This window comes from Schistosoma haematobium, chromosome 5, assembly GCF_000699445.3.
Source record: "Schistosoma haematobium chromosome 5, whole genome shotgun sequence".
Taxonomy (NCBI): domain Eukaryota; kingdom Metazoa; phylum Platyhelminthes; class Trematoda; order Strigeidida; family Schistosomatidae; genus Schistosoma; species Schistosoma haematobium.
In genome coordinates, this window is record NC_067200.1 from 21969056 (window position 1) to 22113234 (window position 144179).

Sequence of the window (144179 nt, forward strand, 5' to 3'; positions counted from 1 at the left end):
GAACATATTGAACTGCAACACGTGGTAACAGTAGTATATTCTATTTTGAAGAGGAATTTAAGTTTACTAAGGACATTTCAACAAAAAAAAAAGAGCAGTTAAATCGCGATACAGAAAGTAACCATTGAGTCGTCTCATTATGGTGTATGCTGTTTCGGTTAGGGCAGTATTGAACAAATTTAATTCTTTGCATTTAGTAAGTATTTTAACTAATATCATATGAAATTACTTTACATACAATTCTTAATCGTTACCCCTTAAGACTGAAATCGAAAGATAATTTATTAAGAATTAGTTTTAGTTTTTGTCTTTCTTCAAAGTAATCTCATAATTAAATGGGTTTTATAACATTCAACACTATCCACTATGTTATATGCGTAGTGCTGGTTTTCAGTAGACTGAGTTAATTACCGCTTGATATTAATATAATCGATTCCTAGGCGCATTTACTCAAATTACCCAAGGGCTAATATTCATTAAGAAATTTTAGTGCCATCTGATGTCTATACTTTAAAGTATTTATTTTGGTCAGCGTTTTCTCAGCAAGGTGGTTTTCTACAGGATGAGGTTTCTGAATCCATTGCCAACCCTCCTTCCTTGCACGGGCTTGTAACCGGGAGTAACCCTGTAAGAGCTGCAGACAAAGATGGAAAAGCCCTAGAAGAGGTCGAAACTTTCACATATCTAGGGAACATCATCAGTAAACAAGGAGAATCTGATGCAGACATAATGGCGAGGATTGGCATAGCACGAGCAGCGTTCCTACCTCTGCAGAACATATGGAACTCAAAACAACTGTCAGACAACATCATAGTAAGAATTCCTTAGCATAAATGTCAAGACTGTCCTACTGCACTGAGCTGAAACTTGGAGAATTACCACGACAGTCATCGAATAGTAAAAGCATTTATAAACAATTGTTTACACAAGATATCTGATGTTCATTGACCGTATACCATCAGCAACAGCCCATTGTTGTAGAGAAAAAACCAGCCTCCATCTAAAGAGGAAATTAGGAAAAGACTTTGGAGGTCGATAGAACATGCATTGAGGAAATCATCAAACTGCATCACGAGGCAAGCGCTTTCTTGGAATCCTGCGGAGAAACGAAAAAGTGAAAGATCATGGAACATATTGCGTCGGTAATTGGAGGTACACATGAAAAGGATGAATAGCAGCTGGAAAAAAACTGGAAAGGATTGCTCAGGACAAAGTTGGGTGGGGAATGTTGGTGAGCAGTCTGTGCTCTATCACGAGGGGTAACGGGCGTATGTACGTGAGTAATGTCTATCCTCGAAGTACTCAAAAATATGCCTCGATAACAAATTAAATATAACACAATGACGGAACACAGTTTTATGTTCATCTTTGAGTTACAAATATTTTGTGAGGTCTTAAAGTACTCCAATTCCGATTATTTTCAACGAAAATGAACCTACAGACCAATGATTCTTAGCAGAAACATTCAGTTTTGTATCAGTGAATCTAAGTGGAGAAAAATCTTTACAACCGTTGAATCAAAATGATGTTTTACTGATCATTAGTTTGACAATAATAATCTATAAGTTATATTCGTCACAGACTGATCTCAGTTGAGAACAAAATAGCACAAATAGCTTTTCACTTTAGTATTCCTTTTTCCAGTGGTCCTCTGAGAGGCCTGGTTGTCTTGTATTCGATCCCTATCAACACCATGAGTGAATATTGTTGATGAGTAACATACTATGACAAACTAGCTATTTATTACCCTCTAATTTGTAGTGTTACATCAACTGAGATTAACCTATGACAAATTTGTTTACCTGTTTTTCTGTTACTTTATTCTTTTTTAGCACTTTCATCATCCTGTCCATCCATTCAACTATTCTTGAATGGAGATGTGTAGTGATTATGTCATTATTTCGAAGATTTTTCTCATGTACCTCTACTGACAATTATCCGTTCTCATATACAACTAATCTTGTACAAGAGAATACTAAAAAATTTCCTAGTAATAGTAATAATATTTGTATTATATGTCATGAATCCGTTATAACCTGTTTAAATAATCAATCTATTAAAAAGCAGAAATATTTGTCATCAATTACAAAAAATAAGCAATTATCGCCGTTAACAACAGAAGAAAATCAAAATATTCAAACAAAACAACCAGGAACTATGTCAGTTTGTATTTCATGTACAGATATACTTGATAATAACAAGAATCCAGTAAGTTTCTTATTTTTAAAATGTTAATTTAAACGAAACAAACAATGGACTAAAGATTCATTTGGTGTTGTTTTACTTGTATCTTCCGATTGTTATTTAAGACTGCGATTGATCTGTCGGTTCAAGTTGCCATACCTCATTAACACAACAACATGGACACCTGATTCATAAAAGTAGTTAATTCAGAGGTGGTAATTTATAAAAAAAGATATCATATAAGGACATAGTACATGAAGAGTGAATGAGTTGGTAGAAAAAGAGATATGAAGCGATTTTAATCTCTTAGTTTAAGGAAAGGCAGAGAGTCTATACACCTCAACCGTAGTGATAGATTCTGAGCCATGTCACCAAGAGTCTTCAGCCATTGGTTACGATAGTCACGCGGACCACAAATGTGTAGTCTGCATCTACCAACGTGGCATATACTAGAAGTTAGTTACTTCAGTGACTGATGCCGCGTTTTGGTTTGGCTATCCCTAACTTTCTTCCAACCATCCCCAACACTAGTCAGCATTGTGTTCAGGCATATGCAACATGTGGTCCAACCATGTCAGTCTATGAAGATTCACAACTTCATTAGCCGATTTACCGAAATTCCTTCATGAAGTGCATCCAACCTCACTACTACTTACCCGGTGAGCCACGTTTCGCAGCCATAATGCAAAAAAACGAACTGCCGCGCAGTATACTCGTCAGATATCTCTCCTTCGCCATAGGTGATGCAAGTCGGCGAAAGCCAAACGAGCTTTTCAAATCCGTGCTGAGGTTTCTATTTCTATTGTTATTGAAACTTTACATTTTACTATTGTTTAACTAATATTCAAGCTTTGTTTCTACAATATATGTTATTTTCTCCATTTAGTTTATATCATAATAGTAAATTTATTTCAAAATTATGTAAATTATTTAAGTTGTTAGGGGATATGAATGTAAGAGTTCACTAAACTATGCCATATATATAGAATAGTAAAACGGTTACTATTAAAATGTCAATATCTATCATTTAAATAATGAAATGATAGTAAGTGTACACATTGGTTTATAAAAGTTATCTTTGTTATCAATAATGAATAGAATCCATTTCAGTCAGTCAGTAACAACATGGAACTTTGTACTTATGTACATCAGTCCAAGTTGCCATATCATAGTAGCATACAGATACAATTGTCCATTGAAATCCCATAGTGGTAGAAGTAGTAAGCGTATAAGCAGTAATCAGAAACATTAGGGTTTGAAGGTGTCAGTCAAGGAGTATAATCCAGTAAAATAAATTTGGAAAGAGAAGAAAATAAAGGGACATGAAGAATTCAGAAGATTATAATTTGGGAGAACACAAAGTGTAGATGCACCTGTGCCATCACACATGATTTTGAGCCATGTGTCATTCAAAGTCTCTAACCGTTGGTTGCTATCGTCTCTCACGGACTCCAACCATTTAATATTGAATATTCTAAATATTCTTTCAAATAAGTTGTTAAGTTGTATTCCTTTTAATTCCTTTTGAAATTCATTAATAGTTAACTTAATTTCTAAAAAGAATGAATCAGTCTAGAAATGAAACTGTATTATAAACACTCATTCAAGTGTTTTAGAGTATTGGAATTCGGTAAAAACTATCGATGTGATAAATGTCATATGTGATATGTATAATTAACCTTTACAAATAATAGATTAGGTTTAATTTAAATTGTTATTATCTAGAGCTTAGATTCTTAATATACTGCATATAACTTGACCAGTTGAACGTTAGAACATTCCCAAATGACAAATGAAAAGACAGAAAACAAATGAAAGGAATGTTGTACTCAACAATATCAATTACAGTATAAAACTGTCAAGTATTTAGTTTTTAGTAAAAAAACACATACAGAGGGTTATTAGCCTTTGTTAAATAGGGAAACTCCATGTAAGAATTCTAGAATATTCTTCCAAAAATTGATTGGATGGAATATCTTCAGCTTTTTTTTGAGCTTCTTAAGGCTTACTCAAGTTCATCTCATGAACTATCCTCACATATTTCCATTTCTTTAATCAGATTATAATGTTATGTTATAAATTGTTAGATTGTGATGATATGAATGAAAGTGAATATCCTCATCGTTATGTAATCTGAAATTCTTAACTTTTACTATGTAAACTTCTGATGAATCCTTTATTCCAAAATGAAATTATTGTTATCTGATTTGATGGATATTAGTTCTTTAATGACAAATCATTGTCAACAAATTGAAATAATCGCCATAGCAACCATTTTATTATTGTCATTTTATTCAATATTTAAACGGTATAAAGAGATATAACTATTTATGTGATTACAAAAAAACGAAGGAATCAATTTTGCATTACATAACCGAATATCTAATATCTTGTATCTTTTCTCTATCCTAATTATTATTAGTTACATGTACCAAAAATATAAGCTCACATATGTACATACATACATACATACATACATACTGCACATACACATACACACGCACACACAATTTTCCTGCCATATCTTTCATAAGGTTCCCAAAACACAATATATATCTATAAGACATAAGTCGATAGTTTCACTTTCTATCTTTCTTCTTTATCCTTATTCACTGATATATTTTCTTTTTTGTTGTTGTTGTTGCCTCATCCTTTTTTTTTCTTTTTTAATTTTATTGTATTAAACATTGAATAGATTATTTTATTGACCTTTTATTCACCTCTTACGTAGTGTACTAGAAGTAATAAGTAATAAGTAATGTTAGAAGTCTATTGAAATGACTAGATTGATATTTACGTTAGCAAACCCTTAAAAGAAGTTGGTATAGATATATACACCGTTTATCAATTACCATATTTCAGTTTTCTTCCATTTATGTTAGTATTTCTACATATTTACTAGTTTTGTTGTCTATCTAATACAATAGATGTATATATCTATCTATCTCTATATATATACAATTTTTAGATAGAATGTATTCAATGAATCATTAAGTATTGTAAATAAGATGACTAGGTTTAATCTACAGACAAATAATAAAGTATATCAGTAGTAGTAGTAGATGATGAAGAAAAGTAATATCTATAAGATGATCAATGAATAATCTAGAAATATGTTTTTTATACAGTCGTTTCTTTGATTGTAATAAGTATTTCAGAAATGCTTCATTGTCTAAATGAAGAAAACTTTGAATCATGTAGATTTGATCCCATTTTTTTCTCTTTGTAGAATAAGATCATTGAAGTAGTAAGAATATGTAACTTATGTAACCTATAAGAACTTTTCTCATCAGTCAGTCAGTAACAATGTGAAACTTTGTACGTATGCACATCAGTCCAAGTTGTCATATCATATTAACACAGACATGCAGTTGTCAATTCAAATCACATAGTGGTAGAGGTAGTAAGAGTATAAGCAGTAATCAGAAACATTAGGGTTTGAAGATGTTATTCAAGGAGTATAGTCGAGTGAAATAAATTTGGAAAGAGTAAAAATAAAGGGACATGAAGAATTCAGAAGATTAGAATTTGGTAGAGCACAAAAATGGAAGCACCTGTGCCATCACACATGATTTTGAGCCATATGTCATTCAAAGTCTCTAACCGTTGGTTACTATCGTTTCGCTGATCCCAACCAGATAATCTACATCTACCAACATGGCTCACTTTACTTGTCAGTAACTTCATGGATTTGTGCTATGTTTTTGTCTGGCCGAATTGTTATTTTGAAATGTAGATTTTCTATCTCTCTCTTTTGTTCCTTCTTTCCGTCGTTATTTCTTAATTTCTTTCATTATTTGTATTCTTGTTCTCTTGACTAAAGTTACGCTACCTTAACCAGAGTGTACACGTGAATTATGGAGTTCTTACAGTACAATACTGTAAATGAAATGTGTATTACAACCATTATTTGACTGAATAAATTGAAATAAATTGAACATAAGGTATTCCGTCATCACTAATAATAATAATAATAATGACTATACGTATGTAATTTTTCAGTGATTAGGAAATGGAACTTATTATTTTTCACAATTTTGTGTAAGTTACTACTTTAGATATATAGATTAATGCATAATCTATAGTAAATCATGAAATTGAAACAATTCTACGCCTGTAGCTCTCCTATGGTTACTGCCGGTCTCAAGTCTGGGTAAAGGGGGAGGGTTAGACATGGGTTTGGCAACCCTATCCCGTAGAAAAAAATCTTGCTAAAAAAATGACAACCATATTAAACAAATTAAACTCATTAACATATTACAAATATATTATTCGTATTATTCTTCTAGTTCCTCAAAAATCCCACTCAGTTGTCAGTCTATTTGACATTATGAAATTAGATACTGTGATATTACAAATACCTAAGATGTTTTCACTACAATTTGATCCCATTTTGCATACTGTTCAGAACAAAGGAATACAAGATAACTACTCCTCCTAATAAATGTGCACCCACAAGACTACCAGGGATCGAACGCAAAATTATCAGTTATTGAGATGAATCACCTGTCTATTAGAAACAATTAGTCAATATTCATTGGTTTAACTTCAATTTATCGATAAACAGTAACATAACCATTGATGAATGTAATCAATGAGAACATTTTTCATTCCTAATATATATGAACTATATCAGTAACGACTTGTGACAAATACAGCATATAAGTTAAATTGATCTTTACAAAAATGAAATAGGAAATTTGTTGTATACAGTCATTTTTAAAAATAAAACTTGACTAATTCTATGAATATAGTGTTTAACGTGTTGTGCTAATGAAGTATAATAACTTGAACTGATACATTATATAGGCTTGGTCCTACACTGTAGCTGACTGACTGAAAACGCTTATTACATTCAAGGTTAAATTGATAGGTCTAATATTTTTGATTCGTAAAATTAGCAAAATATTTTAGCGAGACTATAAATTATGGATGAACCATTCAGATTTATGATAACAAGTCTTAGATTTTGGTGAGAAATCCATTCCCGTATTTGGCTAAATAGAATCTTGGCATTATAGCTGATGTCGGTTCGTGATAAGAACCCTAAATCGAATTCCTAACTCTAACCATCGACTGAAGTCATAATCCTTATTCTTCAAACTGCTTTATAACCCTCATTTAGCTCTAATAAGTAGGCAGACACTCTCAAGATCATTTTAACGTCGCTCAAAAGGTTGTCCATAAATTATAATCTCACTATGTATACCTTAAAAAATAACTTATTTACATTGGCTTAAAACTATTCAATCGGTTAAATTCACTTGACATTATCTACTTGAATCTTACCATTGATGGTTAAGACTGTAATTGATCAGTGGGTAACATGATGTTGTTTGAAGTGAACGGTACTGTGTTCGAGTCTCAGAGTGAACATCAACTCTAAGATGCATGCACTTTCAGCTGACAAATCTCAAGTAGGACGAGACGCGCTAGTAAGTAGGTAGACACTCTCAAGGTCGCTTTAGCGTTGCTCAAAAGGTCATCCATAAATTATAGTCACATCAATATGTTTATTACTTAAACTTAATTCTATATTCAGTGAAGAGCAATTTTTTGAATTAATCATGTTAAACGTTTTTTCTTCTATTTTTCTTTTTCCCTAAATGAATAGCAACTAAGTGATAATAAGATGTTAGATGTAACAACTTCATCTTATCAATACAATTTAACACATCCATATACTACTAATATTATTACTACTAATCCAACAACAACATTACCAATATCAACAGTAAAAACATGTATTTCGATGAATGATACTACTGAAAAATCAATTAGTTTACAGTGTTCTAAATTTATTACACGTTGGATAACACATTGTCCATTTCAATGGAATATAAAATCATCAAATCAACAAAAAACTATAATAAATAATAATAATAATAATTGGCAAACAACAACAGCAGCAACAACAACTATCATTTCTAATAATCCAATTGATCCTATATATACACAATCTACATATCAACAAGATCTATTAAATTCAACCAACAAAACAATTCAAACTAATAATAATGATGAAAATATTCATGAATTTATTGAAGAATGTGTTATACCTATACCTGTATTTAATTTATTTCTATATTTAGCACAAGAAGGTGTTTATGCAAAAGATTTATTTCGACGACCTGGTAATATTGCTCAAATTAAAGTAAGTAGTATTGTTTAAAAGACCTAGTTATATATACATATATGATAGATAGTTTTTGTAATTTACATTGAAGTAACTTACTTACTTACGCCTGTTACTCTTCATGAAGGAGCATAGGCAGCTCACCAGCATTCTCCATCCAACCCTGTCCTGGGCTATCTTTTCCAGCTCTTCCCACTTTTTATTCATCCTTTTCATATCTGATTCTATTTCGCGACGTAATGTGTTCTTTGGCCTTCCTCTTTACCGCTTTCTTTCAGGATTACAAGTTAGGGAACTCCGCCTGTAACTCTTCTAGAGTTACTGCCGGTTCGAAGCCCAGATAAAGGATGATTGTGCATGGGGTTAGCGACCCCATCCCATAGAAAACTAAGTCGCTAAAAAAACGCTAACCAGCGAAAATAATTCAAACAATTTAAACTCTGACCTGGGAGTTAGAAAGTCTTCATTTAGAAGACTTATGACGCCTCGTGGTAAAAGCCGACTTCCTTCAGAAGTCACGAGGCCGATGCCCTTTCTAACAACCAGAGCAACAATTTTTATATATATGAGATAACAGGTCTTGGATTTTGGTGCGAAATTCCTATATCTATTTGGATAAGTAAACTTTTGTCATTATAGCTGATGTCAGTTCGTGGTGAAAACTCCCTATATCTAATTTTTAACATTAATCATCAATTGTAAACCATAATTGTAGTTCCTCACACCGGTTTATAATCGTCATTTGGTTCTGGTCATTAAGTGGATACTCTCAAGGTTAGTCTAGCGTTGCTCAAAAGGTTGTCCATAAATTAGAATCTCACTTGAAAATCTTATAAATCTTGCCAGATTTACTATAAGCTATGTATATTTAACTGATAAACTGAATTTTCAATAGTTGAAATTATGAGTCAGTTGAAGCTAGACCATCATGGAAAACCTGGAAACATTGGACATCCGTTTCGTCCAATGCTTCCAGGTTTTTCATAGTATTCTAGCTTCAATTGACTCATGATCTCAATTACTGAAATTATTAAAATCTCCACAAAACCCCTTCTGAAACTAAATTTTATTTCCCTATAACTTTTCTATATTGGGGAGAGAGGGTGGAGAACTCAATCAAAATTTATCCATTTATTGATTAATATTTTAACGTTAATTCATTTATTACTGGTTATTATCATGTTTATTTCCTTTGAATATGCCATTCATTGACCGTTTTTAAGGACAATATTTAGTAAACATTATTGAGTTTTACCAGATAATTTTTGATGTTTGTTTGTTTTGTTTGTTTCCAATCTATCAATAAGGTTGAAATGGATACATTCATTAAAAGTTTTATGTAGATAATCTATAATCTAATTTATTTATTTATTTAATTTTTGTAAACGAATTAATTAATTTGTAGGCGGCCTATACTCCTTTACGAGGTGTAATAGGCATAAATAAGTAGGCGATTAGTTAATTTGTAATTGATATCTATTAGATGATTTAAAGTAATGTGAATGGTTATGAAGTTGAACATATTCAAGATGCTACTCCCTGTTTTTGATGAAGTTTTGTTCACTGAGCTAGATGGTTTAGTTATGAAGCTTTCATTATTCTTCTGAACGACATTATCAGTACAAACTCCAAATAGAAGTGAAATGTTCGAATTTCTTTGTATGTTGTGGTTCACAACTTGTCTTCTATACACAATCCATTGCAAAAATGTTTACATATTTTGTATAAACTTAGTAATAATGAAAGATTGATTGATCATTTTAATAGAACAAATGATTCAATATAAACTTTACTCTAATTGATCCTGTATAGAATGTTTCATAAAGACTAATGATTAATCTAATTCTAAGAAGAAACAGTCGTGATACTATAATTCATGGATGAACCAATCAGATATAAGATAACAGGTCTTAGATTTTGGCGCGAAATACACTCATCCATATGGATAAATTGAGTTTTTACATTATAGCTGATGCTTAATGTAATTCCTAACCTTAACCATCAACTTTAAATCAGAATTTTAATTCCTCACACAGGTTTATAAGCCTCCTTTGGTTGTAGTTATTAGGTGAACACTCTTCGGGTCAATCTAGCGTCACTCAAAGGTCGTCCATAAATTATAGTCTTACCGAAACAGCTTATTGAAATCAATCTTGGTATGTAAACTTCAGTATTTTAATGTAGACTTTGCTAATTATTTCATGTCAGTTGTATAAATTTTATCAGTAAATTATTTTAAATCAAGTGTAAATTGGAGAAAATTCTTTTACTTGAGAGTGATGTTTACTGGTGGATCATAGTAAAAGAAATATTCAGTAAGGAATTCCTTACCATTTTACATACACGACTCCATTGAGGATAAAACTCAGGACCTTCAAGACTAGTGGGAAGCTCTTAACTTTTAGATTTCTGAGTTAAAATCTGAAAATTTGTATCTCCATTTCTAATGCATTCACGAGAAACAGCGATCATCATCTAGTGTCAGTGGTTGGTAGTTGCCTAACTCTCTATATGACTGAACTCTTCTAGTTAGCGCTTCTCACTAGAGCAAAAGGAATTATCTCTTAAAAAACATCATTATCATTAGTGTACGGTGTTTGATATGAAAAGGATGAATAGCAAGTAGAAAGAGCTGGAAAGGATTGCCCAGTACAGGGTTGGATGGAGAATGCTGGTAGGCGGCCTATGCTCGTCCACGAGGAGTAACAGGCGTAAGGAAGTAATACGCGATTTGTAAAGGTTGTTGAATTGACAGTTTTACAACACGGACTGACTGTAACAAGCAGTCACTGAAAACTAGGACAGATGCTTCGTCTTAACATCGGATTAATTTTGATTGAGAGAATGTCTTTTATATATTAAGTGGTCAATAAGTAATGAAACTATTGGAATCGACAAATTTTATTCGCAGTAAATGCGTAACGTTAGCAACCAGTGAAGATCAAGAAGGAATGGATATATGTTTCGCCCTAGTATAGGACTCATTCGCAGTAATTATTTACGTCCCATTCACTGGAGATCGAATCTGTGACCTTTAATTCAGCAGAGACCACTTAACATTTAGTCTGTTGAATCTGCACAAAATAAATTATTTCTACTAATATTAATAATCATACTACTGATAATAATAATAGTAATAACATAAAGGGATTATAGATGAAACTGATTTATAGAAAAATCGAAAGAGATGATAATAGACATATTGTAGATAAAGTGATTAATGATGCTTTCAATTTCAACATGAAATGGATACTGTTATTTGTTTACGTTAAGTAAAATACTAATGTGAATGTTTACACTGAATATAAGCAGTTATATATATACATCTCTGTAGATAGCATACATTATTGACTGATTTCATTTAAAGGGCTAATGAGAATGACTGTTGCTTTCATATATGGAACTACTTACATTCAAATTCATTTTTATCGGTGTTGTATGTCACAACCTAAACGTGACTAAATTTCCCTATTTATTGCTTCCAACTGTAACTTGATTTCAAAGGCATTAGTGTGGATTTGGGAGAGAGTAAAGTGTGAAGCGTTCCACGGGTGTGCGTATAAACCCTGAGCAGATGTCATGCCATGCCAATACCAAAAAGCATTAGTGACAACACAATGTTTGCTAATACGTAAGGTTATGAAGACAGTTAAATTTATCGCTTTATATAATAGACAGACTTTATTTGGTATAATAAAACAGAAACTCAAAAAGTAATGGATATTTATTTTGTTCTAGTATATATCTATTCAGTATTAAGTGTCAAAGATCCCATCGGAGATCGAGCCAAAGACTTACGAAGGATTGCAGAACATCAAGCTTAAACCATAAAGTTTAAGTTTAATGTTCAGTATTTCTAGTTTCAATCAATACTCGAACACCTCGTAAAAGTGAGTTAATCATTCTCAATTATATCAGAATTGTTTAAATGTATGAAATATGATTCATTTTAAATTCACTTGATGTTGTTTTACTTGTATCTTCCCATTGTTATTTAGGACTGCAATCGATTAGTCTCATGTTGGCATATGTGCATCGTGTGTGGATCGTCTCGATATTAACTTAAGTCACAAGTATTATAAACAAAGATGGATAGTGGCTAACAATGGATTGCAGTTTAATGCGCGTTTCATCTTATTTGGGACTCGTTAGCTGGACGTACGAGGAGTGAACATCAACTTTGGGATGTAGGTACATCCAACTGACATGTCCCAAATAAGACGAAACTTGTGTCCTGGATTCCACTACTAAGCACTATCCATCTATGATTTTTATTAAGATAAATCGAATTGAAATTATTATTTAAGTATAACTATTGTACTTCCCTGTTTTCTTTTTTTTCTTTCATAGCATATATTACAACGTTTTGCATCGGATCAAATGATTGATTGGAAAGATTATAATATTCATACTGTAGCAACAGTTGCTAAACGTGTATTATTTAATATACCAAATGGTTTAATTGGTTTAAAAGGTGAAAAACAACTATTACGTACTGCTTTATTAACACAACAACCATTAAATGATAATAATCAATTAAAAACAATATGTAAAACATCTATAATACATCATCATGATACATCTAATTTAGAAATTGATAATAACACAGAGAATTTACTCTTAGAATTAGCTGAATCAACAAATACTTCACCATTAATATCTGTATTAGATGAAACAAATTTAAATGATAATAACAAGAATGTATATTATACAAATAAAGAATATACAGAACAATTCAATGATGTAATAAGACGTGCTATCGTTATTACAAATATTGATACAACTCAACAATCTAATACGGTGAATTTATTATTTTCATATGGTTCAATAAAACAAATCTATCAATTAACTCCAGTGGATATAGAACGTGTACAAGTTTTTCAAAAGTGAGTTTTATACAATTTTAAGAAATATGATAATGTTTATTATGATGGTTTTGAATGATTTTTTCTGGTTAGCATTTTGTTTTAGCGCTTTAGTTTTCTACGAGATAGATTCGATAACCCTATGCATAACCCTCCTCCTTTATCCAAGATTGAGACCGGCAGTGATCCCCCACAGGCGTTGCAGGCGGAGTTTGTTTTAAGAACTATTTTTTCAGGTTTCAACTCAAAACCAGACCGAATTGCAATACTACGGATCATTGTGGAACAATTAGTCGAATGGAATTCATCACTTTACATCTACTTCATTGACTACGAGAAAGAATTTGATAGCGTGGCTCTTCTATCGGACACGGAACAACAAATACAGGAGAAGACGATCAGTGTAGTAGCAGCCTTAGCAACAGTAGGTCTTAACATATACAAAGAGAAAAGCAAGATTCTCCGATACAACACAATAAGCACCAATCGAATCACACTTGACAGAGAAGCTTTTGAGGATCTAAAAACCTTTACATATGTGGAAAACATCACTGACGAGCACGGTGGATCTGATGCAGATGTGAAGGCGCGGATTGGCAAAACAAGAGCAGCATATTTACAACTGAAGCACATCTGGAACTCAGAACAACTGTCAACCAATACCAATACAAATGTCAAAACAGTTCTACTGTATGGGGGTGGAAACTTGCAGAACAACGAAAGCCATCATTCAGAAGATACAAATGTTTATTAAGAGTTACCTACGCAAAATACATCGGATCCGTTGGCCAGACACTATCAGCAACAATCTGCTGTGAGTGAGAACAAACCATATTCCGGCGAAGGAAGAAATCAGGAAGAAGCACTGGAAGTGGATAGGATACACATGGAGGAAAGCACCCAACTGCGTCACAAGGCAGGCCCTCAAAGCCAAAGGAGGTGAGGAAAACCAAAGAATACATGAGGCCGAAAAATGGAGACAAGCCTGAGAAGAATGAACAAGAACTGGATGGAACTAGAAGAAAAGGTCCAGGACAGAGTGGGTTGGAGAATGCTTGTCGGCGGCCCATGCTCCATTTGGGGGTTAACAGGCGTAAGTAAGTCATGACGTATCTGTTAAGTTCATAAGAAGGTGAATTAGTTGATAAGATTGAGAATCTGTATTGACTAATTTGATTGGGATATGTATTATGCAAGCTCAACAATCGCCAAACTCAATGTACGATGTTGGTTGACTTGTGATCAGGTTGTAATGAAGCTGATTACTTTCAAATTGAGTTGTTCCATTAGTTCATGAAGTCGTTGACTGTTGATTTTTATTTGTTGAAATGTACAGAGTTTTCTCTTAAGATATAATAATTTTTATAACCGATGTTTAGAAATGTTAATTGAAATGGTTCGGAATTGATCACAATCTTTTAGATCGATTCGTTCTTCATATTCCCTAAGATTCTATATTTAGAAATTTTGTATATGTTTAATCCAGAATTATTGGCGTAATAAATTTTTATTCTTCCTCTATTGCGACATATTTGGTTAAGATTATTCACATTGTTAATATCAAATTAGCCATTGTAGTTTTGTACAAAAGTTTTCAAAGGATTATACTAAGGTTTATCAAAGCCTTGACCATACGAAAATTGAATTCTCCCTTTATGTATTCAAAAACTATTTGTTTCTTTTTTACCATTAATCTACTCTGGTAATATTGATTGATTTTCCAACGATGTTTTTCCATAGTGAACTTTATTATTATTATCTTTGTTTCCGTTTATCTTTTAATTTGTCTAATTGACCTGTTATGATTCATATATAGTTTCGTTACCAAGTGTATTTATAATCAGATTGTTTTAAATGTATTTCACAAGTTTATCATATAATCTTCATTTTCTCGTCGGATTATCCAGATTTTTGATTGAGATCATAAACCGATTGATGTTAGACCACCGTTGGTAACCTAAGGTGAGCACATGTTAATTATCATTATAGGGGTTGTGGAGATTATTAAGTTTTTCATTGCGATCACGAGATCCGTGTCGGGCAGAGATGGGTATCTACCTCAGTACAATGGAAGATCACGAAATTTCGTGGATTGGTTGATGTTAGACACTAAAACCACTGGATGCTGGTTCACTAGTCCAGTAGGTTAAGCGTTCACGAGCGAGACTGAAGACCCTGGGTTCGGATACCGCGGGCGGGGTCGTGGATTAGCACTACTGAGGAGTCCCACAATAAAAAAAATGGCCGTCCATTGCTACCAGTTTTCCAATGGTGGTCTAACATCAATCGATTCATGATCTCAATCAGAAGCGTAATAAACTCCACAACCCTTATACTGATAATTATCAAGATTTATCAAGGCAACTAATTGTTTGAAGTTTTATTATCACTGTTCTATATTCACTTATTATGAGCAGATGATATTTTCTACAATTCTGCTACTACTCTGACAAAATCTGTAGTCTTTCAAATGCTTTGAGTGATAGTACTATGATACTTAGTATCTGTTGATCTTCCTTTGAAATTCATTTTGTTACGTTATCACTGATTTATGTTAATACCCTTTCCTAACATTGTTGAAATGCTTATCACAGTCGATGGATTGATATTTAATGTGATATGTGTAAACAATGATGAAATGTTATATCAAAATGTATACTACCTAAGTTAATGTTTAAATTCACTTGGTGTTGTCTTACTTGTATAAACATAAGCAAGTGGCTATCAGGACTCAGTAGCTAACTGAAGAACGCGATGGCGTTTGAAGCGAATGGTATTGGGTTCGAGTCTCAGAGTGAATATCAACTCCGGGATGCAGATCCATCCATCTGATGTGCCCTAAACAGGACGAAACGCGCGTAAAACTGCATTACAATGCTAGTCACTATTCATATTTGTTTAAGAAGTTAATCTTTGTTTTTCTGTTGTTTATTTTTTCTTCAAAAATCTTTAAAGTATACTTAAAGATTTAACTATAGCACATCGTCAACTAACTATAATGATATTTGGTATATTACATCAACTTGTATTCAATATGGCATTTAATACAGCTAATCAAAATCATGGATTAGAAAATGATAATGATGAATTACCTAATATTCCATTACTTAAATTAGCTGAAGGAGTTGTAAAATCAGTTGCTGGTTCAATGTTTCATTCATGTGCATCATCAATATTGTTAATAAATCAAACAACACAAGTAAGTTTTATTTATAAAATAAACATTTTTAATTTATTCAAGTTTTGTTCTAGTTTAATTTATAAATTTTATGCTAAATTAATAATATAACTAACTATATGAAAACAATTGATGAATCGATTTGGAATCAGATGAAACATATAGGACATTGGTTACTACTTAATTATCAGGGGAGATATTTATCTATTAGTCAGTCAGTTACAACGTAAGATCAGGCACATATATACATCGCTCCAAGTTGGCACACTTCATTAGCACTACAAGATGAACATCGGATTCATAGAAGTAGTTCACTCAATGGTGTAATATATAAAGGAAAGATTTTATGTAAGGATATAGTCAAAAAGAAAGAATCTATATCTAGTTAGGAATCAATAGATTTCTTCTAGGTCTATTGCACTGATGATGATGAACTCTAGAAAACAGATGAAAATTGTGTTCAAATATATTTCATTTATTCATAATAATTCATCTCGTGGAGTATAATATTTATTTAGTGGAAATATGAGAAAATGTAACTTTAGATCAAATTTACACGAATATTCGTCAAGATTAGAATGAATAGTTTGACAGTAATTGAGCGCCGAGTATAGAGAAGTCATTATATGTGAAAATTATATTTGAAATATTCTCAACGATTGAAATTTAACTAATTCCAACGTTTCGTCCAGCTAACCTGTCTGGACTTCTTCAGGGTAGTAATCAAAATCAAAATTATCCAGACAGTTTAGCTGGACGAAACGTTGGAATTAGTTAAATTTCAATCGCTGAGAATATTTCAAATATAATTTTCACATATAATGATTTAGATAAAATTATTTGTAAAATGGATAAGTAAAAACACCAACATATCAGTACTCAAATTAATAGTGCTATCCTTACATGTGATAGCTTTTTATCATCCATTTCGTTGGAATCAAATCATGATTCTATGTTGCCTATTATTTTAATGGTAGACTATTAAACTTCCAGCAAACTAATACAACTAGCTTAGCACAGTACAGACATACAGAATTAATCGGGTAGACTATAATTTATGGATGACTTTTGAACAGCGCAATAGTGACTTTGAGACGGCTCACTTACATACTAAAGTCAGATAGAATTATAAATTAAGATTGGAATTTATAGTTAGAGTTAAGGATTAAGAATTAAATGAACGGTTTTCATCATAAACTAATATCGATACCAAACTGATATTTGATTATATGAATGAATGAATTTCGCATCAAAATTCAAAACCTATCATTCTTAACTTCATTAATTCATCATAGCCTCGCTGAATAGTCTGAGAATGCAACGAGCACGACAGATGCTTAGAATTGATTATGTTTTATTAAGTTTACCGGTCTCCATAGCTGGTCGTAGCCTTATAACATATGCTGCTTCTTGAATCACAACATCAATGCATGTAGTGTGTACCACTGATAGAATCAAGGTTACATTTCTTGCAGTTTAAACCTACCAAGACATTGATCTAGAGATGAGTGGTATAGTCTCTGAGAAATTGTACGAACGGATATGTACATATATATACCAGATGAAGACTTGTGAATTTACGGGCTTTCGAAATGACCATACACCATCAAAACTTACCGTTTGACTAATGCAGCTTAATTCTTTGACTCAATAGTGCAAGTCCCAGTAACTGATGGATTTTTTTCACACCATACAAACATAGTTTTTTAATCAGTGATCAAGCTAATCAGTTATGGTTAGTATGAGCACTTTAATTCTCACTTATGTTACTGACATAAAGGTTAAATTTATTATTATAAACCATAGAGTTAAGTACTATAGCATCCCAGTAATATAATACCTTGAGAACGATATAGTTGATTATTCTTTTTCCTGCAGTATTTTAGGTGTAATAAGCATGGTAACCAAGCAGTTAGTAAGAAAATCCAAAGATATTTAAAGATTTATGATCTCTTATCGAAATAGTGTATCGTACCAATGAATGTAGTTGATATCATGGTATTATTATTATTATTTATTATTTCAATGTTTTAAAATAGAAGTGCGGGGGCAGAATATATCGCTGTTCATTGTACCCTTTTATTATTTGTTCAGCTTTTCATCTTGTATATACTTTACCATCGGTAATCTTTTAATCTGGGGTCAAATTTCAGTATATATTTATAAACTTTTTTATTTGTAGTCGACGATTTTTAACTAAACACATAATAAGCTTACAGTCTCATATAAGTCATACAGTGATTATTATCTTGTCATATCATCTTACAGATAAGTAGGTTTATGGCTTAACCAACGTATTTAAATAGATATTTGATGTATTAATAAAATAGGTATTAGTTTGTAAAAGTTTTTGTATGTGACTATAATTTAACTATTTAGAATATAAAATTCACCAATGAAACACATCTCTATGTTACATATTTATAACTTCATAAGATGATCTTGAAGTTATTAACTTCTAGTTTGAGCTATGTTGGTAGATGCAGACTACTTGGTTGAGGTCCACGTGACTATCGTAACCAAAAATTGTAGACTCTTGGTGACATGGCTCAGAATCGATCACAGTGGTGTAGGTGTATACACTCTCTGTCTTCCCTCAAACCGTGAGATTAAAATCGTTTTATATCTTTCTTTCTACAGCATATATCTTCCTGTATTGTATCCTTATATGCAATCTTTCTTTGATATATTATCACCATTGAATTAACTACTATGAATCCGGTGTTCATCTTGTTGTGCTAATGAGTAAGGTGTGGCAATTTAGACCAATATACATATAACTAGGTATACATTGAATAACTTTTGATTGAAACTGCTATTCAGTTGACGTAGTACTAAACTTTGATAAAATGTATAAATAGCAAGAACAAAATAAATGTAAATAATATTTCATGATGAGTGGAGATTTAGAAAATTATTGAGTTTCTTCAATAATTCAAACATATCTAATTCAGATTATTATTGAAATTCTGAAAGCAGTGAATGAACATTTCGTTCCAGTGTAGGAATCCTCACAATTGCTTATGCATTATTCTCCCATTGAAATCAAATTTACGACCTCCTAAATCCTGAATGAATAGCATATTTAATATCTAAACAAATACGTATAAATCGTTTTTTCTTGTTAGCGTTTTTTTAGCGAGTTAATTTTCTACGGGATTTCATCGCTAATCCCATGCCCAACCCTCCTCCTTTATACGGGCTTGGGACCGGCAGTGGCCTTCGAGGGGCTCCAGGGTTGGAGAATGCTAGTCGGTGACCTATGCTTCTTTGGGAGTAACAGGCGTATGCATATATGTATAAAACACATGCGTAACCATCGGTTTTATTAACTGATCTTTTAATCGTAGTACACTGTCTCCAGTTTGTATTTATACAGTAATTCACATTCAATTATATAGGTGCTTCGTATTTATGTAATAATAATTTCAATGCACAAATTGAAGTCATTCATTTGATTTAAACTTATTTGAAAAAAAGCAAAATTAGACTAAACTGAATTAGTGGATTACATTTCCCCAATTTAAGCGATAAAATAAGCCTATATGTATATATAATCATATGGATATCAAAGATTGATTGTATAAATTTCAATTTTAAATCAATCAATGTATCTATATGAAATAAAGGTTAGTTGCTATGATCATATATTAAATATTAATCCCTAGACACTGGCGCCAATTAGTATATTTTAAAAAAAATTATAAACTTTTATATAAATGAATTTCTGTTACTAAGTATATTTAATTTATAAATTATTTTTTTCCTAGAAAGAAATTGTTAAAGAAAAAATATCAGATGGGTTTTGTGGAGATTGTTGTAATTTCAATGGTTAAGATCATGAGTGAGTTGAAGCTAGACCACCATGGCTTCACGAGCTATATCATGGAGTTCTAGTGAGAAGTAGTGACAAGTCGAGTTCAACTAGGTCTGTTGTGAGATAGTAACTCACCGAAGACAGTGGTGAATGTGTCGCTCAATTTCGTGGATTAGTTGAAGTTAGACATTAACGCCGTCGGATGCCGGCTTAGTGGTCTAGTGGTTAAGTGCTTGGGCGTGAAACCAGTAGGTCCTGGGTTCGAAACTCGCAGGGTGCGAGGTCGTGGATGAGAACTGCTGGGGAGTCCCACAATAGGACGAAGCGGCCGTCCAGTGTTTCCAGGTGTTCCATGGTGGTCTAGCTTTAACTGACTCATGGTTTTAACCATTGAAAGAAAAAATAGTTAAATATTAATGATTACTAAATAAAATGAGATAATAAGTAGTATAATTTACTATGTATAAAAATGAAATATTAATAGTCAGTGTGGTCAATTTCTAATTTGACCTTGAAAAAGTTATTCATCAACTTATTGATTTTATTAATAATCAATTTAATAGATAATATTTCAATAATTCAATAAGATATTAAATTAATATAATATTGATGAATATGTTGCTATGAGTTCTATTATTTGGCATTATTATCAAATTATATACTAGAAACTTGTTAATAATCATTGATAAATTTCATGCAATTAGTTCCCTTTATGAATTTAAATAAAGCAAGAACAAATATTGGTGCAGAATAGTATGAATTCATATTATTTCGAGGTTTCTCGTCAGCTGCTTACAAACCAAAAAATGTGATAGAATTTTACATTGAGATAGAGTGAAAACAAATGACATAGATGAGTGTAAATAACTGGGTTACAATAATAACTATATATATATATATATATATATATATATATATATATATATATATATATATATATGCTAGAACAGGTCAGAGGTCAAAAGGAATTAATTCTAAAGAGAAATCTAATAGATAATCATACATACAATGAACTTAAACCTAAAGGATCACAATTACCGTACTTATACGGCCTACCCAAAACTCACAAGCCCAATATCCCGATTAGACCAATATTATCCATGGCCAATTCGCCTTTCCATAAACTCGCCCGCTGGCTGACAAAGTGCCTTGAACCAATACGAAAGAAACTAACACCTTACAGTCTAAAAGATAGTTTTGAATTTGTACAAAAACTCGACAACCTAAATGTTTCCGATAAATTTATGGTTTCATTTGACGTCTCATCGCTCTTCACAAACATCCCCTTTGAAGAAACGATAGAGATCATATGTGATTATCCTGAACTTCTACCCCTACCAATCCATGATTTTAAACAGCTTCTCTTCTTATGTACAAAAAACATACAATTTCAATTCAATAATATCCTTTACCGCAAAATCGATGGAGTTGCCATGGGTAGCCCATTGGGCCCGATCCTTGCCGATATATTTATGGGAAACCTAGAACAAAAAAAGCTTAAGCACGTAATCGATGGTACTACACTGTATTGCAGATATATTGATGACACATTCCTCGTCTGCAACAATCACGATCACGCCATTAAGCTACTCGATCTATTTAATAAAGCACACGAGGACATAGAGTTTACTATGGAACAAGAAGCTGAAGACAAATTCCATTTCCTCGATGTTGGGATCCGACGAACATCTGATGGTAAATTACATAGACATATTCACCATAAAAATACCTGGAGTGGTCTTTATCTCAATTACCACAGTTTCTGCCCAATGAGTTACAAAAAGGGTATTGTACGAACCCTTTTTGACCGCGCTCAAAAAATCTGTTCAAAAGAATACCTTAATGATGAAATTAATCTGATTACTAATGTTCTACGCGATAATGAATACCCATTGAAATTTATCCAGAAATATGCCAAAAGCAATCCTCATACAAAATACGATGGAGTAGAAAGAAAAACCTGTTTTTTACACTTACGTTTCAAAGGTGATGAAATCACTGGAATAATCAATCAAAGAATAAACTCTGCGTTGAAAGTCACCTACCCAGCAGCAAAACTTATGACAGTATGGCAAACGAACTGCTCACTTCAACAAACCAAAATCGACAAGCCCTCTTTTCTTAGTAGCTCCAACTGCATCTACCAATTTACATGTACGTGCCAAAGCACATACATTGGAAGAACTGAGAGAAGAGTGCATGTCCGCATTTCTGAGCACGTTCCAAAAAACTTGAGGCTGCGTGGGACCAGGGCTTTCAACAGTGCAATAGCTCGACATCTACTTGACACCGGGCACACCATCGACATTCCTCATGCTTTCAAAGTTATCAATAGACAAAGAAGTACGACCACCCTCCGTTTTGCTGAAGCTATTATGATCAAAAAACTTAAACCTGACTTATGCATTCAAAAAGAGACGTTAATTAGCTTATCACTACCCTGGTAACCCTTTATTATTATTATTATTATTATTTTATTTTTATTTATTTTAAAATATTTATATTCCTCCCCTATTACATAATTCTTAAACCACATTATTATTTACGCATTTCCACCACCTGATCCTCCTAAATTATCTTAACTTTTCATATTCTATTTAATTATTATTACGTAACCTATCTTATGATTATTCAATTCTATTATTACACCACCCAACCCGAATTAATTCCCTTTGACCTCTGACCTGTTCTAGCATATATATATATATATATATAGTTATTATTGTAACCCAGTTATTTACACTCATCTATGTCATTTGTTTTCACTCTATCTCAATGTAAAATTCTATCACATTTTTTGGTTTGTAAGCAGCTGACGAGAAACCACGAAATAATATGAATTCATACTATTCTGCACCAATATTTGTTCTTGCTTTATTTAAATTGATAAATTTGTAGGAGTATTCTTTTGACTTAGCATTTATTCATCTGGATCATATAAACGTGTTCTTACATGATACTTCAAGGGATTCTACAGTAATTTGGAAGACTCTCCCAGTCCCCCATATCGTACGATTATTCCATGTACCTAAATAAATGCTTGCTCTGGTTGTCAAAAAGGGCATCAGCCTCGTGACATCCGAAGAAACTCGGCTTTCACCATGAGGCGTCATAACTCTTCTAAATGAGGATCTTCTGACTCCCAGGTCAGAGTTTAAATGGTTTGAATAATTTTTTCTGGTTGGCGTTTTTTAGTGAGTTGGTTCTCTATGCTATGGGGTCGCTAACTCCATGCTTAACCCTACTTCTTTATTCGGGATTGGGACCGGCAGTCTGCCCTCAATGGGGCTCCAGGCGGAGTTACTTCAGGGGTCAGGTAACTATAATTTTGAAGTCAGATGTTTGAAGATAATACATAATTACATTGAAGCCAAAGTCTGGTAACGATTATTTCTAGTAAGTAGTGTTGATGGAACTTTGGAAATATTAGTTGGTGTTTTCGAACTTGAATCTAAACAAAAACAATTAACTCATCTGAGCTACAACTAACTTCCTGTAAAACTGAGATATTTCATGTAATTGGTTCCCTTTATGAATTTAAATAGAGCAAGAACAAACATTGATGCAGAATAGTATGAATTCGTATTATTTCGAGGTTTCTCATCAGCTGCTTACAAACCAAAATTGTGATAGAATTTTTTTACATGGAGATAGTCTGAAAACAATTGACATAAATGAGTGTAAATCACTGGATTACAATAATAACTTATATATATATATATATATATATATATATATATATATATATGCTAGAAACAGGTCAGAGGTCAAAAAGGGGGTTAGTCCAGGTTGGGTAGTGTAATAATTTAGTGAAATTCATAAATTGTGTGATAATTGTAGAGATTAATGGAATTAAATAATGATAAGGTAGATTACGTAATAATTATTAGATAATTAAACTGACTGACGATTGGGTAGTAATCAAAGTTATTTTTATTTAAAAAGTTTAAACGAGATTATAACTAAACCAACTCCACACTATAGGCAGACGGTGGTTAGCAGTGGAATCCGGGACGCACATTTCGTCCTATTTAGGATACATTGGTCGGGTGAATCTGGACGCGAGAGTCGGCGTTCGTCCTGAGAGTTAAACCCAGTGTCTTTCGCTACCAACGCTATTGCATTACCGCTTAGCCAATGAGTTAACCCTCCATCTCTACTTACATTGATTGTGACTTATTGGCAATATCGAGTCAATCTGCTCAGGATACGCATTTGCCAACAGACATTTATCAGTCCCAGTCCTAAACACCAATGGGAATATCTAGACATCTAGTATATATGAATGAACACCACATCATTTTCTTCTGAATTCCCAATTAGTATCAAGATTTAAATATGAGGAGGAACTCAATCTCTTCACCTAAAACTCAGTACTAACATCTTTGAGAGTCACATTAATTTTTATCTTGTAGAATCATCCCTTGCTAGTGAATACCACCTGACATGAAACATAGATTTAGAGGTTTTTATCAATATCAGTCGCTTCATATGAAGATTAATGAGTATAATGTGAATTATATATTTACAAAATTGAATCATAGTCATAAATAGTCCGTTCATTTCTATTTATGGTGTTTTGTAGTAATAGATTATTATATCCTGATGAGAATAATGAATAGTAAGTGTTGGGATCTATTTCTGGACCAATACTATACCTATATTTGTATTGTATAATTGTTAAGTAACTAAACTGTGCATATGCATGTTCCTTTTATTATAAGCTTTCGTTTGACCTGTGATTCATGTCCAGTCTATCTATTACTATCTCTCACATTCATATCCACTTTTTCCTGAATCTTGTACAAATGTGTATTTTTTATTTTTATGGTACGATGTGATCTGTTTGGTTGATATATATACACCCAGTATGTTTGAAATAAATGATTTCAATATCACAGTGGCTGATATTGATGTTCTCGACTCAACAGGCAGGGCTAGGCATGAAGCAAGACCAATAACTACTCTAGACTGCTCGTACAAGTTTTATGCGTCATTGGTCCGGTCGATAAATTACTGTTCTCTACTTGACGATATCATTACATTATACATTAATAAGACACTGGGCACAAGTTATAATATAGATAGTCATTATAACTACCAGGCTATTACATTATTATTATTATTACTAACGAATTCAATCAGACTTTATATAATTATAACTTCCAATTATATTTTACACTTTTACATTTTCTCTTATTTATTCACCCTTTCATTACATTAGTCATACTTTTTTTGTTTTATTATTGAAATCATGTATTATTTACAGTGTTTTAATCTTTATTTTTATCGTTAACGCCTATCTGTTTTTTTCTTTTTGCTACAGAAAGGGAGATAATAATAATAAACTCACATATCAACAATATTACTAGAGAACATTATTGTTACTATGAGTATTATTATTATGATTAGTTTATAATTCTACATATTTATTTTTCTCCATTTTATATGAAGGATTCATAATCTTTTGTTTAAATGAATTCATTGAATGTGTTGAACAAGTAAAAATAAAAAAAAATAAAAAAAGAGAAAGAAAGAAATACTATAATGCATTAACACAATGTCATCCATGTATAATCATTATTTATCATGTCAGATTTAATTTCTTTTTTCATTATCTTACTTTATTTACTTCTTTCTTTTTTTTTATATTTATTTATTATCTAATCATCCGCTTCCATTAGAGAAGAGAAGAAAAAAATAATCAAATGTAGGATGTATATATACTACTGAATTGTAATGTATAATGATTGTTAATAGTAATATTTAATGATATTAATGGTAGATAGGATAATGTATGATTATTATTATTATATATAAACATTAGTTGAATGTAGATGAAGCTAATTCAATTATCTCTCTCTCTATATATAGCACATTTGTTGTGGATTATTTAAATCTTTTCTACCTTTGTTTTTCCAATAGCCAATATCAAAGAGTAATTGATTTTGAGTATTATTTTAATGAATAATATAGAATGAAGATATGGTGTGTTAGCTGGTTTTCTTATTTGTTGATTGTTGTCAATGGAAAATTACAGTTATGATATGTTGGTTACTTTCTTACTTGCTAACACCTGTTCATCCTCTTGGAGAAGCTTAGGTCGACCACCATCATTCTCTATCCAACCCTGTCCTTGGCATATGCTATGTTGATTGCAAATAAAAGATATATATATATATATATATATATATATATATATAACTCAATGGGCGGAAAAAATTCATTTATTACGTTTCGTAACTTAATGTAAGGCACTTCTTCAGTGCAAGATGTCGTTTATATTAAGTTATGAAATACAATTTTTCTACTCATTAAGGTATAATAAAATTATATTTATTAATGAGTTTCTATTCAATACTCAATTTATTTTATAATTTTTGTCAGATTGTGGAGATTTTAACAATTTTAATAATTGAATTCATATGTCAATTAAAGTTAGAACACCATGTAAAACCTGGAAGCATTGGATGGCTGTTTTCTTGTAGTATGGGACTTTTCAGTAATGCGCATCCATGATTTCGCGCATGGACTCCAAACTCAGAAACTTAGGTCTCCCGCGCGAACGCTTAACCTCTAGACCACTAAGCCGACCGGTGTCTATCGATATTGAAGTCTAACTTCAACTAATCCACGAAATCTCACAAACGTTCACCATTGTGTCCAGTGAGTAACTGCCCTACAACAGATACTGTTGAATTCCAATGATCACAGCTTCTCACTAGAACTCCAGGAAATATCTCTTGAAACCAGTCATTAGTGAGCACATGATGATTATTATCAGATTGAGGGTTGAAGTAAGACATAAACACCGTTGGATGCCGGCCGGCTCAGTGGCCTAGAGGTTAAGCGTTCACGCGTGAGACCGACAGGTACTGGGTTCGAACCGTGCGTGCAGGATCGTGGATGCGGACTGCTGATGAGTCCCACAATAGGATGCAATGGCTGCTTAGTGCTCCCAGTGTTTATTATGGTGGTCTAACTTCAATCGACTCATGAACTCAACTATTAAATTGTCAGCAATTATTGTTACAAATATCAGTTGTAAGACTAAGAGCATTATGTTCATCTAAATACATAAGTTTTCCCTAAGAATTTTATCATCAATAAAGTGGATAACATGTTAGTAAGAACAGTATCTAACCATTAATACTGATAACATATGATGTATAATACAGTTCACTAATCACTGAATTCCAACTAATTGTTCATTGCTCAATCATTTGAATATTTAACTTCATTTCTTATGGTGTATAATCTTAGTTGAAGTTTTTTAGTCAGTCAGTCAGCTGTAACATTGGACTAGGCACATATATATACATATGCATTGATCCAAGTTGACACACAAGATGATCAACAAATTCATAGAAGTAACTACTTCAATGATAGTAATATATAAAAGAAATATTATGTATAAGAATATAATACAGAAGGAAAGATATAAAGCATTTTTAATCTCATAATTTAAGGGAAGAAAAACATTGTGTATACATCGACGCCATTGTGATCGATTTTAAGCCATATCATCTAGGATAAATGTATCTATTCTATACTCTTAATAATAGCAAGCATAGATATATACATATATGTTTATGTAACCTAGATTAAAGAAATGTCCTTGTAATTATTGATTCTTTTTTTGTTGTCGTTGTTGTAAATTATTCTTCCTTCTCTTTTTCTCTCCTAAATTATTCTTTTTCTTTTTTTTAGAAAAATTATTATTGTTATATTACTTATTATTTACTAATAATTATGTTATTTCGATTTGGTCAACTCGTGTACGTGTTTCTATGTTTCCGCCATGTTTTTTTTCTAAAAATAGAAAAACAAAAAACCCAAAAAAACAAGATAGAGTTAGGTAATTAGTTTTTGTTCAGTAACTAGGTTAATACAATCTAAAATACAAATGATTATGTATTATTAGTTATATTGAAAAATATGTACATAATATTGAATAAGTAAACTATTATAAACATTGGTCATTAGCCAGTATTTAGTCAGTTCATATCAAAAGTGGGTTTTTGTAGATATTATAGTCATTTTAATAGTTGAGATCATGAGTCAATTGAAGGTGGATCATTATGGAAAACTTGGAAACACTGGATGACCTTTTTTCTCTTATTGTGAGACTCCTCTGTAGCACTGGGCATCCACAATCCCGACTCGCGAGATTCGAACACAGGACATATCACTCTACTGACTCGTAAAGCGACCCAGAGAAATTTTGTTTTCCTTGGACAATTAGAAAGTTGATCTAAGTGTCAGTAATCATTCTTCAAAGTTGAATTTAAAAATACTGAATTGAAGGATTTAATTCATAGGGATGATAACTATACCGCTTGTCTGTTAGGTTTGACACTCCTTTCGACACTACTCTCTCTCTCTTTTAAACGAATGTGTCATGAATATTTAGTATCCTACGTCTTTGAGCTATAGTTAATGCTTCTCTTATCAAGATTTCTGGACATAATATATACAATAATTATACTACGGCATAGCTATGAGTTGGCCTATATAAGTAGTACTGTTTTCATTGATTACTGATATTTATATGATCCAGTTGTTTGTTAAAGCCATTAGTTTTCCAAAAATCAATTAACGCTAGGCCACCATGGAAAATCTGAAATCTCGCGAGATCGATCGTGGATATGCACTACTGAGGAGTACTGTACTAGGACGAAACGGTCGTCAAGTGCCTCCAGGTTTCCTATGGTGATCTAGCTCTAATTGACTCATGAATTCAACTATTAAATCAGACCAGTCAGTCAGTCAGCTACAGCGTAGGACCAGGCACATATGTGCATCGGTCTTAGTCAACATACCTCATTGACACAACAAGATGAACACCGGATTCATAAAAGTAGTTAATTCAGTAGTTGTTATATATAAAAGAAAGATTGCATTTAAGGACATAGTACAGGAAGACAGAATGAGTTGTTAGAAAGAGAGATATGAAGCGATTTTAGTCTCATGGTTGAAGGAAAGAAAGAGAGTGCATGCACCTACACCATTGTGATCGACTGTGAGTCATGTCACCAAGAGTCTCCAACCATTGGTTACGATAGTCACGCGGACCACAAATGTGTAGTATATATCTACCAACGTGGCATATACTAGAACTTAGTGACTTCAGTGACTAACGCCATGTTTTGGTTTGGCTACCCCTAACTTTCTTCCAACCATCCCCAACACTAGTCAGCATTGTGTTCAGGCATACGGAACATGTGATCCAACCATTTCAGTCTATGAAGGTTCACAACGTCATCAACTGATTTACCGAAATTCCCTAATGAGGTGCGTCTAACGTCACTATTATCTACCCGATGATCCCATGAAATCTGAGCAATATTTTTAAGACATCTATTATCAAATACTAGTATGTTACGAATATCTTAAACTCTTGATGGTCAGGTTTCACAGCCGTAATGTAAAACAGAACGAACTGCCGCGCAGTATACTGTAAATCATATCAGTTTAAGAATGAAGGATTTTACTTTTTTTAATAATATTGGAAAATGCCTCTATTCATAATACATTCTGTCTCTTAGCATATATAATTAAACATTCATTATATATATATATATATATATATATATATATATATATATATATAGGCATTTCTTTGAATACATAATCTTCCATAAATTTTTTATCATAGGTACTTCAATCACTTGTCATTTGTTTCCCTGTTGTGGATAAACAATTTACACAATTCTATTGGGATATATTAGATAATCGTTATAAATTAAAAAAATCAAAATCAAATCATTTTCCTGGTGTAAAAATGAACATTACAAAATCGGGTAAGTATTAAAACTTTTCATTTTATTTAATCAATAAATTTGATCCTATTTAATAGTAATCAATTTCAGTATTTATTGTGAATATAATTGTAATCTGTGATCTGAGTTCAATTAGATCGTATGATTGATTGTTATTGAAATATACATATTTTGGCTTATCCCCTTACATGATTATCGACTTAGATCGTGTTAGAAAATAATGAAATTAAATAAGTCAAATACGAGAATGAAGTTTTGTACATGTATATTTCATGCACTCATTGATCTGGACAAGCAATCAGAGGAACAAAGCGAAGGAAGTGAAAAGAGAGTGTAGTGAAACGATGCTCAGTGGAGAAAGTATGTGAGCCAACTCTATTTATTCAAGCGTTAATTGATATTTATAGCCAGATAAAAATAGATTACAGATATGTTATGAATAAGAAGTGTACACACATATATACGGTCATATAATAACAGTCAAGATTGATAAATGAATAATTAACAAGGTCAAAACGTGACTACTCAAGAGAAATGGATAAATTGTTTTCACTTGGTTTTGTTTACTTGTATCTTCCCAGGTGGCTATCAAGACTCAGTAGCTAAGTGGATAACACGATGGCACTTGAAGCGAACGGTACTGGGTTCGACTCTCAGAGTGAACATCAATTCTGAGATGCAGTTGACGAGTCCCGAATAAGGCGAAACGCGCGTCCTGAATTCCATTGCTAGCCACTATCCATCTATGGATAAATTGGTTTGTCCAGAAACTAGAATAAGCTACGTGGGCTCAACATATTGCCATAAATGTGACGGCAGATTAGAGGACAGTGAATTATCGGTCGGACCAAAGACGCGCAAACGGCCTAGGTTTCTGATTGGTCCCGCTTCCCTGTCTAGCCCATTCAGTTGAGTCCAGAACACAAGTCTCAGCCTCGGAGATATGAATCGTTATATTTCAAACACTCTGCTTATATACCAATCAGGCAGACAACATCGTACCACAAAATATAAAATAACATTGTACAATATTGACCAGTAGGAAAATGACACCATCACAAGTCCAAGGATAGCGTTAGACTTAACAGAATGATTTTTGGGATATTTTTCTGAATATCCCAACACATAGTAACTGACACTACAACATGTTCTTGGTTAAATACTCTCATAAACTTTCTAGCCTGAATCTTGATAACATGTTAGTATTTCCGTATGCGATGATAGGAATCTATAATCTTAAACTTCGCTGTTTGTTTTACAAATTGTTCAGTTAATATCTTTTTTAATGTAGGAATCGGTTGTTCGATTATATCTGACACTGTTTGATGAAACGTATTGATGAGGTCTCCTAAGGAGAAATGATAATTGGTTCCTCGTGGTTGTTAGCATGCCTACAAAAGTCTCCCACTTTTGGTTAAGTAGATATGTGCTTCTACTCTAGAATTTCAAAACGATAGAGATTTACAGTTTAGGTTGATGCTTATAGTAGATGTGCATTTACCTACTTAAATACATTAAGTGAAGAGTTTTTATTGTTATTCTAAACAAAGTCACCAACATCTACCTCAGAAACACAACAAGATCAAAATGAGGTGTTGAATATACATTGGGTTGACTTAAGTTGACAAAATAATATCAAAATTAAACTAGATGGTAATGAGAAAGTTAAATTAAGAAAATACATTTTAAACTATTAGTCAATGTGATAAAATGTTTTGCACTACACACTGACGTTTAATCATTTTGCAATATGGTTTAAATGATTTAAATGGACTATTTGGTGAGACAGTAATTTATAGAGGGCCTTTGAGTGTCGCTAAACTGACCTTGAGAGTGTCCACCTAATAACCAGGACCAAATGAGGGTACTAAACCTGTGTGGGGAATTACAATTATGATTTACAGTTGATGATCAAGGTTACGAATTGGATTTAGGGAGTTTTCATCACGAATTGACATCAGCTATAATGCCAAAACTCTATTTGTCCAAATGGATAAATGAATTCCGTGACAAAATTCAAGACCTGTTATCTTATACGTGATTGGTTCGTCCATATATAAGTCTCGTTGACAATTTGCTCTGCTACTCGATCAATTAGTATTTTGTTATTCTAAGTTTACTTGAGTATTATCGAATATAACGAGTTATATATTTGCTTAATGATAATAATTCTCAGTTAAAATCTAAATGTAATCAGGTTGTCGGCTGAAAGTCCTGCTAGGCTTAACTTTCGTGTCATTTGGTATTCGACACCAAGCTCCACTTTAATCTTAAAGAAATTAATGCTCAATATTTCTATGAATCAATCAGATGTAAATTATAGAGAGTATTACTTGTATATGCTGTCAACTGGTGTATTATCAGTACAGTAGTTTATTCATATCACTGTGTTATTTCCCTCGATTAGACAATTTGAGAATTACATAACGTTTCTTGATAGGGCTAACAATTGTCTCGTAATTTGTTTTGGAAGAGTTCATACAATTGCCTTCAGTTTGATAGATTATTAAATATCAATGTTTTACTGAGGGATCATATATTTGTATGAGAAAGGGTTTTGTGGAAATTATAGTAATTTTAGTAGTTGAGATCACGGTATATTTGGAGCTACACCACCATGGAAAACCTGGAAGTACTGGACGGCTGTTTCATCCTATTGTAGAATTCCTCCGTGACATTGTGCATCCACAATCACGACTCGCGAGATTCGGACCCAGGACCTATCAGTGTACAGCGCGAATGCTTTACCACTAGATCACTGTGGTGGCCGGCATCCAACGGTGTTAATGTCTAATTTGAAATAATCCACGAAATTGAGTGAGACATCCACCATTGTCATCAGTGAGTTACTATCTCTCAATAGACCTGGTTGAACTCCACTGGTCATTGCTTCTCACTAGGACTCCAGGAAATACCTCTTGTGAAGGCAGTCACTAGTGAGCATATGTTATTTTATATCAGAAGGGGTTTCTGTGCATACTATAGGAATATCAATGGTTGAGATTATATATTTCTTAATCATAGATACTAATATAGGGAATTTTTTTATTTTTAAAATTATTTATGTCATTAACCAGTTATATTATGTGTTAACTTTTGTAATTATCTTTTTCTTTAATCAAGGTAATACTACACGTTCAGAATCTTGTTCATTTATGATTTATCCTAAATCAGCTTATTCAACTCGTTTAATAAATGCTGCTGGACGTCTTTTCTGTTTAAAGAATTCTAGTCCCACTAATATTACCGTTAATAATAATAATGTCAATGATGTACAAACATCACCGCCAACATCAATTACATCATCAGTTAAACATTTTTGTTTCCCACTAAAAGATTCAACACGTCAATTACAAAAATCAAAACAATATTTATCAATACATCGTGAAGCATCCATAGAGTCATCATTCTATCAAAATACCAATGAAACTAATAATCAAAATAAACAGACAGAAACAATCATTGATCAACCTGTTGATGTATCACTTGTATCGTTCACGGATGTAAGTTGATTATTTTTTATATTAAGGTAACAAATGTACAAAATTCCATTATACAGAATATTTTTTTTATTGGCACTAGCTATCAGCATAGAAGTCAGCTGATAAAGATTTAGTGACTCTTAAACTAAGATAATACTGTCAATCTATGAACGGATTGTGGTGGCTGGTACTATGTCAAGATCACATAGGTTATTCTAGCTTCTGGACAGACTATTCTATTCATTCTTCTCAAGCCACATTTTGATCTTGTTACTTCACTTGTTAACCGTGACTGTTTTTATGTGATCCTATGTGTGTTAATAACTCACCCTATTCATTATGGGTCTGTAATTTATTTTTGTCTTAATATAATTATTGAGTTACGCTTGATTCAGTCGAGTTGGCAGACAGGATGTACGTACGTACATCAGTTCGAATCGCCACACCAAATTAGCACAGAGATGCAGTTGTCGATTCAAATCCCATAGTGGTCGAGGTAGTAAGAGTATAAGCAGTAATCGGAAACATTAGGGTTTGAAGATATTATTCAAGGAGTATAATTGAGTGAAATAAATTAGAAAAGAGAAGATAAAGGGACATGAAGAATTCAAAAGATTATAATTTGGGAGAACACAGAGAGTAGATGCACCTGCGCCATTGCAAACCATTTTGAGCCATGTGTCATTCAAGGTCTCTAGCCATCGGTTACTATCATCTCGCGGTCCTCAACCAGGTAGTCTACACCTACGAGCATAGCTCATTCCACTTGTCAGTGGCTTCATGGATTTGTATCATGTTTTGGTCTGGCTGTCCCTAGCCTTCTTCCAACCTACTCCTACACCATGAAACATCGTACATTGGGGCATTCGGTGGTTGGGCATACGTAACACGTGTCCCAGCTATCTCAACTGATGAAGTTTCACTACTTTATCAATTGACTTGCCATCCTTACCTAGTGCTCGTTTCCTAACAGCTACATTACTTACTCGGTAGTCCCAGGATATACGAGAAGATACCTATAATCGAATACTAATAGGTATCCAGACCAATGAATAAACGAAACATACGTATTCAAACTTCATTCTCGTGGTTAACTTATTTTATTCCGTTATTCTCTAATGTGAACTAAATCGTCAATTATATACGAGGGTAGCTGGCACATATATTTTGATTGCAATCATTCAGGCAATCTAATTGGAGTCAGGTATTGGTCCAATAAAGGATTTTAGTGTCAATAGTATTGATAGATATGGATTGGGATGTAAACAATAATCATAACAATTGTTCCTAACTAATTGTCATAGAGGCCGAGTTGTGTTCACTCTCTGTTTGGTGTTTTCTCAACATTATTTAATTCCCTCTCTTCGAAAAACTATCATGTTTTTTTGACTTTTTCTAACTCCATAAACACGATATTAATTTTAACTTCTCTGTTATTCAGCTTACTTATTTCATGTTGTTGATGTGATCTGGTATGAAAAAGAAGTGAGTCGATAGACATTCAAGTCCTCCTTATGGAAAAAGGAATAATTTAATCTTCGGTTGATGCTTTTCACAGATACAAAAGTATTCTTATAAAATAAGAACTAAGTTGTGTATGCGAACTTCTAGATAAGTATGAATTTGTAATCGTCAATTATGAACTAAACTTAAATACACAACTAATGAAGATCAGGAAGTACTGAACACTTTCATCTTTCTCTTGGATTCCTTAGTAGTATACATTGATAATTTGATCAGGTGTCGAATCTGTGACTTCAATACTTTGCGACGAACTATCAAAATCGTTAAAAGTTTGGAGGTGGTGATTTGCTCAAATTGATATCTATCCATAGGTATAGAAATAAAAAACAACCGAGAGTTATAAGGCTCATTTACTCAAAGAGTCTCGTACTAGGATGAAACAGCTATCCTATCCTAAATGCATTTCAATGGTTGCTATTAATAATAATAATGAATAGCAATAATAATAAGATCGATCCGTATTGTAAACTAGAATATTCAACAGTATTCACAACCTCACATAGTAAACAATCACCATGTGTTTACTAGTCGCTAACTTCAATAAGCAATTCCTGAAACTTGAACCGATTGAAATTATTAGTGTAAACGATCCAATGTCAACCCTGTGATCTGAAGGTAATATCTAACAGTCCCTCTTTAATACATCTAATTCATATTTCAAATAATGGATGGATAATGCATCTGCCGTGCTAGAATTTTAGAGCGTGAACTTTTCGGAATTTTTAAAATGCATTTTGTAACTGATATTAAAGGATAGATCTGAGGCTGAATTTCCTGAATTTAATATATTTTGGTAAATTGAAGACGTAGCTGATCTACGCTTTTTGCTATGTATTGCTGAAAGATTTTAATTCTTAGGATTTGTGTTAACGATTCCAACTGTTAAATCTCTTTTGGCAAATATGCATTTTGAGGAGATTGCCTTGATATTACCATATATCCTTAAGTGTTTATTAAAGTTGGATTGAGGCTAGAAGTGAAATTTATTTTATTTGTAACCCAGCAGCTAAATATACCTCTTTCTCAATGTTATAATATTTTGTGATATAATGTGATGGTATGCTCTTCGATTCAGTCACTTAAAACTTTAGTATCGGCTGGTCAACGCAATTACATGCCAAATAGAGACCAATATATGTATTCACAAAAGTTGAATAATAATGGCTACATAGTTTTTGTCTAAATGAACAGATTGATTGAAAAAAACACAACAACATATAAGCTGTAATCTTGATCAGATGAATAAACCCTTTATAATAACTCGCTCACTTAATCAAATTCTCTGAAAAGAGATGCCTAACACATTATATGAACTTGTCTTATTTGTGACCGAATAAATTTTATGTATTCATAGGTGCCTAGTTTGTATCGGATAACTACTATTTTACCATTAACTTAGGACTTACATACCAATGCACAGATCTAATCATCAATAGAATACTAACATCAGAAGGGGTTTTGTGGATATTATAGTAATTTTAGTAGTTGAGATCACGGTATATTTGGAGCTACACCACCATGGAAAACCTGGAAGTACTGGACGGCTGTTTCATCCTATTGTAGAATTCCTCCGTGACATTGTGCATCCACAATCACGACTCGCGAGATTCGGACCCAGGACCTATCAGTGTACAGCGCGAATGCTTTACCACTAGATCACTGTGGTGGCCGGCATCCAACGGTGTTAATGTCTAATTTGAAATAATCCACGAAATTGAGTGAGACATCCACCATTGTCATCAGTGAGTTACTATCTCTCAATAGACCTGGTTGAACTCCACTGGTCATTGCTTCTCACTAGGACTCCAGGAAATACCTCTTGTGAAGCCAGTCACCAAAGAGACTGATGTCTGTCTATCTTCAATAGACTTATGATTTCAACTATTAAGAATACTAACCATATAACATTCTAATTCGTAAATCACAAAATTACAGAGCATCTTAATGAAATCTTACAATCATATAGTAAATGCTTAATTTGCAAAATGTTCACTAATTGTCTCAAAATGACTCAGACTTCATTGTTCTTGCATTTTCATACAAATTGCATTGTGTTTCCATTCTTTACTGTTCGATCCTCTTGTCTATCTGCTGCCAGACATTCTATTCACGACTACCATCATATACTACTTATGTCGATTTGAGTAGCACATACAGCACCATAGTAATCTTTTGAACATTTTATGAACATTCCTTGTTGTTTTTTCTTCTTTTGTTTTGTTTAATTTAGTCATCAGAATGTAACAAAAGAACTAAATGTAAAGATGTAAAATTTTCATCATATTCTAAAGTCAATGTACATAATGAATTAGATAATCATATAACAAACGAAATGAATACAAATTTCTATTCTAATCCTATCAATCTTCGACGTAATCAATCACGTTATCGTTCATTACGTCGTAGACAAATGGAAAATTTAACAAAACGTGCTGAATGGTTTTTACAACCAACTATATTACCTAAATTAACATTTACATTAAATCAATTCAATGATAATAATGATACAAATACAAGTATGTCTACAATATCATTATTAAATATACAAGATAAAATGAATAATACAATGACAAATCATAATTCTAATATGATACAAGTTGTTCATCCAAGAATATTATTCACATCATCTACAAGTGATTTATTGATTCCATCAAATTATGACCACCTAGATACAACATATTGTCGTCAACCCTATGATGAAACATTATTAGATCATAAAAAAATCAATCCAACTCATTTATATCCATCCTACAATTATGGTCATAGTTTTAATAGTTTATTAAATCATTCATTATTATCAACAACGTCATCATCATCATCTAATTATTATGTTATATCACAATCAAATCAATTATATTCATCTCAACTAAATCAACAAAATCATACAATCAATTCATTACTTATACCGGGTTTATCATCAGAAGAGAATAATACTTCGACTCATTCATTTCTATATTATAATATACCTAAATATTCATTATCATATCATCATGATTATGATCATATCAATAAACATGATCGTTTACAATCAACAAGTTATGATAATTTTCATATTCTATCCTATTCATCTAATCATAATATACATGAAAATAATAATATCAATCTAATAGATAATTGTAATATAACACCTACTAATATATCTTCTATATCGAATACAAATTATACTAATTCAACAAATCTTTCATTCAATGTTAAAAATGAATTATGTCATAATAATAATAATAAATTAACATCATCTATCTCAGGTTTAGATATTATTAAAAAATCAAATATGGTTTATTCTGATTGGTCCATTGATCGACCAATCAAAAATGAACTTTTAAATCGTTATCGTCCACGTAGTCATAGTATTAGTAATAATAGTAGTAGTAGTCGTCGTCATAGTAATAATGTAACTAAATTAAAATAATCTAAACTAATACCATTATAAAATGAATTTAATAATAAATAGATAAATACAAAATATAAATTATAAACTAGTTAATTGTTTTTTTCTCTTTATTCATTCATTTTATTGTTTAGTTACTTTTTGTATACAAATAGATTTAATATTATTGTCCTAGTCAATAATATTTTAATGATTTAACAATCAAAAAACTGTCTCTCTATCTCGTTCTTTGAACTTTGTTGATTTCGTTTAAAATCTAATCTATTACTGAAATGTAATATACTTTATGATCATTTAATACTCATTTGTATATATATATATATAATAGTGACAATTGATATATATATATATATATATATACATATATATATATATATATATATATATATTGCAGGGAGATGCAAAATACTCATTACATATATACTTAGTGCTAATATCACAAATGTATGATTTTAATTTTGTAATGAGTTCATTGAATTGAACATTTAATACAAAACAAACAAACATGACTGGCATTTATTTTGATTGAATGTTTATTTATTTATTTATTTGTAATTGTAAATGTATTTTAAGATTTTTCATGGATATAATACTGAAAAAAAACAAAAAAATGACGGTCATCGAAAATCTTGCATTTTTATAATAGAAGAAAAACTCTCACACACACACGCACATACGCACACACACATTGATAAATAGTATACAAATGCATTTTTCGATTTTTCTAAATGATCTCAATATGACACATTAAAAAATGAATAAATCAAACAACACGTTTATACTTTCCATGAAGATAAGTCTCATCGTGATCTTCGTTTCTTTCATTCTTTTTTTATTATTATTTTATTTTAATGTTTTCTTTACCCTAATAATCATGAATAAATCAAAGGTGTGTAGATGTGTGCGTGTAGTAGTAGTAGTAGAAGTTGATGTGAATATACATGTATAATTGTAATTGTTTCGTCAACATTTCTTGCTTATATCCTGTTTTCAAAATTTCAATGAAGCCAAAAGAAGAAGAAGAAAAAAAAAGAAAAAAACAACTATTACGTCATTATATTTTCAAATTGTTTACTGTTTAATTTTTGTTTTCATGAATTTTTTTGTGTGTTTTATTCATTAAAATGTTTTTTTCTTTATTTTTTTTTTGTGTGTGGAAATTTTTTTCAATTCTCAATGATTACTTTTATGCTACATTTTTTGTGGTTAATCTGTAATAAAACAAAAAAGAACATACTGTGTGTATGCAGAAAAAAAAGAAAAAGAGAAAAAAGAACATTTAGCTTACTTTTTTCTTTTTTTTGTTCTGTTTTCTTTTTTTTCTAAAATAAATAAAGAAAGAAATAAAGTTCATTTAATTGATTGTTAAATTTTATTATTCATCATTTTCCTTAATTGTTTATATAATTATTAAAGTAAACAAGTTTGTTTTGCTTCTTTAAATCATTTGTATTTGTCAACTAACAACTTTTATTGAAAAAATATAAACAAGAAAGAAAGAGATTTGATGAAACTTGTAATTGTAGTATTGAATCATTGAATAATTGATTATTTATAACATGATCAAAATCATTGCAATATCTATTCAAGGTAAGAAGGATTGTTCTTATTGAGTTGATTGAATATATCGTGTTAAGATATTTGTCTTCATGAAATATCTAAGAAATAAACTGATTTGACAATGATCATGACAATTTGAAAGTATAAATGGAAAGCTTAAATGATATCAATTTTTGTGATCGATAACACAATCGTTGAAAATCAGTGATTTTAGGTACATTAGTTTCATATGAAGACGAAAATCTGCTGGTAAGGTTATGTATAGCTGATCTCATACAACGTTTTCTTCTGTTATGACAAAGTAGCATATCTTACTGTTGTTATATCTTAGTATAGTTGACAATATCACTTACCGTGAGATTGTAAGTTTTCTTCTTTTTGTCTATTCATTAATCAACTAACCTCCATAGTATAGTAGGAAATGAAGGAACAAATTTTCAAAACACTATGTCTCATTTGAGGTGCTATGATGATATACTTTTAATTTGTGAACATTTTCACTTGTAGTACGTTGTTAGTTTGATTTTATCAATGGAATCCTCCATACTATTAGAAAACAAGATATTTTCTTGAATAATGTTTATCTTCATTAACCTCAAAGCTAACATACTGTCAAATTATCATTGGGTAGATGAATAATTTAATGATGTGTAAAATAACCCACAAATAATTGCATCTCATTTACCATTTGATCTTAGAAGATCAAAAAAGATCCAATTTAGTTTTATCCACCATGTCAGAAATATTGTTAAATATCTTATACTTATCTACTTACTCTTTTTACCCTTCGTGGAGGTTCATAGGCTATCAACCAGCACTATCCATCCCACTCTGTCCTGGACGATCTTTTCCAGTTGCTATTTATCCTTTTCATATCTGCTTCCAACTCCCGACGTAGTATGTTCTTCGGCTTTCATTTTTTCCGTCTCCCTTCAGGATTTCAAGTTGGGGCTTGCTTCATGATGTAGTTTGCTGATTTCTTCACTGTAAATCTTATTTAGTTACGTCTTTTCCTAACTTCCTGTTTAGATGGAAGTTGGTTTGTTCTGTCTTACAGAAGGCTGTTGCTGATGATACCCGACCAACGGATAAATACCTGATACTTAACACAGAGGTTAATTCTCTGAATATATATATATATATATATATATATATATACTTATATCGGTATAAGTAGTATATAACGCGAGTCAGCAATAGAATTTCTGGCAGAAGAAAATTAAGAAGATCAAGAAGGGAAGAACGTGAAAAGTGCAGGAATAGTGAAGTCTGAGACGATTGACTGATATTTGCAAAAGGAACAGTCAAGTTTGAGACAGTTGATTGATATTTTGCAAATTAACTATTTACTGTATGGTTCTCAGATTTTACTAAGATGTGTTGTAATTTTGTGCACAAATACGTACGATTGTCCCCACTCGTGTTTTTGTTCGCTACAATAGTACCAGCATATAAATGAGATTCTAAATATTAAGAGTTTATAACTAAGAGATTACATTTAGCTGAAAGTGTGATTATGAAGCAACTAACTGTCAGATTTATCATGTAGATAGGTGCAGAATGAGCGGTTGGTGTTATATCCTAGTGGAGATTAAATTACGGGTAACTTCCTAGAACTATTAATGGACTAGTATTATCTATATATTCTTATGGTATAACTATTCAGTAACTAGATATATATATATATATATATATATATATATATATATATCCCTTATTATAAACTTCATTTTAACCTATCGACTATTATTATAAGATTTACTGTTCTTTAATTATGTTCACTTTGTTAATTACCGTCTCCCACAGTCTTAGCCACTTTTTTGGCTTTATTTTGTATAAATGTTATTTCCTATTTTATGGTGCGATGCGGTCAGCTTGGCTGGTATATGAACCAAGTACGTCTGAAATAATTGATTCGCATAGTGGAGTCTGTTATAGGTATTCTGGACTAAAGTGGTTGGGCTAGGCGAGCAACAGACCAATAGGATGCTAGGCTGATCAAACCGATTGAACGTCACTGGTTTAGTACAGTACAAGAGTGAATAAGCCGTATTTCGATTGGCGAATAAATTAAGTGATAACTAGCTGGACTTAAAGTAGCATCAGTTAGAGTTTGCATAAGTGTCGTAACTAACGATTGGAAACTTTAGGTGACATCCCTACGAATAATTTGAAATGATTCAGGCGGATTCATTCTAGTTTTCTTTATATCCCCAGTTTTATAATTATCATGTATATCATCTACTCTATAAATCAATTCTTTCTTCATAAAGAATATCGAGTATAGTTTATCATTTCTATCATTATTATTGTTTTCATCACTACTACTAGTGCTACTAATTCTGTTACTCTAGAGTTTATCTACATAATTTTATGTTATAGTACATTTGATTATCCCCAACTGTGTTCTCGTTCATTACAATATTATAAACTTACTATGCATTAGGCTTATTATATACATCTACTATTTTAGTGACTTAGAACCCAGATACTTTAAGTTAAACTGTTTCATAAGAAAACGTAGCCTAAATTATAAAATATTCTCTTTAAGTATACTTCATGAAAAAATAATCAATACTAATGCTTACTGAAGAATAACTTCTAGACTGATTTCTTAACATTGTATTTAGAGACTGTATTTTACAGAAATATTCAATGAATTGGCTATAAATACTGCTAATTCTAAGCTAATAGTTGACTTAAAAGGAATTATCATCATTTTAATTTTGATTTGAAGTCTTAAACGTTTTTTATGTTTGTGATAAGACTTTTAACTTTTAGATGAGATGAAGTTAAGGCTTTTGACTTCTCAGTTGATCTGGATCTTTTATCGCACACGCAATAATAAATGTAGAAGACGACAACTAGTATAGCAAAAGCACTAGGTTTCATCATACACATAGGTGAAAGCACGATTTTCTGATACAACACAACATGCACCAGTCGAGTCACACATGACGGAGAAGCTTTGGGGGATGTAGAATCCTTTATATATCTAGACAGCATCATTGATGAACATGGTGGATTTGATGCAGATGTGAAAGCGCGGATCGATAAAGCAAGAGTAGCATATCTACAATTGAATAACATCTGGAACTTCAAATAACTGCCAACCAACAAAGAAATCAGAATTTTCAATACAGATATCAAGAGTTTTACTGTATGAGGCGGAAACTTGCAGAACTACGAAAGTCATCATTTAGAAGACACAAGTGTTTATTGACGGTTGCATACATAAAATACCTCGGATCCGTTGGCCTGACACTATCTGCAACAATCTACAGTGGTAGACAACAAATCAGATCCCAGCAGAGGAAGAAGTCAGGAAGAAGAAGCACTGGAAGTGGATAAGACAATATTGAGGAAGGCACCGAACTGCGTCATAAGGCAAGCCCTCACTTGGAATCCACAGGGCCTCAAGGAGAAGAGGAAGACCAAAGAACACATTAGGTGGAAAAGTAGAGACAGACAATTTTAGTGATGAATAAGACATTTACAATTAAACAATATTACTTCCAAATTAAGATCATTCTACAATAAATTCACACATAACAAAACTGTTAATTTTGATGTAGGAGGAAACAATCAAGTCAGCTATAACTAAATTCACAAAACTACTCATTCACACTAAACTTTAATATAAATATACTTCAAGGTTATATACATGAACTAATTTCATGTGAAATGAATAAGAAATTCATATCAATTAGATATAACAAACATGAAAGTGTTAATAAGTGTTTTCTGTCATATAATAAACGATTAAGAAAGAGAATACTCAACTAGTGTTAATAATCTAAATAAAATCATTAGGAAAATGAAAGTGTTAATCATTTTTAAAACGCTACTTCCTGTCAATAAACAAAAAACAACAACACACTTATGATCAGTATGAGGTTGTAGAGATTACTAATTTTACGGATTGAGATCATGAGTAGATTAATTTAAGACAGTCATTGAAAATCTGGAAGCGTTGGACAGCTGTCTCGTTCGCGCGCGAGGGACTGAAGGTCCTGGGTTTGAATCTCGCGAGGTGAGATCGTGGATACGCACTGCCACGGGGTAGTCCCATATTAGGACAAAACGGCCGTCCAGTACTTTTAGGCTTTCCACGTTGGTCTAGTTTCAATTGACTTATGAATTCAACAATTAAATTACTATAATATCTACAAAACTGTTCTCTAATTACAATCAGAGTCTAAATTGAATATTTTTGTCTGCGTATTTTTAATAGCGTTGTGTTCTGCAGGATGGGTTTGCTGACTCCGTGCCCTCCTGTCCTCCTTTGTAGAGGCTTCGGACCGGCAGCAACCTTAGCAGAGCTGCTAGAGGAGTTAATTGCTTATAATTCTGTTATTAATAAATAAGTTAAATATCTAGTGACATAAAGTGATATCTTACCATCTGAAGCACACAAGACCGATAAAAGCCATAAAGAAAAATTAGTGATTATAAGAATGCGAAAACATCGAAAATGTTCATACGAACAGTTCGACATTACTTCTGAAACATCTGTCTTTCCCATTTTAACAACATACAGGACCATAACTGTAGTAAAGTTCAGTACTTGTTGTGGTTTACTGAAGCTCCAGTTCATTAAAGTGTAAGTCTTTCAGAATTTTTTCTCATTCTATACGGTTATGAGCAGTGACCTCGGTTTTAAAGAAGATTGACAACACACTTAGTAAGGTTTTACTTATTTGACACCGGGGTCATATCTTGTACTTCTTGCATTATGGATAATATACATTCATTTTTCGAGTGATACAATCGAAGTACCACCACCAAGAGTAGACCAATGTTCTATGAAGGTCGGTTTCATTCAGGATGAGCACTGTTCATGAGTGTGTCAACTTAGTACTGTCTGATATTTAGATATCAAGGATTTGTTCTGATATTTCCTCAGGTAAAAAATAATATTTTGGTTTTATGAAAATATACTTATTAGTTTGTTTTATATTGGTAAGATTGAAAACTATGAACGTTTCGATACATCGAACACGGACAAATCACTGGTACTTGAATGCGTAGTAAACTAGGTAAACATGTGACAAAATATCAGTATAATGATGTCGTAAAAGGACTTAAGGAATAGCCTGGAAAGTAAATTTTTCTTCACAGAACTGCGCCAAACGAATTTCTTGAATTTTTCTCAAACTTCCTGCAAGCGTTGGTAAAAATAAAAATTTTCTCTTGACTTTGTGGAAAACTACAAGACTACCTCAAAGTCAGGAGATATGTATTAACCAATAAAATTAAGGTTAGTTGAAAAACTGTTGTTTTTTTAAGTTTTTTATCACCAAGCGGATCCCAATAACTTTGACTGGAATAACATTGCAAACTATATCCTACAGAAATACCACTAACTGCAATATTTAGTATCGAGCGCTTCAAGTCGTAATATACAAAGTCTCCGGATTTTGAAAACCTTTCGGCAATATTCTTCAAAGCCATATAAAAATTCGTAGTTTTACACCAGCTCTGATGAAATATTGAGGAACACCATGAATTTCCTCAAAGGTCTTGAGGATTTCTCCTAAATAACTCTCAATTTCATGGAAAAACTCCAGACAAGGTATAAATTTTCCAAAAATTCATATTGCAGCTTCCTTGAAATGCATAGAATTCTCCCCGAAATCGGATGATTGAGAGGTTGTTAAGCAAGTCATGAATAAACAGTTGTTTTTATCTGCAAAGTAAGTGAGTTGGTTAAGGTTGTCAACGCATCTCATATTTAAACGGAAATGACCTCATGCTGGCCAGTTCTAATCTTTATGGGCTAACAAATACATACAAAAACGGAAACGTCATTCTGTGCAATTTGATGTTCAGACCAGCTTTTGGATATCATGAACTAGGTAATTATATAGAGAGTTAATTCTAAGCTATTTATTTAAGGCATAAATAGTATGGTTGCTTATCATCAGTTTTACTGGTACATTTATGACTTGTACACCTTCACATTTCCCGCAATCTAACCTACTTAAAATGATATCACAACAACCTGACGTAGGCAACTCAATAAAACAGTATATTAGTCGAGGTTCGCCCGTTGAATTAACTTATTTAAATTTGAATTTTCACCCTCTGATCGATCACATAGAGTTTTTAACGTTGCTCGTCAATGATTATTCTTATTTTTTATTTTTAATGTTCTACACCTCTTTAATTGATTCGTTTGGTGTTTGTTGTCACCTCATGTACTGCTCTCTGGTTATAGGAGACCAATGAAAACAGTTTTCTAGGATGGGTTAGGAGACTCCATATAATATTTGTTTAACTTTCATAGTAGCTTAGGAAACAGTTACGATATAGCGAGTTCATAGTAAACAAAGACGAATGATGACCAGATCCAGCGAATACTGGAGCTCGAAAAACTGTCCCTAGGCCAGCGGATATTGCTACAGTACAACATCTCGAGGGATCAGTTAGTCATTTGATAAGAAGAGCCAAACAGATAAAGCCATATGAGTAAGTCGATTGATGGCATTCAGAAATGACCTAAAGGACAAGTTGATTTCATTGGCTAAGAAATGGATCAATATCTTGGGGATTAGAGTGGGATATATATGAATGAGTATTTTCCCACTTTATTCCGTAGTTTAAAACACATTCACGTTAGAGCTTGTGTTGTCACTCAATTAGTCAGTTAGTTTTAGTATCACATTTTTGACACCGTCTGTCAAAACATTACTGCGTATCGTTCTTGATCTGCATCACTTATGTCCTCCACTGAAACGCCTACAGGTAAGGAATGGGAAACGAGAATAATCCACATACTTTTGTATGGTTTATCATAAGATCAACTTAGTTCTGGACATGACGATACTTCCTTACCTATTGTAGGTGCTCCATGTGCTTCAAGTTATCGTATTGTGTTAGTTAGTTCTCATATCTTTACCGATGAATCTGTAATAATGACTTCTTATGAATTAAATCATTCACAACGGCAGTACGTGACTATAGCCAAACCCAGCAAGGAGAACCCTATACCTTTTTCACACAATGTTGGGAAGAAATCCATTCACCATCCTGACAAAGCATAAACCATTTCAAACCGTGTTTTGGTCATGAAAGTGAATTCCTGTTCACAAAGCAAACTGACTACACCGATAAGGAATCCCAATTCCAGGCTACGATATCGGTACCTCGTATTTGTGTACTCAGTCTTTGAACAAGCTAATACCTTATCGAGATCAAAAGGTTCCAAGGGAAAAATTTTGGTAGACACTCTTGCGACAAGCATAAAACTAAAAAAAGTTCATCGCGTGGTGACGGACGGACGAATTACTAGTCATCTTCAAAGCTATCAAATAAGCCACCAAAAATCACAAAACATAAGAGAAATTAGGCATAAGCTGTCATTTTTGAAGGAGAACTCTTACAATACGTTGTTCGACATTGCTCACTTATGGTCGTTGGTTTGTGCGGTAATTTCAGTGACTACATTGTATTCATGCATATATTTCAGCTCTAGCTTTAGGGAACATGTTTTTAGTTAATGCGGATCTATTTACACAGTGGCTGAAATTATGTTTTATGCCGAAGTGTATAGACAAAGAAACTGTCGAAAAAGTGCCTGGTTTGTTTGTATATATCGGTGTGCCAGTGACCTTGGTTAAAGATAATGACTCATTTTGCTACTCATACACTCAAACAGTTTCGTTTTGTGAATATGATAACACACGACCTTCACCCTGCCATGCTTATTCCGCTGCAGGGCAGAAATCTTAGTGGACGAATTGTGACGCGCCATGGTTAAAGGTAAAAACGAGGAGACACTTAGCCAAACAGTCACAGAGTTCCTATAATCTAGCAGAACTACCCTAGACCTTGATATTCCAGATTAGAAGTCGTCAGTTGATGACATGTTTGAGAGAAGCAACCGGACAATTTTCAATGTTAAGTTATCACCCGAAAATCTGCATGGCCACAGAAAGTGTAGTTATATTCAAAGTTTTAAGGTTGGGAGGAAAGTATTTGCCATATTATACCAAGGCGAAAATTTATGGGAACCATGGATAAATGTTAAAAGAATGAGCATAGTTTTGTATAAACCATGGTGAGCCTTCCTAATACGTATTAGACGTTAGTACCAAATCGGTAAAGATGAAAGAAATGTGTTCACTTGAGATAGTCAAGACAATCTGCTACCGCATATACATACAGACACTTACAAAATAAAAGCCTCGGATGAAATTAAAAGGAATTCACAAGGAAAAAAATAGGATGAGAAACATTTAAAAAAAGGCAGTTAATCAGTCATCAATTTACGAGAGGACGTGAGGAAAATATCATAATATTCAAATGAGGGAAGGTGTTGGAGCAGCCAAGAAACTATCCCCTATCAAAGTCCACAGAAGGCCAAATATTCTGCTTCAAGTTTGCGCTTTCTCTCAAGTGTTCTGTCGATGTGTGGACGGACTCAAATATATAGGAACCGATTAGGAAAACAGTTTGAGAATGTCGGTAGTAAGACGTTCAAGAATAAGGATAATCTTCTCGCATCCATGTCATTAGTTTAAACCAGCAAGCCAGCACTAGAGTGTGATATCTGTAGTAGCTCGGTCCAACGTCACTATGATATTGTAGTGCTTCAGCAATTCTAATGGCTCATATCTAGTCTTCCTCGCCCGTGGCTCAGGAAGTTATGCTTGCAGCAAACTGAATCAACCAACGGAACCAGCAAAACAGATACCTAATATCACATTAAAGTCAATCTCCATTAGTATACGCAGCTCATTCATCATAAGCTCAACCAAACATATGACCCACAATTAAATAACAAACTGACTATAATCGTTACAATTGAGTAGCCAGATTCAGTCCATCGAATACCATCAAAGATATGTAACCGTCGAAAAAGTAATGAGGATTAGAAACGAAGAAATCAGTCGGCTTATGCAAATATATTGTATACATCAGATCCCATGATGGTTGTGTTACAATCCGTCCCCCTCAAGGTGAAAATTGGTTACGCAATAAGCGCGTGTTAGAATTGCGTAGAAACCCGATGTCATCCTATATTATCGACCTAAGATGATATAGGTACCGGATATCGTCACGAAACAAGTTCATTAAACTGTAGAATACATTGACAAATAGTAAAAAGGTCAGTCATTGGAATGGTTCTAAACGCCATACTTCAGATAACATTATATCCAGATGTGTAACTTATTGCCAAATTATCAAGTCACACCCGATTGTAGTGAGACCTATGAAACGGACTCGGAATTCGCATATTCTGAAAACAAAGATATCAAGAGTTCCGAGGCTTCGAGGCAGAAATCTAAACAAAACAAGGAAAGTAATCCAAACACTAAATCACGTACGTAGGTGATTTTGTTAATTTCTAAGCTACTGATATTGAAGTATTACATAGTGTTTTTCTATGAGCTTGTAATTATCAACTGCTTCCGCTTTTGGTCAAAGGCGCAACAAAACGTTTTATGGACATGTAGTGAGTAAAGACGGAAAATATATTCAGGGTTTGAGAACACTTCTGGTTGTAACATGTTTATGACCAAAAGTATCCGGCTCAGTCGGGAATGAGTCAGTCCGATTGTACATATACATATATATATATATATATATATACATCGTAAAATTGTCAATGTATTGAGAAACGTCTGATCTAAGGTGGCTAGTAGCTCCATGGGATGCGTAGCGCGGGGTACCTGCTCGTGATCTGATGCAGACAGCTGACCAAGCGCACCTAGATGAGGTGTCTCCACTAAAATTAATGAACTCGATATCAAATGTTGACGGCTCACAGGATCACTTATTTTGGGGATTTATTTATCGTTACATGAGAGTGACTAGATTCCATAAACTTTTATGAAGCAATATAGGAAGTTCAGACCAATTTAAAATCCTTAACTTACGCGTACCGTGGTAAAAAGACGTCCTCGTATATACATACTGATATACAGGAATGTACGCATTCCACGATATTGTATCTTGAGTAACGTCATGTTGATTTTTATCGATGTAACTGTACATTGGTTTTAAAATTGTCATTTGAATTTTTTTCGGAGGTATTTGGTAGATTCAAACCGCCATCGAGTATAATTATCGTTTAAAAGTCTTATTCTGCTAGTTTCGTAATTCGCATATCCGGCTTTTGCAGTTGTTGAGTTATGTTATCGATACTACTTATGTATTAGTTACACATGCTAGAAACGGATTCACATATTAAGTTAAAAATTTAAGTCAATTATTGGGTGTTCATGATTTAGGGTGTAAGTTTATCTGCTGGGCTTGAGAGTTACCAAATACCTTAAAACTTAAGGACCAAATTATGCATAATGCCTAACGTTTGGTCGATCCCTGTTGAAATAGATGGGTGCTTCACAAAGTATTCTTTGTTAGTTTTCACTTCAAATTCATTACGATACTCATCACTTTACTTTTTGAAGTGAGCTTTTTGTTCAAAAGATGTTCAGACAATTTACTGAAAAACATCACAGATACCAATGAAAATGCTTTGGATTGCTCTGTATTATTTGATTGCTGGGAAGCATGGAATACAGGTTGGAAGAAATGTTTGCTAAAATACTGTCCTTCAACCTGAATCGATATACGTGTAAATGGAAAGACTTAGCTGGATATGCCGAGGCAGGTGAAGGGTAGTCAAAGCAATGTGAAAAGCTCGTAGAAGAGTACGAAAAAAGTTTTCACCTGAGGTGTTTAGTTTATATGGCACGCATATCATGCTACCTCTTTCCTTGTTGTTCAGTCATAGATCGTATGAGGGTGAATCGGGAAATAACTGGGGTCATGCAAATCAAGAAGCGGATTCATTTTGTATATTTACATAGTCTCAGCCCTGGTTTCGCCAAAAGGTATAGGCTTTCTTTTTTAAAACTGTGCGGTATTTGTAATTAAAGACTGACAAAATCACCCTCCATCACTGTAAATCAGTTACAGTGGCACAAGCATAGGCGTTATTTACGCTCAACTTAATCCTTAGCCTTAAATTATTCCATGCTTACAGTCTTTTGATTCCGTCCATTTTCTGAAAAGTTTATTCTTAATGATAAGTTTGCCACTGTTACCGATACTACTGTTATTTTCACCTCCTTGATTATCATCTTTTTAATGCAAAATGTGGTACTATTGAGTAATGTACATATGTTCCTACATATCAAATTGTTTAATGCTGGTTTTCGGTGAATTCATAATTTTGATTGAAAATTCTAGGGAATAATTCAAGACATATGACTGTCATATCATAGAAACGTGAAACAACCATCTACATCATTAAATTATTTTATGCGTCATATACTAATAACCAGATGCTCGTGTCTTGTATAATTAATAACTCGTTTCAGACCAATTTATTCTTGCTGTAACCAAACTACTTTTTATCACAAAAAATTGTTGATAATAATGTTGATAAAATAGCTCACTTATATAGATTATTAGAGGATAATGTTTTTTAGACTTTATCCATTTCGAGACTACATAACTAGTTAGTTAAGAAACGATTATACCGTGTAAGGTAAATGACTTCCTTTGAGTATAAAACTTTTGAAACCAAACGTATTTAGCATAAAAAACAGCATGGAATGAACCTCGGCTTAAGTTTCTTTATAAAACCTATAGGAGGCGATTTTTTTACTTACTTAAACTGACTGTTGAAATAAAAATTTAGGTGAGACTATAATTAATGGACAACCTTTTGAGCGACGTTAAAATGACCTTGAGAGTGTCTGCCTTTTTATTAGAGCTAAATGAGGGTTATAAAGCAGTTTGAAGAATAAGGATTATGATTTACAGTCGATGGTTAGGGTTAGGAATTCGATTTAGGGTTCTTATCACGAACCTGACATCAGCTATAATGCCAAGACTCTATTTAGCCAAATATGTGAATAGATTTCTCACCAAAATCTAAGACTTGTCATCATAAATCTGATTGGTTCGTTCATAAATTATAGTCCCGCCCAAATTACCTATATATTCTAATATAATCATTAGAAAGACAGTATATAGTACTTGTTTTAGACTTAGTCTGCACTGGTGTCTGTAACTTTTAATCCCGACAGATTTCCTTAGTTTACTTAATTCGGTAAATTAGCCTGTGTACTAGTATTTATAAAACAAAGTCATTGGTTAACTATGTCAATTGAGATTAGAATTAGATTATCATAAGTTTCATTAATTTCTTTAAAAAAATGTAAATACTACTTGCTGCACGGTGAATATCAAATATAAGGGTGATTTTGATTGTCAGTCGCTGAAAACTCTTTGTTTATATTTTTTTATCCCATATTCCTAATTATATCCTTAATTTTTAGTTTGTCCTTCAATAAATGATAAAATTATTGTCTAAGTATACCAATTTGGTTAGAGAACTTGGATTAATGCGCATTGTTGGAAGATTCAGAGTTGTTTGATTGAATGAACCTTAGACCTTATGATGAATACAGTATAATAAGTTCAATGTACTGAAATACAACAATTCATATTCCTAATTGTAGTAGTTTTACTATGATCTGGATAATCAACTAGCGTAAGAATATGTTAGCCATGTAATGTCAACATCATCACACTTCAAACTGAATAAATTTGATATATTGGATAATTTAGTAATTTAATTATATTTTGGCTAAAGAAGACTCAGAGATTTGCCTTTAATTTAGATTGAGATTTTGAAAACAAACTTGTCGGGGATGGAACAGCAGTTGTTTTTAGCTTTCTTATTTGATTTCTCACTGTGGTGTGAGCTACTTATATGGTCAAGAATAGAATGTATTTCAGTAGAAGATCGAGAAGGAAACAATGGGAACGGAAATCAATTATGTAACTTCGTGTTTAAATACATTCGATTTTCCCTATTCATGTTCTTGTTCTCTACATTTGGTGTCGCTGCCAACCAATGAGGGGAAGGGTGACGTTCTGCGGACGCCGTCTCAGGCCTAGAGATGAGGTATCAGTTAGGGCGGTCTGATGCAGAGAGGTGACGTCGAGTGGAGTGTTCTGGCAGGGTAGCGTTGTCTGTAGCGGGTGCTGTCGACGATAAGGAGCGGTGGGACGTGCGGCTGCTGGGCGTACATCGAATGTAGATGGCTCAGCAGGCCGCTGGAGCGCTGACGTTGAACGTCCAGGATGTTGAGTGGATGTCGGATGTTGGTGCTCCGGCAGGTCGACAGAGCTATGGACGTCAACGCTGCAGACTCGACACGGTGAGCAAAACCACCGCAAGAATGAATGCTTTAAAGAGGGGACGAGTGTGCTGTGAGCTACTTATATTTACATTAGTAGTATATAACGATGGACAGGAAAAGAATATATTTTAGTAGAAGATCAAGAAGGAAACAACGGGAATGAAAAGCAGTTTTATAATTTCGTGTTAAAATACATTCGATTGTCCCCATTCATGTTTTTTTTTCACTATACCTACTACTTTTACCTCTGAATCTCGATCATCACTACTTCTTTTTCAAAATTATAAATGAATCCTTTTCTTTTTTTGTTTTAATTTAAAGCATTGAAAACTATTAACTATAAATCAAAACTATCACAGCATAATTCAATCATAAAACCTTCATCTCATTCGAAATTTGATCATGTATCATCAACATCTTCATCAAAAAAATCAAATTTCAATAAGAAATTCTCATCAAGTGTTCTAGATAGATGGGAATCCAATCAGTTCGCATTAGCTGATGCAAATAGTTTAATTATACAATTGAATAAAGAATTAAAAGATTGCAAATTAGAATTGAAAACTTTACAAAGACAATATAAAATGCAAGCTGTACGACTGGATAAAGTAAGTTAGATTTATCTTTTTAAAAAACTAACAGTGATTTCCATGAAACTTGTTAAGGAATGGTTTCTAGTTTTATTTTGAGTTCTCTCATAGGTATGTTAGTCGGTAGAACCTTATAAAGATATCATTTCACATCAGTAATATAAGTAAACTAAATTCATGTAACTAACCGGGTAGAGATATTCAACACCTGAACTAAAGATAGGGAGTGAAGTAGTAGAATGCGCCGACAATTTCACTTATCTTAGAAGTCTGATCAGACCTAATGGGTTGGTATCTGACAAAATCTCTGCATGGATTCGAAAAGCTCATTTGGCTTTTGCCAACATACGTTACCTATGACATAGGCGAGATATCCGTCTATCAATAAAATGACGAGTATACCGTGCGGCAGCTCGCTTTGTTCTACTTTACGGTTGCGAAACATGGCCATGAATTTAGACGCAGAGTATTAGAGAATGATAGTGAATCAGTTGATGAGGTTGTAAATCTTCATCAACTGAGATGGTTGGATCACGTGTTACGTATGCCTGAACACCGATTACCACGACACACAATGCTGACCGGTGTTGGAGATGGTTGGAAGGAAGTTAGAGGCGGCCAAATCAAAACGTGGCATCAGTGCTTGAAGTCACTAACTTCTAGTCTGAGCTGTGTTGGTAGATGCAGACTATTTGGTTGAGGTCCATGAGACCATTGTAATCAATGGTTGGAGATTGTGTATGACATAGCTCATAATCGATCACAATGGCGTAGATGTATACACTGTCTATCTTCCCCTAGACCTTGAGATTGAAAATTGCTTTATACCTTTATTTCTACGAACTTATCATTTTTTCCTGTATTATCCCCTTATACAATCTTTTTTATATATATCACTACCATTAAAGTAACTACTTTCGTGAATTCGGTGTTCATCTTGTGATAATGAGGTGTGTCAACTTGGACCGATGCATATATGTGCCTGGTCGTACGTTGTATCTGACTGACTGACTGATTTCAGTTAAAACCTGATATCATGATGAGTGATTCAAGCTAGTTTCTAGCGATGTTCGAACACGTAATGAAATAAGTTATTTTTGAGTAATTTAACTATAAAGTAACCACTCAACTAAACAAAAGGATTAGATATGTAATTTAACTTTAAGTTCAGCTGTTTCGCTACCAGTTAAATGATTGCTAACAACTGACTTGAATCACTTTTCATGATATCAGGGTTTCGGAGATTATTAGGTTTTTGATTGAGTTCAAGAATCGATTGGTGTTAGACCACCACTGAATACCTGGAAGCACTGGATGGCTGTTTTGTTCTATCGTGGGAATCCTTGGCAGTGCGCTGAGCTCTAGAGGTTAAGCGTTTGCGCGCGAGACTGAAGGCCCTGCGTTCTAATCCTGCGAGCGGGACAATGAATGCGCATTGCTTAGGAGTCCCGCAATAGGGCGAAACGGCCGTCCTGTGCTTCCATGTTTTCAACGGTGGCCCAACACCAATCAATTAATGATCTCAATCAAATACTATCAGGTTTTAACTGAAATATGGGAAATTATAATATCTCTACATTGAAATAGTCTACCTATAATACTGGTATAACACTAGTTCATATAATGAGTAATCACTATTTCTTTTAAAATGAATTAGGCTATAGGACAAGAAGCTGATATGCCACAAATTGTTGATCGTTTAAATTCAGAAATACGTACATTACAAGTTCGTCTACGTGAAAAAACTCTACAATCATGTGTAGATCAAAGAAAAATTCACGAACTACAACAACGTATTTATGTATTGGAGAAAACAATTGATGAAAAACATAATCAATCTCAATATACTGATGAAGGATCATCGGTATCACACAAACGAAACAATAAAAATTATGACATATCTATAGAATTACAAGAAGAAAAGAAGAAAAATTCGGTAAGCTTTCAAATTGGAAATACAGTAAAGCGTTTTTAGCGTTTTTTTAGCAAGTTAGTTTTCAACGGGTTGGGGTAACTAACCCGATTACCCAACCCTTCTTTATACGGGCCTTGGACCGGTTGTAGCCTCAAGGGGGGGTTCCAGGCTGAGTTGCAATACAATGTAGTATTTTCATATTTCTTTAGTATAAGACACTGTTTCAACTCTTTATGACTATCTTATCAAATACAATGAGTAAATAGCTAAACTTAAGATAGATTCACTTGGTATTGTTTGTTTGAATTTTCTCATTGATGTTTAGGACTGCAATTAATCAATCTCTTATTGGCATATGTGCATACTGTACTCGTTGCCTTAATGTAACTGTAATTCACAAGTACTATATGCAAATATGAAAAGTGACTAGCAGTGGAATCCAGTTTGACGCGCGTTTCGGATAATGCAATGGAGTTTGAAGCGAATGGTACTGGGTTAGAGTCATAGAGTGAATATCATCTCTGCAATACCGGTTCACCCAGAATAAAGTGAATTCATCTTGTTTCAAAGTTTCCATTAGTTAAAAACAGCCTAAAATTACAAGTTTTTATGTAATTATAAGCAAAGATTTGAAGTACTTTAGTTAGTAGAGGATCTCACTAAGCTTTTTGAACAAATTCTTAGGAGACTATGTCAGAAATTCAGTAAGATGCAAACATCAGGTTCCAGATAGGTAGTGGTAATAATGTGGACATCAGTAGTCAATTATACACAACCTAGAATCTGGTAAATACCTGCATTAGTTCGTGTTATCCCACCCCTGACAGTTGTCGCTACTTTGACGTGTTGGTTGGGCTTGCCCACCGTGATGAAGCAATCGAGCTATACTGGCTGGAACAACCGTTCCTCAAGGTCCTAACATGTCAGACAGGTCGGTCGAAGGGCGGTAAGACTAAAAGCAACAAACCTAAGGTCCGAAGGCGAAGTCGTACTGCTGACTGTACAAAGGTGTGGCAGAAGTAAGGTGTTTCCTTCAGACAACCAGCATGACAGCGATGCTGCCTTCCCACAAGGAGGGATGGGGTTAGAAAAAGTCGACTCTAAAAATGCACACCTCGCCTTATCCCACAGATATCCGTCTCCGGCGGTAAATTCACAACAAATACGGAGCTAACACAAAAATTACCCATAAAAAGATCGTGTGTGGTCGACCTCAAGCACTTGTTCCTTGTGCACTACGGTCACGCTCTCAGGTCACTAAGATCACCTCTAATCCAAGTTCCTTTTCAAGTACCTTCAGGAGAACCCTTCCACGGTGTGGGCAACCATGAAGTGATAACCGCCCTCATACTTCTAACAGCAATAAATACCCCTGTATTCATAATCAATCTCTCTCAAGAATTGTTCCACCTTACTAGCACAGTGAAATGAAGTTATTTAGATAAATTCTAGAGTAACAGAACTATTAGTGCTATTATTATTATTGGTAGTAGTAGTAGTAATCGTAGTGATGATAACAATAATAATGATAGAAATTGTAACATACATATGATATTCTTCATGAAGAAAGAATGGATTTATATAGGGTAGATGGTATATATAATAACTATAAAACTGGAGATTACGACAGTCACTCAGGCTCCAACCACGCATTCTGCACTTATTCATATGATAATTTTCACAGTTCGTTGTTTTATAGTCACACACAGCTTTCAGTTATATATAATCTCTTCGTTATAGACTCCTAATATTTAGAATGCTACTTATATGCTGGTACTATCATTTAGAACTACAGAACGTCAACCGCTGCTTAAATATCTTAGTGATGATGTTCATAAACGTAGCTTTAGTTAACAGATATGTAAACACATTGGGAAACAACAGTTTTCATTAAAACTGCCAATTCACTTACCTTTCAATTAGTATCCATCATTTTCAATGACATTGTTATGGCCCAAAGCCGCCAATCAGAAGCAGCGAATTATCGATCGAATCAATGACGCAATTACGAGCAGTCTAGCGTCTTTATCGGTCTTGCTTCCTGCCTAGCCCAGTCAGTTAAGTCTAGAACAACAATCTCAACCTCTACAATATAAATCCTTATATTTCAAACATACTGATTTTATATACCAATCAAACAGACCGCAACGTACCATAAAATAGGAAACAACATTTGTACAAGATTTATCCAAATGTGGCTATGAATGAGGGAGGCAGTGACTAATAGACAGGGCATAACTCAAGAATGGTAAATCATATAATAATGGTTCATAAGTCAAAATAAAGTTTATAATAAGAGGAATATGAATATGGATATTTTAGGTACTTAATAACTATACAATAGAAATATACGCTTAGTATTGGTCCATCAATAGATCCCAAAAGTTACCATTCATTATGTTTCTCGGGACATAACATAACTCATTCGTTATTTCTTCTCTATTGTAGCAATTAAAACATCAATTAGATGTATTAACAAAAAATCATAAACAACAAATCAATATGAATAATGAAAAACTACGAAATTTACAACAAGAATATCAACATTTAAAAGATAAACTTCACGAAAGAACTCAACAACTACAGGTAATGTTTCTATTAAGTATTTCACCTATTCCGGTAATTTTAAATCTTCTGTTCAGTGAATGTATATGTTAACGTTTATTTTATCATATAGATATTCTTCCCCTTTGAAGTTAGAATACTAGAATAATGTCATACAACTTATTGAGGTATTTCCTGGAGTTCTAATGAGAAGCAGTGATTAGTAGTGTTCAACTGGGTCTGTTGTCAGATAGTAATTCACTGAAGACAATGGTGGATGTATCGCTCAACTTCGTGAATTAGTTAATGTTGTGCATTAACACCATTGGATATCCGCTCAGTGGTCTACAGGTTAAGCGTTCGCGCGCCACACCCATAGGTCCTGGGTTTGAATCTCGCGGGGGGGATTGTGGATGCGCACTGCTGAGGAGTCCTACAATGGGACGAAACGGCCGTCCAGTGTTTACGGGTTTTCCATGATGGTCTAGCTTCAGTTAAATCACGATCTCATTTATTATAATTCCTATAATATTCACATAAACCTCTTTCTGATAATAATAATAATAATAATAATGAATTGATTATTATTCTTGTTTAAATTGTAATATCTTTACAGGAGAAAACAAAATTACTAGAATTACAAAATGTTTATAGTCATCGTATTCCAAAAAATCTCATTTTAAGTCATTTATCTAGTTTATCATCTATCTATTCTACTACAAACGAAATGGAAAATCATAATGATCATAAAGAAGAAACATCGAAATCTAATAATCCATTAATTGATCAATATAAATGTAACTCAAATGATAAATATTCACCTAGGCTACCACCAATCACTGTGAATGATAATAATAACAATAAAATCAATAATGATGTATCATTATCATCTCAATATGTCACTATGTGTAAAGGATTGGAACAAATGCCTAGAATAGACAATAACATAGAATCCAACTTAGAAGGATATCCATTGATGATCAATGGAAAACTATCAAATGATAATGAACATCACGTAGATGAGATAAAAGAAAATTCATCGAAAGAAGTTATTGTAAGTTTTTTTTTCGTTTGTATCATTTGCTGTTATTATTTGATTACAGATGCCTTATAAATATTCCTCACATCTGCTGAGATCACCGGGTAAGTAATAGTGAAGTTAGACTCAAGGTTTTAAAGAATGACGGTGAATCAGTTGATGAAGTTGTGAATCTTCATCGACTGAGATAGTTCGGCCATGTGTTACGTATGCCTAGACACCGACCACCATGAAGCATAATGCTGTCCGACGTTGGGGATGATTGGCAGAAAGTTAAGGGAGGCCAAATCAAAACGTGGCATCAGTCAATGAAGTCTCTAACCTCTAGTCTGAGCCATGTTGGGAAATGCAGACTATTTGGTTGGGGTCCACGTGACTATCGTAACCAATGGTTGGAGACTCTTGGTGACATGGCTCAGAATCCATCACAATGGCGTCGGTGTATACACTGTCCGTCTTCCCTTAAACTAAGAGATTAAAATCGCTTCATATCTTTCTTTCTACCAACTCATTCTTTCTTCCTGTACTATCACCTTATTGCAATCTTTCTTTTATATATTACCACCACTGAATTAACTGCTTCTATGAATCCGGTGTTCATCTTGTTATGCTAATGCGGTATGGCAACTTAAACAGATGCATATATGTGCCTGGTCTTACTTTGTAGCTGACTGATTGACTGACTGTTGTTATTATTATTATAGAATTTTTACGAATATATCAGTCAGTTTTTTGCTCACTTTACTTACTGATTTTAATGAACACAGTAATTAAGATATTAGGAAGCTGTTTAATTAAGTTCATAAACGAAGTAATAAAGTATCAGTTAGTTCACAGTTATATAGTATACTCTTGTGGGCGAGGGTAATTGTACATTGGTTTTCAGGAGAACTAGACACCATCCAAACATTAACGTGACAACTCAAACAGTAAAGCTCAATCCTGTTTAACGAGAGAGCCAAACACCGCCCAGGCTTAAATTTTATAAACCGATCAGTACAGCTCAATCCTGCTTCACAGGAGGACCAGACACCTTACAGGCAATAACGCTACAATCTGTATAGTACAGCGCAACCACACAGGTTCCAAGCACCCTTGTGAACCAAGTCAAGTATAAGTACTTGTCTTTAAATTTACTGACAAACGTATTAGTTTTAATGAAATCACTCGTAGTCTGAAGAGGTAAAATATTCTCATCTTTAAAGCTTTCATCATTTTCTCATTATTTCAAGTCAATGATCATAGAAAATCTTCTCCCCCAAAATAGAGGCCTAATGATTTTCTAAGAGTTTCGCCCTAGTTTATTTTATTAAGTAAGCTATTTTTAGTAAGTATTTATTGTGAAAAGTAAACTACTTTGTTGACATTCAAGTGATAACCAGGACCACTGGTTGAAGATATTGTATAATATGACTTTGAATCAATCATAATCACGTAGATGTATTCATTCCTTATTCTATCTCTAGATCTTTAGTTTTAGTATTCCTTCATACATACCCTATATACTTTGTCTTCACAAATCCCATTCTCAATAATCAGTTTTCCTTACTATTCTGTTGCTATACTGTTGTTATTTTTACTCATTTAATATTGATTTTTTGGTGACTTTATTCTATTGTATTCATGTGGTATGGCAATGTTCAGTCAGTTATTTAGCTACATCGTAGGACCAGGCACATATATGCATCGGTCCAGCAATATTTCTAAGGCATCTGTGGTCAAATACTAGTAGCTTACAAGTGTCTTCTACTCTTAATGGCCATGTTTCGCTGCCGTAAATTAAAACAGAATGGACTGCCTAGCAGTATACTCGTCCTTTTATTGATAGACGGATATCTCGCCTTCGCCATAGGTGACGTAAGTTGACAAAAGTTAAACGAGCTTTTCGAATCCGTGCTGAGATTTCATCAGACACCAACCCATTCGAGCTGATCAAACTTCCAAGATAAGTGAAGTTGTCAACGCCTTCGACTACTTCACTCCCTATCCTTAGTTCAGGTGTTGACACAGACCAGTCCTGAGGCGGCAGCTTGCATTTAGAGGGAGAGAAGCGCATTCCAAACATTCTGGCATTGTTGCTTAGTGCCACCAAAAGACTCTGCATTTTGTCAGCGTCTTCACCAAACAGGACTATGTCATCTACGTATTCTCAGTCGATAAGTGGACCTCCTGGAAAGAGATCAATACCCGAGAATTCAGTCGACGAGAATGTTATTTCTATCAGTAGGTCTATGATGAAGTTAAACAGAAATGGAGAAAGTGGACAGCCTTGATGGACACCACTTGAGGTTGCAAAAGTAGATGACAGTTCGCCATAAGCTCTGACTCGACTAGTAGTGTTCGAGTAAAGAGCCTTCACAAGGTTTATGTACTTCTGGGGTACGCCTTTCAATGACAGACACTGCCACAGAATGTCGCGGTCTACCGAGACAAATGCTGCTTTTAAGTCAAGAAAGACCACCATTGTCGGACGCCGATAAGTATGCCTGTGTTCTAGAACCTGACGAATGGTGAATGTGTGGTCGATGCAGCCACGACCAGGTCTGAAGCCAGCTTGATTCTCTTGTGTTTGCAGTTCACGAGTCTTAGTTGGGCGTCCAATAATTATCGAGGCTAGTATTTTAGATACTATATTAGTTAAACTAATCCCTCTATGGTTGTCACAGGATGATTTTAACCCTCTCTTATATATTGGGACGATAAGTGATTGTGACCAGCCAGATGGAATAACGTCTAACTCCCAGATCTTAGCTAAAATATTAGTCAACCTAATCGTTAAAATTGGACCACCATCCCTAAAGACCTCTGGAGTCAATCCATCTGGACCAGCTGCCCTTCCTTGTTTCAGATTAACTATAGCCTTTTGAACTTCTGCTAGAGTTGAGGGACCTACCTCAATGTTCCGTTCACACTGTCTGGGAATGGAGGGTAGTTGTAGAGTAGCTGAAGGCCAGCTGAACTGTTCTCTGAAATGTTCCGCCCATCGTTCTAAACGTCTGGACTGAGAGCAGATGAGGTGTCGTCTTTTTCCGAAATGGTCTGACTTACACTTGACTTATTAGTTCCAGTTTCTTTTATTAGTCTGTAAAGCTGTCTTGTGTTACCTATAGTCGCCGCCTTTTCCATCTCTTTTGCTTTCGTTACCCACCACTGCTCACGGTCGTTCCTTAGACTTTTTCTTAACCTAGATCTGATTTGTTTACGCTCTTCATCATGTTCAGAACCTGATGGGACGAGTTTGCGAGAATCCATCAGTGTGACAGACCTTGAAGAAATCCACTGGTTCCTTGTAACTCTGTGGTTTAAGTCACTAATAGATGTCACTGCTGTTTCCACAGCTGATTGTATGCCCTTCCAAGCAACATCTGGGTCAGCCTCGTCTTCACAACTACCTAAGTGTGACCTCAGTTGTTCCTGGAACCTACTTTTGGTTTTCTCGTTACTCAACTCAGTTCTAATGGGTCTTTTTAATGTGGCTTTTTTGCGTCCAGTGAGGCGCAAGCAGATGCGTGCCCGTATTAGGGCATGGTCGGAGTCCAAGCAGGTACTCCAGAATGAGCGACAATCTCCTACCGACCCTCTCCAACGATGACTGATGGCAATATGGTCTATTTGAGTCCATCGTTGGTTTGGTGCATGGGGTCTCCATGTTAGACGATGTCTCTCCTTATGCTTAAAATTTGTGTTTGCCAAAAATAAACGATCATCTGAGCACAGTTGCAGCAGACGATCACCATTTTCTGTTCACTGAGCCGGAATACTAAAATATCCACCAAAATGTCTTTCTGCTTGGTTTAAGCTACCTACTTGGGTATTAAAGTCACCCCCTACGAGTACTATGTCTGAGCGTTTAGCTTTCTGAAGAAGTTCAGATAGCTTTTTGTAAAATTCATCTTTCACTTCATCTGAGCTGCAGTCGGCGGGAGCGTAGGCAGAAACGACAAAAGGCAACGACGTGTGTCCCTATCCTTCCGAGTTCTGACGTAGCCGTTTAGCCGAACAGCACATAGACGACTGTTGACGGGGATCCACTCTAACAGTACTTGTTCCGCCCTCATGCTTAGTGCTATCCCTACTCCTGCCAGTTCACGAGAGCTGGCCGTCAGATCGCCAGATACACGAAGGGTGTATCTCGTTGGCTCTCCGTTTTTCCGAGGTGAGGTCAAGTGAATGACCACACTGGAATCCTGTATGCGTGTTTCGGAGACACAGCATACATCAATGGAAAGAGACTCTAGGGTTTTAGCCAAGGAAGCCTGCTGACCGATTTGACATAGGGTGCGTACGTTGAAGGCTCCAATGTGTAGTTTGGAGCGAGCTTTCAGTAGAACTGGGACAGTGTTTTGAGCACTAGAATCGTTGGCTATGGTGACACTTGAGGGGGAAGCCGAAAAATGAAGTTTAGAGGTGAAAGTCGATGTAGGAGGAATAACAGGAATTGAAGAGGGAGGTTGATTATGAATACAGTGGTCTTGAGTGCTGTTGGAGGTATCAGGGCGTTTATAACTTCCCGGTTTCCCACACCGTGGAAGGGTTCTCCTGAAAGTACCGGGAAAAGGAAATTGGATTAGAGGTGATCTTAGTGACCTGAGAGCGGAACTGCAGTGCTCAGGGAACAAGTGCTTGAGGTCGACCACACACGATCTTTTTATGGGTAATTTTTGTGTTAGCTCCGTATTTGTTGTGAATTTACCGCCGGAGACGGATATCTGTGGGATAAGGCGAGGTGTGCATTTTTAGAGTCGACTTTTTCTAACCCCATCCCTCCTTGTGGGAAGGCAGCATCGCTGTCATGCTGGTTGTCTGAAGGAAACACCTTACTTCTGCCACACCTTTGTACAGTCAGCAGTACGACTTCGCCTTCGGACCTTAGGTTTGTTGCTTTTAATCTTACCGCCCTTCGACCGACCTGTCTGACATGTTAGGACCTTGAGGAACGGTTGTTCCAGCCAGTATAGCTCGATTGCTTCATCACGGTGGGCAAGCTCAACCACCACCAGTCGGGATACCTCATTAGCACAATAAGGTGAACACCGAATTCATAGAAGCAGTTAATTCAGTGGTGGTAATATATAAAAGAAAGATTGCAATAAGGTGATAGTACAGGAAGAAAGAATGAGTTGGTAGAAAGAAAGATATGAAGCGATTTTAATCTCTTAGTTTAAGGGAAGACGGACAGTGTATACACCGACGCCATTGTGATGGATTCTGAGCCATGTCACCAAGAGTCTCCAACCATTGGTTACGATAGTCACGTGGACCCCAACCAAATAGTCTGCATTTCCCAACATGGCTCAGACTAGAGGTTAGAGACTTCATTGACTGATGTCACGTTTTGATTTGGAAGCTCCTAACTTTCTTCCAACCATCTCAAACACCGGTTAGCATTGTGCGTCGTGGAAATCAGTGTTCAGGCATACGTAACACATGGCCGAACTATCTCAGTCGACGAAGATTCACAACTTCATTAACTGATTTACCATCATTCCCTAATACCATGCGTTTGACCTCACTATTACTTACCGGGTAATCCCAGCAGATGTGAGAAATATTTCTAAGGCATCTGTGGTCAAATACTGGTAGCTTACGAATATCTTCTACTCTTAATGACCATGTTTTGCTGCTGTAAATTAAATCAGAATGGACTGCCTAGTAGTATACTCGTCCTTTTTTGATAGACGGATATCTCTCCTTTGAATGGTTTTGTCTGGCTCTACATTCAATAAAGACTGTTATTCTACTTTAATAAACTATTGAGTCGGCTTTCGAGAAATACAACGGAGCCTCCAGAGGCCCTAAAGGAATCGGAGGGTTTCCACTCAATCAAAACATGATGGAGTTTTCTAGAATAGTAACGTGGCATTCTACTATTAAAGAGTAGCATAATATGTCTTTACGGATCGGCTGAATTATAATGTTAATTTCAGAAATGCTAATATCTATAAATACTCGTGATTTTCTATACATTTCGATTCTTACCAAATAAATGGCTTCTCCAGCTCCGTTTTTCTGTCTTCTGATTTACGACGGTGAATTTCCAACGTTTGAGTGTCGTAGTGGTAAATCGTATTCTTCGTTAATCAAGTAGGGAACTTAACATAAACAGAATATCCTGGTTACCTATTGCATTTTAATTTAGATTTCTTTGTTAAATTGTTTCTCTACATTTTTTTAGGGGAATCATCAATCAAGTAAGTCCGTCATTTATTCTCGTATTCAATTTAACTTTTATGAGTTAGCTTGATCATATGTTAACATCTAATGGAAACTAATAGAAAAATGATTCAAATCATGAACTGATTTCAATTAGACAACTAATAAGAATCATAAAGAACTAAATAACCATGTTGTCTTATTAGAGTACACTTCTTGTTCCAACTATCTAAACAAGCATGGAATCCAGTGCTAAGAATTCTACTTGATCGATAGCATTCAATCTGCACTAAGAACGACTTGACACACATGACATTGATCACCAGCTAGTGATCAATCAATTGTGAATACATCTCAGATCTATAGGAGGTCAGTCGCGGCCCAGACAGCTCAGTGGTAACGTCTCTGACTGTGAAGCTGGGTGACACAGGATCGAATCCGTCAGAGAGCACTGGTTCCCTCAAGATTACAGACACATCTTGCTGACGAGTTCCAAATAGCACGAAAACCGGGTCCAGAGTTTCCTGCTGAGCACCTCCAATCACCATCTTATCTCAACGTAGTGCACGCAATGTCGAGTCACTTAGACTAGTGACCTCATTGCAACCTGGTGGATAGCATTTGATCTGCACTAAGAAGGACCTGACACACATTGATCACAACCCAGTATTGAATCAATTATGAGAATTCAATCTTCAGACCATCTAGTCAAAAGTCTATGGTTCATATTTCCAAATATAGTCAATCTGCTATGTAGAGTGACGATCATTAAGAGGGACCGGTGCAACTTGTCCGAAGCTTGCCATGGTTGAACCCCACCAGTTATACGGGCTTCAACTTGGACTATAGGGTCTTTCTGTTAAAGTTATTCAATAGTGAGTACAAATGCTAAAGAATAAATACACACGAAAACATAATGATACTATTACGAAGAGCCAGTTTTATCAGAACACAATGACAGCATTCTTGTAATAAGCTGTTGATTAGGATTTTAATGACATCCAATCGATCATCAATAAAAATGAAGAGAATACTATACTATGTGTAATGGAATATTCATTAGAGAGGGAAATAAACAAAGTCGATGTTGTTCAACGGGTTACAATAAGCATGTGGTAAGAGTGGATGTTTACAATCAATTACTGAAGGACGTTTGTATTTTACGAATCAATAAAAATTGCAGAGTTCTACATAAAATATAGGAGATTAACTGACTCATTTAGTTCAAAACATATTTCACCATCAGTTCAATTAAATTTTATTGTGATACATTTAAAGATAACATGATATAGTTGACATTGATGTGAATCCTTCCATAATGATGCTAGAAATATTAAAGTGTACAATGTTGTACTCTGCAATTTGATAGCTATTTCATTGAATGACAAGGAGTTCATATTAGGAACGTAAAAAAAACCTGCTCTTCGAACTTAATTCAATTATTGTGGCCTCGCCAGTCAGTCAGTCAGTAACAACGTGGAACGTCGTACGTGCATACATCAGTTCAAGTCGTCATACCACATTAACACACAAATACAATTGTCAATTCAAATTCCATAATAGTAGTGGTAGTAAAAGTATAATAAGTAATCGGAAACATTAGGGTTCGATGATTTTATTCAAGGAGTATAATCCAGTGAAATAAATTTGGAAAGAGAAGAAAATGAAGGGATATGAAGAATCCTGAAGATTAGAATTTGGGAGAACACGAAGAGTGGATGCACCTGTACCATTGCGAACGATCTTGAGCCATTTCATTCAGGGTCCCTAATTATCGGTTGCTATCGTCTTGCCGATCCAAATCAGATAGTCTACACCTACCAAGATGGCTCAGTTTACTTGTCAGTGACTTCATAGATTTGTGCCATGTTTTGATCTGGCCGCCTCTAGCTTATGGCCTCGTATGCCACTACTATTTAGCCATATTGTATCATTGTGTATAATTTGTTACGTCAACATATCAACTACTCTCATAAATTATAACACTCCTATATAGTATCACCAGATTCCAAAAAATCTATGGAGAATATTTGTAGTTTAGATGGATGATTTTGATGGAGTTTTGTCCTCTGAACTGTATGGTTTGTTCGTAAAGCTTTCATCGTTCTTCTGAACGACATCATCAGCACGAACGTCAGGTAGAAGACTTCTACTTCATCTCCTACAAATCATCGTTGTTACTCTTGTATTTTAACAATCAACACAACTTGCATATAAATTTTATAGACTAAAAAACACAAAAAAAATTATGGTTTACAAAGACTCTAATCAATGAACAATATTTCTTGAACAGTTGAATTCATGTAGTCAATTGAAGCTAAAACACCATGGGAAACCTGGAAACATTGGATGGTTGTTTCGTCCCAGCATGGAACTCCTCAGCAGTGCTCATCCACGATCTCGCTTTGCGAGATTCGAACCCAGGATCTATCTAGCTCCAAATGACTTATGAATTCAATTATTAAATTACTATAATATCTACATAAAACCCTATCCGACTATAACAATGTTTCTTCTGAATACATCTATAGAAATAAATTCTTTTTGAATATTAAATTAACTAATCATGACTATATGTGTGTTATTAGATCTCTTAAATGAATTTCTATTTCAGATGATTTCAATCTTCAAAACAATAAAGAAAAGTATGTTGTTCATATGGTTGTTTTATAAATTCGTTTGAAAAATCCTAATTGTATCAAAACGAAATATTCATACTGTACCGTAGAATCTTGTAGAACCTTCTAAATGCCCTGGTACGACTGAAAGTGAGGAGAGTCACCTCTCGCTGTCGAAATGATCTCATATAGCCACGTGCATACAACTACTGTTAGGGAAGTTCTACTCATTGCCTTCTCGTGGCGGGGTTGTTGTTTAAGATATTGAGAAGATGAAAAGCGAATGTTCAACACTTTAACTGGGTTAATGTATTTGAGTGTGGTCCCCTAAGAAAACCACCTGCTTCAGTTTGGGCACCTGGGCAGTATGTTTGTATAAATAAATAAATAATAGATAACTCAAATTCTAAGTTAATGATCAATAGAAATCGTCAGTTTTTTTGCTGACTTGTTACTAGATGATCCTTTGAATATTTTGTGAGAATTTGTGACATGAGAAGTCTATCATTGTCATGAATGAAAACAACTATCATTATTCATGTATAATACTGGCTGATAATTTATCTGTCTTATTGTTAGGAACATTAAGCGTGCACTTTATAGTTCCGTGTTCGATCCTCAATATTGTCTTAAGAAGGGTTCTATACTATGACAAAGTAGCTGTATCCACCTTTCATTACTAGCCAAAGTGAAATAACCACCATCTTATCTTAACTTAGTGAACGCAATGTTGAGTCACCTAGACTAGTGGCCACATTGTAACCTGGACGCTAAAGTGACCTTGACAGTGTCTACCTACTTACTAGGACTAAATGAAAGTTATAAAGCAGTTTGAAGAATAAGGATTAGGATTTACAGTTGATGGTTTTCATCATGAACTGACATCAGCTATAAAACCAAACTCTATTTATCCAAATGGATAAATGAATTTCGCGCCAAAATCCAAAACCTATTATCTTCTACTTGATTGGTTTGTCCATATAAATTATAGTCTTGTGATTTATCATAGAATCAATTATTAGTGAACAAATAACTATAGCTGAACAGATTGGTAACTGTCATCAATTTTAATCTGAATATCTTCAATAATTAGTAAAAGAAACAATTAAAATTACTTTTAGCTGATTAATCCAACGGGTAGAATAACTTAATAAGTAAAATCAATATTATTATCAGAATAGGTTTTGTGGAGATTTTTAGAAATTTCGCTGATTGAAATCATGAGTCAATGGAAGCTACTTTCAGGGCCATATTTATTTATTTCAACACATAAATATTGATACAAGAGGGCACCAAATATATATGCGCTACACCATATTTGTGTGTGGGGGCCGTGATACTGCCCAGGTGCCCAAACCGAAGCAGGTGGTTTTCTTAGGGGGCCACTCTCCAAGCCTTCGGCCTAAAGGTCTGACCCACATGGCAGTGGAGCACCTTGAGGAGATGCACTCCCGTGGTAGCCGGTGACCGACGATTGGTTCATACGCCATTTTTTCCCTCAGGATACTGCAGCCTATGTGCACCATTGGTTTGGGATCTGGTCAAAGTGCAGGACATTCGCTTTTCGTCCTCTCATTTTCGTAAACAACACCGCAGCCACGAGAAGGCAGTGAGTAGGACTTCCTAGGCAGAGGCTGTATACGCATGGCCGTGTGAGAGTATTTCGAGAGGGAGGGTGGACCCACCTCACTCTCGGCCATACCAGGGCATTCGGGGGCAACTGAAGCTAGACCACCATGGAGAACCTGGAAGCACTGGACAGCCGTTTCTTCCTAGTATGGGACTCCTAAACAGTGCACTTCCACGGTCCCGCTTGCGGGATTGGAACGCAGGGCCTACAGTCTCGCGCGCAAACGCGAAGAAATACAGTTGATTAGTTTAATTCCTTTTCTTTTTTTGTAGTTTAAGTAGAGATTACTTCAATATTGTTATTTAGTAATCGGGTCTGTTGTGAGATGGAAACTCACTGATGACAATGATGGATGTGTCGCTTAACTTCGTGGATTATTTAAAGTTAGACATAAACACCGCTGCATGCTGGCCAGCTCAGTGGTCTAGTAATTAAGCGTTCGCGCGTAGGACTGATAGGTCCTTGGTTCGAATCTCGCGAGGCACGATCGTGGATGTTCACTGCTGATGAGTCCCACAATAGAACGGAACGGCCGTTCAGTGCTTTCAGGTTTCTCATGCTGGTCTAGCTTCAATTGACTTATGATTTCAACCAGTGAAAATCAATATTGTCTGATCATAGACAAAGTGTTTATCAAACGTTTACGGTATAACTGAACTATAGGAATGATTAAACAATTTCATCGGAATGAACTTTTTGATTTCGAAATCATTATTTAAACCAGTAAGTCAAGAGTCCGTATGAGTCGGAAGTATTTTGTAATAAAAGCCATAAAACTAATTATGAAGTATGAGGATATAATAAAGTTTACTCATTTTCTAAAGCTTATTATCAATTGCCTAATATGAATATTGTAATAGTATTACAATCAAGTCGCAATCGTGAGTATATATACACGTTCATTCATTGGTTAATCATGATGTCGATTAATGTCTAGTTTGTTTATCGCTTGTCATTTATCTTTCTGTAACATTTACTTAATCACAAAGTGCAAATCTTATGCAAATCTATGTTAGTTATATTGAGTACACTCAATCATAGAAGACATAGGAACATTTAAATATCAATCAAAATAAGTTGTCCACTGAAAAACGATTATTGATCAGGCAATAATAAATTTCAGTTTTCCCTTTATGTTTGAAGATTTTCAGTAAGATGAAACGATGATCATATAGGTGATTACTATTGAGATGAATCCATTGTTCATCTTGCTATGCTAATGAGGTGTGACAACTTGTATCGATGCATATATGTGCCTAGATCCTACTTTATGGCTGACTGTATAGTTCAGATTTCCAACTCTTCACTTTGTAACTAAACTAGGTGATTATCCAGTTCAATGAATAACAGTTACCTCATTTTTTGATCTAATCATATCTGCAGGTAACAGCTTCCTACTAGAAGTTTTGGAAATCTATGTTACTTATGATTTCCTTATTAACATCTACAAATATCGGTAATTGTCTTACATATTTTCTATAAAATACGTGTCATTTTTATTTTATTAATCATTTAACTATTTCTGTTTTAAACGTTGAGAGTATGAATCAATTGAAGTTAGAGGTTGAGCGCTCAAGCATGAGATTGACAGGTCCAGGGTTTGAATTCTCCATGCAAGATCGTGGATATACACTGCTAAAGAGTCAAACAATAGGATGAAATGGTCGTCTAGTGCTTTCAAGTTTTTCATGATAGTCTAGCTTCAATCGACTCATAATCTTAACTATTATCATAATTACTATACTATCTACATAAAGCCCTTTCTGATATTTCTGTTTTGTTAAACAATAATATCAGTCAAATGAATAATAATAATGATCTTTCCATTGATCATAATCAAACTGATGAACTATATACTACTCAAATGAAACAAGAAAGTAATATAAATAAGAAAAACACAAAAAACACAGTAGAAAATGAAATAGAAGACAGAAAATATAAATTACATTTAATACAAACACTTCAAGAAATCGATAAAAAAGACAATAATCATAAACAATATGAAAATGATATTACATCACAATTCAATGCATTACATAATCCTGTTACCAATTCAAAGAATAATAAGTAAGTTTTCTTAAGTTTTAATCTATTGGTTAGACGCAGGGTATTAAGGAATGATGGTAAATCAGTTGATGAGGTTGTGAATCTTCATCGACTGAGATGGTTCGATCACGTGTTACGTATGCCTGAATACCGATTACCACAACGTACGGATGGTTGGAAGAAAGTTAGGAGCAACCAAATCAAAACGTGGCATCAGTGCTTGAAGTCACTAACTTCTAGCCTGAGCCACGTTGGTAGATACAGATTATTTGGTTGGGGTCCACGTGACTACTGTAACCAATGCCTGGGGACTTTGGGTGACATGGCTCATAATCCATCACAATCGCGTTGGTGTATACATTCCCTGTCTGCCCTTAAACTAACAGATTGAAATCGCTTCATATCTTTCTTTCTACCAACTCATTCTTTCTTCCTGTACTATGTCCTTATATGCGATCTTTCTTTTATACATTACCAGCTCTGAATTAACTACTTTTATGAATCTGGTGTTCATCTTGTGTTAATGAGGTATGGCGACTTAAACCGATGCATATATGTGCCTAGTCCTACGTTGTAGTTGACTTACGTACTTACTAACTTATGCCTGTTACTCTCAATGGAGCATAGGCCGTCGACCAGCATTCTCCAACCTATTCTGTCCTCAGCCTTCTTATCTAGCTCTATCTAATTTTCGTTCATTCTTCTCATATTTGTCTCCATTTTTTCACGTATTTCGTCCTTTGAACTTCCTCTTTTCCTTTGGTCTTGAGGATTTCAAGTAAAGGCTTGCCATGTGACGCAGTTCGGTGCTTTCCTCAATATGTGTCCTATCCACTTCCAGCGCTTCTTCTTCCTGATTTCTTCCTCCGCTGAAATCTGGTTCGTTCTCTCCCACAGTAGGTTATTACTGATAGTGTCTGGCCAACAGATCCGAAGTATTTTGAATAGACATCTGTTAATAAACATTTGAATCTTCTGGATGATGGTTTTCGTAGTTCTCCAAGTTTACTTCCCGTACGGTGGAACTGTCCTGGCCTTTGCATTGATAATTCTGACCTTGATATTGGTTTACAGTTGTTTTGAGTTCCCGATGTCCTTCAGTTGTAAATATCCTGCTATTCCTTTCTGATTCGCGCCTTCACATCTGCATCAAATCCACCATGTTCATCAATGATGCTGCCCAGGTAATATGAAGGTTTTACATCCTGCAAAGCTTCTCTGTCTAGTGTGATTGGATTGGTGAATGCTGTGTTGTATTGGAGAATCTTGTTTTTTCCTTTGTGTATGTTGAAACCTACTGTTGCTGAGGCTGCACTTTTCGTCTTCTGCATTTGTCGTTGCGTGTGCCATAGAAGAGTTAGACCATCTATGAAGTCTAGATCATCCAGCTGCGTCCTAGTTGTCCAATGTATCCCATGCATCCTCCCAGATATTGACGTCTTCATAATGCAGTCGATCAACAAGAGAAAGAGAAATAAAGTTAACAACCTTACCTGACACTGGTATTTACTTCGAACGAGTTTGTCAGCTGTCCTCCATGCACGGTTTGAAATACCTCGTTGTTAATATTTAGGACTGAATTTTAATCATTCTTTATTGATATACGTGTATTTTATATGAATCACCTCAATGTGATTATTTTGTTACAATTCTTGTGAAATAAATGGAATATGGATAATAGTAGATTCTATAAAATCCATCTCGTCCTGTTTGGGACTCGTCAGTAGAATATAGCAGTAACGCAGTGTTGACTTTCATAATAAGACTAGAAGAGAGTACTTCAAATTATTCGGATGATAACCATTGAATTGATGAGCGTATATGATGTTTTTATCATTAATAATAAGGTTCGGAATTATTCTTTTATAGGTATTCAAGAAGGGATAATTCAAACCTTTAATTAACAATGATACAAACATCATATCCTCTGAAGAAGGTGTTTATCATGCTTTAGTAGTTAGATGGATAACATTCCGGGTTTAAATTGTAGTGAAAGTATTTAAAGGGGGGATACAGATGCAACTAGCCGATGAGTCCGAAATAGGATTACATTATTTTCAGAATTCCATTACTACCTACAGTCCAGTTATTCCATAAAATATAATGATATTTTAGATTAAATGTGTTCATTATGAAATGTCAAGGATTTAACTACGTATCAATATGCAATGATTGTTCAGGGTGATATTGTTTCGGAATAAAAACTTTCTACCAAACTGATCTCTTCTATACAAACATTATGAAGTCAGATTTTCGTAGGACCAAAAATTACTTGAATAGAGTTGAAACTTTTGAACATTATATTTCAGCGGCATCTATTGAACTCCATAGGATTGGAATCTTGGACGTTGGATAAGAAAAGATGAAGCTACAAACTGTTAATTTATATCCAATTATGGCAAAAAACTAAAACATTATCAAGTTACTGTGAATGTGATGTTTAGAAATTTGAAGAGAGATGACTTTCGAAAAGATCGAGTTATTGTCTGTTGATATTCTGAACCACATATACAGTTGACTTCCAAGGGATGGAAACATCTTGATAAATTTTTCATTTTGATATTACATGATCGATGATAGTCTGTAGAAGGAACTCGACTTACGTTTATACTAATTAGTATGCATAATCAAGGGATATCTAATGTCATATCCACTTAGTGAATCCAAACAAAATCTATCTCAATTCAGGTTTTAGTAGAATTTGATTAACATCTAGTCAATTAACCTTAATGGATACTTGATCAATAGGATTAAGTTCACAACTGTGGGCTAGTTTGTTCAATGATCGATCAGTTAAGTCATCATGAAATGATTTTCAATCATTTGGTTTTTTTACTTAATTACGTTACGTTGAGACTATAATCGATGGACGACCTTTGAGTGACGCTAGACTAACTTTGAGAGTGTCCACTTAATAACCAGAACCAAATGACGATTATAAACCGGTGTGAGGAATTACAATCATGATTTACATTTGGTGGTTTAGGGTTGAGAATTGATAGGAGGGTTGATGAGGATGGTAACAAATTTAGATCAATAATCATTCACCTCGTTAATAAAACAATTAATAAGTGTCGAATAGTAACGTCATGGTGACAAACTATAGTTATCCTTCATTGCACAACTTCAAATATTGACTTCTAAAAATGATAGAAATAATGATTCTTCCAATCTTATTGTTATTACAATTGCTCACCGGTTTCCTTCAATTTAATCTTCTACTGACTGACATTTCACTTTCGACTGTTTCTACAAACTACTTATATATCTGTCAGTATAAGTAGTATGCACCACAATATGACTTGTTACATTGTTGTATAGTCCAATTTACAATTTTAGAAACATTGATCATATGTATTGTTGCATATTTCAATTATATGACCTAACAACACTTCATCATTTCTGTTTCTACTTAACTACTTAACTAATTTCACTTTATAATCAAACTATTATCAAACTCACTTTAATCAAATTTAAACTCTATTTTAAAACTACTGAACAAGAACTCTAGCTTTTAACTTGAATTAATGATGAATAAGGTGTGAGATAATATTTTAATGAGATATCATATGAACCAGTCAATACTTTTATTAACACTTCGGTACGTGAGACCTCATGAGAGTTCCTTTTGTAACTATATGTTAATCGCATCTGGGTAAGTAACAGTGAGATTAGACGAAGGGTATTCAGAAATTATAGTAAATCAGTTGATTGAGTTGTGAATCTTCATCGACTGAGATGGTTCGGTCACGTGTTACGTATGCCTGAATACCGATTACCACGATAACTGACCTGTTTCTAGCATCTAAATATATATATATATAGTTATTATTATAATCCAGTGATTTACACTCATGTATGTCAATTGTTTTCACACTATCTCCATGTAAAAAATTCTGTCACAATTTTGGTTTGTAAGCAGCTGACGAGAACCCTCGAAATATTATGAATTCATACTATTCTGCATCAATGTTTGTTCCTGCTCATTCTTTCTTCCTGTACTATACCCTTATTGCAATCTTTCTTTTATATATTACCACCACTGAATTAACTGCTTCTATGAATTCAGTGTTCATCTTGTTTTGCTAATGAAGCATGGCATCCTGAACCGATGAACATATGTACATGGTTCTACGTTGTAGCTGACTGACTGACAAGTATATCGATATTGGTGTTGGTAAACACCTTATTTATTGCCAATTTTAGTTAGTTGTAACTGATTTTATAGTAGCTCGACTGTAGCTTCTACCTTGACGTGGTGGCCGGGCTTGCCTATCGTGATGACCCAACCGAGTTATATTGGCTGGGACATATGTTCCTTTAGGTTCTGCAACCTCAGGTAGGTCGACGGGAGAACGGTAAGACAAAAAGCAGCAACTCAAGGTCTGAGGGCGAAGTCGTACTGTTGACTGTATATAGGTGTGTCACCAGTAAAGTGTTTCCCTCGGACAACCAACACCTGCAGCGATGCTGCCTTCTCACAAGGAAGGAAGGGGCTAGAAAAGGTTAACCCTAAAAGTATCACACCTTACCTTACCTCACGGATTTCCATCTCCGGCGGTAAGGCCCTTTGAAGGACGGAGCTGACACATTAAAAAGCCCCCACGAAAAAACCGCGCGCAACCAGCCTCAAGCAGTTGTCCCTCGGGCTCTGTGGTCACGCTCCCAGGTCGTTAAGACCAACACTAATCCGACTTCATTTCCAGGTTTCTCAAGAAATACCTTTTGTTGTGACTTTAAACCTGGATCGATTTATACCCCGTGCCAATTGTTGTGTCCTTGACTGAAAGATTAGAGAGCAGTGTATTGTAGATCGGATCACTGACACGTAAAACACGCACTAACGGCCTAGAGTCCCAATTAGTCCTGCTTCACTGTCTAACCCAGCCAGTTGAGTCCAGAACACAAGTCACAGCCTCTGAGATATGAATCGTTATATTTCAGACATACTCTATTTATATACCAACCAACCAGACCACATCGTACCATAAAATAGAAAACAACATTTGACAAGTGAAATAAATATCGACCAATAGGAAATGTCCATTTAACGTCCAAGGACACCATTAGACTTAACACGATAATTATTGGTATATTCCTCCGCATCCCTAACACCTCCCTTTTTTTGAAGATCCGGAGTTGATATCCGGATTTTAAAATTCTCCGCGTCCGTCCTCCACCGCGAAATAGTGTTGGGTTCTCATATCCCCAAGTTACAATTAATTTGACTTTATTTAAAACATAATTGTCACTTTGAACAGAGAGGTCACTAAAAGTGATTAGATAGTGGGGATAACATCGCTTGATATGAGGTCATCAACGTTTGATTCTTCTGGAACATTGTCATGGGATTCCTTGAAAACCTCATTTGTAGATAGTTGATCACTGGGATAATCAACATCTATCAAAATTGTATTAGATTTCTGATCATCGATTGATGCATCTAACACGTTTGCTGGTACAAGAGGATCTAGATAATAAGATTCATCAGAATCTCCTGTTGTTGAATGATGAGGACCATTTGGAACAGCTGGACTCAGTATACTGCATGATTTGTTTCCTGTTTCCTTGTGGGCGGGTACTGCAATTAATTTATGAGCATTTAATAAGAGATCTTCTTCCTGTGAACTGGGTACATCACTGTCTGTACATGTTTCAGGAACAGTGGGATTTGAACCCACGACAGGGAATGTTTCTGAATTGGACATTTCTGGACAACTGGGCGGGTCATGAATGACTGTCTCGTTTATATTACTGCTCGTCCGAGATTCACAGAGGCTTTTATAGACAGCTTCATATGTTCTGCAGCTATTTTCCAGCTCAGTATGCAGATGAGAAATGAACTTACCAACTTCTGTCGCATCTCCGAAACATGGGAGATTCATCAACCGTGTGCGTAAATTTTCTAAAAAACGTAACTGGCTATTTTTGAAACACTGCTGTTGTTGCTCAAGTAGAATCTGTAATTGATCGGAAAATGTCATTTTTTCAGCACCAGCAATGAAAATTAACTGTAGGAATAATGACCAATGTTGCTCAAGGACGCTGATGACAACCTGGCTGCTGATTGGTCGAAACAATTAGGCTGAATCTCGTCCAATTACAGGGTTCAAAATTTTTCTCCAGCCCGTCGCCAATTTCTATAGATGTGGCGGCAGATTAGAGGGTAGCCTTTTATCGACCGATTCAGTGACACGCAAACACGTGCAACGGCCTAGAGTCTCGATTGACCCCGCTTCCCTGTCTAGCCCAGCCAGTTGAGTCCAGAACGCAAGTCTTAGCCTCTGAGATATGAATCGTTATATTTCAAACATACTCTGTTTATATACCAACCAAACAAAATACATCGTACCATAAAATAGAATACAACATTTGTACAATATTTAACAAGTGAAATAAATACAGACCAATAGAGAGTGTCCATTTAAAGTCCAAGGACACCATTAGACTTAACATGATAGATATTGACATATTCCTCTGCATCCCTAACACCTTCCCACGGTGTGGGCAGCCGGGAAGTGATAACAGCCCTCATACCCTTCACAACACACGAGGCCAAGTCGCTCACATTCAAATCCCTCCTACACCGTCATAAAATCTCTTACCTTCATGACTAACTCTCCTAACGTCCCTTTATCACCTCGCACCGCTAGGACATACGATTCGAGTACGTTAAACTTTATTCCTAGTCTCCTAAAAACACACTGTAAACTACACGTAGAAGCTTCCAACGTCTGAACACTGTACCAAATAGGACAACAGGCTTCCTTAGCTAGGACTTTAGAATCCGGCGCCATCGACGTGTGCACAGACAAAGATGGACATATTATACATTCTCAATCCAGGAGATTGGATCGATGAGCGGAACACTTTAGGGATCAGTTCAACTGGCCTTCAGCCACACTGGTTTCCCACGGTCTCCAGTCAACCTGAATGGCAAGTTCATGTAAATCCTCCGTCTCTTTACGAAGTTGAAAAAACCATAGGAAATCTGAAGCGAGGGAGATCAACAGGCCCTGACAGGTTTACTCCTGAGATTTTTAAGGATGGTGGTTCAGTATTAGCAGTGAGATTAACTGAGGTCTTAGGTAGAATTTGGGAACTGGACGTAATCCCATCTGACTGGTCTCAATTACTGATTGTGCCAGTCTATAAGAAAGGACAAAAGTCCTCTTGTGACAATCACAGAGGAATCAGTTTGACAAATATAGTGTCTAAAATATTAGCTTCAATAATACTTCGTCGCCTAACCAAAGCTTGTGAAGAACAGACTAGAGAAAATCAGTCTGGTTTTTCGACCTGGACGTGATTGCATAGATCAGATATTCACACTACGTCAGGTTCTAGAACACAGACACACATTCAGACGCCCCACAATGGTAGTATTTCTCAACCTTAAGGCGGCATTCGATTCTGTTGATAGTGAGGTTCTATGGCAGTGTTTGTCACTGAAAGGAGTACCAAAGAAGTACATTAACCTTATAAAGGCTCTCTACTCGAACACAACTGGTAGAGTGAGAGCTTATGGCGAACTGTCATCAGAATTGACTACCTCAAGTGGTGTTCGTCAGGGCTGTCCACTCTCTCCATTCCTGTTCAACTTTGTCGGCGACGTACTTTTAGAGATAACGGTTTCCTCGTCTAGATTTCCAGGGGTTGAACCTCTACCAGGAGGTTCACTTGTTGACTTAGAATATGCTGATGATATAGTTTTATTTGGTGAAGACGCTGACAAAATGCAGAGTCTTATGACCACTCTAAGCAACAATGCAGGCATGTTCGGGATGCAATTCTCCCCTTCGAAATGCAAAATGTTGCTTCAGGATATGGTCGCATTGACACCCGAACTAGTGATAGGGAGTGAAGTAATTGAGCGTGTCGATCGCTTCACTTATCTTGGAAGTCTCATCAGCCCTTGTGGTCTGGTGTGTGACGAAATCTCAGCACGAATACAGAAGGCTGGACTAGCTTTCACCAACTTGCGTCATTTATGGTGTAGACGAGATATCCGTCTATCAACCAAAGGACGCGTTTACTGCTCAGCAGTTCGTTTCGTTCTACTTTATGGCAGTGAAACATGGCCGATAAGAGTAGAGGATATCCGTAGGTTACTAGTATTCGATCAAGGTGTCTTCGAAACATTGCTCGTATATCCTGGGACTACCGAGTAAGTAATGCAGTTGTTAGGAAACGGGTCCTAGGTAAGGATGGCAAATCGATTAGTGAAGTAGTGAAACTTCATCAGTTGAAATAGCTGGGACATGTGTTACGTATGCCCAACCACCGACTGCCTCGACGTGCGATGTTTCATAGTATACGAGTAGGTTGGAAGAAAGCTAGGAGTGGCCAGACCAAAACATGGCATAAGTCCATGAAGTCACTGACAAATTGACTGATCCATGTTTGTAGGTGTAGACTACGTGGTTGGGGACCGCGAGATGATAGCAACCGATGATTGGAGACGTTGAATGACATGGCTCGAAATCGTTTGCAATGTCACTAAGCCAAGTTATTCACAAACACAATGTACTCTATGTTTAGATTTGTAAATTAAGATAGAAATCGTCATAATTCGTTATTCTAGGTAGTTTGAAAATTTATCACCAAGATTAGCCTGTATTGTCGGTTGCTATGTTAAGCCCATATGACTTGTTCTAGCTTCTGGACAAAACAATTTATCCATTCTTCTTGAGTAGTCACGGTTTTGACCTTGCTAATTATTTACTTATCAACTGTGACTGTTTTTATATGAGCGTGTTTGTGTATGTACACTTCTTATCCTATTCACCACATATCTGCAATCTATTTTTATATGGATTAACGCTTGATTAAATGGAGTTGGCTCACAAAATGCCTTCTCCACTGCGCGTCGTTATGATTCACTTTCTTCTATTCGCCCAATCCTTCTCATTTCCTGTCCAAATCAGTGAGTGTACAATATATATGTATTCAAGAAGTCCATTCTCTTATTCGACATATTCAATTCCGTTATTCACTAACTCGATTTAAGTCGATAATCGATATACGAGAATAGCCGACATATGTATTTCAATGACAGTCAGTATACGATCCAACTGTTTTTTAACCATGTTTCTTACATTAAATTCTTTATAGTATTAGATATCACTTCTTTTTATGCACTTCTATCTTTGCTTATTAGTTGCAGACAGTTATGCATTTCAGTTAGAAAATGCCAAAATTATTCACCCAATAAACCTGAAGATTCCTATAGAATTTCTATAAGTATAACATTCAGGCCAATCTTCAAGTAGTAAACATTGCTACATAGATTCAATCTACTATTCTATACTAAACAATCAATAGGTTACAGCACCTGAGATCAGCCTAACACATTTGCTAGATGAAGCACATAAAAACAACAAATAAGAGGCAAGGTTATCAAAGCTGGTTGATTTATTTTTAGAACCTCTCTTCTGTTCGAAGTAGAACATTGATAAAAGTTGCACCGCAAAAAGGAACAATTGACAGGAGGCATGTTTATTATCAGTTAATTCTTGATCAGGGCTCTACACTAATATGTAGACACATAACTAAACAAATGTATCATTGCATTTCTGAACATCAACCTCTATGGTTGACCCTACAACAAAAGAAAGTGGTAAAGAGGTTTATTTTGGTGCATCTGGTCGATAATTGTCATCACATAGATAAAACTTCAGTGTCCCACCAAATTTACCTAATTATTCTGGAATTTGACACTTACATACATCACAATACATAGGAATACTAATCAAAAACCTAATGTTTGTATACAGACTTTGAATCTAACCTGGTCATCTACTTGGATATCATTAAATGTTTCTAAATCTTTCTCAATTTTGTTATTATTTTAATTTCTAATTCTAATCTTATGTAACCTGTTTAGTAACATTACAATTTCATTTTCATTGTACCCGTCCCCATACTGATAATTACCATGTACTCATTATTGACTAGCTTCGCGAGGGAATCCTCGGCGTTCTAGTGAGAAGCTGTAACCAGTGGAGTTAATGCGTGTCGGGTAGAGACAGGTATCTTGCTCAGTACAATGGAAGATGGTTGCGCAATTTCGTGGGTTGGTTGAGGTTAGACACTAACACCTCTGGATGCCGGCTCAGTGATCTAATGATTAAACGTTCGCGCGCAAAACCGAAGGCCTTGGGTCCGAATCCGTCGAGGCAGGATCGTGGATGAGCATTTCTGAGGAGTCCCACAACAGGAGGAAACGGTTGTTCAATGCTTCCAGGTTTTCAATGATGGTCACATATCAATCGGTTCATGATCTCAACCAAAAATCTTATGTAACTGTTTGTAATAAGTAACTGATTGTGAAAATACACCTTACTTTTTATTCTCCAGAAGTAACTAGCTGATTACCACATTGTTAAGTTGACTCACTATAATGTAATTGGTGTCACCTTTTAAAGCTTTAAAAAAGCTTATATATATTGGTGTAGAGCCCTGATGAAATACAAACTAAAAGAAAATATTTATTCGTTCAACTTATCTTTTTAATGGTTTGATGGGAATATATAATTCAGACAGTACAGTACTAATGTGGTGTGTGCTACTTAGATCGACATGAATAGTATATAACGATAGTCAGGATCAGAATGTCTGGCAGCAGAAGGTCGAGAGGGAAAGGACAGAAACAGGAAGCAATTAATATAAAAAGCAGGAACAATGAAGTCTGAGACGATGAAATGAGATTTGCAAAAGGAACAGTCAAGTTTGAGACAATTGATTGACATTTTGCAAATTAAGTATTCACTGTATGGTTCTCAGATTTTACTATGATGTTCTGTAATTTCATATTGTAATATATTCGATTGTCACCACATGTGTTCTCATTCACTACACTACCACCTAATCAACTTTTTTTGCGTACAACTTAACTAACTTGTTGAGATAAAATTATTCCAAAGGAAGGTAATGTGAGATTGTATTTGCAAATCATTATAAAATATTTATGTCTCATGGGGAGCATCAGTCCCTTCAAGACTTCAGCTAATCTATGTTGATGAATAATTACTACGTTAACGAGACTTAAGCCCACGACTTCCTTTTGGGTACCTTCAGTCAACTAAAATCAAAACACAGTTCACAAGATATCGAGTCACTTAAACTGATGAATACATTCCAACTTGATCGATGGGATTTAATTTGTGCTTAAAGTACTAGACAAACATGACATGGTCACTAATCAAGTGACCAATTACTTCTAAACATTCTTGATTGAGATCGTGAACCGATTGATGTGAGACCACCATTGAAAACTTGGAATCACTGGACAGCCATTTCGTCCTTTAATGGGACTCCTCAGCAGTGCGCGTCCATGATTCTAAATAAATTTGGTAGTTTCTACTATATCTAAGCTACTTTTTTATTCTAATTTTGGTGTGATTTGTTATTTCAAAAACTAGTACTGGAAAGACAAGAGAAGAAGAACTATGGAATGATTTATTTGGATCGATAAAGGATAATGTCAATAAAACATCGGTAAGATGTTTTTCTTTTTATAATCATAATGCACAGAATGATACACTACTGTAATTATTACAAATTATATCCAACTGAGAAACTGTTAAAAACTAAGGAGAACTGGTTAGCTTTTCATCTTAGTTTGTGAAAAGGTAACATCGTGCATTTATTAAATCGGACAAGGACTAAACCCATAACTTAATTTTGCCCCTAAATGCCCTGAAACGGCCGAGTGAGGAGAGTCATCTCTCCCTCTCAAAATCCTCTCAAGTGGCCACGTGCATACAATCACTGCCTTCTCGCGACATTACTATTCTTTGCGAAAGTAAGGGGAATAAAATCGAATGTCCGGCGCTTAAATCGGGTTGGTGGAATTGGAGGATCCACCTAGAGGAGTTGGAAATTATTTATTTATTTGGACACATGAATATTGGTACAAGAGAGCGCCAATATATATGCGCCACACAAAACAATGAAAATTCGAGAGGAATACAAAGAAAGAAAAAAAAGCTAAGGAGCGCAACAAAAAAAAGAGAGAACAATAACGAAGAGATTGGTGTAAGGTAATGTGCTAGTAATCAGGGAACGCAAAGGTACAATCGGAAGAAATCTTTCAGGTAAGGGAGACAGAACCACTTTTTATGAAGAAAGTAAAAGAAGGTTACAGCAGGATCGCCACTGGCTTCTATTCTGAGCCATATCTGATAACGTCTCTAGCCACTGTGTTCCATCATCTCTCAGACCCCAACCAGGGAGTCGTGAAGGTCCAACACAAGCCAGTCCTTTGCAGCTTTCTTTCATGCCACGACACCATGTCATGCACTGACCACCTCTCCGCTTCTTCCAACCAGTCCCAGAGTCGGCAAATAATGCACGACGTGGAATTCTCTGAGACGGCATTCGTAGAACATGTCCAAGCCACCGAAGTCGGTGTTTCAAGATGGTGACACCAATTGCATTATCGTCTCTGTGCCCGAACACACGATGCCGAACCTCTGCATTACTGACATGGTGTTGCCACTGAATGTCAGCAATCCTTCGGAGACAGCGATGATCGAACACAGAGTCGTCTAACGTCCTCAACTCGGAGAGGCCAGGTTTCACAAGCATAGAGCAAAACTGCTCTCACCGACGCGTTGTAGATCCGACCTTTTACGGCCAAACTAACATCACGAAGGCGCCATAGATGGCCCAGATTGGCATAAGCCGCTCTGGCTTTCACTATACGTGCATTGATCTCATCACTCACACCCCCACCAGCACTTATGCAGCTACCCAGATACACAAACTTCTCGACTACTTCTATCTGCTCACCATCCAGAGTGAGTACAGGATTAGAATCCTGCCAGTCTTGTAGAACTACTTTGCACTTTGAAGGTGCAAAGCACATACCATACCTACGGACACTGATTGCCAACTGATTAAGTGCGGATTGCATGGCTTGGGCATTATCGCACAGTAAGACAATATCGTCCGCATACTCAAGGTCGAGAATTCTTTTTCCAGGAAACAGATCTACACCGCCACTACTTACATCCATCAGAGCTGTTTCCAGAATGCCATCGATGGCAAAGTTGAAGAGGAATGGTGAGATTGGGCAACCCTGCCTAACCCCACTACTCGAATGGAACAATGGAGAAAGGTGGTTGTATGCCCTCACTCTGCCTGAGGTGTTTTTATATAGGGCTTTTAGGATGTTAATAAACTTCTCAGGCACACCCTTCTTCAATAGACAATCCCAGAGAACAGTCCTATCCAACGAATCGAAGGCAGCCCTGATGTCAAGAAACACTACGATTGTTGGCCTTTGAAAAGTATGGCGGTGTTCTAACATTTGGCGGAGGGTGAAGATATGATCAATACATCCTCGACCAGAACGAAACCCAGCCTGCTCCTCGCGAGTCAATCTTTCTCGGGTTTTGAACAACTTACGAAGTATGACGGAAGCCAATAGCTTGGACGCAATCGGAAGTAGATTTATCCCCCGATAGTTGTTACAGGAACGACGTGAACCCTTTTTAAAGATAGGGACAACTATCGACTCATTCCATGACGTTGGCACACTCTCTAGTTCCCAAACCTTTGTAAACAACGTCGTCAATTCCTTAGTCAAAAAGTCACCACCATCTTTAAAAAGAGCCGGAGGTAAGTCATCTGGGCCAGGTGATTTGTAACGCTTCAAGAGTTGGAGTTCCTTGCGGACTTCCTCCTCGTTTGGTGGATCAGTCGTCACCAGCCATGGAGGGCAGGACAGTCTGACCGATGTTGCCGGAGCAGCAGGCCAGTTGAACTGCCCTTCGAAAAATTCTGCCCACCGTCCAAGACGTCGATGGATGTTAGTGATTGGCATCCCATCATCCTCGCAGATTGTTTCACTCACACCAGACTTCTTGCTGCCAGTGGCTCGGATGAGCTGGAAGAGCTTCCGGTAATTACCAGATGCAGCTGCTGCTTCCAGCTCATTAGCACGCTTCGACCACCAGGCTTCTCGGTCCTTACGCAAGCTTTGCCCAATTTCCTTACATAACATCCTTCGTTTATGGAGTTGGAAAACCCTGATTACAAACCAATGGTGGACATGAGCTCCAGTACCTCAAAGGAACAGATGGCATATTAACCTATTGTTGGTCACTGGCTACCAAGGGACTGCCTCTCCTGACGTTGCTTCACTACCTTCTGAACTAGACCTCCAGTCCAAATACTCAGGGATAGGGCCACCTAAGGAAACCACCTGCACTACTACTTTAATAAACAAGAACATGAGTGGGAACAAACAAATATATATTCGAATGTGAAATTACAGAACAGCTATATAATTTTTATATGATTTTGAACATTACCCTAAAGAAGTTCAGATAAGTTGACTGGACGAAACTTTGGAATTATTTAGATTTCAATCGATGAGATTAATTCATATATAATTTTCACATAAAATGTCTTCTCTATATACTACTTGTGTGGATATAAGCAGACCACACCATACTATTCATTTGTAGTTCTATACAACTGAAGAGAATCCATAGAATAAATGGATTAGTATGATTTACTAAGATTAATATTCCTATTATATGAAGTAATTGGCTTTGAGACAATAATTTGTTATTTTCTTTAGTGGAATTTATTTACTATCCTTTTATTGAAGCCTGACCACGTAGCTATGCAGAGGAAAAAGGCAAAATATTAATGGGAACCCAAATTGTACAACTGTGATACGTATATGTAGATAGAAAGATGTCGTCAGTGACTTTAATAAGCGAATAATTCACTTACTCATAATAGACTTTCCATATTTGTCGATTACTTACTTTAAGGCTCACCAAGATTCACTTGTCAATAAGTATGATCGTATGAAACTTTACCATAAAAAGCTAATAAGTAATTTAATGATTGAATTTATATGTCAATCGAAGCCAGGCCACCATGGAAAACCTGGAAGCACTGGACGGCCGTTTCGTCTTATTGTGGGACTCCCCAGTAGCAGTGCGCATCCACGATCCCGCCCCGGGAGATTCGAACCCAGGACCTATCAGTTTCACACGCGAACGCTCAAACTTTAGACTACTGAGCTGGCATCCACTGGTGTTAATGTCTAACTTCAACTAATCCACGAAATTGAGCGACACATCCATCATTGTCTTCAGTGAGTTACTATCTCAAGAACAGACCAGGCTGAACTCCACTGGTCACGGCTTCTCATACTAGGATGAAACGGCCGTCCAGTGCTTTCAGGTTTTCCATAGTGGTCTAGCTTCAATTTACTCAGGAATTCAATTATTGAAATAGAACTATTAACAGTAGTTATTCGAAAAATTTTTTTCACATCAAGAAATTTATATGAGACGACTCTAACAATGTATTATCAAGTTATTATACCTGTAAATTTCTGCAACAATTCGAAAGACTCTCTGTCTCCCACATTGTACGAGCATTTCATGTATCTAAATTACTGGTTGCTCTGTTTGTCAGAAGGGGCATTAGCCTTGCGACTTCCGAAGGAACTCAGCTTTCACCGTGAGGCGTCATAACTCTTCTAAATGAAAACCTTTTAACTTCCAAGGCATAATTTGAATAATTTTTTCTGGTTATCGTTTTTTTAGCGAGTTAGTTTTCTACGGGATGACATCGCTAACATTATGCTCAACCCTCTTTTATCCGGACTTCGGATCGGCAGTATCCTCAGAAGGACTCCAGGCGGAGTTATAGTTGTAAATTATATGCATGGAAATTTGATCCACATATTCAAAATACTACACAATTATTACTTATATTGACGTTTGTGGTTTATACCATTGAGGTGTTTTAGAATGAAAACAAAAAAGGCAATAAAATTAGTTAACAAGTCTAATAAATTCTTTATACGTAAATATATCTCAGTCGGTCAATCAGTAACAACGCAGAACCTCGTATATACGTACATCAGTTCGAGTTACTATACCATATTAGCACAGAGATACAATTGTCGATTCAAATCCCGTAGTCGTAAAGATAGGATAGACAGTATTCGGAAAGTAAGTATATCTATACTAATCATACTGTATTTTACTCTTTTCTTTTCGTTTATTCATTTCATTATACATATCAGGAAGTGATAAATCAACATCAATCTTCTAATAATGGAATTTTATTCAGTAACAATTCGAACATTATCAATGCATCTATACACAATTCGAATTGGAAAACAGGAATTAATCAGAGAAATAATAATAATAATCAAGATAACTTAAAAGATACTTTCAAACAACCATCATGGTTAGCATTTCATAAAACAGTTAATCAACTATCAAATGAATCCAACATGATTAACAATCGGAATTCATTCAATCGATTGATTGATCATAACATCACTGCACAATTAGATAATATTGATAATGATATTGAAGTATTACAAATTTGATCATGGAAATGTCTAGTTTTATTATTCCTTTAAAATTATCATCCAATTGTAAGTAATTACCTAACTGTTACAAATAGTCCATTTGTTTATTCATTATCAGTATTACATAAGAAAAAAATGTTAATTATCATTATTAAGATGATTATGGCATATTACTGTTATGTGTGATGTGAATTTAAACAATGTAATTTATGTGTATAAACATATACAAATGTGTTACTATGTGAATAATTAGTTTTCATTAAAAGTACCAAATAAATTACTTGTAAATCTATGAAAGAGTTAATCTTACTAATGATAGAGCATGAGATTTTGATCCGGGTGCCCAAACCAAAGCACGTGGTTTTCTTGAGGGGTCACGCCTGGAACCTTCAACGTAAAGGTTTGATTCACAAGGCAGTGGAGCAACGTCAAGAGATGCAGTCTCATGGTAGCCGGTGACCAACGATTGGTTCATATGCCATTTGTTCCTTCAGGATACTGGAATGCATGGGCACCACTTGCATGGAATAAGGGTTTTCCAACTCTCCTAGGTGGATCCTCCGTATCCATCAACCTGGTTAAAGCACAGGTTATTCGATTTCCGTCCTCTCAGTTTCATAAACAATATTCCCGTGGCGAGAAGGCAGTGAATAGGACTTCCTTGGCAGTGTCTGTATGCATGTGGCTTTTTAAGAGCATTTCGAGAGGGAGAGCTGACTCTCCCCACTCTCGGCCGTACCAGAGCTTCGATCCATAAATTAATCGAAAAGATAGAACGGTTCAAATTAAATCTGAAGTAAAACAACCATACGGTCATATGTTGTACAACTCCACATGCCACTGCTTCTCACTAGAACCCCAGGTAATACCTCTTTTCTTCTAAATTATTTGACATAAAGTTAAAAACAATGCACAACCAAAGAGTTATAATTAGGATGAGCGGGAAGATTTGTAACTAAGGCAGATGATTTTTGCTTTTCGGTTCCAACAACAGAAATAAATCATTGTATATAAATAATTATCACAAAAATCAAGGCTTGATAGAGCACCTTCACTGCATGAAATATTAAACGAACACGTCTCAAGTTTATCTTTCACAAAAATATATACTGGCGTAAATATAAGTATATTGGATAGACAGTGACAAAATCTTCCCAGGAAATAGATCGTATACGAAAACATTTCCACTAGCTATTACGTGGATATTAAGTTACTTCAGAATCAGTCAGTGACTAGCTGACGTATTCTGGAATGAAAGATGCTAAAGCATGGGAAGTGAAATGCATCATCTACAAGATCAATTGTCCTCAGCATGTGGATTTACGGATATTTGATGGACTGGACCTGGAGGGATCAATATGACAAATAACAGTCTACTCTAATCCAAATCATTCTTGAAATTTTCCCAGTTTAGTGTCTTGACGCCTTTCCAATCAAATCCGTGCTCATTGTGGTATGTATATATTGATATAAGTAATAGTTTAAAATAGTTTTCATTGCTAGTCTGTGTTTATATGGACGGTCGTTTCGTCCCAGCAAGGATCTAGGACTTACGAGCTATTGATAAACGTTTAAACTTTAAAACACTGTTTGCATCCAATATTTTATATCTCAATCATTCGTAATATCAAATTGAACTAATAGAACTCAGATGTAATCCGTTTCTTTTAGAAACCGAAATGTACAGCAAGCAATTCACACCACTTTCATTATAGCGTCACTGACCATGAATACTTGTAAGGCCCAGTTATGCGTTTAGAGCTGACATTATAAAGAGAATCGCTAATAAATCAACACTAAAAACCCTTCAAAGTGAAACATGTACGTGTCATTTCAGTTTACGCTTTAAGGAAGAAAAACCTTTAATAGATGAATATTGTAGTCAAACATATTTATGAATCAACATGATTCATCACGATAATTCAAAACAAATTTAACCTTTTTGTTGACGTCTGATCTTCATAAACTTAGCGAATTGTGTGTAACCAAAACTGAACTTTCAAAACAAAAAACTGCCATTCGGTCTTATTCGTGTAGGTTATTTTTGTGACTTTAAGTCCATCTAAATATCACGTGACTTATTCGCTAATCGAAATATGACTTATTCGCTAATCGAAATACGACTTATTCAAACTTAGCACTGTGTCAAACCAATGACGTTCAACCGGTATGAGCAGTTTAGTGTCCTTATTGGTCGTTTTTCCTCACAGCCCTGCCAGTTGAGTCCAGAACACCAATAACAGCTTTCACTATGAATCATTTACTTCAAACATATCTGGTTTATATACAAGCCAAACAGATCATATCACACCATAAAATAGGATATAACATTTGTACAAGATCAAGCCCGAAGGTGGCTGTGATTGCGAGAGACTGTAATCAATAAACTGAGTATAGTTAAAGATAGCCTATAGGTCAAAATAAGGCTTATAATAAGGAGAATATACATAATATAGTAATATAATATAATAATACAGAATATACATAATCTAGCTACTTAATAGAAGTTACCTGTACTCTAATCTTCACTAGGTTAAAACAGTTATGATAACGATCAACTGAATAGTATCGCCTTTGATTTGTTCTCCTGAAAAAAATTGTATCTAAATACTTTCACGTTACCTTCAAAGACGTTTTAATTTAGACGACAGAATTACCAATTACCTATTTTGTATGTAAATCCAGTTTCATTTCCAAATCACATTTTCAAAACATCTCGGTCAGTCAGTCAGTAACAACATAGAACTTCGTACGTACGTACATAAGTTCGAGTTGCCACACCACATTAGCACAGAGATGCAGTGGTCGATTCAAATCCCGTAGTGATAAAGGTAGTAAAATTATAAGCTGTAATCAGAAAAATTAGGGTTTGAACATGTTATTCAAGGATCAGTCAGTAGTCCAAGTTGTTACGTATATAGACATGATAGCAAACAGATCTAACAAGGTAAGAAGCGCATAAAAAGAACTGATATCTAATACTATAAAGAATTAAATGTAAGAAACATGGTTAAAAAACAAATAAAACTAAAGGATTCAAAGTATAAAGTAATATTCAAGTAAGAGTGATTCCAAAAGTATTACAGTATTCAGTCTCATGGCTGACTAACCAACATCTCTGAACATGGATTATGATAATCGCTAGTATCCCAATCTGAAAATTCACACTTATAGAGAAGTAACACTCCAAAAAATCAATGAAATCTACTTACTGATATCATACTATTGTCTACTAACTCATTAATACTCTCAGTCATCATTGGTAAGTGTTAGGAGACTGTGGTTTTTAGTGGCCCTTCATTTTGACGTTATTTAGACCACACGATGTTGACTGGCTCATCACTATAATGGTCCTGAATCTGACTCCAGTTGGATCGTATACTGACTGTCATTGAAATACATATGTCGGCTATTCTCGTATATCGATTATCGACTTAAATCGAGTTAGTGAATAACGGAATTGAATATGTCGAATAAGAGAATGGACTTCTTGAATACATATATATTGTACACTCACTGATTTGGACAGGAAATGAGAAGGATTGGGCGAATAGAAGAAAGTGAATCATAACGACGCGCAGTGGAGAAGGCATTTTGTGAGCCAACTCCATTTAATCAAGCGTTAATCCATATAAAAATAGATTGCAGATATGTGGTGAATAGGATAAGAAGTGTACATACACAAACACGCTCATATAAAAACAGTCACAGTTGATAAGTAAATAATTAGCAAGGTCAAAACCGTGACTACTCAAGAAGAATGGATAAATTGTTTTGTCCAGAAGCTAGAACAAGTCATATGGGCTTAACATAGCAACCGACAATACAGGCTAATCTTGGTGATAAATTTTCAAACTACCTAGAATAACGAATTATGACGATTTCTATCTTAATTTATAAATCTAAACATAGAGTACATTGTGTTTGTGAATAACTTGGCTTAGTGACATGAGTAGATGTCAAAACTATAGATTTTTATCAATACTAAGCACTATATATTGTAATTTTAAGTACTAACCAGTGAGTGGCTAGTGTGGATATAGTTCAAGATGAACAGTTTATGATAAGTGCTAATCTTATATTTTCCATAACAATGTCATTTTAATAGTTGAGATCATGAGTCAATTGAAGCTGGACCACCATGGAAGATCTGTAAGAACTGGGTAGCCATTTCATCCTATTGTGGTTTCCTCATCAGTGCGCATCCACGATCCCACCTCGCGAGACTCGAACCCAGGACCTACAAAAAAGGCTATTTGAATGCTGAGAAAGTATCATACATCCAAGAAATTTGTGGCCTAAAATGTATAACTTCTATCTGAAGTTAGACTTCATTTAGTCAGGCATTCAGATCTTAAGTAGCGCATTTCGTCTATCTTGGGATTCTTCAACTAGATATACCTGTATCCCAATGTTAATATTAACATTAATAAATTCTACCAACTATTACTTCAAATACTTATATATAATACATGTTAGACAAGTGTGATACTCATTATTATTCGCATTTGCAAGTGTCTCCAGACTTTCTATATGAGGAAGTGAATTAATACAGAAAAATTGAAATTTAGAAAAGTAATTAGGAAGTGGAGTAATGTAGACTTCTTGAAGTTATCGCACATTGCCTGACCTAATACACCGTCTGACAATTAGGTTGTTTGATAATCACAAAAGCTACTATCAATACAGCATCAATCCTACTATAAAATCAGTCAGTAAGTAACAACATAGAACTTCGTTCGTACGTACATCAGTTCAAGTCGCCATACCACATTAACACACAGATACAATCGTCGATTCAAATTCCATAGTAGTAGTGGTAGTAAGAGTATAACCAGCAATCGGAAACATTAGGGTTTGATGATGTTATTCAAAGAGTATAATCCAGCGAAAATAAAGGGATATGAAGAATTCAGAAGACTAGGATTTGGGAGAACACAAAGAGTGGATGCACCTGCGCCATTGCAAACGATTTCGAGCCATGTCATTCAACGTCTCCAATCATCGGTTGCTATCATCTCGCGGTCCCCAACCACGTAGTCTACACCTACAAACATGGATCAGTCAATTTGTCAGTGACTTCATGGACTTATGCCATGTTTTGGTCTGGCCACTCCTAGCTTTCTTCCAACCTACTCGTATACTATGAAACATCGCACGTCGAGGCAGTCGGTGGTTGGGCATACGTAACACATGTCCCAGCTATTTCAACTGATGAAGTTTCACTACTTCACTAATCGATTTGCCATCCTTACCTAGGACCCGTTTCCTAACAACTGCATTACTTACTCGGTAGTCCCAGGATATACGAGCAATGTTTCGAAGACACCTTGATCGAATACTAGTAACCTACGGATATCCTCTACTCTTATCGGCCATGTTTCACTGCCATAAAGTAGAACGAAACGAACTGCTGAGCAGTAAACGCGTCCTTTGGTTGATAGACGGATATCTCGTCTACACCATAAATGACGCAAGTTGGTGAAAGCTAGTCCAGCCTTCTGTATTCGTGCTGAGATTTCGTCACACACCAGACCACAAGGGCTGATGAGACTTCCAAGATAAGTGAAGCGATCGACACGCTCAATTACTTCACTCCCTATCACTAGTTCGGGTGTCAATGCGACCATATCCTGAAGCAACATTTTGCATTTCGAAGGGAGAATTGCATCCCGAACATGCCTGCATTGTTGCTTAGAGTGGTCATAAGACTCTGCATTTTGTCAGCGTCTTCACCAAATAAAACTATATCATCAGCATATTCTAAGTCAACAAGTGAACCTCCTGGTAGAGGTTCAACCCCTGGAAATCTAGACGAGGAAACCGTTATCTCTAAAAGTACGTCGCCGACAAAGTTGAACAGGAATGGAGAGAGTGGACAGCCCTGACGAACACCACTTGAGGTAGTCAATTCTGATGACAGTTCGCCATAAGCTCTCACTCTACCAGTTGTGTTCGAGTAGAGAGCCTTTATAAGGTTAATGTACTTCTTTGGTACTCCTTTCAGTGACAAACACTGCCATAGAACCTCACTATCAACAGAATCGAATGCCGCCTTAAGGTTGAGAAATACTACCATTGTGGGGCGTCTGAATGTGTGTCTGTGTTCTAGAACCTGACGTAGTGTGAATATCTGATCTATGCAATCACGTCCAGGTCGAAAAACCAGACTGATTTTCTCTAGTCTGTTCTTCACAAGCTTTGGTTAGGCGACGAAGTATTATTGAAGCTAATATTTTAGACACTATATTTGTCAAACTGATTCCTCTGTGATTGTCACAAGAGGACTTTTGTCCTTTCTTATAGACTGGCACAATCAGTAATTGAGACCAGTCAGATGGGATTACGTCCAGTTCCCAAATTCTACCTAAGACCTCAGTTAATCTCACTGCTAATACTGAACCACCATCCTTAAAAATCTCAGGAGTAAACCTGTCAGGGCCTGTTGATCTCCCTCGCTTCAGATTTCCTATGGTTTTTTCAACTTCGTAAAGAGACGGAGGATTTACATGAACTTGCCATTCAGGTTGACTGGAGATCGTGGGAAACCAGTGTGGCTGAAGGCCAGTTGAACTGATCCCTAAAGTGTTCCGCTCATCGATCCAATCTCCTGGATTGAGAATGTATAATATGTCCATCTTTCTCTGAGCGCTTCGCTAACAGTCGGTTTCCTTAACAAGTCTGAACAATTGTCTGCTATTACCTATTGCCTCTGCCTTTTCCACCTTTCTTGCTTTCGCTACCCACCACTGTTCACGATCGTTGCGTAGACTTCTTGTCAGCTTGTGCTTAAACTGACTACGCTCTTCGTTATGTTCAGAGCCAGGTGGAATGAGTTTCCGAGCATCTGTCAGTGCGATAGATGCGGCTGAGATCCAGTGTTTCTCCCTCACCTTGTGGTTTACCATACTAACAGATATCACTGCTGTTTCCACAGCTTTTCGGATATCATTCCATGCTGCCTCAGGGTGGGCATCACATACATGGCTGCCTAACTGTTTTTCTAGTTGTTCATGAAATATAGTCTTAGCTTGACTATCATTAGATAGAACCCCAAGAGGTTTCCTTGCAGCGTCTTTCCTACGTCCAGTAAGACGCAGACAAGTACGCGCTCGCACCAGAGCATGATCTGAATCTAAGCATGTGCTCCAGAATGAGCGAGTCTTCTATCGAGCCCATCCATCGGTGGCTGATAGCGATGTGATCTATTTGAGTCCAACGTTGGGACGAATTAGGGGGTCGCCATGTTAAGAGATGTTTTTCCTTATGCTTAAAGTTAGTATTTGCAAGGAACAGGCGGTTATCTGAGCATAGACGCAACAGACGGTCGCCATCGGTTGTTTTTTGAGCCGCGATGCTATAAGATCCACCTAGGTGTCTTCCCCTATCGCTTAGTTTACCTACCTGAGCATTAAAGTCACCGGCCACTATTACTACATCTGAGCGCCTAGCTTTTTGGAGAAGGTCGGAAAGCTTTCTGTAAAACTCATCTTTTACATCATCTGCGCTGCAGTCAGTGGGAGAATAGGCAGATACGACGAAGAGGCAACGACGAGTGCCCCCACCTTTTCGGATCCTTACTGTTCCGTTCAGTCGGACAGCGCACAAACGACTGTCTACTGGGATCCACTCTAAGAGAGCTAGTTCTGCCATAGGACTCAATGATATACCTACGCCGGCGAGGCCACGGGAAGCAGAATCAGGGCTTCCAGATACACGAAGTGTGAGTCGAGTCGGTTCTTTATTTTGGCATGGCGAGGTCAAATGAATGACGCTACTCGGATCCTGTATGCGCGTTTCGGAGACGCAGCACACATCAATGGTGCCGGATTCTAAAGTCCTAGCTAAGGAAGCCTGTTGTCCTATTTGACACAGTGTTCAGACGTTGGGAGCTTCTACATGTAGTTTACAGCGTGGTTTCAGGAGACCAGGAATAGCGTTCCACGTACTCGAATCGTTTGCCCTAGAGGTGCGAGGTGATAGAGCTGTGAGGAGGGTTATTCATGGAGATAAGAGAGGTATTAGGTGTAGGAATGATTTGAATGTGACCAACTTGGTCTCGTGTGCTGTGAAGGGTATGAGGGCTGTTATCACTTCCCAGCTGCCCACACCGTGGAAGGGTATTTCTTGAGGAACCTGAAAATGAAGTCGGATTAGTGTTGGTCTTAACGACCTGGGAGCGTGACCACAGAGCCCAAAGGAAAACTGATTGAGGCCAGTTGCGCGCGGTGTTTTCGTGGGGGCTTTTTAATGTGTCAGCTCCGTCCTTCAAAGGGCCTTACCGCCGGAGACGGAAATCCGTGAGGTAAGGTAAGGTGTGATACTTTTAGGGTTAACCTTTTCTAGCCCCTTCCTTCCTTGTGAGAAGGCAGCATCGCTGCAGGTGTTGGTTGTCTGAAGGAAACACCTTACTGCTGTCACACCCCTCTACAGTCAACAGTACGACTTCGCCCTCAGACCTTGAGTTGCTGCTTTTAGTTTTCAAAACATCTACAAAGGTGTGATATTGACAGGCTGGAATATAGTATAATTTGTCGCTCCTTATGTGAACATTTAACTCTTTTAGTAGTTACGAAGTCTCAACAAACCGGAAACCCAACGGTTATCAACCTTTCAGCGGATAGAAAAACCCCTTCATGAAAAGTTGATCCCTGTTTAATATAAAGGACTTTATAGCTGAGCTCTTATAGTATGAAAGAAAATATTCGACTTTATTTTGAGGATGTATGAAACACTAGTTACAACGTATTGACTTTGAAACAGCCCAACATCCATAACATGAGTTTACGACTGTCTGTCTGTAAAGATCCACAATTCATTTTTAAAAAAGTATGCAGTACTTTGGAATTTGTTGACAAAGAGACAGTGAATAAGAGTATGGTGTTATTTGAAGTTCTACCATAACAGACTGCGTTATATTATATACTAGATAATCAACCTGAGAGGAAAGTCATTGAGTGGACAGCTACGACTGTTGAGACTAGCACCAGTGAATCCACCCGACAAAAGAGGGAACTAACAAAGACCGAAACGAAGCTTCATCTTGTTAATTGTGAATTTCGTTCTGTTGATTACATTGCTAGTCTGTTAACTAGCTCAAGCAATAAGACCTCCCATTCCTTGTTTTGCACGGTCACAGGTTATCCTGCTGACATTACTGGTCATTAAAAAAGGTTATTGTTATATCTTGATATTCTCACACATCTTCCAAATCCCCGAACTAACCAGTCTTAGGTCTATGCAAAACATGTCTCAGCCCCCGGTTGAGGTTTTACATACTTATCAACCGAATTGCAGTTACCTGATAATACACATCCAACCTCGGCACTGTTTACTTAATTGTCTGACAATACGAAGGCAATGTCCTCAAGAGACGATGATAAAATAGCTGGTCAGTATCTACCCAGAATAATCTTCAGTCAGTCAGCTACAACGTAGGACCAGGCAAATATACGCATCGGTCCAGGTTGCCACATCAGCCCAGCAAGATGAACACCGGATTCGCAAGAGTAGTTAAGTCAATGGTGGTAATATATAAAAAAGAGATTGCATATAAGGACATAATACAGGAAGAAAGAATTAGTTCGTAGAAAGAAAGATATGAAGCGATTTTAATCTCTTAGTTTAAGGGAAGATAGGGAGTGTATACACCAACGCCATTGTGATCGATTCTGAACCAAGTCTTCAGAATAATCTTAGTATACTGATCCTAAGATTCTGCACATCGAAACGAGTAGGTCTGCACCATTAAACATGGAGTAACGAGCGAACAAAAACATAAAATTGAGAGCCTGAGGTTTTCGAAAACTCAAATCCACAAACACTTTTGAATCAAGCTACTATCTTAAATTGAACGATTTGTTAGAAGCTCTATATTAACAAATGATGTAGGCATCAAAAATATATTGTCGGGGAAACATATTTATCAATAACGGTGTCACAGATTATGAGATGAGAACACAAGTGACGAATCTTACAAATCTCCATACGCTGTAAAAAGTTAACATCTAGTGATCAATGAAATGGGGATAATAGATAATAACCAGAAATTGTGGATCGATGTATCAGAGCAGAAAATCTTTCCAAGTGTTTTGTGAACGGATTCAAAAACAGAAACAAGATATTATAGGTTGAGGAACTTCAGTAAAACGCTAATACATATCGGAAATTAATTAGATTGTTAACATGAAAACAGGAAAAAAAAATCCACCAACTGAATTGCATGTATATACGATACTGTAGTTGTTTTTATACGTTTCCAAGTATTAGGTGTATAGCTAAACACAGTTATGCAAAGTTAAAGTTAGTATAACAGACTCAAAAGATTAAGCAAACTATGAATTCAAGAGTGCAAATCATGTAAGTATGGATTTGCTGTTAGCTAGAAAATACACTTCCCTACGTTCAAAAGACTAGAAATTAACTATTATTTCCAATTTACAGAGTTATATATATATATTTGTAGTCAATTAATTGTTTTGCTCGATTAACTCATATGTGTACGTCTACTCATATTTATATAAACTGGTAAAAAGGCTAGCAAGGCATTATTATTGTTTATATAGTTAGATATAAACAAAGGAAGAGAAAAGTGGGACAATAAAGTTTAAACAGAAGATTGGTGATGCCGTAGCAGTAGTTGACAGTTTTAAAACGTAATTATTTTCACAAAGGCCAATGTTAACCGGATAAAACATGAACTTATTTAAATCGTTGATCAATCTTCTACTTTCACAAGCCGGTGAAAAAAAAACATTGAAAAAATTTTGACAGGATGAGAATCATAAGAAGTAGTCCGGGGTACGTCTCGATACATGTGGTTCACCTCTACGTGGTGCGGGATCGAACTGCAAACTAAATATAAGAACAAAAATACATATTTTGCTCTCTTTTTATTAAAAATTGGCATATAATACAGTCAATAATAAATCTAAAATCAGATATTGGTTGTCACGAAATAATAGAAAGTACTGTTATTAAATGGAATGGAGCCGAGTTTGTGATTATGAGTACCAGCAAGGAAATGTGATATAGAACAAAAATCTGCATGAAACCAACAGCCCAATGTCCACTTGGTGCTGCTTTACAGTTACAGAATCCCAGTAAGATATTTCAAGCTAGTTATAGTGTAACAATATTTGATGTTACCTAACCTTAATAACAGACAGATTACATCTAGTGAGCTTTATGCGAACGATTTGCAAAATACTACTTTACCATATAACTCGTCAATGAGATAATAAAATGAGCAACAGTATGGCTCTAACAACCATGTTTAGGAAGCAACTAGATTTTCAGTAGTTTCACTGATTTGTTAAATTATGGTCGACTTATCAAACCAATGAAGGTTGTAACTAATATGACCAAGAGAGAAGGAATATTGGTCACATTAATAAGACGACACGACAATTGAGAACTAATTCGTTTATTAGTTAGCAATACTAGTTATTATGAGCTTTATAAAGCTTTTTGACATCGTCAGTTTACTACTATATGTTGAAATTCTAACAAATTGCGCACAAGCAGATTTTTCACGAATCTTGTGAAACTGCGCTTCATCCGTTAACTAGAAAGGGCTGCATCAAGTTGTTCGAGTCAATTACACGTAGGAATCAGCGAAAGTACAGCGATAGGACACTGCGCATAGAATGATGAACAGAATCGCTTAGTCCCATCGGCTTTTTGACACAGATTTCACGTGACATCCCCAAATTTATAGGCTGATAACGGTCGACCTAACGAAATATTGAAAACGCTACAGTTCAAATGGTCTGGATGAACAACTCGGAATAAGACAAATTATTTGATCAGAAATCTAACAGCGTTATTCAAAACTGCATGAAATCTAAGTATTTGGATTATTTTGAACTGTGATATACAAGATCAACTTATTTATAGTTACATCCAGAACTTGAGTGCTGTTAGAGGCGTCTAACAATGATAGTTTTTCCTGACTTTAGAGCAGCATATGACTCTGTAGACTGAGAGTCTCTGCGACAGTGTTTGTCATTGAAAGGCGTACCTCAAATGTACATAAACCTTGTGAAGGCTCTTTACTCTAACACTACTAGTCGAGTCAGAGCATATGGCGAACTGTCATCTGATTTTGCAACCACAAGCTGTGTCAGTCAGTCAGCTACAACGTAGGACCAGGCACATATGTGCATCGGTCCAGGTTGCCATACCGCATCAGCACAACAAGATGAACACCGGATTCACAGCAGTGGTTAGGTCAAAGTTGGTAATATATAAGAGAAAGATTGCATATAGAGATATAGTACAAGAAGAAGGAATTGGTTCGTAGAAAGAAAGATATGAAGTGATTTTAATCTCTTAGTTTAAGAGAAGACAGGGAGTGTATACATTAATGCCATTGTGATCGATTATGAGCCATGTCACACAGTCTCCAACCATTGGTTACGGAAGTCACGCGGACCCCAACCAAGTAGTCTCAACTACCAACATGGCTCAGACTAGAAGTTAGTGTCTTCAAGCACTGATGCCACGTTTTGGTTTGGCCGCCCCTAACTTTCTTCCAACCATCTCCAATACCGGATAGCATTGCACGTCGTGGTAGTCGGTGTTCAGGCATACGTAACACGTGGCCCAACCATCTCAGTCGATGAAGATTCATAACCTCATCAACTGATTTACCATCATTCCCTAATACCCTGCGTCTAACCTCACTATTACTTACCCTGTGATCCCAGCAGACGCCAGCAATATTTCTAAGGCATCTGTGGTCGAATACTAGTAGCTTATGGGTGTCTCCTACTCTTAATGGCCATGTTTCGCTGCCGTAAAGTAAAACAGAACGAACCTCCGCGCAGTATACCCGTCCTTTTATTGAGAGACGGATATCTCGCCTTCGCCACAGGTGACGTAAGTTGGCAAGCTGTGTCCGATAAGGCTTTCCATTATCTCCATTTCTATTTAATTTCATCATAGACATATTGATGGAAAGTTCTTGTTGTTTGGATTTCTAGGCATTGATCTCTTACCAGGAGGTTCACTTATCGACCTAGAATACACAGATGACATGGTCCTGTTTCGTGAAGAAACTGATAAAATGCAGTCTTTTGGAAGCACTCAGTAACAATGCCACGACGTTTGGGATGTGTTTCTTCCCCTCTAACTGTAAGTTGATGATTCAGGACTGGCCAGTGTCAACACCTGAACTTAGTATAGGGAGTGAGGTAGTCGAACACGTCGACACCATTTATCTTGGAAGTCTGATCAGCCCTAATGGGTTGGTATCTGACAAAATCTTTGCATGGATTCGAAAAGCTCGTTTGGCTTTTGCCAACTCACGTCACCTATGGCGAAGGCAAGATATCTGTCTATCAATAAAATGACGAGTATACAGTGCGGCAGTTCGTTCTGTTCTAATTATGGTTGCGAAACGTAGCTATTAAGAGTAGAAGATTCTCGTAAGTTACTAGTAATCGATCACGGTGCTGGGATCGCCATGTAAATATTAATGAATTTAGACGCAGAGTATTAGAGAATGATAGTGAGTCAGTTGATGAGGTTGTAAATCTTCATAGACTGAGATGGTTGGATCACATGTTACGTATGCCTGAACACCGACTACCATGACGCTCAATGCTGATCGGTTTTGGGAATGATTGGAAGGAAGTTAAGGGCGGCCAAAACAAAACGTGGCATCAGTCACTGAAGTCACTAACTTCTAGTCTGAGCTGTGTTGGTAGATGCAGACTATTTGTTTACGGTGCGCGTGACTATCGTGACCAATGGTTAGAGACTCTGTGTGACATGGCTCATAATCGATCACAATGGCATTAATGTATGCACTCTCTATTTTCCCTTAGACCGTGACATTAAAAATTGCTTTGTATCTTTATTTCGACGAACTTATTATTTGTTCCTGTATTATACCCTTATACAATCTTTTTATATATATCACTACCATTGACGCAACTACTTTCATGAATTCGGTGTTCATCTTGTGCTAATGAGGTGTGTCAACTTGGACCGATGCATATATGTGTCTGGCACTATGTTGCAGTTGACTAATTGACATCCAGAACAGCTTATATCAAATTAGAGTTACATTTAGCTTCGTCGCAACTTTATTTCAGCGATTGACAAGGGTTCCTCTACCCTGATTTTGTGAAACCGAATATCCTAGAATCATAGAACTTCGATGAACCTCAGATTACTAAACAGTTGCAATATCTCTTATAATCTTGATTAAATAATTGCTACCATCGGTTTTTGCGGGCTAGACAGTTAGAGACTCCCATATGGTGCACTGTTTGATGTTGTAACGGTGTTGTAAGGGGAAGTGAATAGCTTATACAACCATGAAATGGCAAACAGCTGTCTTGGCTTAATATTTACTGATCCTCCATAATTCACAGTGCAGAAACGATAGAGAGACGTTTAGAATGAATTTATCAAGAAACAAAGTGACATAAATGAGAAAATGTGCAAGATAATAACTTACAAGTTATATTTCAGATTATCATCCAGTTCCATTAAAGCTGCTTGATTACCACATCGATAACAATAATTTGGAGCACTGAATATAGTGACAACATTTCGATCATGACACCAGTTAAAGCCTTCCATAACTAACTGATGTGCTCGACTGACTAAAGTTAAGTTATTACTGTGATTAAACGTTTCTGAAATATCCTGTCCAAATGTATAGCCAGCACCACGTGGACTGATGCCCCAACCACCTCTGTCATCTGGATCAGACCACAATAAGTCACACATTGGACCCTGAACAAAATTATGTACACAACCGAATAATCTATTAGTTTGAACTATTAGATTTGCATATATATATATATATATATATATATATATATATATATATATATATATATATATATATATATATATATAAACAATAAACGGCAGCACACATTCAGAACAGTTTGACCTCCATTCGACAAACGTAGAACAGAAAGAAATACAAACACCGTTTTCAGTATTAAAACCCAAAGAACAAGTAAAGAAAGAGATTACAGTAGGTTGGTGGGCATTAGATTCTTGAAAACCAACCGAAAAACGTAAACGTCTTGACCAACTGGAGATTGATTTAAAAGGAAAATAACTTGGAAGTTCACATAATGGTAAACAATGAGGATACCGAAAACAAGGTCTAAAAATTAGGCCCAGGGTTTATGTGGGTTGAGATGGTCTTGTGACTTGTTATCAAATGCTGTAGGGATATTTAATCAATTTCAGGGAGCACATGAACTATGAGGCTGGTTTTTAGGTGAAAAAGTCCAAAATTACAAAGCCTGAACTGAGTAATGAGTTCTCTGGGTTACAAAGACATATTAAGATGAAGTTACTAGCAAGTACTAGGAATTTCAGATTACTTTCAATCATTATTAAATTAGTCTAAACTGAAGTGTATACTATATTAGGAAAATGCCTTAACACTCAATTGTCTACTTATAGCTACAAAACCTAAGAACTCCAACATATTACTGATTTTCAACTTAGTTTTAGACAACTGATGAATATACCATGACGATAGGCTTACTCATCATGAATTTAGGCGACGTGTTCACGTCCTCCGTGATTCCAAACCACATTCTGCAGACAACTTCAAAACTAACCTGTTGATTTGTTTATCAACCTATAATGTGTAATATCTATCCTAGTTAGAATATATGTAATTGGTAAACATGACCATAGTAGTTTAATATTTAGTAGTTTGATGCAGAAATTTAACGTCAGGTAATTTAGTATAGATCTGCGTACCCCGCTAAGCTAGCAACAATAAACCAGTTAATAAAGAGAAGAATGAACTTTCGCCCTACCATGTCAGCACCTGAAAAATTAAGTGGATCTCGAAATGACTTAGTTTTCACTGACCCATTATTTGGTTTTTAAGGTTTGACCCCAACTTATTTAAAAATCCTGCGTGGATTGATATTGAGTTTTGATTTTACATTCTTACGACGGATACTATGGATCGAGGTGTTTAAGCCCACACCTTAGAGTACAATATTTGTTGAGTTGGGAGTAGGGAGAGCAGGACAGAGTATGTCTAAGAGGGAAATAACGGCATCAACCAGTTGGTAAAACTGACATAACTGAAGCAGCGTTGTAAGCAATGACCCACTGTTTGAAATCTAAGAACTCTCACATAAGTGAGGACGTAACAATTTGTAGGCCTGTATCGTCAGCATGGTGAGACTATAAACCATGGAGGATCTTTGAGGCACGTTGAAGTGACCTTGTGAGTGTCCGCCCCCTTACTAGGGCTAAATCGGGGTTATAAAAGCGTGAGGAATTTGAATTATGATTCATAGTTGATGGTTAGGGTTTATAGCTTTTCATCATGAACTGATATCAGCTAGTGCCATGACGTCACTGACATGTGCACTGGGCCATCTTGGTAGGTGTAGACTACCTGGTTGGGATCCGTGAGCCTACAGCAACTGATGGTTAGAGGCTTTGAATAGCATGGTTCAAAATTGTGTGCGATGGCGCACGCGCATCTAGGTTGTTACTGACTGGCTGTCAAGACGCTGTTAAGTCAAATAGTTGAATGGATTTAGCGCCCAAAACCCGAGAACTGTTATCACAAATGTTTGTTTCCTCCATAAATTATAGTCTCCACGCTCGCACGAAAAGGAACAAAGAAAAACAAAAGTGTGAATAGCTACTCACCTCATGGGGGACCTCTTGAATCCTGTCCAAAGCCCTAATGTGATCGAGAGTATCTATCGAGGGTGACAGCCCGCCATGTAAGCAAAATATCTAACAGTAATAATGTAGTGTTTGGCTTACTGAATTGTCAACCAGTGCAGTTAGTGGAAGATAATCAAACAAGTCCGTGAAGTATTTCCAAACATTAGCATTACCATATTTGCGAAGGCATTCGTCATAAAATCCATAAACTTGTGTGATCTGACGACTTTCGTGGTTTCCCCGGAGAATAGTTATTCGGTCTTTGAATCTAACCTGAAAAGGTGTGATAACATAATGTTAAAAAACCTTCATGGCCACGAGTAAAGTGACAGTTTCAACAGAATAGTATCCACGATCAACATAATCACCCATGAATAAGTAATTGGTATTCGGAGACTTTCCACCAATGCGAAATAATTCCATCATATCATGGAATTGACCATGTACATCACCACATACAGTGACCGGGCTTCGTACATTTTGAACATTTGACTCCTTTGTGAGTATATCCTTTGCCTACAACAACCGATGACTACACAGCCCCACATACTTTTTCACAAAGGGATTTAACTTGTGCTTCTGTCAGCTGATTACATTCATACAGCTGCTCAATCCACTGGTCAAGTTCCTTGGCCTCAGCTCGAAAGTCACCCGCCATCACCTCAACAAAAATATATAATGACCGCGGCACGACGTAATTTCAAACAACTGTACATCACTTTCAGGACATGATTAGTAAAACTCACTTTACCTAATATCAATAATTGTGGTGGGAATAAGTAAAAGTTCGACGGTTTCTTGATTCATGGGTCTTGGTAGAGTACAAATAGTGTAGCTTGTCCACTAAAATGACGACACACTGTGAATTCTACAATTGTTTAGGTGCTGGCGTATCTTGAGTCTTAATGACTGCGTCTATTTTTAAGTCTTTAGGTTTCTAAAATTGACAGCCTCAGGTCAGAAGAGTGACTAGTCCTAAAGTGAAATTTTCGAAATTATAGTGTCACGTTAACAGAAGACAACGGTGAACTTTTAACTGTGAAGTTCAACGGAAAGAATGCACATTATTCAGATGTTCATTTAGTGAACTGCTAACATCTAACTGGCGATCACTCAATATTTATCGCCAGGACCGACCAAGAAGAAAGAAACGGAAACTTGTTGAAATACTTTACGCTGAGAATTCTATATTGTACCAAAAATATAATATTGAATAAAGCTGATAATAATAAAAAAATTCATTTGATTGAAGCTTAGCTTTCACAGATGACTTCCTGAAATATTGAAACTTCGTTGTCAGGAATGTAGTCTGCTCACGAAGAATCTTGTAATAACTCAAAGCATCTTAAGCAGACCTAGGGATCCTCTGAAACACGAACTTGTTTTCCGTTGTAACAGAAACACACTGGAGAATGTTAGGAAATAAGAACCACATCGTCGATAACCGGATCGAATATGTACCCTTAATTCTCCAGGGTTAGTTGACAATTGACTGGGTTGGTACCCTAACATAAGGATGTTACAAGCAAATGCGTTATCAAACCCTGAATGTCTGTGGTGTTTTGAAGTATTTATTTTCTCTACTACTTTAGGGTCTTTTGTAACTGTAGTTGAACTTGTTTGGTGATCTTCATGTGCTACTGCGATGTGTTGTCACATCTCATGGATTATGCACTCGCCAGCGAACATTGCATGGCATAAAGGATTTATTCGTTAGCTCAAAAAACTGTCAACAAATTGGTCATATTGCCCCTTATTCTCTTCCAGCTAATATCAACGATGACTGATCTAAAGCACTTTCTTGAATAGCATCTTATATATTAATTCAATAAATCGCGTTAGGTGATAACATAATAACGTAAGTGCGCATCCACGATCCCGCGAGCGGGATTCGAACCCAGGGCCTTCGGTCTCGCGCGCGAACGCTTAACCAACTGGACTACTGAGCCGGCATCCAATGGTGTTAATGTCTAACCTCAACCATCTCAATCACAAACTTGACAATCTCCACAACCCCTATTCTAGTAATCTACATGTGCTCACTAGTGACTAGCTTCGTGAGGGAATTCTCGGAGTTCTAGTTCCTCCAGGTTTTCAATTGTGGTGGTCTAACATCAACCTGTTCATGATCTCAATCAAAAACTTATTAATCTCCACAACCCCTATAGTGATAATAACGTAAGTTGGAAACCTGGAAACCGAAAATATTACTCCTTGCTACCACTAATATAAATAAAAGTTAACAACAAATTGAGAGGAAGAAACCACTTTGTGTGATTAAGATGAACAGGCACAGGACTAAAAAGACTATGAGCAAAGGGTGAATATACTTAGAACATCGTAATTACTCATAAAGAGTGTGGCGGTAAATAAATCCTCAAAATAAACAGCTCTGTAAGTCTTCTGCATTGGATGCCGGCCACACTAGTTTTAATCGGCTCACATGGCTGAGGGCGCTCGGTCATAAATTCGCACTAGATCACGAGTGAGAAAGTCGTGCTCAACATCCCCTGCAAGTTAGCAAGCCTAGAAACGCTGGACAGCCGTTTCGTCCTACTGTGTTACTCCTAAGGAGAGCGCATGCACGATCTCGCCTTGCGAGACTCAAACTCAGGACTTATCGGTCTCGCGCGCGAACGCTCATCCTCTAGACAAGTGAGTAGACATCCGTCGGTGTTAGTGTCTAAATTCAACTAATCCACGAAAACAACTATAATATCCTTAAAAACAATTCTGATATTCATCTTTCGTTTCTATACTAACAGTGTCAACATATGTTTTAGTAATAGATAAAGTTTAACAAGCCGAATAGCTTACTGGTTCTGACTTCGGCTAACCGAAGACTTGGGGGAAAATCTTAGAATATCACCTGAAGGAAACTATATCTTACATCCACTAAATGCAACATGAGATTAAGATTCCTTTCGGCTTTTGAGTGAAAGCTTATTTGTAGTATAACTTTCGGAGTTCAAATTGCATAACCGAATAATAGATATTGATGACCATAAGTTGGTGTGGATTAATAGTTGCAATCTATTATATTACAAATTTATGTTCTGATTTCGCAACCTGAATATCTTAGGAGAAACGATAATGTCCGATGGCAAGAATTTTCATTAGAAATCTTGAGATACAGTTATAGTTGGTGCTATGCTCCGTCGATTCGTATTTCAGAATGAAACCTTACTTGTTCTTTTGTCTTATATGATTGATCTTTAATTTCATTGGAGGAACTGGCGACAATCCATGTGTTAAATTGTTTGTAGACAGATGCGGTGTCGTTACATTGTTACTGCTCGCTATGCTACAGAGACTGTTTTGTCAAACAGTGAGCATCCTAAGAATAATATTAAGAGAGCCATTCCGATCATATATTACATGTATTTTGTTAGACTCACGTATGATTGCATCGAAAATAACTCTTAGCCTCTAGTACTACGCTGTGTTCATACGATTTACCCTGGCTTCAAAACAGACCAACTTTTATAATTTCATTTATTACGACCCAGATACCTTTTTTCTCAGTATTCGTGCACGATACTTCACTCGACAAGCTCCCAAATCGGAAAACAGTTGAACAGGAACTTAATTGTATTCGATACAAAAGGATGGATGGAAGTAGGAATCACAATAAGAAAAGTATTAGTATTTTAATGATTTCTACATATGAATATTCTTGAGTCTTCTTAATCTGTCCACTAGTGCTGATTGGATAGGAAATAGACAATCAGTGTGCCCCAACGTAATCCTGTACGGAAGTGCTTAAATCCAAGTTATATCCAGTTAACACTAACCGATTTATTCTTTTTGAGACATTACCCACACAGATTCAGACCTTGTTAAGTGTTCGCTTATAACTTTGTTTTTAGATGGATGCACATGTGTGACGCTTTTGAAGAAAGATTTGGCTCTAATGTTAAGCATGTTACTGGATACTAGCTAGTCATTATCCAGAAACCACACTGAAATAATTGTGTTTCTAAACGTAATTGTAACTTTTAATCGTCATTCATATAAAAGGTTCCTGCCCTGAATCTTCCTCATACTACGTGCCTGTATACCACACAAAAAACTGTTACAGATATGACTAATACGCCGGTGCTGCACACCTTGTAGCATAGAGACCATCCAGAGGAAAACACCAATACAACGGCAAAGCTCGTAAGGCGATCTTCCACTTCACGCCATGGTTAGTCAATAGTTTCATCCATATACAAAACGCCTTGCCAGATGAAAAATGGAGAATATCGTCCTCTCTTTTGGCTTTTCCCTGGGAGTCGCTGACGTAAAGAGAAAATTTTACTATGCAACAGTTCACAGAGGGTCTGGTAAATGATGAACTATGAGAACGAGTGAAAAAGGAATGGTAAATGGCGGTTGAAGACGCCTCGCTGACCACTAAACAAAAAGAATTGATCCTTCATGTTGGTAGGATACCAAAAACATCAGACAGAACTTGTGCTGAGCACATCAACAACTGTCGAGGTATTCCACTGAACCGATACAACATTAGACACTGGATACCCTGAACGCCACACAACGGCGTAAGACGATATCTATTTCATGCCCCTAGGCAGGCCACACAGTCAACAAACTCAGCACCCAGCAACCATGCCAAATCACCTCTAGGTGAGTCATTCCATTTTTTAATGCTAACCGGCACTGGCGTACATATGATTAGCGAATTGCTTTTTGTTATTATTTCCATCGATGGGGAACTAGTTGAAGGACTAGTTGATGTTGAAGCGGACTGCACTCTTTTCTTAATTTGTGTAATCTGGCAGTCGTCTGCAAGACTGACAACGAACGTCGCTTTCCGGACAGCCTCAAGCGCTGTTATGAAAACAGCAGGGCTATTGACGTTTTGTAGAAAAGAAAAGCAAATAAACTTCAAGGAATCGTTCAATTTTTCGGAAAGATTCAGTCCCGAAGGTGTGCACGATTTGTTGGGACTATACTGTTGTTTCCAGAAGCACCTGCAAGGAACATCTTCACCGTCTGGAGTTAGTGCTTCATTTTATTATGGGCAACCTACCACGTAATGAAATAGATTTTTATGGTCATATAACCGATCTTGACGGTGTTCGTGGTGAATTGAAAACTGTGGCTGCCATAAAGAATCGGCCTGAACCAATTTAACCTGATGTAGTACGCAGGTTTCTCGGTTTAACGGATTACTACAGTCGTTTTGCAAAGAACAATGCAGAAACGGATTGTCTCCTTATGTGTTTAACGGAGAAAAATATAGAATCTGAGTGTTCGGATATTCGTCACAAACCATTCGATGCTCTGAAAGATACAATTTACTCAGCACCTGTATAAAAACTGCCAAACATCGGCAAAGTCCGGTAAGTAAAAATACGAGCGAAATAGGAACTGGAGTGGCATTATCTCAGATGAGACCTGATGGCAAGTAGGATGTTATTGAGTATGGAAATCAAATGTTGAACCAATTTGGAAAGAAGTACTGTGCTACACTAAAACAAATGTTGTCAGTTCTGTAATTCATACCGAAGTACATATAGTACCTTTATATCGCACACTTCAAACTAAAAACCTACCCGTAAGCTTTCCAGTCTTCAGGGATTTTCAAAGACTCGCAGGTGCGAGCAAAGCGCTGACAAGAGTATCTTCGCGAATTTGATCTCGAGTGCATCCATCGACCGGGGCGCCACCATAAAAATGCGAATCCTCTACACAACGATCAGTTAAACATGTCGCAGTCTGCCTTTCTTACAACGTATTTCATATGCATTCCATATCTCTAGCGGTGCTTGACAATATCCCATGGGCACATATGCAAAGTTCAGAAGGTGCAACATCCCTACTGTATCAAACTCAGCGACAACGAGTCAAGGCCTTCTGAAGTGGAACTCAAATGGAAAATTTTCGAAACGAAGTATTTGTGGGTGTTATGGGACCAGCTATCATTAATCGAAAGCATCTTATGTGTTCAACCAAAATATGTCCAACACATAGTAGTTCCACAATCAGTGGGTACAGCAGTGTTACAAAACGTCCATGTGGATCTTGGACATGCTGAAAAAATAAAGATGGTTCAGGCATTTGGATTAGATATTGGTAGTCGTATCAGAAGCGAGACGTTCATGATTTTCTAGATAGTTGTCAGGTCAGCGGTCGCTAAAACACCCGGCTGGGAAAGAGTGTGCACTGTTAAGTAATATGAAGGCTAAAATCTCAGATGAAATCCTGGGAGTTGGTATGATTGAACCTCTGAGACTGAAAACAAAAGGATATAAGTACTGATTGTTTATGGTAGACTATTTCACGAAATGATGTGAAACCGTCCCATAAGATAAAATTGTCGCTATCACGTTTGCAAGGGCACAGCTCGACAACTAGAGTTCTCAGTGTGGAGCACGTGAGCAGCGGCTTTCGGGTCGGTGGCCTAATGTTTAGAGTAAATTAATGATAAAATTACTTTAATTGCATGAAATAAAGAAAACGTGGACTGTGACAAGGTGGCTAAGTGACATGGTGACAATTAGGAGTATTTGAATTATAGTACAAACTAGGTATCCCAGAAATAGTTCAATCGAGTTAAGAAGTACAGGGAGTACTAGCACGAACGAATGTAATGTATTTGGAATTCGAGATCGAGCAGTCAACAAGTACAAAAGAATTATTAGTTCATACAAACATCACAAATATATGAATGGTCTTCTTGCTTATGATTGACAGATTACACATACTACTTGACCTGATAAATTCAATACTTAGCTTATGAAATGAATCAACTATTAGTCAATGAAATGAATATATCATTCCATCTTTTAAATAATTTTACTGAAATAAAACGAAAGAAACTTTATGACTTATGAACAAATTCAGAAGACAGATTAATATATCAAGCTTCTGCTTTCTATATGACACATTGTTATTTCACTCAATAGCCAATAAACTAAATAACTTACCCTTTCGAAAACCCAATTAAAGGTTTTGTTACACATATTTATAAAAACATCGACCATGTATTGTCCATGCGATGCAATCCATAGATGTATAAAGATAAAACAAACTTACCTGAGTTACTTTCGTTGTATTAGATTAGCCAACAACAGATTTCTGGACAATTCACAGCACCGTTTATCTGTTAACATTTCACTTATAACTGAAAAGATTAATATTGATGATGATATCATTAGCTCAGATAAGCAGGAATGAGTTCCATCTTTATATACGTTTATAGGTAATTATAAGATAATCATCTGAATGTGTAATATGTTCTTTCCTAAAAAGTATCTAATGTAATGCACAAGCTTAATCAGATCATGTTTTAACGTAATTTACAACTTGTACTAATATCAGATACTTACTTACGCTTATTATTTCTCGTGGAGGAGAATAGGACGCCCAGCAACACTCTGCATCCTACCTTGTTCAGAGAAATCCTTTCCAGCACTCGACAATTGTTGTTCGTACTTTCAATATCTGCTGTCGAGTCCCAACGTAATGCGTTATTTGGCCCTCCTATTTTCCGCTTCCCTTCATGATTCCAAGTTAGGGCATGCCCCGTGATGCAATTTAGTGATTTCCGTAATATATGTCCTATCAATTTCCATTATCCTACCTTAATTTCCTCTTTTGCTGGGAGATGGCTTGTTCTCTTCCACAATAGGCTGTTGCTGACGGTATCCGGCCACTGGACGTCGAGTATCTTGCGTGGACAACTATTTATACATAGTTGTCCACCTAATGATGTCCACCCAATTGCCGGTACCAAATGAGGGTTTTAAACCTGTGTGAAAATTAACAATTATGATTAACGGTTGGTGATTAAGGTTAGAAAGTATATTTAGGTTTTTAATCACCAACATACATCAGCTTAAATGTCAAAACTCTATTTATTCAAACAGATGAGTGAATTTCATGCAAAGTTCGATTCCTGTTATCTTATACATGGTTGGTTCGTCCATAAATTATAGTCCCGTCGTACTGCTTGTGTTACTCACAATATTATGAATTTCAACAAGCAAGACCTTATGAAAACTTAGCGTATCAAATGGAACTTCGTACATTTTTACAGAAAGTAAGTTTTATGGCTGTTCGTTCAGAGTTATTATAGTGAATGTGGTTTACATATTCTGGACTTCCAGACAGTGGAAATAAGTACCAATGAGTTTAACAGTGAATTAGCGGTCAAGATATTTGCGTTTCAACCAGCTGGTCTTTTGTTCGTAAACCTTTCCACCTACTTGGCTTTAAAAGCCGAATATTAGCACAAGTTCTCAAGAAAACAATGTTGCTCAAAGTTGAAAATACAAACCTATGTTTGATTAATGCCTTTATTCAAATTAATCTTCAAACATTATCATGGGATAATTTCACTGATTTTTGTTCACTATTACTCAAATTGAAATAAGTGTCTTTGAAGCATCATTCGTGTATTTTAAAACCATCAACTGAGCAATGCATAGTTATGGGATATGTTACTGGGTAAAGATGACAAGTCGATTGATGAGGTAGAGAATCTTAAATGGATGGCGTGGTTAGGACATGCGTTACGTTTACTCAACCTCAACCTATCTTATCAGGCGATGTTGACTGGTGTGGGAATTAGATGAAAGAAAGCTAGAGACTGCTAAACTGAATTAGAAACCAAATCATGGAGTCATTGAGAAGTAAACCGAGCCATGTTAACAGGTTTAGATTTGCTGATTGAAGTCCACGTGATCATCGTAACCAGCTATTTGAGACCTCAAATGATATAGATCAAAACAGTTTGCAATAATGTATGTGCATCCACTCTTTATATACCCCCAAACTTGTGGAGATATGACCGACAAGCTTATTTTGTAAATAGTTTTCAATATTACTTGTATTTATTTTGTAAATTTCCCACTGTATGTACATTTATCAATAAATGACTGTACCAATTCTTTTAGTGAATGACCTTGAACACTCTTCCCGTTGTGATACTGACATAGCGTGACATACTTGTCGTTGTTCTCAAATACACTGCTATACACACACACTCCTCGTTCTACTCTCACTCATTATTGAGCTAATTGCATCCTAAATCAAATATTATCATTATTTATAGACTGTGAGCTGAGAAATATCGCACATAACAGTGGATTGAATTATTGTAGAGTTCAACAACCAGTACAGAGTTATCGAACATTTATAATTGTGGATTTACGATACCAGACCCAATCAGAACACGCAACAACTCGGTGAATTTTAGTAAAGTCCATATTTTAACTTTGTATTAATAACCATTAACATTGTTATTTACTCTTCATAACTTGGTTAACATTTTTTGCGTTCATATTTGTCTGGTCTACCACAAACTTTTAGCTCCTGTACTCTCTAACGCATTTTTGTTTCACTAACATACACGTTCTTGTATTGCATCTTCGGTGCCTAGCATTTTCAGTCATCACTCATGCTGTTATTCCCTCTGCTTTTCTGAGACTTGGGCCGACACTTCCATCTCTCATGGATAATATGGTATATACATACGTATCATGTTCGACATCGCGATTGACTGACTTGTGTTACAACTATTCATCCTAATTGGTTATACTAAACGCACACAGGAAAAGACTAATGAATAGAACAAATTTATGCTTAGAGTTACTAGCTTATTTACTTACACCTGTCACCCCTCGTGAAGGAGCATATTTAGTTATAAAACACTAAAACAAAGAGTGCAATAAGCAAAAGTATCATTTTTTTAATGAGATCATGAACCGATAGATGCTAGACCACCATGAAAAACCTGGAGGCACTAGACAACCGTTCCACAGAGTTGTCTGAGAATTATTTTGCTGCGAACTTTTGCGGTTAAAAAACCCTGAAGTACGATGTTCCTTTCACAATCTCGGCGGGCTCACATATTTCTACCTCTACCGATCGTCTCTCAATAAGATCAACCAGGCTGAGTTATTCATGGACGTATATTCCAAATCCAACGAGTTTGCGTATGTTTCTCAGTATCAGGACTTTTTTTAGCAAAAGCAAATGTAAACTTGAATTGGCGGTATTTTGATTACTTTGTGTATCAATGTTTCGTCCTATTTTATAAATTTTACTGACACCTCCTGGAGCTTGTTCTGGGAGTAGCCTGCATTGAAAGAACTTTATGTGGCTGAGGTCGTGCTCAATTTTAGCCTTAGCTTCTTTTTTGAAGGATTCTCCTAAATTATAAAAAATGTCTGACCTGTCAGCAAAGTCCGCCTATACACGCAATGGAAATCTCCACATTGCAGTTTGATTTGACGTCAAGCGCAAAGTGACATTTAACGCTTCATAAGTAGTAGACACTGAACACAAACAACACCAGAGGTTTGTATATTACTGTAATAAACAACAATGAACAAAATTCGACTTCAGTGCTTACTAAATTCCCAAACGATTTTAGCCACAAACAATACTAAGAGACTGCCTCAACAAAGAAAAGGAAAAAGCCATTATCATTTTCGTGTACCTCGACTCAACAGAACAAATGATAGATTGCTTTAGAAAATAAGCGCGACTCTAGCAGAACACATCAATTAAAATAAATTCAATTAAATCAAAAACAGAGGTTTATATGTTTAACGGAACGATCAATACTATAAGATATATTCATAGGAAAAATACTTCAGCTCTTTTCAATTGTCGCGGTCACTTGTCATGATCCTAAGTTGTAAGCAGCTGACGTGAAACCACGAAATATAGTGAATTCATGTTATTCTGCAGCATTAACAGTTCATGATTCTGTAGGAATTATAAGTAGTAAGCGTTGTATGAAACCTGTGAAAACTTATATATGTAAATATCTACCTGTAACCTTCACGAGACGCCATCTTTATCATAAAATGAACGACATTTGGTTATATTAAATATCATAAATCGGACATTGTTCCATAAGCACTTGCATACGAGACAAACATGATAACAATAACTGTGCTTGGATCAACAAATATAGACATCTCTGTCCTACATGAGGTCAGCTGTCATTTGAGTAACGTAGTGGTTGATTCCCACTGTGCGAAGTTGAGTGATATGAGTTTGGATAACACGAGGAGCATTGAATACTTCCAGATTGAGAGTACAGTTCACTAACCTGTACCAACCACCACGAAATCTAAAATCGCTGAAATCTTCAGACAGACTATATACAGCGAACATCGTCCCACAAAATCAAAATATCTCCTCAATAACATCAAGTAAATATATGAATTAGAGTTTTTGAGACAGACATAGATGGCAGGCTATTTGAATGTTCATCTACGAATGCTTCCTCACGGAGATATTTATTTCAGTTCTGTTACAAAGTACTTGCATACGAGACAAACATGATGTCAATAACTGTGCTTGGACAAATAAATATGAACATCTCTGTCCTACATGAGGTCAGTTGTCATTTGAGTAATGTGGTGGATAATTCTCATTGTGCGATGTTGCGTGATATGAGTTCGGATCACGCGAGGACTATTGGTAACCTCAGAAATGGGGGTACACTTCAATGGAAAATAAGTTCACGGATTTCTTCAAACAGACTATGCACGCTTGACACTGTCTAACTCAATCAAGCGATCTCCTCTATAACATCAACTAAATAAATGAATTTCAGGCAGACATAGATGACAGGCTGTTTAAATGTTCAACTTCGAATGCTTCCACACGGAGATATTTATTTCAGTTCTGTTATAAAATTAATACGAAATTCAATGCCAAATTATATTGAAAAATGTTTTCGACCTCCTGTGAAATCAAATATCTTCCACCTAACCATAATATCCAACTTCAATCAATATTCAACACAAACAAACATTTGGCCAACAGCCAAGTGTATCTTTACAGAAACGTTGACATCAATCAATTCATGTGTGACAGTGATTTTTGTAAACTCATACACGGACTGTGATAAGGATTAAGCTATCAGGATGATTGACCACAGTGTCATGGTCAATATACATGTGACATAATGTTTAGTCGAGTCCAAAAGCATCGAGAGTATTATTGACAGTTCCACAGATAAATAAAATGAGAACGCGAAAACTAGATAATTCTAAAAGAAAGCGATCGCTAAACGGATTTGGAATTTGATGGTTAATGTTTATAGCAATTATTCATAGTTGAAGGAAGACCGACTATCAATTGACGGAAAAGCTGTTTGTTTCCACTTCATATTCACATTAGAAAAGTATTGATCATTTGTAGAATGAAAATTTCATCCATCTTTATTCTGTGGGCGGTGAATGATTGTCAGTCATATGAATACATCATTAGAAAGTGTCATTCCTTACTATATTTACGATTCATATCACGCTTCATACACAATAGAAAATGTCAAGTAATATGATGAATAATAGAGAATATGGTGATAGACAAGAAGAAAATCTGATCATTATTATTTATACCGACAACAACTGAGGTCATCGGATAGATTACACTCTCAGATAATCTACACTTTTATTATCATTCTTTTCAGTTATAGAAAAAAATACTTCTTATGCCAAAACGCATATTGAATTAAAAGAACTTAAATAGATATGATGATTGTACGTATGATTGTAGTCCTCAGTGTAAACAGTTTTGAGATGACGAAAGAAGTACTTGTTGTGTTCAAGTCAGAGAAATACCGCTTATCAAGAATATGTTCCTGTTGCACAATACTCTCTTTCTAATGACTTCAAACATACTTACTAGTTGTCAAACACTTTAGGGTGGCGAAATAACTGGCAATGTAAATAATGAATGTCCAGTTGACTAAGAAAGAGAAAACAAAATACAAACAAGCAACAAAACAAACAATCAACAATTACAAATGTGGGACTGAAACCATGCATCACTGTCTCTCTGTTTTAGTGAAAAAACATTTTTTCTTGACGACGTCAACTCTAAAAGCTGTACAACCGTATTTATACGTGATCTGCGAGACAATGTTTTAGTCTATGGAGAAATAGAGAAGTTTTACAAAATTATCAAATATAATCAAACTTATTGAATCGGATCTCAGTTCATGTGAATTGGAACGGTCTAAATGGAAAGTAGCTTGAATGAGTAATTTGAGTGGAAAGAGGAATTTATTCGATTGTCTATCGTTGACAGCAAGAATAATAAGCACTGATGATACAACATATTATGTGATAAAATAAAGGAGTTTTACAAAATTGTCAGAGATAATCAAGCGCACTTACTTGGAGGTTGATCAAAATGAAGTGGTGAAAATAATCAATAATTTTGACGTATGTCAAGCAATAATCTGTTGATGGAATGGTGGTATTTCAATTTATTTAAAGTTTTCAATTACTGTCAGTGAATATGGGTTGAAAGCTATTCTCGTTAAGTGTTCGCTGGATTATATGCAGCTCGTGGACAGTTGTGTCCTCAGTTCATAGCCGTCTGGTCTTTAAGGACAGAGAACGAAATAAATCTCTTTCCCTATTCAGAGCACCCAACTCCTCTATTTTACCACAAATTACTATGTGCTTGATAAATAAACTAGAAATACCATCGTACAGCTGCATGAATTGATATCGTCATTGAAACCCATTCATTCTACGTTTTTCGACGAACTAATGGACTCCGTTCTTTTTCTCAGAATTATAACTTCAATTTTCTCTTTTTAGTTTCTTCTCTTAAGCAATCACCTCAATGTCCAAACTGAAGTGGTTATCACTTTGAATGGTACGGAGGAACAAGGTGGAAGTCATAAACCGATCCAATTCAAAATACGTCTGATCATGGTAATGTCATGTCATTTGAGTCAAAGTTATTCTGTTTGAGTTTTCGACAGGTTTGTTTGTGTTGATAATGTGATAAATAAGCAAGTACACGTGCTGGTTTGAATTTCTCAGTATCGCTTTGATCAATCCATGCTTATAGTTGGAACGACCTATACAGATGTATGAAACCAGCTAACGAGGAGAAGATAAACGAACATCTCAGTCTGGTGCGTGACGTATGACATTCAGTTTTCATGCTTTATTATCAACAGTGATGATGCTTCAACTTGTTTTCTTTGTGTAAAGTTTTGCCTGTGTCACCAGCCGTTGTACTAGCTTCAATTCAATAATTTCAACCGTCTTCTATGAATTTACTTTGTCATGAACTAAACTGACCGGAAATTGCTGTGTAGTTATGGGGAAAATAATGAATATTGTAATGTACAGTGTTTTCGATTTGTAAAGTGGTAAGGATATTGATAAGAGATTGAAGTGATTCGGTGTGAGATGTCACAATGTGATCAATGAAATAATCAAACAAATGGTGCTCGTGAAATGTGTGTTACGAGAATTCAATTAAGTCAGTGAAGTTAATAACAACCATAATATTAATATTAAAAATAACAACAATAATAAATATTACTTTTATGTTCATTGGTACTGTACCAGCATCAACGATATTGATTGTAATGCAAAAAATATTGAGGAAACTATCGTTTGGAATCATTGTGCAATAAAAAGGCTGTGTGTTAAGAAGTCTATGTGGATTGAGGAAGCTGAATGTGTCAATTGAAAGTGAGACAGGATAGATACGAATACTATTGGAATTAGAGGATGGGTCGCTCATGATGTTCAGTTGACGTATAATCTCGAAAACAAGAATGTTTAACATCTAGCTCAGTGAGACGAGACCCATTAGTTTTGATAAGGAACCTTGATCAAGTTACAACTTTGTGCAACCTCTTTCGAATAAATGCAGTCGATAAGTGTACCTCAGAAAAGCTTCATCTATCTTCACGGATCTATGCCGACAGACTACAAACACCGAATACTCTCTAAGTCAATCAAAATACCTCTTCAATAATATCACTTGAAATACGAACTTGGAATTTTCGAGACAGACATAACTGGCAGCCTATTTCAATATTCATCTACCAATGCTTTGTTTACGGAGAATTGTGGTGTTATACAACAAAAATGTATGTAACAGAAACGATCTCACTTTATGATATCCAGTATTCAACCTGATAACTCGGAGACTGGTCGAAAAATTTCAGAACTGATTATTGAATGCATACAATTTTAATATGGTGAAAGGAGGTCATCGCATCACTACGCTGGTTAGAGAACGTCGATCAATTCACGGTAAAATTAGCTGCTAGGTTGATCTTCGTGAGGTCATAAGAAGGATTCACGTCTGCGAACTATATTTGCTTTGATTCGACGTCCCAGTTCAATCACAGTTAGTTCCAGTTATTACGGTTTTCAATGAAGAGACTAGTTTTCACTTCAAGTGTTGCATATGCCACTATTATAAACATGTTCATTATCCAATGTATAATGAGTCAGGTAATGTTAAGAAATGATAAAAAATAACTCAATTCGGTCGAGGGGCGTTAAAAGGAGTTTCAGAAAGATGGTGTCAGTCAAATTCGATTTCATGAGATAGAAAGCGATCAACATTTTGTGATATGCAAATAGATTACATATTTTCAAAATGATTAGGTTTCTTCTGCAGCGCATTCGATAATTGAGAGATAGACTACGTCAATCAGGTAAGTGTATAAAGATTGTTGATACAGGGTTATTAGTTGAAGAACATTTTCCTAATCAGTAGTGGTTATGATGTTGTTTGAACATTAATGCAAGAATGAAGAATATTGAAGTGTTGTAGAGGAACACTGAAATCCCGTTATGCATAAGTTTGCCATCTAAACACGAAATGCTCAAAATGTTTACTGCCGAATTTTCAACAGCGTTTTGGTGATGAAAGTTATGATCAGTTCAGAATGTGTATTTTTCAAAATGTGAACGAGTGGTATCTCATCCATTTAAATCACTAGTAATAGTTATTAAGATGAAATGATTTCATGGTTGTGGAACTGAATTCGCTGTGATTGTGTCGAGGTATTTAGCACACACTATGGGGAATGATCTCTTCACTTCTTTTCAGATTCTTACGGATAATAAGCAAATAACTGTTGTTAACATTTTGATGTACAGTATTCTACCTATAGAATCTTCCGTTCAATTTTTCCCGGTTATCAGCTGGTCAGCCAAGAAAATTCCTGGATTCTATTAGAGTGACGTTGTATAACTTCCTTAACGTCGTCATTGAGCAATTGTTTGGTGTATAAAGTACGTTGATCGGGATGTAAACTAGAAGTTGAAGACAATTTGGTGACATAAAATCGTAATAAGTTTCGTAAACACACTGTCTAAACGTGACTGTGTATTGAGTATTGAAATTCGATTTCATGTTTATTCTGTTTGCAGCGAAATTGCATGATCACGTCTGATAACAGATGGCAGTGGAACTCATTCCTATGCTGCCCAATGTTGGTGATGAGATTTATGGAATGTAGCCCCGTTGCAATGGACTGGATCATCGTCAGTGTCTGTAACATCACTTCATCATTCGTCACAATTATTAACAAAATGACTTTGCATAACTACTGGATCAGTGTGAAGTTGTATGGAAAGCTTCTTTTGTGTTGCCACCTATTTAGTGTAGACAAAGAATTACTTTTGTAGAAAATGTTCAATCTAACGGATTTCAGATGAAGAAAACGAGTCATTGTGTTTTTCATTAAGAAAATCAAAGAAACATCAATGGAAAATAAAACATTTCGAATACAAAATGGTCCAACAAATATCTAATTTCTCAGACAAACTATCCTGTCGATCAATGTCATATTGACTCATTGCATTTTAACACCTCACCCACATTAACGTTTATTTAATTTCATTAACCCATTCTACCACTAACAATTTCATCAAAACATTCAAAGCATTTCTATATAATTGTCTGCACAAGATAATCAATGTTTGTTGGTCGGATATCACCAGCAACAGTCTACCGTGTATGAGAACAAACCAGCTTTCAACTGATGAGGAAATTGGAAAAAGACAATGATGATGAATAAGACATATACTGTGGAGATCATCAAACCGCATTACACACATGCAATAATTCTTAATGTGAAGTGCGACAGTAAAGTGGAAGGCCAAAGAACACAATGTGTCACAAATTACAAGCAGATGTCAAAAGTATTGACAGTAACTAAAATCAACTGAATAGTTTCATGTCAAACAGTGTTGGCTGGATAATGCATGTAGCAGTCTACTTTGAGTCCAACATTAAAATATTCACATATTGGTGATAAGTACCAAGAACATATTAGTTATCGTCGAAGATATACTGGAGAAAGGAATATTTAACATAGAATAATCCTTGTCTGGATTGATAAAAAAACACTGAAGTAAACGATATCTAACAAGCAAGTTGTTTAGATGAGTTTTCATGAAAACTCCATTACATTATGTAGACTGTAATGGATCCACGAACATCAATGTTCAACAGTTAAACTATGACAATCGTTCGATGCGTCATCATGATATCACATTGAGAAATTAAGATAATAATTTATTATTATGTTTGTGATTAATGGCTTCAATCAATATTATGTGTTTGATACAAAGTAGAATTCTCAATACAAGGTGTTCCAACAAGTTTCTTTAACAAACAACAGAAAAAGTGATAGAAACTGATGATCGCATACATAAGGTGAATAGATAAAGTACCTGATATGGAATGAAATGTTTTCACGGAATTTCATCAATCTTATTCAAAATAGACCTGATTATGTCAATGTCATGTTATTTGGATCAAAGTTATTGTATGTGAGTCATCACTTCATTTCTGTATAAGAGTATGTTGTAGTGGATTTGTGAAATGTAGTATTTATTATTATTCACAAACATTTTATGGATACATAAGTGTTGTGACGAAACCATTTCAGGTTTCTTCAAAAAAATGCAATAATACACAATTTTCAATAATGTTAGCATTATACCTGCTATATTCTGTGTCATTGAGAAGAATATTGAATTGAGTTTAAAGAAGAAAATAAGAGAATAGAAATGAATGGAAACGTGAAATATGCAAATCTTTTAATAAGCGTGTTTATGAACGCAGAACAAGAATAAACGACTATGTTTGTGTCGTCAAGTTAGTAACAAAAAATAATTTATTATCGCAGTAAGATATGACGCTAGAATATAAATGATTGTGCAGTTATAGTTTGATGTGATGCTATGAAAGTCTCAATTAATAAATGAAAACGATAACGAAATATCAATATGTACAAGTCATATCTGAACAGTGAAGATAAAATGAGTCTGAGAAGTTAATTTGAATGTTACACAAGTTATTATCTTAATTACAAACTTCGTAATCTTAAGAAGTGAACACCTAGTGAAAAGGTTCATCCATGATAATAATAATAATAATTGTGTAATGAATACCAACCTCAAAAGTAAACCAGCGATTGAGAAAAATAAAAAAAATCTTTTAGTGCACTCAAATGAATACATTTAGATTTATGTAATAGTATACAGAGCGAAACCGGATATTATTATCAACAATTGTGCAATAATAATTAAGAATGATGCTATGAAGGTCACAATTGATTTCAAAGGACAACCTGGAGTTAAATATGTTTACAAGGATAAGAAGAGATAAAAAGAATATCTAATGTGTCGGGGAACCAATAATGATATTAATAACGGTAATAACGATAAACACGAACATAAGTAGACTTCATATATTAAGATGAATGGAAATAAAATAAAATAGACGTGAGAAGTTTCAAAGGTTTCATTTTGCTTTTCAGGCAATTAAATGGATGATGGACCTTGTTTGTGTAAATATCATTATTGAATACATTGATATTCAATAGGTGACATAATCCACTTTTGGAAAGAAAATCTTGAAGGAGACTTCTGAACCGGGTTGTAGTTTCACTGCAACGGAGGTTCACTGACAGTCTGTTCCACATGGTTGAGTAGCGAATAAGAAAAAAATTCTGAAGTACGTTTGTGTGGATTCTTGGAATCGCTAGAATATTCTTCTTCTTGCGTATATTGTGGGATGATATCATAAGATATGAAGGGGTGGATACCGAAGTGTAGGAAATACCGTTTATAAGCCGGTAGATAAAGATAAGATTTAATTTGATACGTCTGAACCAAAGAGGTTTTAAGTTGAGTTGTTAACATTTTTGGTGATAGTCTTTGTTATCGGAATACCCCAGAACAGCTTTGATGAACTTTCTTTGAACACCTTTAATTTTAATCAGATCATTATGTCTGCAATTACTGTAAACTAAAATACCATATTCAAGAATGGGTAAGATACATTTTCTGCATAATAACAATCTCGATTCGATATTATTGAAGTTTGTCATTATCAATCTGATGAGCTTTCTAGCTTTGGATACTTGATATATAATGTGTTCAGAAAAGTTCAGACTATTGCTATATCTTAAACCCAGGTCACGAACAGTGTTGAGAGGTTTGAGTGTATGCTTGTGTATAGTCAGATATAAGTTAAGGCAGCGGCCAATGTGAATAAATCCACTTTTGTTAACATTAAGTGGCAAATTCCATAAAACAGTCCATTCGTACAACTTGTTTTTTTCCTCTTGGATTACCGCTGAAATATAGTTTTCTTTGGTGGGAGAAGAGAATGAATAAAGTACTTTCAGGTCATCGGCAAAAAGGAAAGGTTTACCATACTGAAAGAGGGAACACACGTCATTGATAAAAAGGAGAAAGAGTAATGGACCAATCACACTTCCTTGTATAACCCCGCTGGTTACATTCACAGGTTTAGAGTAGCAAGATCCAAAGCGAACGATTTGGCTACGTTCTTCTAAAAACCATTTGAGCCAAGATAAAAGGGGATTCTGTATGCCAAATGAAGAGAGTTTTACAAGAAGAAGTTTGTGTGAGACACTGTCGAAAGCCTTACTAAAATCGAAGTAAAGAATTATCACTGACTGACCAATATCTCTTATCTGGGTAATTTGATCAAAAATCTCCAGGTGCGATGTGAAACATGAGCGTTTAGTCATAAACCCGTGTTGGGATGGGCTGATCAGACTAGCCGGAAAAAAATGATAAAAGCTGCTTGTGGATGATTTTTTCCATGGTTCTTGAGAGCACGGATGTCAAATTAATTGGCCTATAGTTAATAATATCACTAGGTGATCCTGTTTTGAATCTAGAGGTGACAAGGGACGTTTTGCATACAGATTGATAGGTCCCATATTCCATGGATAGTTTGAAAAGTATCAAACAAAACAGTGAGAATTATCTACTTCCATATTTCACAAATGATGAAGGTATCCCGTCAGGTCAACCATCATAAGACTTTTTTAGGGCAGCTGCGGCCTGCATGATTTTGGAGGGTATAACATCAATTTTCGATAGATGTCTGGATGTCAGCATTGGAAATGTAACGATAGAGCTTTCAGTTCCAGTTTTGTAGCACTGCGAGAAGTGCTTGCTGAATTGTTCTCATATAGTATTCGGGTCGTTACCAATGCTTCCGTTAACTATGAAGAATTTAGTCGTGCCAAGGGAATTTGACTTTACACGGGATTTCAAAAGCCGACGTATTGATAATTCTGGGCTTTTACTATGTATAGTTTTATTTTCTATATTCATAAAATACTTACGTTTAGATGAAGCATTCCTATCGAATAATTTAAGTATACTCTGAAATGCATATCCATCATTCTGCTCGTAGTAGCGGCATTTTAAATCCCTCAGCTTTCTTTTAAAATTATGTTGGCCCCTATTAGCATTATGAGCCACACGGCCAATAGCTGAAGCAGTGCAGTCAAGGCAATATATCAGGTTGTGGTATAGATTGGAAAGCACAATGTCAACATTATTTGTGGTAAAATAAGTTTCCTATGGTAAACATTGAATGAGAGTTTCAAACCGTTTCCAGGTTTGTTGATTGAAATGTCTGCTTTGGTACATCAATGAAGCTTTAGAATTCAATTGTATGGCGTTTAAAGAGTGAATAATACTCAATACAACTCTATGGTCACTCTTCAAAAACTCATGACTGATATGCACTGAGATAGAGTCTATGTTGATTGTGAACATTAAATCAAGTATGTTATTCCCCCTGGTCGGTTTTCGGACCTGTTGGACCCATACACAAATTTTAAGTGTTTCAACTAGCTTGTTATATCGACCTGGTACCGGAGTCAAGCCCCATGTAATTTTTGGCAGATTAAAATCACATCCGATGATTTTAAAAGTATGCGGTTGGTGCGAAGCAATGGAAAATATGTTTGCTAGTAATCTGTCAAGCTTAGTATCCACATGAGGTGGTCTGTATATGCATTCCACCAGTAAATAACTCTGGGATCCACGGTTTACAGTAACCCAAGAGGAGTCATTTATAGCATCAAGGGATTCATCCTCAAATTCGCACGCTTGATTGTCTGAACGGACATAGATAATTGTACCGCCTGCTAATCCATAACATCTATCGGTTCTAAAGAAAACGTAGTTATCTAAATTCAAGGAATGATCGGATATAGATGAATTGCACCACGTTTCCGTAATAAGTTCAATGGTTGGATTTACAAAGAATAAAAGAGTTTTAAGATGAATAATTTTATTAGACAGAGAGCGGGCACTGAACGAAAGAATAAGAAACTCAGAGTTGTCATAGTGAAGCAGGTTAGAGTATAAATCGCAATTGGTAGTTCCATGAATACTCGTAGGATTACCTAAGGTAAGAGTTGTGTTGCGTGGGGAAATAGATTCTACCACTTTGTCATCTTGTGAAATATGTTTACCGTTGTCGGCAGGAAAGCCGGCGGAATTACAAAAAAGTCCTCTCATCGCTATTGGATATAACATCTGATAAAGGCATATTATACACATTGGGAGCCGGACCAAGAAGGCTATCAGGTCTATGTGTGCGACCAAATTGCCAATTACACTTCAGATAACTATTTATACCTGAAGTATGGGTAACGTGTTTAAGACGTTTATTTCCAAGGTTTGTGGTTGATTTTGGTTCCTTCGTAATTTGGGGAGAATCGTGTGCTGTTAAACATACTTGCGATGGTTTGCAAGGTTCGAATATATGGATGTTAAGTGTGTGGTCAGTTATATAAATGTTATGGTTAGTTTTCTTGTTATCCGTTACACAGTTACTGTAACTAGGTGTTGCACTAACAGAGGTTCGGACTGTGTTGTCCTATTCGTCATCAGCACAACTACTTCGGGTTGAATCTAAGTTAACATTCTTAAGAAGACGGACACCACCTACATCGGGATTACTTTCTTCTAAAGATTCAGAAGAGTTTTTCGGTCGCAGCATACCTGTAAAGCTAGACGTGTTCGTAGAATCGGACTTAATTTTACGACCATTGGGAATGTGATGCATTTGAGAGTTTGACGCTGGTGGTCTGTAGCTAACTCTTTCTGCTTCTCTCTGGCATGGTGTTTTATCCGGAAGAGTTTTATTATCCTTGAAAATCTGTTTTGGTCTCAATGAATTGGAGGAAGTTAAAAATTCACTGGCGTCTACAGATGAGTTGAATTTGAACAAGATCAGTAAGTGCATACCAGGATGACTTCTTTTCAATGTTGTGCATACACATGGTACGTGTGTCATATTGTTGGCTCTAAGCAGACTAGATTTGACATTTTTAAGGGCATATGTATCCCGTATATTAAACACAATTGCATTGCTAGATCGTCTTGTTCTTTCAAATACCTCTGATGCAACACAATCTGGGGAAATATTTATGTCATTCATTTGATCTGGAGTCTCTGTGAGGTTAAAGTTGATGAGATATTTAAGCGGATTGAGAATGTTTATGTCTACTTGCAACTTTTTTATAGCAGCCATATGGTTGCAATTGCTATTATCATCACTGTTTACCAGCAGAGTTTTTAACATGTCTGGTATGGAGACAACTGGTGAAAGCTTGTCTGCTTCCGGATGAATGGAGTGACTCGTCTCGTTGAAACTGACGGAAATCGTCTCAGTAGTGGTGTTAAATTGTATTGTTTTCCTACGTTTGGCTGAGCACCTAGAAGCAGGGGTCTTCATTTTCTTTTGTGGTATGATAAGAAAGCGACGTATAGCAAATGGTTTGAACAGAATGTTGGAAATAGAAATGGGTGAAAAAAAATCAATTCCGAGGGCTCAAAATAGTCTAGAAATCAAAACCTATGTTTTAACCAGGAGTGAATGTATCGTGAGGATTAGTGAAAGTGTCAAAAACAAGATATGAAAATGGCAGGAAGATAGTAGTGGAGATGAAGAATTTATGTCAGTATCCGTATCACTCGAAAGATAGCCTTATATAATAAATTTAGAAATGTCGTTAATTAGTATCAAACAATCAAAGTGAGTACGGTAGGTGATACATTTATAAACTAAATGTCCGCATTGATAAAAATTGTGAGATGCAGAGATAAGTGGTTGAAAAGATTATTTTCGTCTCAGATTATGTCGCTTTACAAACAAACACATGAAACAGTTTTTGGGTAAAAATACTGTCAAAAAACTATTGCAGACTCACTGAATTGGACAGGTAATTTCGGAAATTAATTGATATATAGTATCCAACTAGGATTTAAATGATAGTTCATAAAATAGTGAGTACAGTGCTTTAACATACACGGTTATATATATTTCTCGATATTAGGTAGAGATTTGAATAGATCCTGTAGATATATAAAGTACGTAGGTTAAAGCATCCAAATACGATATAACCATATATTCCTTAAGGAATAGAATACCGATATGAAATGCAAATCTTTGTCAAATATGATTATATATGGTTTTAAAATGACAGAGCATACATTGATCGTATAGCCAAAATGAATATATGTGATTATATAATTATGAATTATTGTATGAATATGATCATAAATATCATGTTATTTATTATTCATGCATGAATAAGTTAAAATCAGATCTTATCATATGGCATGAAATTCAAAGTTTATATGTTACTAGTTCAGAACTGAGTTATCTTACATAATTCCAAGAAGAGAAATAATCCACCCAGCTCTGCGAGAATCCTAGAAAAAGAAGACTGAAAGCCTCAGCCTGAAAGTAATGTCCAGTCCGCAGCGCGCGCGGTTCCATGTAAAGGAGTAGAGAGAGAATTTGAGTACACATATATGAGTAAGTGTTTGTGTTGATTGTGTGATAAAGAACAGGTTACATGTGATATTTTGAATTTCACAGTATTGTTTCGATCATTTGATTCACACAGTTGGTACGATATGCATGGATGTATGAAATCAGAGAAGAAAAGAATGAACAATGAAAATGTCAGTGTAGACGAATCAACCCATATCTTTTTCAGCCTGCATGAATTCCACTTCGTTAAGTTCTTCACTTAACTCATTTTACAGACAGTATCATTTGATCTGTGATAATGACTTGTGAAAATAATCATCGGAGTAAAATCACGCTGAAATGAGGTACCGCACTTGTGGTCTGTGTATCAGGAACACAACATTCTCCCAACTGTTTCAGTTTTCTTTAGTGAATTCTATTGACAATGCATTCCACGATCCACATTTGCTGACACTCACTTAATCCGGTATACAGAGTAAAGTAATCAAGGCGTGAGTGGTTATTTGGAGACGTCTCACACCTATGGTGAGAGGGTTGTATGAATGACGTTACTAAGCAGACAATATATCCAGACATTTATTCACTCTCTCACAGTACGACAGTCGAACTTGCAGTCTACAGTCATATCACCACTCAATGCAAAACGAAGTTTGTCTTGTATGAAACAGAAATATGCCTCTTGCATTTCAAACTGATATTCTCTTTATAAAATGCTCAATTACCACGCTCTACTGAAATGATCATGCGTTGTTTAAGTTTGAAGCCGAATTTCAAGACGGGCATCGAGTGTTGGTGATTAGGTGAAATGAAGCCGTATATAATCGGTTGTGTGAAAATGCACTAAAAGTTTTATCAAATGGTATATGTTGATTTATTGGAGTGCAACGCTGTCTTTTTAAACAGTGAAAGTAATTGTCACATTTGTAATGTTTCCATGAAACCTCATATTGGTATTTTGAATTGCATATAATCGATCTGTTATTCAATTAATCGATTTCAAACCGTTCTCTGTGAACTTTCTATATTTATACTAGCCACAAATGAGAATGATATTGATGTTAAGTTGAAGTCAATCGGTGTGAGGTGTCTCGTTGTGATAAATGTATGAATCAAAGGAATGTTGCGCATGAAATGCATGTTAGAAGAGTCAGATTTAGTTAGTGGCTTTAATATTATCCACAATATCAATAATAATACTAACATTACAATTTATTATGGTACCAATGACAATGAGACTCAAGAAGAATCAATAAATTAGTGACATGTGAAAGACGTTATCAGGTAGACGATATTTATACTCATTTATTCACTCAATCATTTACACACTGTACGACAGTCAAAGCTGCAGTCCTAAGTCGGATCATCACTCAACGCAAAAGGAAATGTTTCTTTTAGAGAAAAACCGAAAAATAAACGAGTGGTGCTGGAAACTGATATTTCCTTGAGAAGATGCTCAATCGTCATGCTCCACTGAAATATTCGTGCGTTTTTGAAAGATGAAGATATGTTTTAAGAAGTGAACTAAGTGCGTGTGATCAGGGGGAATACGGTGTTTCATGATTGAATTTGAGAAAATGCACAAAGGGTTTGGCCAGTTGGTAGTTGCTGATCGGCTGAAGTGCGAAACCGTGTCTTTAAACAGTGAAGACAATTGTCACTTATGTACTGTTTGTTAGAACCCTCTCATTGCTGTTTTCGCCTTCAAGTTATCAGTATCTTATTAAATTCATTAATTGAAAACCGTTGTCTGTGAACACACATTTATGTAGACTATATTGATCAGAAATCGTTATATACTATTGGAAATAAATCCGGAATATAGTGTAGAATACTCTTTCTGATTTGTAATCTGAAGAGGATATTGATAAGAAGTTGAAGTGACTCGTTATGAGATGTCAAGTTGTATTCCGAGTAATAATCAAACGAACGATGTGCACTTGAAGCATGGTGGAAAAATGTAGTTCAGTTAGAGCAGTTAAAAATAATAGTAGTTTTTATCGTATCAATACAAATGTGAATCAAGAAGAATGAATAAATTAGCCAATCCGGAAACGTGAATAAGCTATACGTGTTTGGCATTGCAGACGACACTACAAGATCACTATATAACATTTTCCCATATTTGATATGTCCGAACAATTCCTCTCTCAGTATTATTCGATTAGTGATGACTTTGTTGAATTACCTAACATTCCTCCATCTGTTATTGTATGAAATTACTGAAAGTCAGGACACAAGCAAACTGATCCGAAAATCAATCAATCAACTGACATTTCAGTGAATATTCCGGTTTGAATTGAGCAACAAGAACAAACATAGAATAGTAGTACGGATAAAGATCAAACAATTAAATTAGTAGTAATAACAATAATAATATTAACGGAAGAACTATCATAAATTTTGTGAAGATTGATACATGATTAAAGGATCATAAAATGCGGCAAAACTTCAAACAACCTTCACTAGTAAGAACTTATTTTCTGTATCCATGGATGATGAGCTTGCGCGTGTGATCGCCTCCATGTGCATCTACCAGTTCACCTGCCCTTGTGTAGCAAGATACATTGGTCGTAGCCAGCTCTTGCTTTCAACTCGCATACGGGAACATGTCCCAGGTTAGTTCTACAAAGGTGATAGAAAAGCAGTTAGAAGTTCTATATATGAACATTTAATCGACTGTTGTCATTCTATGGATCCACAGTTTGATTACAAAGTTGTTTATAAGACTCATTCATATATACCTAGATTTTTTCGTATCCAACTCCTAAAATTAGCTGAAGCTCTTACCATCCATGTGATCAAATCAGAATTATATATCGTTACTTCGACTTATTTATTATGATTATTACTGCATTCCCATTTAACTGTCTTCTGTTCTCATGATCTTATTCATAATACAAATCGTATTGCCTTATTTATTTTTATACCTCTGTGACTTTTGATTATTGTAACAGAAACATTACATTCACTAAATCTGAATCTGATTTTATTATACGTATTGCGTAATCGAGTATTATAGTATTTCTATTACGTCATCTTGGTCATTCATTTTCACATTTCCTCACGGAATTAGTACATTATTAAAACATTTTCATAGATATACGATTGTACAGCTTGACAGTATATTCATTGAAAAGAGATCCTTTCGCTTAACTTCGTATTCCTAATAACTATTTAATCATAATTAGTGCAGGTGGAGCTCACAAGAAAAATGCCTCTGTCTTTGTCAAGTAGCATGCTCACCTATCATAATTTCAAGTTGTAAGCAGATGACGAAAAACAAGCGACTTCATGTTATTTTGTTGCACTAAATTTGTATGATTATGTAAAGTGTTGTATGAAACCTGTGAAAACTGCTACATGAAAATATCTATCTGTAACCTTCACAAGATGTTATTTTCATCATAAAATGAACGATAATTGGTTATATTAACGATTATAAATCGGACACGTGATTGACAGTATTCCATAAGTACTTGTTTAATACACAAACACGCCATCCATAATTGTGCATTGACCAATAAATATGAACATCGCTGTCCTACATGAGGTCCGTTGTTGTTTGAGTGTCGAAGTAGTTGATATACTGAGGATGTAAAAACTAGATGAATCTGCTTGAAAAGGACCTGTGAGCGCATTTTAAAAATAAATGGCAACATTGTTTTCTCAGAGCTGTAGAAAGAATCTCTGCGGATTGACGGGCAAGCTATTTGTTTTTTTATTTATATTCTCTTCAGAAAAGTAGTAATCATTTGTAAAATGAAAATTTCATTCATTATTTTTTCTATGTTTATCTGTAGTTTTCAGTCATATGAACACAATATAAGAAAGCGAAATGTTTACTCTGACTACGGTTTACATCACGCTTCCTTCAAAATTGACAATGCCAAGTAATTTCATTATTAAGATAGAATATGTTGATAAACAACAAGAAAGTATCAACATTCATATTTCTACCGACAACAACTGAAATCAACGGACAAATATTTGCAAATCATTCTCCTTGATAATGTAAAATATTATTATCATTGTTTTCAGTTTTAGAAGAAGATATTTCTTATGCCAAAATGCATATTAGATTAGAAGAACCCAAATAGTAGATGTAATGATTACATTTAATATTCAGGCACAAATTCCTGACTGAATCGTCAAGTCATAGTCCTCAATGTCAGTGTTTTTTGGAGGTCAAACGCGTTGCATATTGTGTTCATGTCAAATAAATTCTGTTTATTGAGGATACTATGCTTTTGTTGGACAATATTTCCTTCTAGATCACTTCCATAATCCTTTCTAGTTGCGAAACACAGTTTAGTGTCGAATGAAATACTATTACTTCTACTGTTTCAATCGTCATCAAGAAAGTACATGTATTAATAAATTATTGTCTACGTGAGATGCTCAAAGATTTTTGGTTGGATATAATCAGCAACAGCCTTCTGAAGGAGATGTAGGGAAAATCAAGAAACGTCATTGAAGGTGAATAGTACATATATCGCGGACATCATCTAGCTGCATCACAAGGCAGGTGCTAACTTGGAATCCTTGAAGGAAACAGAAAAGTGGAAGAACAAAGAACACACTGAGTCGTGAACTAGAAGCAGACATCAAAACGATGACCAGCGACTGGAGACAACTGGGATTAATTTACTAGGACAGGATTGGATAGAGAATACTGGTGGCCGCATATGCCATTTCAAGAGGAGTAACATGTGTGTGTACCTAAATGATTAATAAATGTAATCTTGGAAAGCGAATTTTCATCTTATTAATTTTGCTCATCTGGTGAATTCAGGTATTTTTTAAGACCAGGACTACGTGCTGCTTATTTCAATCTAAACAGTTAACCTCAGTAGAATTAATCAGCTGATAATACAATGGACATTACAAATAAGATCAATTCCCTTTTATTCACACCTAATACTCCCTACGTCTTCGTTAGTTGTGAAAACTCGTTATTCATCAGAAAGTAGAGCTATTTTGGGTTCGGCATTAAAATATTCACAGATTGGTAATAAGTACAAATAGTTTATTAGTCTCATTTGAAGATTCACTGAGGAAGAATGCAATGATCTACCACCGAATAATCTTTGAATTAATAAAACTTACTGAAGAATATAGCATATAACGAATGAGTTTTTTTTAAATGACATTTTGTGAAAACTCAATGATATTAAGTAGATCGTGATCAACCCGCGAATGGTAATTGTAAGCATTTAAAATATGACAATCAATTGTGCTGTTCTCTTGAAATGACATTGAGCAATTGAGATAATGATTTGTTGTTGTTATGATCAGTGGATTTTTCGATATTATGTGTTTGGTACAATGTAGAATTCTCAGCGCAAAGTATTCAAATAAATGAATATCACTTATAACCGCATACATATGTTGAATGGATATACTACCTAGAATTGAATGAAATGTCTTTTTGAGAAGATTGGCAATCTATTCAAAGTCTGTATTTAAAAATATGTATGATAATACAAGTTGCTGACTATGACAACTGTAACACTCTTCCACAAAAATAGAAAAATTGAAATTAACTGATAACTGCATTCATAGGTTGAGTGGTTAAACTACTTGGAATTGAATGAGATGTTAATTTGAGGTAATGAACAACGTTTTTGTGTATAAAATTGTGTAAAAATACAAGTTATTGACCAGGTAAACTCGAATAACTTGTTCGTCACACAGTATATTTTCTAAATAAGCTATTGTTTAGCTTTCATGCTTTGGCTTGCATATACAGATTCTAATGTAATGACGTCTCGTTCTACCAGAAGGCATACAAGTAGAAATATATGAATGAAATAGATAGTTAGTGCCCATTAAGATAACACCTGTCAGGCTTTAGCAAGACACTAGATGTCTATTCACAGTGATATTAATGATCACCTTGAAAGATTCATCACACATATTGCTAGATGCCTTCCGCACTCTTCACAATCCAGAAAAGTCTTTCTTTCAAAGGCCTTTGAAAGGCTAATGAACGACTGTAAACAATAATAGATTATATGGAGGAATAGATAAATCGAAACAGTTGATGTCGTCCAACCTCAAAAGCATGTAACCTCTTTATGAAGTAAGTCATACTGCTCAATTACAACGTATTTGCTATTAACAATATGTCACATTCACAAGCAAGTATAAAGAGACACTTTACAATCTGAATCGTACTCTTTCTGATGACAGCAATGTATTCCACTATTACATACGCAAATAAGTTTTTATCTCATAATGAGATATTGATCAAGGGCTAAGAATGGATAATTTATCAATGGAAACAATTGTGATGTTGATGAATTCACAAAATAACACAACAATTGTTTATCCAACTAAAGAAGGTTGGACTCAAGGGATTAACATTTTGATTATTATCAACAGTTTCCTAAAATAAAACATCACACCTCTTCTATATCAAGAGATAAACTATATGCAAATAGCACTGAGACACAAATATTTCTGAAATATTTCTCTGAAGTTACTATTCGTTTACGAAGGCTTAGGCTTTTACTTATTCATCATTCTTGCATAATAAGCATGAATTCAACACACACTACACAATATATTATCACAGAGGTTTATACTCATTTTTGTTGATTTTCGGTTTTAACAGTCACTGTTGTAATTGCAAATGTGTGTCTGGTTCAAGAAATCGTTCTCAATTATCAGCAGTTCAGATTCAATGATATGCGTCGTTTTTCTCTTACTTCAATCATTGGCAACTTTGATGTACACAACTGAGCACATTTAGATTCATTTCTACATGATCAATATAAAAATTATGATCCCTTTACATCTGAACATCTATTTACAATCAGTGGTATAATATGGTGATCAAATAGAATAGACGTGGCTTTGTTCAAGAGTTACAGTTTCATATTAAACGATTATTAAATCGTCTGACAGAAACTTTTCATTCAATTGTTAAAATGAAAATTTTGGCATCGAATCAAAGCAGTTTTTGCCACTCTGGTTTTAACCAATCAAATCAAAACAACACATCAGCCGGTGACGGTCGATTAACAGCATATTACAGGTAACAAACTGTTCGTTCGCGTACATTTGAGCACACATTTTGAACTACAAGTTAACCAATCACTTATTTTAGAGTATTGATGATCATATCCAAAAGTTTTTTCACCCATAGGGGTGAAGAATTCTATCCATCGATGAATACATATCAGTTTGTGATCTTAACAGCCATAAGAATATGAAATAACGACTAGTTCGTCTTGCTCCATGATTGGTTAACAATGAGCATGTGAATTTAACAAAAATGGTATTCTAGACAGTCACTTTGAATCAACGAATAAGAAAGAAACAACCAAACTCAAAAAAGTTTATATAAACCAGGAGAGTTTCAGTTAGATTTGACTCAGTACATCGAACGAGATGAGGTTAGTGTTAGCTGAACACACGAACTAAATGAGTGTATCATAAAAATTGAATATTGATTGGATGAGATAACATTGATTTGTTCATCTGAACTATTTTAGATATACCTTTTCTTCAAGTTTATATAAACCACTTTATTTGGCCATCGTATTACTTTACAAATACTTCGAGTGTCAGGATATCTATAAGCAACCTGAATCACTGAATTATCGAAAAGTAATTTTTCAGAATGGTTCTCATCAATATGTAAGTAATCAGTCAGATTCTTATACACATACTCAGTCTTTGTTTTATCATTATTCACAAAGAATTTGTCTAGATCAGCCTCATCCAGTTGTGAACGTTAGTCTCAATAAATATTTTGAACAACACGTGAGTTGACTACATTTTGTGAAAGAGGTAAAAAATATATGTTCGCATCATTCTAGAGAATGGAACCGAAATTCGCGTTTCAAATTTACAATAGTGACGCTGAAGTAATTGTTATATACTCTGACGGTAAGTAAATAATCATCGTTGATCTAAAATTGTTAATGAGTTTTCTTGATTCTATTTCATCCCATCAATAAAATTTGATTCAGTTTCTATGCCCACTCTGACTTGAAAACTGTTTTTGGATATCTATTTCTGTTTGAAGTGTTGATAGTTTGACGTCTTACAGTAAATCAAAGACAGTTTGTATAATTTATTTAAGTCATTGGATAATTTCTAAATCAATAATTTGTTCAATGTAAAATTATCAACAAAATTGTATGTTTTCATTAAGGTAATAAACATTATATTGCCATTTTTGAAGAGTACGACTGTGGAAAAATAGAAATTTTGATACCAGGCAGTTTTAATCATGAACTTGGGATTCTGAATCAGAGTGAGTTTTTATATTATTCAGTAAAATATATCTTACATTTATTTTTGTCACATTTATTCGACACAAATGATTCACTGTTGAGCTTCATTATTACACGAAAGTTGACCAGTACACAGAGACTGTTTGGTTTGTGTAATTTTCAAATCAATAGATGTGTCCTGAACACATATTGAATGCTGTTAAATGATTATGTTAAATAAAGAAGATAGTTTCCTCAAAATAAACAAAAATTGAATGCGTAGAAATTACATAGTTAATGATCCAAATGCCAACGTGAAAAGGACCGACTTTCCAGTCGTTCAACATTTCAATAAAGGAGATATCTTGCCAACACGATTCTATTACGCTGGCAAAATGGATCAAGCCAATCACATGTGCAACAATGAGCAATGTTGTGACAGAAGTCAGTTTGGATTATTGAAACCTATGGAATATCATATTATATTTGATGTCCTCCAATACTTTTCTAGCACTTACTTGATTCATGAAAGTTTAAAGTCCCTGAGATACTGTCTGTTGATTAGCAAATATTCAACTCTATCTTCGTAATCATATTCGTATGATTATCAACTTCGAATCCAGTCACGTCCCAAAATAGCTGAACAACAAACGACTATGAACTGTCTGTTAGTACAATATGGATTACTCGAAGTGTAACACTTGAAACATGACGTTAACACCCGTTCGATTTCGTCAGTTATCAGAATCTCAGAAATTGATCTTGTATGGGTATTGTAAGGCAAAATTTAACAGTCTCATACTCAGTCAAAAGCTTATGGGACAAAGTTTACGGAAGTGAAATGTTCTTTTCAGTTGATTGCGTTGAAAGGTTCATCACATCGTCCGACTGATATTATTTCTTGCAACGTAATTATAATAGATGATCGGTTATTTATTCACATAGGTTCATTTAAATCTTGGGACAATGATGATAATTTGTATAGAATGGCAAACCGTGGTAAAACGTACATTTAATGAACGAAGTAGATATTCGTTTTGTTGATATTTAAACATCTACTTCTACATTTCAGATGAATTAATCGCTGTCAAATGGTCTTCTAAAGTAGAATATAATGGTAAATGTGAGTCAACATCAAACGCTTTATTGTTCACATGTGAAACCTACACATTTATATATTTCACTCCTTGTGATTACTCATAGTGTGTGCGAATTGTGCATATATACCACTCCGACTATCAGATCTTAATGGTAAACTTGACGATTTATTCTTTTAATAATGATACAGTAGTAATACAGCTTTAAAAACCAAGCATTTGATATTCATTTCAAAAGGTGCATGATCGTTTCATTCACATGACAATAGCCCGCTTACTATTTATTTTTCAAATGTAAAGTATGGATAATCTTCTACTTGTAGAGGATACAGTCACAATTACTTGTCTGATACAATCGAATGGGAAGATATCTATCTATTATGAGAACGTAAGTTGCACAATTGAATGGAAATACAATTTTTTTTCAAGTTCTTCATATTATTCTACTAGTTCATAATTATGAGTACTGTCGAATAAATAAAGTTAGATTGAACACGGTAAAAATAGATCAACGTATTGTAATGTGCAAGTAGACAATTTGACACTAATAATAATCCCTTAAGAACACACTTTATCCAAGCACTTGATAAAAATAGTAATTTGAAGTTAGGTGCTCTTACAAAAAACAATAATATGTTCTTTTCGAATGTTAGCGGACAGTGTATGTTAGAGTTCTGTGGAAAATGAGTCATATTCTGTCATGTTTTACTTCGTCTTTTGAAGACCGGAACGTTCGCCGTTGAACATTATTATCTCAACATCCTTGCAGTTACTCAGTGTCACATTTCATTTCAACTGACGGAGATATTCACCCTACATTTCATAACATTTACAGAATTTTAAAACTAGAGTGATTCAAAATATTTATGCAGATTATGTGGAACCTACATTGACGTGACTATAATTTGCGAACGAAACAATCAGACTTAGTATAAGAGGTCTTAGATCTTGACGTAAAATTCATTCATTCCCTTGGCGATATAGAGTCTAGGCATTATAGCTGATGTCAGTTCGTGATGAAAACATTAAATCTGATTTCTTACCATCAACTGTAAATCATAAACCTTATTCTTCAAACTGCTTCATAACCCTCACCTAGCCATAGTAAGTAGGTCGATACTCTCAAAGTCACCTCGCCGTCCCTCAAAGGCCGTCCACACATTATAGTTTCACCCATACTGACAAAGGAAACTGAAAATGTCGACACGCTAATTTGAGTGTGATTGTCTGTCTGAAAGATTATCCATTTCTTCAAGGATTATTTGGCTACTATACTGATGGTGGTTTGTGGACATATCTTGACTCGAAATTCAAATGTTTGTTTCAGATTCCTCCGGAAATTGAGGAAAGTAGGTGGCTTACGAGAATCGGAAGACACTTTGAATGTGAACCAGGTAAGAAACATTTTGATGCACGGCATATTCCTTTTTAATACAGCATTCCTACAGTCTGCGTTAATCAGTTGTTTAGTGTAAAATCGGCTGAAGAAAATGTCATCGAAGTGTTGCTGATCATTATAAGAAATGAAGTTGGGATACTATTGGCAAACACACTGTCTAAATGCTGCTGAATATTGGACATTTAACGTCAAATAAATGTTCACAATTATTGAAGCAAAATTAATTTATCATACATGACTATGACTGACAGTGTCAAGTTATTCTGAAAGCGTTTGATATTTGTGATTAAGCCTTTCAAAAACAGGATCACTTTAATAAACTGAATTAAAATTCAAGTATGTATGCCTTCAGTTTAACAACTATCATACGTCGTAATGCCACGGAAATGATTTGAGTTACTAAAATAGGATTTTAATATTGTTGTTTCAACTTTCTGTGCTAAGTTCTATCGATAATGGATTTTACGATCCACATGAGCTTGTGCCCACTTAAGCAGATATTTCTAGTAAAATGACCAAACTGCATGAATGTATTTATTGCAAAGGTTTGGGATGATATTTGCAGACATCTGACGCCTATAATTATGAATGAACTCATCCAGATTAGGATATATTTATGATGACATTAAGCAGACGATATAAACACACATTTATTTACTGACTCATTATTAGTAAAACAGTCACTGTTGCACTCCGCAGTCATAACACCACACATTGCAAATCGAAGTGCGTTTAGTATGAAACAGAAATAAAACGGTGGTACATAGATCTGAGATTTCCTTTATGAAATGCTCAATTGTCATGCTTCACCTTAAGAATCATCTATTGCTGAGAGATGAAGCTGAGTGTCTAGACGAGCGCTGAGTGTAAATTATTTGGTATGAAACAGTGTTTTATGACTGAATAAGAGACAACGCACTAAACGTTTAGTCAAGTGGTATACGTTGATTAGTTGAGGCGTATTACTGAGTCTTTAAACAGTGAAGACAATTTTTATTTTTGTGATAATTGCATGAAATATCACGTTCATGTTCAGGACTGAAGTTGAACAGTTTTGCGTTGTAATTACTGGTTGACCATTAATCACTTTCACAACTCAGGTAGAATTAAACTGTAAGATTTGAAGATGTTGTATGTTTACCACCGTATCGTTAATGAGAAATATTTCTGTTTCTTAATTTGACCGCTCCTCATATAGTGCAAACAACTTGTTTAACTTGAAAAGTAATCTAAATTTTAAGTGTCTCTTTCATTTACATTTTTCGTGCAAGATGAGATAGATCATGAAATGCTTGTCCCTTCAAAATGGATCAAAAGTGGAACGTTAGTGGAGTATAAAGCTATCGGGAGTATGTTAACTTTTATTTATTGATCATTAACCATTTTCACATTTGAAAAAACCAATTTTGTTTCATCAAATTAAAACTTCCGTATGTAACTAAATTCAGCTTCAAAAAGATATCTAGGCATCCGTCTCAAGTGACGTTCCAATCACCAATAATAATTAAACGTCCATTCAGTGTCGAAAGAAGACGTTAAGCGTCAGCTAGTTGATTGTGTATTGACGAGGAAACGTCCGTTCTTTCTTTTGACATATGTGATATCATATTTTTCTAGGGGCATTAAAATCACGAACACAGCATTTAATTGCTATTACATTGAAAAGGATTGCTTACCTTCCGAAATATGGGCTTTGTCATGCACATTCGATAAACTAAGGGTGTAGACAAATAAATTCTGCAAATTACAATGTATCACAGTCAGTTTGAGAGTTCATTTCACGATGAGAATATGTGCATTGAGTATTTACAAACAATTTTCAGTTAACCACGTGTTGGACTATTAAAATAATATTTCGAGCACTGAGAGTCATTACATGATCTAATGATCACATTGCTTTCTATATTCGTTGAATAACATATTACTTTTATTATCACAAGTTAAAATCATGAGTCAGTTGAAGCTAGACCATAAAACAAAACCTGAAAAGACTGGACGGCCGTCTCGTTCTGGTATGGGACTCCTCAGCAGTGCGCATCCACGACCCCGCACCTCGCGGGATTCGAACCCAGGACCTACTGGTTTCGCGCGCGAACACTTAACCATGAGACCACTGAGCTGGCATCCAACGGTGTTAATGTCTCACTTCAACCAATCCGCGAAGTTGCACCACCGTACACCATTGTCTTCAGTGAGTTCCTATCTCACAACAGACCTGATTGAACTCAAGTGGTAACGACTTCTCCCTAGAACTCCAGGAGTGTCTCTTGAAGTCAGTCACTAGTGAGCAGGTGATTATTATTATTATCAGAATGGGTTTTGTGGAAATTCATTCCAATTCGCCGAAGACTAAATCCTACAAATGTTGTCGATAAGTTTGTGGCTTCTTTTGATGTAACATCCTTGTTCACCAAGATACCACATTTGAAACTATTTATATAGTCTTTCAGGAAAGTGATCTTCTGCATTCAAAAATCCACTACTTGTGTGCACAGCAGACGTCTAATTTCACTTGATCAACACCGTATATTGTCAAAGCGATAGCGCTAAAATGGAAAGACTTCCATGTCTAATTTGGCAGATATTTTTATGGGTTATCTTGAAAACACGGTGTTTAAACAGACAATTAGCGAAACGACGGAATACACAAGTTATGTTGATGGCACATTTATTGTCTGTAACAATAAACGGTATTACTTTGTTTCACCGATTTCAATTATTATTAAACTGTACAGCCGTCAAAAGTTGAATACAGTGTGTATTGATGAACCCAGTGTCCGCATCGTGTGTACATTTCTGAATGGAAATAGTTATTGAAAACCAGCAAATTCACGTGTCAAAATTCATCCATCATACTTGACATTCAAAGCAGTTTCATTCAATTCAAACATGCTTTCATGAAATGTGAGTGAGTATAAAAGCGTACTAAATATTGCATTAGGCAGCGTGGTGACAGTTTCCCAATGAAAGAAATAGTCACTTAACTCCAAAATCACCATCACATTATTGAATTAGTGTTACATGTTCGCAATTCACTTATCTTTTGTTTGATAACTTGAAGTGAAATAACTTTATTCCTTTCACAGCATATTGTCAGAAATACAATACAACTGAAACATGCCGAAATGCATCATCAAAGAATATAACATGCTTTTGGTGTGAAAAGGCTAATAGATGTATTGATAGTAACGATCAGGATACTCATGACTTAAAAGTTATTAATTGTCGTGTCGAGGTAACTACTTGTTGAACTTTTCAGGTCGTTTTCAATATCATCAACTTTTACATTGCGAGTAAATTCATCTACTCGAAAGGATATTTTATTGCTATCAATAAGAACTGACGTGTATTCTGCCCCCAGTGACTAAACTAAGGCTTTGTATACATTAACCATTTCTAATCAGGTATCAGTATAATGTTTTATTATCAGAGAAACGGTAAACAATGGATTAAAGCGTCGCTTGACATCAATGCTTGAAAACATAATAATTTTTCAGTCCATTCAATGTGTGATTGTTTCACAAATTCAACATGAATTCGTGTATCTGTGTGGATGATTACAAAATACCTATGAAACCTGTTTGAGTGAAGTAGCGTAACCTGGTGACGATTGTGTATCATGTTTTGACAGTTAGTGAGAGTTTGTGGACTCTCGATGTTGAGGTCGTGAACAAGGATTACTGATTCTCTATTGAGAACCCGGATAGATTGTTTCAATAAAGCTGTTAATTTTTAGTTTATTGATTTATATTTGAATGGTGATCAGTTGTGACATCCAGAATACAGATCTCACCGGACAAATGAGTCGTCAATTGATTGTTGAATCGTGTGTACTTATCACACTGATTATCAGGTCGGTACTACATATTCGAATGATTGTACAAATGCAAACTGTGTATAACTAGTTGTGGAATGCTCTTCTGTCATCACTGCTGACAATAGTGTATAATGAATAATTTGATGTTATTAAATGGATGCTACTGTCTTAATAATTCAGAAGAGCTCAGACGTTAACGAATTGAGCACATCAACACTCACCATTTCAAATGAAAGCTTCTTGATGAGCACCGAAGTTCAGTTAACAGAAAACCTCAATAGGACTACGGAAGGAACCGACAGATACTCGGTAAATATTTAATATTTAGTAACTAATGCTACTTTTTTTCGTAAGAAAAGGCTAATAGATGTATTGAAAGTAAAGGTCAGGACACTCATGACTTAAAAGTTATTAATTGTCGTGTTGAGGTAACTACTTGTTGAACTTATCAAATCGTTTTCAATATCACCAAATATCACATTGCGAGTAAATTCATCTACTCGAAAGAATATTTAATTCCTACCAATATGAATGAAACACATATTCTCCACAGTAACTTACTTAAAGGTTTGTAAACGTTTATGGTATCTTATCAGACACAAGGACAGTGTTTTCATTTCACATAAACAGTATACAATGGATTGAAGCGTCGCTTGACATCAACGCTTGAAAATATAACACTTCACCAGCTCGTTGAATCTGTGATTATTTCGGGTATACGTGAAAACAAATACCTATATAAATTTTTAAAAAAATTAGATTAAACCATTTTGGGTGAAGAAGCGCAGCCATCTGAAAATTGTTTATCACGTTTTGATAATTAGTGGGAGTTTGTAAACTGCCATTGTTGAAGTACAGAACATTAATTTGTGATTCCGTGTTGAGATATATGTCACCTCTTCAGATCGCTTCAAAGCCGGCAAATATATTTTTATTGATATATATTCGGATTGTGATTAGATATGACATTTAGAACACACATTCCGTCACACAAGTGAATCATCAGTTAGTTGCAGGATAGTGTGGACTTATCACACTGATTGTCAACTCGGTACTACATGTTCCAAATGATTGCAAGAAAGCAAATTGTGTAACTGTTTA

At 35.4% G+C, this 144179-nt stretch overlaps 6 protein-coding genes across 7 annotated transcripts in view; 3 read left to right on the plus strand and 3 right to left on the minus strand.

Annotated features, from left to right (window-relative positions):
• Positions 1–1890: 1890 nt before the first annotated feature.
• Positions 1891–39858, plus strand: MS3_00009380 (uncharacterized protein; the record flags this gene model as incomplete). The annotated part of the gene is made up of 7 exons (XM_035733930.2): positions 1891–2208; positions 7799–8338; positions 12671–13206; positions 16141–16384; positions 29839–29983; positions 33086–33465; positions 37199–39858. 7 exons carry the CDS (start codon positions 1891–1893, stop codon positions 38375–38377), a joined length of 3342 nt encoding a protein of 1113 aa, XP_035590256.1. The 3' UTR covers positions 38378–39858.
• A 9037-nt stretch (positions 39859–48895) lies between these two features.
• Positions 48896–88271, plus strand: LCA5 (Lebercilin; the record flags this gene model as incomplete). 2 transcript variants are annotated; one of them, XM_051217746.1, is made up of 11 exons in its annotated part: positions 48896–49028; positions 49066–49244; positions 53407–53693; positions 55333–55611; positions 58039–58176; positions 58751–59188; positions 65349–65364; positions 67941–67971; positions 71372–71641; positions 83044–83119; positions 87684–88271. In XM_051217746.1, the coding sequence occupies 10 exons, from the start codon at positions 49082–49084 to the stop codon at positions 87993–87995; spliced, it is 2010 nt and encodes a 669-aa protein (XP_051065186.1). The 2 variants fall into 2 exon arrangements, with proteins under 2 accessions (XP_051065186.1, XP_012796874.2); XM_012941420.2 differs by lacking the exons at positions 48896–49028; positions 65349–65364; positions 67941–67971; ... (1 more) ...; positions 83044–83119; positions 87684–88271 and adding an exon at positions 59238–59285 and having other exon boundaries at positions 49082–49244.
• MS3_00009382 (uncharacterized protein) lies at positions 76900–77604 on the minus strand (the record flags this gene model as incomplete). Its single annotated transcript, XM_035733929.1, has 1 exon — positions 76900–77604. The coding sequence occupies one exon, from the start codon at positions 77602–77604 to the stop codon at positions 76900–76902; it is 705 nt and encodes a 234-aa protein (XP_035590255.1).
• On the minus strand, positions 85040–105362 carry PPP2CA (serine threonine-protein phosphatase). Its single transcript, XM_051217747.1, has 7 exons — positions 105211–105362; positions 104967–105176; positions 104760–104933; positions 104640–104729; positions 102448–102728; positions 86975–98831; positions 85040–86256 (listed from the first exon to the last, which is right to left on the minus strand). The coding sequence occupies exons 1-6, from the start codon at positions 105316–105318 to the stop codon at positions 98759–98761; spliced, it is 936 nt and encodes a 311-aa protein (XP_051065187.1). The 5' UTR covers positions 105319–105362; the 3' UTR covers positions 85040–86256; positions 86975–98758.
• Positions 105363–120086: 14724 nt separating this feature from the next.
• MS3_00000748 (uncharacterized protein) lies at positions 120087–129185 on the minus strand. Its single transcript, XM_051208397.1, has one exon. The coding sequence runs from the start codon at positions 126314–126316 to the stop codon at positions 125324–125326; it is 993 nt and encodes a 330-aa protein (XP_051065188.1). The 5' UTR covers positions 126317–129185; the 3' UTR covers positions 120087–125323.
• Positions 129186–136369: 7184 nt separating this feature from the next.
• Positions 136370–144179, plus strand: part of MS3_00009384 (uncharacterized protein) — a gene marked incomplete at its 5' end in the record, with an annotated part of 8672 nt that continues 862 nt past the window's right edge. The window contains 2 exons of the mRNA XM_035733926.2: positions 136370–136436; positions 142348–142496. Coding sequence (XP_035590252.1) covers positions 136370–136436; positions 142348–142496 — 216 coding nt within the window. The remainder of the gene's footprint in view (positions 136437–142347; positions 142497–144179) is intronic.

What these genes read in the sequence shown, in the direction of transcription:
- PPP2CA (XM_051217747.1), bottom strand. Translation starts at nt 105,318, where the DNA reads ATGGCGGGTGACTTTCGAGCTGAGGCCAAGGAACTTGACCAGTGGATT. An exon ending in CTTTACTCGTGGCCATGAAG is followed by an intron (nt 104,934 to 104,966) that starts GTTTTTTAACAT and finishes ACACCTTTTCAG; the next exon opens with GTTAGATTCAAAGACCGAAT. An exon ending in CTGCACTGGTTGACAATTCA is followed by an intron (nt 104,730 to 104,759) that starts GTAAGCCAAACA and finishes TATTACTGTTAG; the next exon opens with ATATTTTGCTTACATGGCGG.
- MS3_00000748 (XM_051208397.1), bottom strand. Translation starts at nt 126,316, where the DNA reads ATGTGTATAATATGCCTTTATCAGATGTTATATCCAATAGCGATGAGA.